Source organism: Polypterus senegalus, chromosome 10 (assembly GCF_016835505.1).
Source record: "Polypterus senegalus isolate Bchr_013 chromosome 10, ASM1683550v1, whole genome shotgun sequence".
In the NCBI taxonomy this organism is placed as follows: domain Eukaryota; kingdom Metazoa; phylum Chordata; class Cladistia; order Polypteriformes; family Polypteridae; genus Polypterus; species Polypterus senegalus.
Genome location: NC_053163.1, coordinates 150,133,734 through 150,266,585, shown reverse-complemented (window position 1 = coordinate 150,266,585; position 132,852 = coordinate 150,133,734). Strand labels below are relative to the sequence as shown.

General features: G+C 40.9%; 2 protein-coding genes across 2 annotated transcripts; one reads left to right on the top strand and one right to left on the bottom strand.

Annotated features, from left to right (window-relative positions):
• The first annotated feature begins 32,891 nt into the window (after nt 1-32,891).
• rpl36 (ribosomal protein L36) lies at nt 32,892-42,286 on the top strand. The gene is made up of 4 exons (XM_039767056.1): nt 32,892-32,996; nt 35,127-35,221; nt 40,650-40,784; nt 42,148-42,286. The coding sequence occupies exons 2-4, from the start codon at nt 35,129-35,131 to the stop codon at nt 42,235-42,237; spliced, it is 318 nt and encodes a 105-aa protein (XP_039622990.1). The 5' UTR covers nt 32,892-32,996; nt 35,127-35,128; the 3' UTR covers nt 42,238-42,286.
• Nucleotides 42,287-43,644: 1,358 nt separating this feature from the next.
• lonp1 (lon peptidase 1, mitochondrial) lies at nt 43,645-126,700 on the bottom strand. Its single transcript, XM_039767055.1, has 18 exons — nt 126,164-126,700; nt 105,295-105,383; nt 102,087-102,206; nt 89,994-90,252; nt 89,845-89,906; nt 87,087-87,216; nt 82,518-82,601; nt 80,669-80,889; nt 80,413-80,551; nt 77,564-77,742; nt 76,407-76,494; nt 74,826-74,948; nt 66,808-66,924; nt 62,320-62,460; nt 62,062-62,227; nt 55,727-55,947; nt 55,147-55,311; nt 43,645-45,399 (listed from the first exon to the last, which is right to left on the bottom strand). The coding sequence occupies exons 1-18, from the start codon at nt 126,650-126,652 to the stop codon at nt 45,250-45,252; spliced, it is 2,943 nt and encodes a 980-aa protein (XP_039622989.1). The 5' UTR covers nt 126,653-126,700; the 3' UTR covers nt 43,645-45,249.
• Between the last annotated feature and the right edge of the window lie 6,152 nt (nt 126,701-132,852).

The window sequence follows — 132,852 nt, the reverse complement described above, 5'->3', positions numbered from 1 at the left end:
AAGGAGTAAGGTCCGATGGCCAGGGTGGACAGAAAAAACAGAAAAAAAACTCCAGACGGCTGGAGAAAAAAAATAAAATCTGCCAGGATTTTCCAGGACACGGGACCGCCCAGTCCCCTCTGGGCAAACAGGCCTCATGGTTGAGCCTAAAAAAGCAATTTACATTGGTCCCTTTATTAACTTTGATTCTCTGGCCAATAAACAAAGCTGCTTTCTCCTTTTTTTGTTTTTACTCTTTTTAATACTGTAAGAATGTGGCTGCAGATTGCTAAATTTGGCCAAAACAATCTAGAAGTTCCTCTCAAGCGCCTCAAACTGTGATTACACTAGATGACTTGACAGAAACTGGTAAGCCACATGGCCGTTGCTTTCTTAAACGAAACATCCCTGTGAGTGGTGTGGTCTCCATTTAAGCGCCTCAAAGAGTAACAGAAAATCAGATTTACACACGCAATCAACCGCTCCATTTCCTCCAAGCTCCTATACAAGATATGCTGCTGAATTTCTTTAATGGAGGTCTGTGAAGACTTACTCTGATAGAGGTTACCGTTTAAGTGGCTGCTTTCTACCATTCTTATTCCATACAGATATGCCTTGTAATCTTTTTAGTTAGCCAATAAAGGGTGTCATTTTGCTTGGCTTTTCTCTAGATATATTATGAGATGACTGGTTTTGGAGGTTTTGTTGTCATAATGACCTTGTGGTAGGCTGTGCTAGACTTGATAAGTGTGAAATGGACTTGCTCACAAGCCCCTGAAATCTTGAAATCAGAATGCAAGATGGCAAAGCTGCAACCGTATAAGCTCTGTCTTGATGCATGTGGTTTAAAGATGCTAATTAATCGTGTGTGACATTTCAAGAACCAGCTTTATGGTTTGAAAAGGTGGGACTATGAGGTTTACAGTGGTTAGCCTTTTACACGAAAGAGCTGAACGAGTCTGCATAATCTGAAAAAGATCAAAGTCAACAGAGCTGGTGAGTTTTGACAGACTAGCAGAAGAGTGATGAAGAGGAAAGGATGTGAGGTCTGACCATATAAGGCTCCTCGAGGGGAGACTCTGCCAGCCCGCCAAAACTGACACAATTAGATTTCACGATGTGTAAAACAATGAGGGCACTCATGAGTTGCCTGTGAATCCAGAATAATGAAACATATTCTGACCAGGAGACAGTGTTGGAATGGAAAAAACAGGCAATGAATGAGCTAAAAAACAAAGCTATAGGAATGATTTCCTTAAGATCTTTTTAGTTTCTTCTAGGCAACAATGACATCAGAAAAAAACAAAATGGAGACATGTTCTTATGTTCTTTTGTCTCATGCTTTTCAGATTTTATATTTTTTTGTCGTGAGAAAACGATACCCTGGTATTCTCACAAGTTGTCTCCTCTTACGTTTCAGCTAAGATCTCAGCAAAGTCATACAAGGGGCTCAGATCTTCCAAGTAATGTCTTCATATTTTTTTTTATTTGCAATTTGAAGGTATTTGCATATGTGCTCAGTAATATATGGTGAAATGTATTGACAATTGTTTGTGGTAATAAAACACTTTATTAAAATTACAAAACTGTAGTCCTGGCTTCTGTATAATACTGTTAGTCTCTTTAAATTATATTGCTGCGCTCCAATTAGATCACACTTATACCAGGAGAAAAGGGTGGCATAGTGGTTACAACTTTGGACTTCAAATCCTAAGGTTGTGGATTCAGATCCCACTACTGACACCATGTGACCACAAGCAAATCACTTCAGCTGCCTTTGCTCCAATGGGAAAGCAACAGAAATGGAACTGATCGTATCTCAAATGTTGTAAGTCACCTTGGATAAATGCATCATTCCAATAATACGTAAAGAGAGATTAAAACAAGACAAGAAAGAGATCTCACCAAATATAACATACTTTTTCAAACCAAATTCTCAAATTTCACTCCTTTTACCTCTGTTGTATCTCATGTCTCCTACTCTCGAGAGTAGGGAGCAGGTTGAGGAGACCCTGGAGAATTGGAGATTTGCTCTAGAGAGGAGAGGAATGAAGGCCAGTAGGAACACCAAGACAGAATACATGTGTGTAAATGAGAGGAAGGTCAGTGCAATGGTGAGGATGCAGGGTGTAGAGTTGGCGAAGGTGGATGAGTTTAAATACTTGAGATCAATAGTACAGAGTAATGGGGATTGTGGAAGAGAAGTGAAAAGGAGAGTGCAGGCAGGGTAGAATGGGTGGAGAAGAGTGTCAGGAGTGACTTGTGACAGACGGATATCAGCAAGAGTGAAAGGGAAGGTCTACAGGACGGTAGTGAGACCAGCTATGTTATATGGGCTGGTGACGGTGGCACAGGAGACAGAGCTGGAGGTGGCAGAGTTAAAGATGCTAAGATTTGCATTGGATGTGACAAGGATGGACAGGAGCAGAAATGAGGACATTAGAGGGTCAGCTCAAGTTGGACGGTTGGGAGACAAAGTCAGAGAGGCGAGATTGTGTTGGTTTGGACTTGTGCAGAGGAAAAATGATGGGTATATATGGGAGAAGGATGTTAAAGATAGAGCTGCCAGGTAGGAGGAGAAGAGGAAAGCCTAAGAGAAGGTTTATGGATGTGGTGAGAGAGGTCATGTAGGAGATGGGTGTGACAGAACAAGAAGTAGAGGACAGGAAGATATGGAACAAGGTGATCTTCTATGGTAACCCCTAAAGGGAGTAGCCGAAAGAAGACATATCTCATGTCTCCTCTTTGTCTAAAACTTTATCTCCAAAGGAATTTTAGGAGAAACATCTGTGACAACGTTGATTCTAAAACGAAACATAAATGAGAATCTTTGTTAAGTCTCTTGAGCTATCAAATATCAATCATTGAGCAGTACACTTTTCATATTGGAATCTCACTAGGGACAATTTAGAATTGCCAATGCACCTAACCTGCATGTCTTTGGGAGGAAACCGGCACACCCAGAGAAAATCCACGCAGACACAGGGAGAACATGCAAACTCCACGCAGGGAGGACCCAGGAAGCGAACCCGGGTCTCCTAACTGCAAGGCAACAGCACTACCCACTGCGCATCTTAAACTTTAAACACTCTTGTAGTTTGCTAAATGTAGCAAAGTTGAAACCTCTTAATACTTTACATCTTGCACCACAACCCAAAATGTAAACCAGAATTCAAAATTAATTAAACAGCAGGGATTCAAGCCATGAAAACCAAAACTGAAACAGTGCATGCAATTAGTTTTGAAGTTATCAACAGTTTGGGCCATCAGAATGGTATGTTTCAGCCAGGGTTTCTAACCCTGGTTTGTACAATGAATTCAGAAACAAACAAACAAACAAACAAACAAACAAACAAACAAACTAACTAACTAACTAACTAACTAACTAACTAACTAACTAACTAACTAACTAACTAACTAACTAACTAACTAACTAACTAACTTGATAGATAGATAGATAAATAGATAGATAGATAGATAGATAGATAGATAGATAGATAGATAGATAGATACTTACTTTATTAATCCCAAGGGGAAATTCACATAATCCAGCAGCAGAATACTGATACATTAAAGAGTACTAAAAATGGATGTAAAAAACAGACAATAACTTTGTATAATTTTAACGTTTACCCTCCCGGGTGGAATTGAAGAGTCACATAGTGTGGGGTCTCCTCAGTCTGTCAGTGGAGCAGGACGGTGACAGCAGTCTGTCACTGAAGCTACTCCTCTGCCTGGAGATGATCCTGTTCAGTGGATGCAGTGGATTTTCCATGATAGACAGGAGCTTGCTTAGCGCCTGTCGCTCTGCCACGGATGTCGAACTGTCCAGCTCCGTGCCTAGCAGCAGTTTGTCCAGGCGTGAGATGTCCCTCTTTTTTATGCTGCCTCCCCAGCACACCACCGCGTAGAAGAGGGCGCTCGCCACAACCGTCTGGTAGAACATTTGCAGCATCTTATTGCAGATGTTGAAGGACGCCAACCTTCTAAGGAATTATAGTTGGCTCTGACCTTTGTTACACAGAGCATCAGTATTGGCAGTCCAGTCCAATTTATAATCCAGCTGCACTCCCAGGTATTTATAGGTCTGCACCCTCTGCACAGTCACCTCTGATGATCACGGGGTCCATGAGGGGCCTGGGCCTCCTAAAATCCACTACCAGTTCCTTGGTTTTGCTGGTGTTCAGGTGTAGGTGGTTTGAGTCGCACCATTTAATAAAGTCCTTGATTAGGTTCTTATACTCCTCCTCCTGCCCACTCCTGATGCAGCCCACGATAGCAGTGTCATCAGCGAACTTTTGCACGTGGCAGGACTCCGAGTTGTATTGGAAGTCCGATGTATAGGCTATAGGCTTAATAGGACCGGAGAAAGTACAGTCCCTTGCGGCACTCCTGTGTTGCTGACCACAATGTCAGACCTGCAGTTCCCGAGACGCACATGTTGAGGTCTGTCTGTAAGATAGTCCACAATCCATGTCACCAGGTGTTAGTCTACTCCCATCTCAGTCAGCTTGTCTCTAAGGAGCAGAGGTTGGATGGTGTTGAAGGCGCTAGAGAAGTCCAGAAACATAATTCTAACAGCACCACTGCCTCTGTCCATGTTGGAGAGGGATCGGTGTAGCATATAGATGATGGCATCCTCCACTCCCACCTTCTCCTGGTATGCGAACTGCAGAGGGTCGAGGGCGTGACGGACCTGTGGCCTCAGGTGGTGAAGCAGCAGCCGCTCCATGGTCCTCATCACATGTGATGTCAGAGCTACAGGCTGGAAGTCATTCATCTCACCGGGACATGCTACCTTTGGGACTGGGGTGATACAAGATGTTTTCCAAAGCCTCAGGACTCTCCCCTGTTCCAGACTCAGGTTGAAGATGCGCTGCAGAGGACTCCCCAGCTCCAATGCACAGGCCTTCAGCAGTCGTGGCGATACTCCATCTGGACCCGCTGCTTTGCTGGCACGAAGTCTCCTCAGCTCTCTGCTCACCTGCGGTGCTGTAATTGTGGGTGATGATGTCTCTGCTATGCTGGTATCAGCAGAAGGATGGGTGGAGGGTGTAGTACTCTGAGGTGAGAGTGGGTTAGGGTGGTCAAACCTGTTGAAAAAGTTGTTCATTTGGTTTGCTCTCTCCACGTCTCTCTTGATGGTGGCACCCCGCTTCGAGCTGCAGCCAGTGATGGTCTTCATCCCATCCCACACTTCCTTCATGCTATTATTCTGCAATTTCTGCTCCAGCTTTCTACTGTGCTGTTCTTTCGCTGCCCTGAGCTGGACTCGGAGTTCCTTCTGCACGCACTTGAGCTCATGCTGATCACCGCCTTTAAAAGCCCTTTTCTTCTGGTTCAAAAGGCCCTTGATGTCACTTGTAATCCATGGCTTGTTGTTAGCATAGCAGCGTACTGTTCTTACTGGAACTTCAATGTCCATACAGAAGTTGATGTAATCAGTTGTGCAGTCAACAGCCTCTTCAATGTTCTCACTATGTGACCCCAGCAGGATATCCCAGTCTGTAGTTCCAGTCTCTCAGAGCCTGCTCTTCCTCAGGGGACCACTTCCTGAATGATCGTGCGGTTGTAGGTAGCGCCTTCATTCTTGGTTTGTAGTGAGGCTGAAGCAGAACCAGGTTATGATCTGCTTTCCCAAGCGCAGGCAGCGGGGTGGCGCTGTATGCATCTTTAATGTTTGCATACAGTAGGTCGATAGTCCTATTTCTCTGGGTGTTACAATCCACAAACTGGGAGAAGGCAGGTAATGTTTTGTCCAGCGTCACTTGGTTAAAGTCTCCAGTGATTAGCACAAGCGCCCCAGGGTGCTGTGTTTGTAGTTTAGCAACTACGGAATGGATGACGTCACTCGCCATCTCCGCGTTCGCCTGAGGGGGGATGTAAACAATAACAACAATCACGTGTCCAAACTCTCTGGGCAAATAATAGGGATGCAGAGTTACGGCCAACAGTTTGATGTCCCTTGACTTAAACTATTCGGACCTCTTCATTTTGCCTTTGCTTTATTGTGTTCTAGATTTAATTTTAAATGGTGTAGTAAACAACCAGACACAGTAAGATGTTTTAGGGAACCCGTAGTCAAACCCCATAGAATTATAATCTCAAAAAAGAGGAAAAAAAAGACGTGGGTAAGAGCGTTATCTTTTCTGACGGGAGTCTGGTGCCGCATGCCAGAGATGGCGGTTCTTCCAGTTATGAGATTTACCAGCAAGAAGAGATGAGTCCAAGAGGAAGTGACGTTAGCAGTGAAAAAGTCATCAATCTTCTAGTCTGCAGAGGGAGATAAACAAAAGACATTATCACAGAGCACCAGCCCTGAAAGTGTCGGAGAATAACTATCCCCCAAGCCCATAAACTATCCTCTATGCGCATATGCTTGGCAATGGATACATTTGCCATTTTTCCTATCACTCTACACTCATTAACCCATAATGACAAAGTGAAAAGATGTTTTCTGAAAGTTTTCCAAAGTATTTAAATTAAAAAACTGAAATCTCTCATTTCTATAGATGTTGAGAGCTTTGGTTGTGGCCCTCCTCCTTCACGTGCCAGCCGCTGTTTGAGTCAGTCTATCTCTCGCCTTTAATGACTTCTTGGGCACGGTCATTAGCTGTGTGTCTGTCTGCGGAGAGAATGTCAACCTCGTCGAGAGGTTTACTCACCTTGGCATTGACATTCATGTCTCTGGTGACTTTTCCTATGAAGTCAGTAGATGAATTGGGAGAGCATGGGAGCTCATGACGTCGCATGAGTGTGTGGCGCCCTCGACATCTCTGCAAAAGAACAAAGGTCCAAGTCTTCAGAGACCTGGTGCTTCCTGTCTTGCTATATGGTTGTGAGACTTGGACGCTATCCAGTGACATGAAACGAAGACTGGACTCCTTTGGTACTGTGTCTCTCCGGAAACTCCTTGGGTACAGTTGGTTTGAGTTTGTGTCGAATGAGCAGTTGCTCGTGGTGTCCCGAATGAGGCACATTACCTGCATTGTGAGGGAGCATCAGTTACGGCACTACGGCCATCTGGCACGTTTCCCTGAGGGGGATCCAGCTCATAGGATCCTCATTGTTGGGGACCCGAGTGGCTGGACCAGGCCAAGGGGCCGCCCACGTAACACCTGGCTGTGGCAGTCATTTCCAGAGGGTGGGACTGGACCGTGTGTCTGCCTGTGGGGGTTGCCAACCGGGATCCCGTGTTGTTTCGTCGTGTGGTGGGTGCGGCAACACACTGTACCAGTGCGTGCTCTCCAACTTGACTTGACTTGACTTTGGTTGTGATACTCCAAATGGTGCTCTGGGGCATCCTTTTTGCTTTACTTAGAACATCAGAGCTATATGGATGAGGACAGGCCATTCAGCCCAGTCCTATCCACCTAATTCTTTCAAAATAAAAGTTTAGAAGATCCCTAAAGTCCTACTGTCTACCACACTGTGTGTGTGAAGAAAAAATAACTTATTGCAAAATTTACCCTTAACAAGCTTCCAACTTGAGGGTGATGGTGCCAGGAACCGCTTCAGAGCTGGCTGATGTTAAGAGTGGTGACCAGCAGAGATCAGTGCTAGGGCCGCTGCTATTTTTAATATATATATAAATGATTTAGATAGGAATATAAGTAACAAGCTGGTTAAGTTTGCAGATGATACCAAGATAGGTGGATTAGCAGATAATTTGGAATCCGTTATATCATTACAGAAGGACTTGGATAGCATACAGGCTTGGGCAGATTTGTGGCAGATGAAATTTAATGTCAGTAAATGTAAAGTATTACACATAGGAAGTAAAAATATTAGGTTTGAATACACAATGGGCGGTCGGAAAATCGAGAGTCCACCTTATGAGAAGGATTTAGGAGTCATAGTGGACTCAAAGCTATCAACTTCCCAACAGTGTTCAGAAGCCATTAAGAAGGCTAACAGAATGTCAGGTTATATAGCGCCTTGATCTGTGGAGTACAAGTCCAAGGAGGTTCTGCTCAACCTTTATAACACACTGGTGAGGCCTCATCTTGAGTACTGTGTGCAGTTTTGGTCTCCAGGCTACAAAAAGGATATAGCAGCACTAGAAAAGGTCCAGGGAAGAGCGACGCTGATTCCAGGTCTACAGGGGTTGAATTATCAGGAAAGATTAAAAGAGCTGAGCCTTTACAGTTTAAGCAAAAGAAGATTAAGAGGTGACATGATTGAAGTGTTTAAAATTATGAAGGGAATTAGTACAGTGGATCGAGACTTGTATTTTAAAATGAGCTCATCAAGAACACGGGGACACAGTTGGAAACTTGTTAAGGGTAAATTTCGCACAAACATTAGGAAGTTTTTCTTTACACAAAGAATGATAGACACTTGGAATAAGCTACCAAGTAGTGTGGTAGACAGTAAGACGTTAGGGACTTTCAAAACTCGACTTGATGTTTTCTTGAAGGAAACAAGTGGATAGGACTGGCGAGCTTAGTTGGGCTGAATGGCCTGTTCTCGTCTAGATTGTTCTAATGTTCTAATGTTCTAACTGTGTCCCCATGATCGTGATGAATTAATTTTGAAGTCACTGTCTCAATCCACTGGACTAATTCCCTTCATAATTTTAATCTATTCAAACATGTCTCCTCTTAATCTCTGTTTGCATAAACTGAAAAGGCTCAGCTATTTTATTCATTCTTCATAACTCATCCCCTGTACTCCTGAAATCAGACTAATCGCTCTTCTCTGGACTTTCTACTGGTACTGTATCCATTTTGTTACCTGGAGACGAAAAACTGCACACAGTACTCCAGATAGGGGTGCATTAAAAAGTTTGAGCATCACCTTCTTATACTTCTACTCCACACATCAATACAATACAATACAATACAATTTATTTCTGTATAGTCCAAAATCACACAAGGGGTACTGCAATGGACTTTAACAGGCCCTGCCTCTTGACAGCCCTCCAGCTTTGATATTCTAAGAAGACGAGAAGAAACTCCCAAAAAAAGCCCTTTTTGGGAAAAAAAAAATGTAAGAAACCTTGGGGAAAGCAATTCAAAGAGAGACCCCTTTCCAGGTAGGTTAAGCGTGCAGTGGGTGTCAAAAAAAGGAGTAATTATAATACAATACACAGAACAGTACAATATAATATAATATTACAAGTACAGAGCAGAATTCAATAGTAGATGTTTTTACATATCCATCCATTATCCAACCTGCTATATCCTTATTACAGGGTCACAGAGGTCTGCTGGAGCCAATCACAGCCAACACAGGGCGCAAGGCAGGAAACAAACCCCAGGCAGGGTGCCAGCCCACCACAGGGCACACACACACCCACACACTAGGGATAATTTAGAATCACCAATGTACCTAACCTGCATGTCTTTGGACTAATACCTGTGTTGGTGGGGATTGGCTCCAGCAGAGCCCCCTCACCCTATGCTATGATATAGCGGGTTGGAAAATGACTGACAGACTGACAGTTTGGATTTGTTAAGAGTCTTGGAAACCTCGCCTATCAAGCTGCATCCCCCTATTGGCCATTCCACAGCTGAGGCAGTGCTGGGCTAGCCAATCCAATGAAAGGACCCCTCTACACGACGATTCCTGCAATCCTCAATCAGAGATCAGGCAACACAACTTGGCAGATGGGCAGTGAGTGGCACCAAGTGCCACACTTGAGTACCAAGAAGAGAAACAGAATAGGTGAGGGTTAGTAACAAATTATAACTATCATATTACTTATGTTTTAGTGCTAATGACTAACAACAGAGATGCAGTCTGCGCAGTTCATCAGCAGCTCTACTCAGGGTGTGCTAAACTGAAGTTGTGCCTTCAACTGGGATTTGAAAGCTGAGACTTCAGGACATCTCTTATAGTAGCAGGCAGACCAGTCCACAATTTAGGGGCCCAGTAACTATTAGCACAACCTCCCACTGTTATTTTATTAATCCTTGGAATCATCAGCAGACTGGTATCCTTGAGATCTTAATGTACGTTCTGGTTTGTAAGTCATGATAAGTTCAGACAAGTAAGCCGGACCTTGGCCATTTAATGCTTTATATGTTAAAAGGGTGCTATATAACCTGACATTCCGTTAGTCTTCTCAATGGCTTCTGAACACTGTCTGGAAGTTGATAGTGATGAGTCCACTATGACTCCTAAATCCTTCTCATAAGTTGCACTTTCTATTTTCAGCCTTTGCATTGTACATTCAAACTTCAGATTGTTACTTTCTACGTGTAAAACTTTACATTTTACTTACCTTAAATTTCATTGTCAACCAATCTGCCCAAGACTATCTGCTGTCCAAGTCCCTCTGTGATGATTCAACAGATTCTTGATTACCTGCCAATCTACCTAGCTTGGCATCATCTGCAATGTTTCCTCATAACTCATCCCCTATGTGTGGTGGCTTTATACCCTAAGTTAGGGTCACTTCTGGCCAATCCCTTTAGTTATTTCCTGGGTCAAGGGCAGCATTATATTTGCATCAGGGACACCAGGCTAGAGCTTTACCTAATGGCTTCTGGTATGCAACATGGCTGAAAAGTGAGATTCAGGGCAGTGAGGGAGTTGACTTTGGAGTTCCTCATGAAGTCATACCAATAAAGATGGAGTATCTGGTATTGGCATCACAAGTGGGAAGACTCCAGCCCTTGTATGTCGAAGGCCAGCTTGATCTCGGTCTCTGAGCCATAGAGCCAGATTTGCAGAACATAGGTTTGATATATTCTAGTCTTTCCATTGATCTTAATGTTCTGCTGATGCCAGACTTTTTTGTACATTTCATGACAGAAGCAGTAGGGCTATTTCTGCATATGATGTCTGCAGAACACCTGCTGTCAGAACTCTGTCCACTTCTCAGGTATGTCAACCATAAGACCTACTCCACTTTCTGACCCTTGACAATAATCTCACCTGTGTTGTTCATGCCCCTTAAACTCTGCAGTTTCATTTTTGGCCAGGACACATGCAAACCCAGGACAGGATGCCACTGATTCAAATTGCTCCAGTGAGTTCTGTAGTCTTGTGGTCGGCAAAATGGTGCATTGGCAATGTGACACCATTGTTCTGAACAAGAAGAATCCACTCCATGGTTTTGCAAAAGAGTGCAGGAGCCAGGATGCAGTCCTGTCTGATTCCAGTGGGGGGTCACAAAACACTAAGAGTTTTAATCATCCTTGGTAGTGATTCCATCATGGAAGTCCTTGATGAGATTGGGGAAGGCCAATTGGAGCACCAATTTTTTCAGAGCTTTCTGCAGAGATGAAGACTGCCTTCAAATCAAAATAAGCGGCATAAAATGGAAAATTAAACTCCTGCTGTATGTGTGAAAGCAGCCTGAGAGTGAGAACAGCATCTATTGTGGAGTGGTCCACAGTAAAGCTCGATTGCTACAGATGATTACCTCCCTGTCAGGAAAGGCACTGAGAGTCTGCAACCGGAACATTCTGTTCTGGGTCCTTTACCCTTGTACAGTGAAATGATGATGTCTTCCTTCCATTGTGCTGCAAGAGAACAACCTGACAACCTGAACTTTCTATGAGCCTTAAGGGTCAGTTTTGTAGCGCAGCACTTTGAGGCAACCAATCCCTTCGCTTCCAACTTGGTACCTTCTACCCTCACTATTGGTTTCATAGTCTTTTACCCTGTCTCTCCAAAACTATTTGTTCCTGTTACTGATGGTCCTGCTTATTGGGTTGCTAGATATGACAGGCCCATTACAGCCCAATTGCAGTAAAAATCCCACCCAATCCTGCAAAATCTAATATTTGATAGTCCATTTCAAGTGAGCAAATTGTGGAAAAACTGCCAATTACCTTTAACGTTACTCCTCTGATAGGACATTTAGTACTTAATTTGCATGAGGAGACGGGACTAGGTAGTTCAGTTTTTGTGTGATCAACTGTTTATGAAATAAAGAATAAAACCCTAACCCTAACCGGGGGTCAGTCGCAGGATTGGCACTCCAGCCGCTGTAAAAAGAAACTCATGCTGTTCCATTCCATTGGAACTAGTGTGGTGCTGAGGAGTCACCCATTGCACTGTTAGCATTTGGTCCTAATTTGGGATCCTGAGGTGGTTGGTCGTATGGTGGGTGTGACAACATGCTGTATCAGTGTGCGCTCCCAACCTCTTCTCTCTCCTCCTAACCATAAAATAGAAAGGAATTCAACCCTCTGTCTCTTACATCCTCTCCCACCCAGCCTGAGCCAAGGAGTAAATATTCTGTGAAGATCTAGTAAAGACCAGAGAAGAAAAGAAAGGACTTAAAGAATCATGACACAAAAGTGAAGATTATAAAAAAAATCAAGCAATACCTGACAGAAAACCAAAGTCATGGTGCTATAGCAAGCCAGGAATTACACATTTGAGCAGCAGTGGTCCACATTTCGATTGTATTGCTGGAGACACCATTAATCCGTGATGTGGACAATCCGAGGTTTATTAAATTATAGAAAGAGCTAGTTGTCCACAGTACTGTGTTCAGGTGCCTTCCAATGGGAGGCAAAATTTAATTTGGCTGCTGGGTGTGAGGGACCAATGGGTGTCCCGGCCGGGATGGGTCTTACTTGCTTTCTTTCCTCTCCAAGAAGTCATGGACAATGAAGGAGAGCTGGGGAGGGGTGATATTCCCTTGTCATGCCAGGATATGGATGGAAAAAAATGCTGTAAAAGCAGCTACACTGGGGTTAGCATCCCAGCAACCTTGGAAGGACACACTGATTGAGCTTGTGTACTGGGAACGTCTGGACAATGGGTGACTGGCAGCTATGCACTGGGTGGTAGAATCCCATCTGGAGAGCCCCAATATGGAAACCCACAGGGCAGTATGGGAGTTGTGGTCCCAGGAGCCTGTTCTGCCGGGTTCTATGGGGGCCGCCAGGGGAGCTGTTGGATAGTAATGACACAAAAACTGTTGGGGTCCTTCCAGACCCAGAAGTGCTTTCCAGGTTAATAGATTAAACAACAGAAGTACTCCCGGATCTGGAGTTAAAAGCGAGCCCTCCACCCAACTCAGGGGGTGAGAGTTGGAGTCGGATTTGGTGGATGTAGTGGAAGAGAGGAAAGCAAAAGAAAAGGTTGTGCAGAAGGTGTTGCTGAAAGTACAACTACTTTAATTGAAATTGGACAAGTTGTGGTGCAATTTGTGCCTGGGATTTGGGGGTACTGATAAGCCTCCTAGTGGCCACATGGGGTGCCAAGTCAGAAAAATTTATTTTCAGGAGTTTTAAGCAGAAGCATAGACAGGTCTAGAAGAAATAAGATTTGAGGCAACAGAGGAATATTAAAAGAAAGAACAGAAGATAATAGGCAGTGCTAGTTTTGTACTTTTTGAGGTGCTAAACTAAATAAAGGTTGGAGGACTGACACTTGGGACGGCACGGTGGCGCAGTGGATAGCGCTGCTGCCTCACAGCTAGGAGACCTGAGTTCGCTTCCCGGGTCCCCCATGCGTGGAGTTTGCATGTTCTCCCCGTGTCTGCGTGGGTTTCCTCCCACAGTCCAAAGACATGCAGGTTAGGTGCATTGGCGATCCTAAATTGTCCCTCGTGTGTGGGTGTGTGTGTGCCCTGCGGTGGGCTGGCACCCTGCCCGGGGTTTGTTTCCTGCCTTGCACCCTGTGTTGGCTGGGATTGGCTCCAGCAGACCCTGTAGTTAGGCTATAACAGGTTGAATAATGGATGGATGAATGGTCTGACACTTGGGGCGGCACAGTGACGCAGTGGTAGCGCTGCTGCCTTGCAGTAAGGAGACTTGGGTTTGCTTACCAGGTCCTCCCTGTGTGGAATTTTCATGTTCTCCCCGTGTCTGCATGGGTTTCCTCCTGGTGCTCCGGTTTCCTCCCACAGTCCAAAGACATGCAGGTTAGGTGCATTGGTGATCCTAAATTGTCCCTAGTGTGGGTGTGTGTGTGTGTGTGTGCCCTGCCCGGGGATTTGTTCCTGCCTTGCGCCCTGTGCTGGCTGGGATTGGCTCCAGCAGACTCCCATTACCCTGTGTTAGGATATAGTGGGTTGAATAATGGATGGATGGATGGACTGACACTTGGTAATAAGTTACACTAAAAGGGTTGATCATGTTGGGGGGGCTTGTCCCCTTTGGCGTAATCACCATGATTGAAGAGAATTGCTTACCTACTCCAGAGTCTAGCTGTCATTTGTCAACTTTCACTTCCTCATCTTTCCTCTTTTCTGTGACAGGCGGAGCAGATGCAGCCACTTAGTATGCTTATGCCATGGGCTGGCTATGATGGTAGGTGACATCCTTGAGTCCGAAAGGAAAAGAGAAGAGGGCGGTGCCAGATCATGTGGGGGGAAAAGTGGCAGGTAAACCAAGGGGACATAAATGACCAACCTTAATCTGACTGCACTGTCAAATTTTAGACCAAATATCTCAGCCACGGGTAGCGCAGTGGCACAGTGGTAGCGCTGCTGCCTTGCAGTTTGGAGACCTGGGTTCGCTCACAGGGTCCTCCCTGCGTGGAGTTTGCATGTTCTCCCCGTGTCCTTGGTGTGTGTGTGTGTCCTGCGGTGGACTGGCGCCCTGCCCGGGGGTTTGTTCCTGCCTTGCACCCTGTGCTGGCTAGGATTGGCTCCAGCAGACCCCCATGACCCTGTGTTAGGATATAGCGGGCTGGACAATGACTGACTGACTGATAACTGACTATCTCAGCCACCTTTTATGTCAGAGATCCTGGAAAAGATTGTACTCGATCAATTTCAAACACACATGCATGAAAATTTTCAATCCAGTTTTTAAACAACATCACAGTACTGAAACGGCTCTTTAAAAAGTTCTTAATGATATTTTATTGATTGTTGAATTTTGGGACTCCTGTTGGCCTTGTTCTTTTAGATTTGATTGCAGCTTTTGACACCATTGATCAAAACATTGTATTGTATCATCTAGACAAGAGAATGTTATTGGCATTCGAGGTGCTGCTCTAAATTAGTTTCGTTCATCTTTTTCAGTAATTTGGGTGAATCGTCATCCTCACACGCTCATGTAAAATATGGGATTCCACAAGGTTCTATACTTGGGCCAATTCTGTTTTCATTATCCATGCTTCCTCTTTGCTCCATTTTCCGTAAGCATTATGTATCTTTCCATTGTTTTGCGGAAGACATCCAAATTTATCTACCGCTTAGAAACAACTCCCTGGGGTCTCTTTTGGCTTGCTTGGATGATGTAAAGAGCTGGATATCGTCAACTCCAAGATGGTCGAACTGCTGGTCATATACCTTCCAGGCAGGAGGGGACAGGCGCAGGACAGCGGACAATCAAAGTGACGTTAGAGGTGAAATGGCAGCCACTCTTCTGTTCTGCAGAGGAAGAAAGAGAGAAGGCATTAGCAAACAGTGCCAACCCCTGGTTTGGTGGGTAACTACCATCACCAGAGCTCTTAAGCTGCCTCTCAAGTGCACGCATCTGACACGATTGAATAACAAAGAAGGAAGGCAAGGAATGTCCTACCTTGGCCAGGAGGTTGGTTGAAGTTGCCCATGTTTAAGTGGGATGGACCAATGATCTTTACCTGTCCGAGAAGCCAATGTAATGGAGGAAGGGGAGGACACAGTTCAGCTAGATGGCAGCATTCCGGGGCCTTGGTACTCCTGCACAGTAAACCAGGAACTATATTTCCACGGGACAGCCCTGTTGGGGGTACCGTGGGTGCTGCCAAGGGGTGCTGTGGGGGTTCGTAACCCCCTACTTTATAAGACTTCTGATTGACCCGGGAGTGCTTCCTGCGGGCACTGCTCTGGAAGTACTCTCAGGTATTTGATAAAAAAGCCGCACTGCCTTGCCCAGGTGAGTTAGAGTTGGGTGAGCAGGAATGGAGGAAAAGAAATGGAGAGAGAAATGTGTTTTGCATTGTGCTTGTGTCAAGATAATTGATTGTAAGAAAACCTTTTCTTTGAACCTGGGACTTGTGTCTGGGGTTTGGGGTGTAGCAGCACCCCCTACAGATCACAACGGTGTTAGTAACATATAAAGAAATATCATTTTTGGGTGACAGCTTTACTTGGTTCTGCCCATATCCTCTGCCATGCTTTCCTGCTGGCATTATATGTGCACACCGTGCCACCCATACAGGAATTCAGGAGGGGTGCGAATTCTATAAAAAACACCAGACTCTTAAATGAAAGACAAAAAAATCAGGAAACTTTAAGGTTGCAAACTTAAGATGGCGCAACTGAAAAAAATGTAGCAATCTAGGAGGATTGCATTCCTCAAATATGGTGAAGGAGGACAGGCATGACGTCTGTAACTTTAAATCAGTGATTAACCTTTTTTGAGTCACGGACCCCTTTAAGAATCTGATGAAAGCTATGGACCCCCTTCCCCAGAAATATTCACATAAACACAACTTTGCAGGCGTTGAATGTCATGTACTTTATTTATTGAGATTTGATTGTCTCATACATACAGTTTATGACATACACAAAGTATTATTAAAATTTAAAGTAAACAATCTAAAATTATGCAAAAAGTAATGGCAATGCATTATAATTATGAAATACAATCCTCTTGTGCAAATTAAAACAGATCTACTACTACTACTATGTTTTCTACAATCATTACTACTACTACTAGGGGCGGCATGGTGGCGCAGTGGGTAGCGCTGCTGCCTCGTAGTAAGGAGACCCGGATTCACTTCTGGTTTCCTTCCAAAGTCCAAAGACATGCAGGTTAGGTGCATTGGTGATTCTAAATTGTGCTTGGTGTGTGTGTGTGCCCTGCGGTGGGCTGGCGCCCTGCCCAGGGTTTGTTTCCTGCCTTGCGCCCTGTGTTGGCTAGGATTGGCTCCAGCAGACCTCCTGGACTTAGGATATAGCAGGTTGGATAATAGATGGATGGACTACTACTACTACACCTACTCTAAATCAACAGTACCAAGCTGTATGGCGAATATAAATGTTAATTTTTATCTGACCCTCACGGACCCCGAAACCCATCCTTGGACCTCGGACCTCAGGTTAGGAACCCCTTTAGATGTTAAGGTGCTGAATCTGGTGGGTGTAGAGGTCCAATATCGTAAGACCCCCAATTCAGGTAAGTCAGAGGTCCACGAACGTGAATTAAATCTTGAAGTGTGAAAAGCTGGGTAGTTGTGAGAACTGCAGGGTCCTACTCCATCTCTATCGATCTGCCAGGCCTGAGAGAATCAGGGGCATAGCTGGTTAAAAAGAGAACATCTGAGACTTAACATTCTTGGCTTGTTTCTGTCTGGAATTCACGGAATGCACACAGGAGGAGGCTAATTTGATTAAGCAGCTGAAATGAAGAGACAAAAAAAGACAAGTCAGGTGGTCAGGTTCATCTAGATGTACGGGCGTTGACTGATTAGAATCTCTAGTGAGGACATACAGAACTTGGAATGGCTTTGCTATAGGAGGATCTGGACATGGCACCATAAAAAAATATTAAAGTAATCACCCTATCTTAACTTATTTGCTTGCTTTTTTCAAAATGTATTTTTATTATTTCTGCCAACCTCAATGATAGAATCAAGTCACGTCAATGATAGAATATAAGAAATATCATTTTTTAAATGTTCAGGATTTTCAAATATTCCTAAAATGTATTTAAAAAAGTAAAGTGTCCTTTAAAAGAAAAAATAAAGAACATTATAAATTAACGGCTGATGTGATATAGAAAGTTAAATGTAACATTATAAATGGTATGTTGGCGATTAAAATAATAGAAACTTGAACTTTTTTCATATTATACATGTACTTAAAAATGAATAGCCATTACATATGCAGTGTGTCATAGTGGTTAAGGCTTTGGATTGCAGCCCGTGAGGTTGTGGGTTTAAATCCCAATTCTTACATCATGTGACAAGGAGCGAGTTACTTCACATGTCAGGACTCCACTTGCAAAAACAAAAGGAATGCAACCAGTTCTGAACCATCTTGGGTAAAGGTACCAGTGTGAATTTCCCCTTGGGATTAATAAAGTATCTATCTATCTATCTATCTATCTATCTATCTATTATATAGTGCCTTTCATATCTATCTATCTATCTATCTATCTATCTATCTATCTATCTATCTATCTATCTATCTATCTATCTATCAGTCAATTAATAATGTATGAAGACGCTCCTGTTCCAAAGAAAACAGAAAATTCCTTCAGCTAATAACTATAGAGACTAGTGACATTTATATGTCACATCATGAAGACCTTTAACTAGTAAGAATCTCTACGGAGGATATACTTGGAATGGCCTTAACACTATAAGATATGGATATGACACCATAAACAAATGAAGTAATCACTCTACCTTAATTTATTTGGCACATTGGTGTGTATGAGTGGTCTGTGCTGGACTGGCATCCTATCCAGGTGAAGGTCTTGCCTTGTGTTCAGTGCTTCAAATATGGGCTCAAGCTGCTTTGATAATGGATGGATGGAGAGGCTGGTCCTGGACTATATGAGTCTTCCTGTGGTAGACCACGTGGACCCACTTCAGTTTGAGTGGAGTGGAGGATGCAATTACTGCATCTGTCTGCTCCACAGGGCTTATGCTGGACAAAGCAGGCACACTGTGAGGATTCTGTTTTTCCTGTCTTCAATACAATCAAGCCATCCCGGTTAAGAGGAAAACTCAGAGATTTGCAGGTAGATGAGCTTATCCTGGATAATGGACTATCAGTTCAGCAGACCACAGTCTGTGAGACTCAAGGACTGTGTGAGCAACACTGGAGCACCCAGTTATGTTCACCCTGTACACCTCAGATAATAAATATAATACTAGGTCATGTCATTTGTAGAAGATTTTTAATGATTCTCCACTTAATGTGGTGCATTGATCAGTGGGATGAGACAAAGGAGAGGAGAGGAGTCAGGTTGAGAACTTTGTTTCTTGGTGCAGAGAGAACTAACTGTCTGCATCTTAACATCAACAAAACTATCCATCCATCCATTATCCAACCCGCTATATCCTAACTACAGGGTCACGGGGCTCTGCTGGAGCCAACCCAGCCAACACAGGGAATAAAGGCAGGAAACAAACCCCGGGCAGTGCACCAGCCCAAGCAAAACTATGGAACTGTTTAATAAATTTAGTCACACCCAAGATTCTTTATGTCTGGTTACTACTCAAGGAGAGGATGAGGAGGTGGTGCACTGCTACAAGTACTTGGGGATCCACACCAATGACTTGCTTGACTGGTCTCGTAACACAGAGGAACTACTACTACCAAAGTGTAGAGCAGGCTCTTCTTTTCTTTTCCTGAAATATGTGAAGTGACATCCTTCACATCTTCTACAACTCTGTGATGGCCAGTGTGGTGTGCTGGGCTGGTAACATCACTTCAAGAGAGGCCCACCAAATCAACAAGCTCAATTATGAGATACCCTTTGCACCCGATGAAGGTAGGAGTGGAGGAAACAATGAAGGCAAAACTGAGTGCCATTATGAATCATGCTGCACATCCTCTCTGTGACACACCAACACTGAGGACTTTCAGTCAATGAATCTTTCAGTAGAACTGTGTCGGGAAACACGACAGGGACTCCTTAATACCAGCGGCTGTACACCTTTATAATGCGTCACTGCAAATGCTCATTTATTTTAGCCAAATCAGAAGCTTTATTTCTTTTAAGTCATTCTGTATATTTGAGACTTGTTTTTTGTTTGTTGTAATATAGTAATATTTAATTAGTATTTATTCAACTTCTGTAAAAAGCCAAACAAATAAAGTCCTATCTATCTATCTATCTATCTATCTATCTATCTATCTATCTATCTATCTATTATATAGTGCCTTTCCTATCTATCTATCTATCTATTATATAGTGCCTTTCCTATCTATCTATCTATCTATCTATCTATCTATCTATCTATCTATTATACAGTGTTTTCCATATCTATCTATCTATCATATAGTGCCTTTCACATCCATCTATCTATCTATCTATCTATCTATCTATCTATCTATCTATCTATCTATCTATCTATCTATCATATAGTGCCTTTCACATCTATCTATCTATCTATCTATCTATCTATCTATCTATCTATCTATCTATCTATCTAATTATTCTGATTTGGTCTGATGTGAGACAGTGTGGGTGTGTATCCTATGACTGACTAGGGTCACATCCAGGATTCATTCCTTCCTTGAGGTCGAGACCACTGATAAAGACTCCAACTCCTGCAATGCAGAATGACATTCAGCTGTTAAGAAAATGCATGGAATGATTATGTAATTAGCAATGCTAAATTGGTCTGGTAAAAGTAAGTGTGGGTTTGTGCCTTGTGAATGCCTCCCATCCCATGCAGAACTGATTCCTGTTGGGATAGGCTTAATTTCCTGCAATACCAAATTGGATTAAAATAATTTGATAATGGATTATTGGTTTATTCAATTTGCTGTACTAGTCATTGTGGGTATGTGCCTGCAATGGACTGCCATCCAGCCCAGGGCTGATTCCTGTCTTGAGGCCTATACTGCCTGGACAGGCTCCAGGTCCTGCAGTGCCCAATTGGATTAATCTGGTTAGGTAATTGATATATGGATTATTTAATTACAAATTCTTAATTGGGCAGATTGATTTTCTAATCTATATTGCCACAGTGAAAATGTAGATCAGCACTGGTGGCCTTTTCAGCATTTACCCTGGCCTGTCTTTTGGGATGGTCTGCCACACTAAATGTGGTTAATTTGGTTTAATGGATGTTGAGATTATTTCATGGATATATAGATTATTTTTTAGTAATTCTTTGCTGTTTTGATTGATTTATGAATCTAAATTGCCACAGTGTGAGTGTAAATCCATGTGGGCATTTCATTCAGGATTGATTCTTGCTTGTCTTTTAGGATGGGTTCTAGTTCCTACTAAACTAAATTGGATGAATCTGGTTTGATGGATGTTGGGATAGATTATTTAATTAGCAACTCAAAATTGTCATGGTTTGAGTCAGTGTGGGTTTGTTTCTTGATGTCCGTGACCGATGCCCCATCTACAAACCATCTGATTTCTCCCTTAAACCTGATGATGTCCCCACAGTCTCTTGGACAATGGATCACCTCACCAATGGATGCTAGGCTGTGTGTCAGAGATGTTGGTGTGTAACACGTAGGCACCTCGCAGAAGCAGCTCATCTCCATTCTTGATTTGCCGCCCTTCACACCAGCCAGAAGCTCTAGAAAGTTAGTCCAGACTCAGTCTACTACAATTATTTTAGCATAATATTTATTGTATAATATGTTTTTACTCTGTTATGTTATATTGCTCTTTGAATCGCTATCTGTGTATACTGTTTGCGCTGTGGTATGCACTTGAATTTCCCCTTAGGGATTCATAAAGTGTATCTCTTCTAATCTAATGTAATCTAATAGCCTGATATACAGGTAACATTTTCACCAAAGTATAAATTACAATTATTTCTGCACTTATTCAACTGGAGTCCCAGCAGGTAAAATGAAACACTTGGAATCACAGACTGTGCCATGTGTGAATGTGAAAGTCCACCCATCCATTATAGAACCTGTTTAATCCAGTTTAGGGTCAAAGAGAGTTCTGGAGTGACTGTCATACTTACTGTAAATTACGCACTAGCTGTACTACTCATATAAGATGGTCAAAACCTAAATAATAAATGTAGACATCAGTGTTAACATTTGGAGTGCTACTGTATGTCTCAGTTATATGTGATTTGGTATGGGATCTGTAAAAGCAGCTTTAATGTTTGTGATGTGCCATCTGTGGGAATGACAAATGCAGTTCACCACATTCTCTATTATATGCCATGTGGTAAAGGATTCAAAAAAGCATCCTTAATGTCTGTGATGCGCCATCTGTAGGAATGACAAATGCAGTACATATGTGTCAGTTGTATGCCATTTTGGAGGGACACATATAAGTAGTTTTAAAGTTTGTGATGTGCCATCTGTTGGAATGACAAATGCAATTCACCACATTCTCCATTATATGTCATGTGGTATGGGATTCATAAAAGCATCCTTAATGTCTGTGATGCGCCATCTGTTGGAACGAAAAATGCAGTGCGTATGTATCAGTTTTATGCCATTTTGTAAGGGACACGTACAAGTAGTTTTAATGTTTCTGATGTGCCATCTGTTGCAATGACAAATGCAATTCACCACATTCTTCATTATATGCCATTTGGTATGGGATCCATAAAAGCAGTTCCAATGTTGGTGATGCCTCTTCCATTAAAATGACAAATGCAATGCATATGTCTCAGTTATATGCCATGTGGTATGGGATTCATAAAAGAATTCTTAGTGTTTATGGTTTGCCATCTATTAGAATGACAAATGCAATGCATATGTTTCAGTTTTATGACATGTTGTATGAGATACGTAGAAGCAGTTTTATGATTTGTGATGCATCATCTGTTAAAATGACAAATACAATGCATTCCATTACTAAAAATGTTTGTGATGCACCATCTCTTGGAATGACAGGTATAGCAACTGGACGGACACACAGATGCTTATCCTTATAATAAAGTGGATAGTAAGTGTCTGTAGTTTCCTAACCTAGATGTGTGGTATTTACGTGTTCTCCACAGAAACTCCAGTTCTATTCCCACCTCAGTCTATGAGCACAGGTTAGGTTAATTGCCGAACCTGTAATTGGCACCAATTTGGGTGTCTATATGATGGCTGGGCCGCTTGTCCAGGATGGTTTTGTGTGTGTGCCCAGTGCCCTCAGCATAGATTTCAGCCCCAGGGAGCCTGAATTGAATGTAAGAAAGAATGAATGAATGAATGAATGGTTATTTTTTAACTATATAATTCAGGGGTGGGAAGCATGGTGGTAGAGTGGCCTTTACAGTAAGAAGACCAGCATCTGCATCCTAGGTGTTCCTTACATAGAGTTTGCATCTTGTCCCTGTGTCTGTATTGGTTTCCTCGGGGTGATCTGCATTCCCCCCAGGGTCCAAAGTAATGCAGATTAAGTGAATTAGTGATGCTGAATTTGTCCGTGTGTATGTGTATTTTTGCACTGGAATGGGCTGGCACCCTCTCCAGGTGTTGTTTTTGCCTTGTGCCTTATGATTGCTAAAATAGGCTCTAGCTGCCCCATAACCCTGGCCTGGATAAGTGGGTTAGGAAAACGAATGGATGGATAATTCAGGGGTGACAAAAAAAGACTTGAGATGAAGTTAGGTGGTCATCTATTGGCACACTTTGCATCTCATTGTTGTTTGGTTAGTGGCTGAGGAAAGAAATGAACCAATCTAAAAAAAAAAAGCAAGTCAAATAAAGTTAGGGTAAAGTCACCAGGTTCCATTATCAGCAGTTGTTTGCTAATTGGGAAAGTGTCTGGGGCTGGAACAAAAGCCTGCAGCCACTGTCCTTGGTATAAGTTGCATTCACTCGTTTTTTGTTTTTAATTTTTGCATGTGTGAAAGATTTACTACATTTAATTCAATTAACCTGAGACGAGCGTCTGACTGTGATAAAGTCACGTCAAATTAGGCCACTTTTGTTACAAGTCGCGCGGCTGCAGTTTTCTTTCCCCTTTTGAAGAGCGACTCCGACCTCGGTAGTCGCAACAATATCTGAAACTACAAATCCCAGAATGCTGCGCGGTAGAGGGTGGGGTCTGAGCAGTTAACGGATCCCCTTCTATCGAGGAACAACTGGTTGGATGCCAAGGAAGGCAAATACAAATAAAGCCGTGGCATCATTGGAGGAGTCGAGTCCAATAGCGAGTGAAGATAGTGCGGCTTTTAAATTTTGGCGCACTGTTTACAATGAACAGACGGGAAAAGACAACAGCCGGCGACCGGGCAGCTGTGCCAAGGGACAGACAAGGCGGGCTTTCAAAAAGGAAAAAAAGAAAGAAAAAAAAAAAAGAACAACATTCCGATCCCTGCTGCTGTCCAGACGTTACAAAGACGTAAAGTCATACAGATGTGTCAGCTTCTGCTGTTTTTTAAAAACGATATGAGCTGTACATGAAAACTCTAAGGGTCGAACAATGAACAATAGCAAGCGTTAAACATTTTTAAAGCTGATTTAACGTTGCATTTTGCGTGACAATGCGCAGTGGTTAACATTGCAGATCACCACCTTCAGAGGTCGGGGTTCGATTCTTAGTGCGAGAAATGCGCGGAGTTGGCTGCCTAAATGGCACGGCGCCACGCTTTTAAAGCCTCAGCTTTACCATTTCAGTTTTTGGTAATTGCGTGGGGTTTGTATATTCTCCACAGCACTTATTTTGGGGTACTCCAGTTTTCCTATAAATCTAAAAGTCTGTTATATGGTTGCGAGACATGGACGCTATCCACTGACCTGATACGAAGACTGGACTCCTTCGGTACTGTGTTTTTGGCCGTGTGGCGCGATTCCCCGAGGGTGATCCGGCTCGCTGGATCAGACCAGGGGGACGCCCACGTAACATCTGGTTGAAGCAAATAGATGGTCACTTCCGGAGGGTGGGGCTGTACCGCGTGTCTACCTGGGGCGTTGGCAACCAGGATCCCTTGTTGTTTTGTCGTGTAGTGCAGCGTTTCGCAACCTTTAAGTATTTGCGACCCGAGTTTTCATAACAGTTTTAATTGCGCCCCCCTAAGGTTTTTTTTAAAGGATCTCACTAATACCAATTTGTTCTCTTTTAATTAATGATATATCCTAGACGCCTATTTTATTATACCTACTTAACTTTTATCGCCATTTATCTAACTCTATATTTATTTTTCTAGTATCAGAATGTAGTTTAAGTTAATTTGTTTTGGTTTCAATAGATGTATTTTTCATATTTTCATGCCCGCCCCACAGTTTGAGAACCACTGGTGTAGTGGGTGCGGCAACGCGCTGTACCAGTGCAGGCTCCCCAACCTGATCTGACCTTATTCTTCTTCTTTTGGCTACTCCCGTTAGGGGTTGCCACAGTGGATCATCTTCTTCCATATCTTTCTGTCCTCGTCATCTTGTTCAATCACCTGCATGTCCGCTCTCACCACATCCATAACCCTTCTCTTAGGCCTTCCTCTCTTTCCCTTACCTGGCAGCTCTATCCTCATCTCTCCTCTGCACATGTCCAAACCAACGCAATCTCGCCTCTCTGACTTTGTCTCCCAACCATCCCACCTGAGCTGAACCTCTAATGTACTTGTTCCTAATCCTATCCATCTTCATCACATCCAATGCAAATCTTAGCATCTTTAACTCTGCCACCTCCAGCTCTGTCTTCTGTGCCACTGTCACCAACCCATATAACATAGCTGGTCTCACTACCGTCCTTTATTCCGATGAACTGTTAACTGTTTTATCAGTGAGTCACAAAACTATGCGCCTTACCTGCTGGACCAGGAGTTGGTGGTTCGTGACCTGGCTGATCTTTGTAGATTTTCCTTGTAGCACACATGCAGCTAACGGTGGGGTTTCCACTCAAAATCTGGGGCATCACCGAAATCACACTCTTGCACGTTTGGTATTTCTGTTTGTTTCCTTTAACTAAGAAAATCCAAAAAGAATGTTTGTCGAGACTTCGTTTACTTTCTCTTCAACAAGACTCAGCCCAACATTAAACTAGGGATGTTCGCGAACAATTCGTTCTTGTAAAAGGACTCTTTTCAGTGAATGACACAAATCGAACCATTGGAGCTGCACGGGAGTCCTGACGTAACTTCAGTAAGTAACTACTTGATAGGCTTCTGTTAGCGTCACGTGTTATGGTGAGCTGTGATTGGCAACGTTTTACGTCAGTCTTATTTTCTAACCCTTGTTACACAGGCGTATGCCATATAATCGGCATCCAAATATGCGCTTTTCAAATACGGTAAAACCTCAATTATCCGTCACCCGGTTAACCGTCAGGGCAAAAAAAAAAAAAAAGTCTACCTATTCCTACTGCCGCATGATTTTCTGCGAACTCTGCACATTGGATCAGCTCTCCCTTTTACTAGCACGTTGTGTTTTTTCCCACCACCACATGTCGTGCCGCATTTTGAAATAACAGTGTCATCGGTTACAGACCTTCAGCTTTAATAGCGTTTCCTAGCTTTTCTCTTTTGTTATAATTAAACTACTATACATTGTTATGGCCGATAAACATATGCGTGTGGTGTTGGAATTGTCACAACAAAACTGACATTATTAAACGTTTATGAAACGGCAAAAGCGCTTCAAGTATTGCTTCAATTTACAGAATAGGAAGAACAACGGTGAACGATATAAAGCGTGATGCCGACAAAATTGAAAAATGTGTCGAAAATGGAAACCACTGACGGTATTGTTACACTGTATTAATGTTAATGGTCTTCTACATTGTAATTTTCTTTTTAAATTCTGTTATATTATGTTTTGTTAATATATTGTGACGTGCAGGCAGATTATGATGCGCTGTGGGGGAGCAGAAAGAGTGGAATGAATGGTGTAATTCAAGGGTCTCCAGTTCCAGGCCCGGATGGCCGCAGTGGCTGCAGGTTTTCATTCTCATCCTTTCTAAATTAGTGATCTGTTTTTGCTGCTAATTAACTTCTTTTGAATTAATTTTAATTGACTTGAGTTTTAAGAAATGTTTCCCTGCATCTCTTCATCGTTCCTCTGAATTGCTTCATTTCTTTCCTTAAATGGCACCCAAACAGAAATGAAATGTGAAGTGAGGGAGCCAACAGAAGACCAACTAAGTCAGGGCCTCAAACTCCAACCAATTTCACTCCAACCAGTTGCTTAATGAGGTGCCGAGTCTTGTTGCTAATTAAACTCATTCTTTAATTCCATGGCTCGTTGCTGCTCTCATTGCGCAATAGCAGACATTTCCGAAATTGTAGATTTTCTCTTTTCTAAGAGCAGATCAGCGTTCCTGAGACCTTCACCTTTCTTTATTTTCAGATATTATGTGATGGACACCAGTTGTTTTGGCTCATTTTGTATCTCATTATTGTTTGGCTGCTAATTGAGGGAGAAGAAACAATTAAGGGGTCTGAGTCTTCAAGAGGAACTCAATTAAAATGAATTCAAAAGAAGGTGGAGTGCTGGCTCTGAGTTTAGGGATCTGCACTGGCAATCGGAAGGTTGCCGGTTCGAATCCCATAAAATGTCAATAGGAACTCAGCTCTGTTGGGCCTTTGAGCAAGGCCCTTAACCTGCAATTGCTGAGTGCTTCGAGTAGTGAGAAAAGTACTATATAAATGTAAAGCAGCATTATTATTATTAATTAGCAGCTCATTAAACCGCTCACTGATTAAGAAAAGGGTGAGAATGAAAACCTGCAGCCACTCGAGTTGGGCACCCCTGGTGTAAGTAATGGGACTGGAGGAGAGGCTTCTGTTCTGTGAGGGGTGGACACGAGTGACTGGAGAAGGTGCGGCGCAAGAAAGTCTGGAGTAGGGAGTCCGGAGACAAGAAGCAGAAAAAGACAGAATGTGAGTGGCAGGAGATAATAATCGGCAGGGAAAGCTTTCTTTTCTTGTTTTGGAGATGTGCCTTGTAACCCAGATAACGGAGTATAAGGAAGGGCACACGGAACGAAGACTCCAAGTAAAACGTAGAAAACTCCAGTAGCTCTGAGTTGTATTTGCTTATTTCGCTGGTCATTACAATATAATATAAATTACTTGATTAGTTTTGTTAATACTATATTATGTTTTATGAATATATATTTTAATAAAAGAGGACCGTTTCATTTATGTTAGGTAGAATGCCCAGAGGGGACTGGGCAGTCTCATGGTCTGGAATCCCTACAGATTTTATTTCCCTACAGATTTTATTTTTTCTCCAGCCGTCTGGAGTTTTTTTTGTTTTTTCTGTCCCCCCTGGCCATTGAACCTTACTCTTATTCGATGTTAATGTTGATTTATCTTGTTTTATAATTGTGTCTTTCATTTTTCTATTCTTTAATATGTAAATCACTTTGAGCTACTGTTTGTATGAAAATGTGCTATAGAAATAAATGTTGTTGTTGTAAATATAACTATTTGCTAAAATAATCTATAGTATATCATTTTTAAAGTAGCTGTCCTGTTATCTGTCTTTTCTCTTATCCGTCACGTCCTCAGTCCCGACCCCTGAGGGATAATCAAGGTTTAACTGTACTGTAACAGCCAGGCATTGTCACTCTAGAGATGGGCGGGTTCTGAACAGGTGATTGACAGCAGGGTATTCACAGGTGTGCAGAGCTCTGCGTTCCAGGAACCCTTAGAACTTTCCCATTATAACTTTGAAGACCAAGAAAAGCTGCTGGAGACTCCCGTGAAATTATAAATACAGACCTGCAGATGATAATGGGGTGGAACTGGAAAATGAGATGCCAGATGACAGTCGGGAACACTGCGAGAGAGAAATAACCTGCCTAGTGAAGTGACTGTTATTTCCACAGGACGTTTATGAGTTTGATTCTGCAGGAAGACTGCTGTAAATTATTTGTTGTGGAATAAACGCCGGGTCCTCCCTGTGTAGAGTTTGCATGTTCTCCCCATGTCTGCATAGGTTTCCTCCGGGTGCTCTGGTTTCCTCCCACAGTCCAAAGACGTGCAGGTTAGGTGCATTGGCGATTCTAAATTGTCCCTAGTGTGTGCTTGGTGTGTGGGCTGGTGCCCTGCTTAGGGTTTGTTTCCTGCCTTGCGCCCTGTGTTGGCTGGGATTGGCTCCAGCAGACCCCCATGACCCTGTAGTTAGGATATACGGTGGTGCTTGAAAGTTTGTGAACCCTTTAGAATTTTCTATATTTCTGCATAAATATGACCTTAAACATCATCAGATTTTCACTCAAGTCCTAAAAGTAGATAAAAAGAAACCAGTTAAACAAATGAGACAAAAATATTATAGTTGGTCATTTATTTATTAAGGAAAATGATCGAATATTACATATTTGTGAGTGGCAAAAAGTTTGTGAACCGTTGCTTTCAGTATCTGGTGTGACCCCCCAATAATTGCAACTAAACGTTTCTGGTAACTTCTGATCATTCCTGCACACTGGCTTGGAGGAATTTTCGCCCATTCCTCCGTACAGAACAGCTTCAACTCTGGGATGTTGGTGGGTTTCCTCACATGAACTGCTCTCTTCAGGTCCTTCCACAACATTTCGATTGGATTAAGGTCAGGACTTTGACTTGGCCATTCCAAAACATGAACTTTATTCTTCTTTAACCATTCTTTGGTAGAACGACTTGTGTGCTTAGGCTCGTTGTCTTGCTGCATGACCCACCTTCTCGTGAGATTCAGTTCATGGACAGATGTCCTGACATTTTACTTTAGAATTCTCTGATATAATTCAGAATTCATTGTTCCATCAATGAAGGCTAGCCGTCCTGGCCCAGATGAGTCAAAACAGGCCCACACCATGACACCACCACCACTATGTTTCACAGATGAGATAAGGTTCTTATGCTGAAATGCAGTGTTTTCCTTTCTCCAAACATAACGCTTTTCATTTAAACCAAAAAGTTCTATTTTGGTCTCATCCGTTCACAAAACATTCTTCCAATAGCCTTCTGGTTTGTCAACGTGATCTTTAGCAAACTGCAGACGAGCAGCAATGTTTTTTTTGGAGAGCAGTGGCTTTCTCTTTGCCACCCTGCCATGCACACCATTGTTGTTCAGTGTTCTCCTGATGGTGGACTCATGAACATGAACATTAGCCAATGCGAGAGAGGCCTTCAGTGGCTTAGAAGTTACCCTGGGGTCCTTTGTGACCTTGCTGACTATTACACGTGTGCCTTCCTCTTGGAGTGATCTTTGTTGGTCGACCACTCCTAGGGAGGGTCACAATGGTCTTGAATTTCCTCCATTTGTACACAATCTGTCTGACTGTGGATTGGTGGAGTCAAAACTCTTTAGAGATGGCTTTGTAACCTTTACCAGCCTGATGAGCATCAACAACTCTTTTTGTGAGGTCTTCAGAAATCTCCTTTGTTGGTGCCATGATACACTTCCACAAACACGTGTTGTGAAGAGCAGACTTTGATAGATCCTGTTCTTTAAAAATCACAGGGTGCCCACTCACACCTGATTGGCATCCCATTGATTGAAAACACTGGACTCGAATTTCGTCTTCAAACTAACTGATCATCCGTGAGGTTCACATACTTTTGCCACTCACAAATATGTAATATTCGATCATTTTCCTTAATAAATAAATGACCAAGTATAATATTTTTGTCTCATTTGTTTAACTGGTTTCTCTTTATCTACTTTTAGGACTTGAGTGAAAATCTGATGATTTTTAGGTCATATTTATGCAAATATATAGAAAATTCTAAAGGGTTCACAAACTTTCAAGCACCACTGTAGCGGGTTGGATAATGGATGGATGGATGGATGGATGGATGGAGTAAATGCTCCCGTTAAAGGGCTTAACTGGACATCCGGTGTGTCTCTCGGTCTTTTCATCTTGGTGCTCGTTACAATAATTTTTTTAAGAGTTAAATGAACTTTTCTAGTGATACAGTTAATAATGGTGATGTTGCTGTGTACGTTTATAATCATTTGATATTTTAATCAAGGAAGATGTGTATTAGAATGCATGTGTGTAGTTTTAGCCAATTTTCATTTGAGGAAAAAAAAAATTAAAACGTTTAGCTATAAGGTGGAACAATGGGGTAAGTGTGTGGGCCCAGGGGTCTAGAGTGCGTCCCATAACTGAGCCTGCCTTTATAATTATCTTGGTGATTTGGTCAGTTTCTCTTGACGTGATGTTACCAGCCCAGCACAGCACACTGGCCATCACAGAGTTGTAGAAGATATGAAGGATATCACTTCCCATATTAATTGAACACAGTCACCTAAAAGAAGAAGAGTCTGCTCTGTCCTTTCATTTATAGTTCCTCTGTGCTATGAGCAGGGCCGGCCCCACCATTAAGGCGAATTAGGCATTCACCTAGGGAGCAGATCATAAGGTGGGCGGTGCCATTGACTGATGGGACCCAGCTGAACGGGTTAGCTACCGGACAGTAGGTTGGTGTCCTAGGGCACAAAATAACCTAGCCCTGGCACTGGCTATGAGACCGGACCAGCCTGTCATTGATGTGGACCCCCAAGTACTTGTAACAAGTTCACTACCTCCACATCCACTCTCTGAATAGTGAATGGACATAAAGGCTCTTTGGTTCTTTGAAAATCAATAAGCAGTTCCTTGTTTTTGCTGATGTTAAGTTGCAGTTCTCAAAGTTCTACCCTGACTCCTCTCCTCTGTCTCACCCCTCTTATTAATACACCCCATAAGTGCAGAATCATCTGAGCGTTTCTACAGGTTATATGACTTGCTGTAATATTTCTAGTCTGAGTTGTACAGAGTGAAGAGTGAAGTAGACAGGCCTGTTCCTCGTGGTGCTCCAGTGTTGCACATACAGCCCTTGAATCTCACAAACGGTGGTCTGCCTGACAGCTGGTCAATCATTCAGGACACTACAGGCTCATCTACCTGCATAACTCTGAGTTTATACCTTAACAGGGATGTCTGGATGGTATTGAGGGCACTGGAGAAACCAAAAAACATCATCCTCACAGTATGGCCAAATTTTTCTAGGTGAGAATAGGCCCTGTGGAGCAGATTGGTATCTGCATCCTCAGCTTCAATCGTCGTATGATAGGCAAACTGCAGTGGGTCCTGGTGGTCTGCCACAAGAGGACTCATATAGTCCAGGACCAGCCTCTCCATTATTAAAACAGCTGGAGCTGGAGACCATATTGGAAGCATTGAACACAAGGCAAGACCTGAGCATGGATGGGATGCCAGTCCCACACAGACCACTCATACACACCAATGAGGCCAAATAAATTAAGGTAGAGTGATTACTTCATTTGTTTATGGTGTCATATCCATATCTTATAGTGTTAAGGCCATTCCAAGTATATCCTCAGTAGAGATTCTTACTAGTTAAAGGTCTTCATGATGTGACATATAAATGTCACTAGTCTCTATAGTTATTAGCTAAAGGAATTTTCTGTTTTCTTTGGAACAGGAGCGTCTTCATACATTATTAATTGACTGATAGATAGATGGATAGATAGATAGATAGATATGAAAGGCACTATATAATAGATAGATAGATAGATAGATAGATAGATATGAAAGGCACTATATAATAGATAGATAGATAGATAGATAGATAGATAGATAGATAGATAGATAGATAGATAGATATGAAAGGCACTATATAATAGATAGATAGATAGATAGATAGATAGATAGATAGATAGATACTTTATTAATCCCAAGGGGAAATTCACACTGGTACCTTTACCCAAGATGGTTCAGAACTGGTTGCATTCCTTTTGTTTTTGCAAGTGGAGTCCTGACATGTGAAGTAACTCGCTCCTTGTCACATGATGTAAGAATTGGGATTTAAACCCACAACCTCACGGGCTGCAATCCAAAGCCTTAACCACTATGACACACTGCATATGTAATGGCTATTCATTTTTAAGTACATGTATAATATGAAAAAAGTTCAAGTTTCTATTATTTTAATCGCCAACATACCATTTATAATGTTACATTTAACTTCCTATATCACATCAGCCGTTAATTTATAATGTTCTTTATTTTTTCTTTTAAAGGACACTTTACTTTTTTAAATACATTTTAGGAATATTTGAAAATCCTGAACATTTAAAAAATGATATTTCTTATATTCTATCATTGACGTGACTTGATTCTATCATTGAGGTTGGCAGAAATAATAAAAATACATTTTGAAAAAAGCAAGCCGCCTTCAGCCGCTGTTATTCTGTCAGAAGCGGTGACGTCACTGAACCGCTCAAATCAACGGGTTCTTTTTGAACTATTTTAAGGAGAGGCCCTGATAATGTTTTCCATTATCTGCAAAATACTTTACACTAGTAATTTGTAACTGTTTTACAAATGCGTATGATGGGTGTGTACTACGTATCTTTTGGTAATTTAAATAAAAACACCTGAACACTTTTGAATTTAAAAGATGCGTGCATTTTACACGCTCTGACGGAGGAAGGACCAAAGGAGATACGTTCCGCTCTCCGACCGCTAGAGGCCGCTGTTTTAGAACACATACCGCCTGCCGCGCTAGTGGCGCATATTGGCTTCTTCCGGTTTTGCTCGCTCTTTCCTGTGTGGCCTCCATTCGAAGGGAAAGTAAGTTATATGAGATCGGAGAAAGAAATCTGTGTACAATCACAACCATCGATAATTTTAAGACTTGTTTAATATTGGCAGGGTAGAGTTCATGTTGTAATAGGTCTATATAGAGTTAAATGATTTGAGTTTTGTTGTGGATAAGCGACGGTTACTGTGTTTGAAAGCACGAATGTTAGAATGGATAGAGTTAGGAGTTTAGCTGTTGTTTCACGCCAATAATTGCTAAGAGGACAAGCAGGCAGTATTTTGTTGCAGAAGGTGCTTGTACTTCGTCGGCCCGTCGTGGCACGTTTTCTTTTTAAGTGCTGCGTTATGATGGAAACCATCAAACCTACCGATTATTACATGCCGACGTGAAGCATAGCAGGCATGGTGGATGAGCAGTACTCTTTATTTCTGTAAAGGACTGGTCACTGGTTGGGCTTCTTAGGTACATTTTTAGCTTATAATGTTTGCGGAAAGTGTAGCAAAAGCGATTGACTGTCCCATTGTGACCGTGCTTCATTAATGAGTGGAAATGCGAAAAGTGTCATTAGTCGTTGATCACTAAAACACACCAGGCCTGGCTACACAGAGACAGTAACACTAATGTTGTACTGGGCAAATCCAAATATTTTATAAAATATATACGTGCTGCACATACCACTAAAGCACATATACGTTTTATATGTATCGGAATGGCATCTACCAGACCTCGAGTGTGTCTTACCTGACGTTTTCAAATTGAAAGCCCTGCATTATAATTGTAGACAGCATGGCACGATGATTATGGCTTTGGACTTCAAACCCGAAGGCTTGTGGGCTCAAACACCGCCACTGACGGTGTAACCATGAACATGTTACTTAACCAACCTGTGCTCCATTTGAAAAAAAACAACAAGTGTAACCACTTGTGCCACAAAAGTTGAAGGTTGCCTCGGATAAAGGCGTCAAACAAATAATCAGTAAGAAAAAAATTTGGTGCAGATAAAATAATTGCTTGCTTAAAGGCTTGGGAAGTGCAGTGCCCAACAAGTACTACAAGAACATTTGACAAAATACATTTTAACCCTACTTTCCTCTTTAGCTTTCAATCTACTTCTTTCTGTACTTTTGCTGCTCACTTATGTTGACTATGGTAATACAGAGCTAAGAAATTAGACCAAGTATTTCAAAGTTTTGGTCTTCAATTTTTGCTAGTGTTTTGCGACCTGTAGCTTGTCCCTTCTCCTGATTGTTCTTTCTTTAACTGAATGTAAATCATTCTTCAATAGCTTGGACTTTCCATTATGTAAAGATGTCCTATAAAGCATTGGCAGTTGTCTTACTACTCTGCATGTTGCACCTTGCAGTTTTTAACTTGACTGGAATGCAGACATAGTTTTGTAACGGTGTCATTTGCTCTCTTTTCACACACTGAACTTGCCAGAACTCAAGTACTGTTTTTCTGCTAATACTAGAAACTATGCCACCGTGGTTCTTTTTTTTTTGTTTCCATTAATTTGTCTTTTCCGAAGCATGCTGGATACAGTCAAGGAATTTTTGGCCTGTTCAACATCATCGTATTCATTGAGTAATTTCATCCTGTATTGTGTCACAGATGAGCCATCTGTATTTGAAGCTTTATTTTACTACACAAGTTCTCTTTACTAGCATGTGGAAAAGTTGCAAATTGTAGTCTTGATTTGTTTCAAAGACCATTTCAAGGAGTCCCTTCTGATACATATGCTTAATCGGCTTTACGTTCCTAATTTGTCTGAAGATTAGTTCAAGTAATGTTTTATGCAGCTATGATTTGAAGTGAAAAATACACTGTTGTGCCTATTTACTCAGGAATATGTTTAACTGTGAAGTATGGAAATTGTTCTTAGAAAAATATTTGAAATTGAACAACAGACACCTTTCATCAGTATAAATGTCAGATTAAATAACGCAAAAAGATTAAGAGTTCTTAATGAAGAAAGGTTGTTTGCGATTGTTGGATTAATCATTATTTGGATAGAGGAAAAGAAAAACTTGACCAATACAGGACTTGTATATTGTGCAGTATTTTAAGTAGAGATTTAATTAGACTAGGAAGTAACTGGTTAGCTCATAACCTCTTAAAACATTTTTTGTTACCACATAATCATTTTTGTTTCATTTCAGATATGGCAATCCGGTACCCCATGGCCGTTGGCCTTAATAAAGGCCACCCCGTGACCAAGAATGTGAGCAAGCCAAGGCAGAATAGAAGAAGAGGGGTAAGTGAGATTCACATTATTTTGTACAACTTGTGTCTGCCATATTCAATACTAGCTGTCCCCTGCGGCTCTGCCTGCATAGTAGTGAAATGGGGCAAACTTCAAAAATCAACAAACAGGCACTAACTAAGCAGAAGCAAGGTGCGCTCCAAAATGTGGCCAGAGGTAGACCAATTTGATTGGAGGCTGGAGCATGAGTGAGGAGGGCCCTGTCTCAGATTAGCGCAAATATATCGCTGCTGCAAGTGTGATTCTTAGTGCAATGACAGAAGTCGCAGAATCACCCAGAATGTTCAAGCAAATGGTAGGAAAAAACCTGATCTAAATCCATTAGGTAGTTCTCTCATGAAAAGCGGACAGAGAGACAGACGTTGGATTTTATGTATTTATAGATAGACACCTGGGAAATTTCAAATTTGTAGCTGTGTTGTAATACTTGGAAGGTCCCCCCCATCTTTAGTGGTGTATTTTTGGTGCTTAAAGTAAACCTAATTGGAGGGTAAAGGAAGAGCTGCATGCAAAGAATTAAATAGATACTGGTATTTTATTTCTGAAAAATGTTAGTACTTTGAAAAAACAAAATCATATTCCTGTTCCTTTCTGGCCAATTCCCCCCATAAGCTGTAGTCAGGTGTTGTACCATGTTAGCCATTATGGATGCAGTGAGAAGTCAAGCAAAATGACACCTTTTTTTTTTGGCTAACTGAACTTTCGAGGCAACTGAGGCCCCTTCCCTTCTTCAGGCAGGTTGTAAACATAAAGAGTCACAACCTGGTTTTCCACTGTGTTTGTGTAGGATTTGGACACCAGTGGTCAGCCTAGTTGTAACTTGGTCATGGGTTTAAGATTTCTGCTTTATAATCATGGGAATGGCTTTCCATTTACTAGTTGCCTTGTATACAGGAATTCACTTTGGTGTTCTTGTGTTTTATGGGATTGGTGTCATGTTTCTTTAGATATTACTTATGATATTATTATATATTTTAGATATTACTTATATTACTATATATTTTAGATATTACTTATGATATTACTTATGAGCATACCTGAAAATTGGGAGTGTAAGATTTATGTAGTATGCCGTGGTCAAAGTAACGAAGAGCCCACCAACACAGATCCACTGCTGCTGAATAAGCTTAAGATCATCTGAATGCGCCAGTTTGACAACTGCATTTCTAAATGAAAACCCAACATAGCCATGTTCTGGGCATATTTCATTTTTGTGTTATTTTTAGCATATCCATTATCACATACATCAAAGTTTGTGTGGATTTTTAAAGACCTTTGTTGTTATCGCCATAGTAACATAAAATGTAATCAGCTGTCTTGACCTAATCTGTTCATAAGAAGAAATCCAACCTGATTGGGCCAAGAAGTAGAAACAATGAATGTCTCTTTCCTTTTTTGTTTAAATAGCTTTTTCTTGTGAGACTTTTATGCGCTGATGTTAGAGAATTGCAGTTTGCATTATTTCATGGCTTAGAGAACTTAGCAGTCTTTTGAATATATTCATTATCAATCTGTTAAAAATTCATCATGCATGCAAAAGAAGAAATACGTTACAGTGCATGAGTAACATTAAATACATCAATAGCTAAACTTGATTTTAACAGTTTTAGCAGAGTCTGCATTACGTACACAAAGTACATGCCTTATAAATGGCAGCTGACTGTCCACCCTCTTTGCTGGGCAAACTAATTACATAGATATGACTGCCTATTTTATGGAATTCTTTTTAATTCTCATACTCTTTATATCTGCACTTACATTGCATCTGGAAAGTATTCACAGCGCATCACTTTTTCCACATTTTGTTATGTTACAGCCTTATTCCAAAATGGATTTAATTCATTTTTTTCCTCAGAATTCTACACACAACACCCCATAATGACAACGTGAAAAAAGTTTACTTGAGGTTTTTGCAAATTTATTAAAAATAAAAAAAAACTCAGAAATCCCATGTACATAAGTATTCACAGCCTTTGCTCAATACTTTGTCGATGCACCTTTGGCAGCAATTACAGCCTCAAGTCTTTTTGAATATGATGCCACAAGCTTGGCACACCTATCCTTGGCCAGTTTCGCCCATTCCTCTTAGCAGCACCTCTCAAGCTCCATCGGGTTGGATGGGAAGCGTCGGTGCACAGCCATTTTAAGATCTCTCCAGAGATGTTCAATCAGATTCAAGTCTGGGCTCTGGCTGAGCCACTCAAGGACATTCACAGAGTTGTCCTGAAGCCACTCCTTTGATATCTTGGCTGTGTGCTTAGGGTCGTTGTCCTGCTGAAAGATGAACTGTCGCACCAGTCTGAGGTCAAGAGCACTCTGGAGGAGGTTTTCATCCAGGATGTCTCTATACGTTGCTGCAGTCATCTTTCCCTTTATCCTGACTAGTCTCCCAGTTCCTGCTGCTGAAAAACATCCCCACAGCATGATGTTGCCACCACCCTACTTCACTGTAGGGATGGTATTGGCCTGGTGATGAGCGGTGCCTGGTTTCCTCCAAACGTGACGCCTGGCATTCACACCAAAGAGTCCAATCTTTGTCTCATCAGACCAGAGAATTTTGTTTCTCATGGTCTGAGAGGCCTTCAGGTGCCTTTTGGCAAACTCCAGGCGGGCTGCCATGTGCCTTTTACTAAGGAGTGGCTTCCGTCTGGCCACTCTACCATACAGGCCTGATTGGTGGATTGCTGCAGAGATGGTTGTCATTCTGGAAGGTCCTCCTCTCTCCACAGAGGACCTCTGGAGCTCTGACAGAGTGACCATCGGGTTCTTGGTCACCTCCCTGACTAAGGCCCTTCTCCCCCGATCGCCCAGTTTAGATGGCCGGCCAGCTCTAGGAAGAGTCCTGGTGGTTTCGAACTTCTTCCACTTACGGATGATGGAGGCCACTGTGCTCATTGGGACTTTCAAAGCAGCAGAAATTTGTCTGTAACCTTCCCCAGATCCTGTCTCTGAGGTCTACAGACAATTTCTTTGACTTCATGCTTGGTTTGTGCTCTGACATGAGCTGTCAACTGTGGGACCTTCTATAGACAGGTGTGTGCCTTTCCAAATCATGTCCAATTAACTGAATTTACCACAGGTGGACTCCAATTAAACATCTCAAGGATGATCGGGGAAACAGGAGGCACCTGAGCTCAATTTGGAGCTTCATGGCAAAGGCTGTCAATACTTATTTGCAAAAACCTCAACTAAACTTTTTTCACATTGTCATTATGGGGTGTTGTGTGTAGAATTCTGAGGAAAAAAAATAATTTAATCCATTTTGGAATAAGGCTGTAAGATAACAAAATGTGGAAATAGTGATGCACTGTGAATACTTTCTGGATGTACTGTAAATGAAAAAAGGATTCTTTATGCACAAATTAACAGGTTTAATATACTGTCACAAACTTGGTAGAAATTCTGCACTAGATTCATGTTCAGTTTCATAGTCTCTTATTTTGTAGATCAAGTAGCACATCAATAGCGACTTCACGTGTCTCCCACAAAGATGATCAGAAATTCATGTGAACACAGTGAAGTGCGAAGGCGAAACATCCATCGCTGCCTTCAGTTAAAACTGATAACATTGAGCAAAACATTTCTAATTTGTAGAAACATGGCGATTTAAATGTTTATCAATGCATTGCTAGGTTTTTGGATGAATTCTGTTACAGTGGCGTCGTTCATTATTTCACATTTATTGCCACAAGATCATTCCTCAGGTTCTGTTGCATTGCAAGTAGGATCAGATTGCAGTAATTGAAGCCACTGAGCCTACTGGCAGCATTTTTTAAACATCTTTGGTTTCGGTGATATTTGTATTCAGGCTAAAACTGGGTTGTGGCTTATTTAGCTTTTGTTTAGTGTATTTGTTGCATGTAAAGTTAAAGCAATTCAATGTGTGCGTGAGTTCTGGGCGAGCCTACATTCTATGCCAAGTTAAACTTTCCTCATCCTGTTAGTGGCGATACTGAGATTTACTTCTTAAAGTACAGAAATCTAAAGCACTGAGTCATAGTTTATTTTATCATTAAAAAGTGAAATGAAAAGCAGCTTTTCGACTGAATTCATTAGGAAAGAAAATATTCAGTAATGAGTGAAAACGCTCAGCGGCAGCACTCCCCCAATTACAACTCCTCTACTAAAGTGTAAATGACTGAAAATTCTCCTTTCTAAGCCGTGCCATAGAGCCAATTTTAAATTTGAAAGTTAATATTTTAACCATGGCTTAGTTTTATTTTCTTTAAGTCCTGTAAGTATTCAAAATGCGGCTCTTAACATGATGTAGGCAGGTACACTATGCAGGTGCACGTATGTATAAGTTCCGAGAAGTTCATGAGCAGTGATGATACAAGTTTATTAACTAAGCTCTGAGGTAATAGGCAGCTGTTTAGCAGTTTCTTACACAGACCTCAGTAGGAGCGCAATAGGAGTTTATATGCAGTTTTTATTCACCTCCTTTGCTTTACCGCCCACCGAGTGCGACTCGGGCTCAGAATTGCATGTTGTTACGGTTAGCCTTGAGTCAGACTCAGGGTGACGTTTAATGATCCCCTTTACAGGGTTGAGGCTGAATAACACTCGGGACCTTTTACCAATAACTGAGGGGAAAGGTGCATCTTCAATTTAAATGCACAGGATTATGGGAATTAATTCTTTTCTGTTCTCCTCTACACTGAATTTTCTGGAAGTATTAAAATTTCAGTAAAAATGCACACATTTGGCGTATTTCGAGCAGACAAGTAGATTATGTGATACTTTCTTTTTTTTTTTCTCTTTCCCATGGACGTATTTCACTTTGTTTGCTGTTGTGCAGCATTGGTCACCATTATATTCCATTACATCCTAAACTGTTTCCACATGTTCTGCATGAAAGTCTGGGATTAATAATTTTTGTTAATCACCACTGCAAACTACATGGGAAAGTAACGTTAAAAAATAATGTTTGGGTGGAGTATTCCTTTAAGTTCGTTTTTAATGTAGAACCTTAACAACACAACTCCAGTTGATCAGGTAATTGTCAGAGTAATCATTAGAGTAATCAAATATTAATATAATCAGTAGTTCAGCCTTAAAAGAAGCAAAATATAAGACCAGCATGGCTCTTAGTGAGGCTTTGTCAGGCCCAACCTTGAGGCTTCCTTCTCTTGTGTGTTTTTGGTGCGGCAGTTTTTAAACATTTAAGGTGTGTGTTTGATTTCTTTGTCTTGTGACATGTGTATGTCAGTTCCATGTTTATTTTCTTTTGATTTATCATACATTTGTGCCATTGATTTATGCATTTATTTATTTTTTTAATATTATTGTATACTTTTGTTCAATGTCCTGTAGATGGTATAATTTGGCAATGTGCTATACACAGTAAGTATTGGATCAAAATGCTGCAAATACTGTTTAATGGTCATCTCTGAAATATTTTTTTTCGCCCCTCCTGCAGCGCCTAACCAAACATACCAAGTTTGTCAGAGACATGATCCGTGAGGTGTGTGGCTTTGCCCCTTACGAAAGGCGTGCAATGGAGTTGCTGAAAGTGTCCAAGGATAAGCGAGCACTCAAGTTCATTAAGAAGAGGGTGAGTTCCACCAGTTAGAATTGAATTTTGACTGAAATAGGGTTGTCTTTGCTTGTCCGTATTCTCCCAGTGGACCAAAATTAGAATAAGCGTGTGAATTGTATTCAGAGAGTGTATATTCAATTACAATAGTGCTCCGGTGTCCATAAAAGAGTTGATATTTAGTAGGTTTCGGCAGGACAGGTAAGCTTATTAACACGTCCCAGATACAGTTCAGTTGCACTGTCTTTTGAAGAATAAGTTTTGAGGTTAGTACTGAGCTTATGGCAGACTTTTCCATTTGTCAGATACTTGCATTAGTAGCTATCCTTTAAGCGCGAGTAGGTTTTTGTAATTAACTTCCCATGGAGTAATTTTGGTAGTAATGGTATTTTACATTTCTGCTAAAACGAGTGGTCACAAGATGAAAATCGTACCCGAGTGGTAAAAGCAGGCAGAGGTTTGTTCGGACCGGTGCTTTAAGTTGCTCATCTGAATTTGATATAACATATGTAGAAATACAACAAGGCTCATTGTATGTCCTGTACATGCGTGTTGGGCTCGCTCCTCCTGACAAGGCGAGAGGCGCACCAACATCATATGACACTGGAGCTGCTGTGCCACCTCTCTCTGGGTTGAGAGGAGTCCTCTCAGGTGGTTTGGGGATACAAGATGGTAACTGTTCAAGACCTGAGCCGGTTCAAGAAGACTTAATTGTGCGAAGCAAGATGCGCAGGAGAGATTAAATCTGTCAGATGTCCATGGGAAGAGTAAGGGCATTGCCCAAGAATTGAGTAAAAGTTTAGATCGGGTAGCCTGATCAGAGAGTTGCTACTGCAGCTTTTACCAGGGTGAGTGATGGTAGTGAGGATGGTAGTATTTAAAATAGAAAATTGAGACCGTGAATGTGAATGGCATTCTAGCCATTTGGAATATAAAGAAAGTTTGAATATAGCTGTTCTTGTTACAGTCTGCTGTGTTTTACGTTTAAGTTTACTTGACATGCACAGAACTTCAGAGTGGAAAAGCGTAATGTAAAAATCTGTTTCTGTGGCGTAGGGATCTTCAATGTTTTAAGACTTAAATGACCCGACTTTCTCTAGCAAAGATCAAATCCAAAGAGGATTTGCACAAAGCCCGCTATTTGTTACGTATTGTTTTTGCTCCTTCTTGCCAAGAATTGGGGTGAAAAATTTTATAGATTTTGAAAACACGGATTGAAACGCTTGTTGGTTTGCTGTACACACTCTGGCCTTGAGCTGTAGTGGTGGATGTCGTTCGTTTATGATGCAGTTAAAGAGAGGAGACGCTGACCGTGTATTTATCCTCTCGATCCTCCTTGGGCACATTTCTCATTTTAATTTCTTTGTAAATCTCTCTCTAGGTTGGAACCCACATTCGTGCAAAGAGGAAGAGAGAAGAACTGAGCAACATCCTAGCAGCCATGAGAAAGGCAGCTGCCAAGAAAGACTAATTTCATATGTTACTTAAAAAAAAAAAAAATAAAACTGTGGAAAAAAAAATGTCGAGTTCCTGATGTGTTGCTTTTTCAGAATTAAGTGAAAAAGGGCCACTGATGTCTTTTCTATGTTATGTATGTAACGTAAATTTACAGGTGACACTTAGATTAGCATGTATGATAGTTAGCCTGTACAGAAGTCAGATATGTGGACAAGAAATGATAGATTTAAAAGCCTTTAACATGAAATGTAAATTATTCAGCGTAATTTCTTCTTAAAACTGGTAGAGTGGAGCTGGAAAATGCACTTTATGAGGAAGACGAGGGAGTCAGTCCTAATAAACTGAGCTCTGCAGCTAATTGCAGTCTATTGAGAGACATTTATGATGCTCTAAATTTGTCATCGTTGTCAATTCTTGACCAGATTAACAGCTGAGGAGCTGAGCAGAGCCAGTCCAGCATGGCAGCCCAGCAAGTTCTGAGCCCTTAATATTAAAAAGCTGCCCAGACCTTTCTAAATGCCACATTTACTCTTTCGTTTAAAAAAAAAAATTTCAGTTCATCAAAAAGTTGCAACTGTCCATAAACTATAGCAATGACTTTTTATAAAAATATTAATTTGTTGTAGTAGTTGTAATCAGTGAGGGACGTCCAAACCATTTCTATGTAAGTGTTTATATATAAGGGTGGCGCAGTGGGTAGCGCTGCTGCCTCACAGTTAGGAGACCTGGGTTTGCTTCCCGGGTCCTCCCTGCGTGGAGTTTGCATGTTCTTCCCGTGTCTTCGTGGGTTTCCTCCCACAGATGCATTGGCGATTTTAAATTGTCCCTAGTGTGTGTGTGTGTGCGCCCTGCCCGGGGTTTGTTTCCTGCCTTGTGCCCGGTGTTGGCTGGGATTGGCTCCAGCAGACCCCCGTGACCCTGTAGTTAGGATATAGCGGGTTGGATAATGAATGGATGTTTATATATATATATATATATATATATATATATATATATATATATATATATATATATATATATAACATAACAGACACAGGGGGTCCAGAGGGTATTCAGACCCCTTCACTTTCTGCACAAATTGATAATTTGGTGTGTTTGCTGTGCTTATCAAAGTGAAAACCTGTTTTCAGTTTTTAAAATTTTTTTTTTATGAATTTGCCAAAATTTGAAATCTCTTCATCACGGAAGCGTTCGGACCCTTAGCTCTGTACTTGGTAGAAGCCCCTCTGCCAGCACTTGCAGCCTTGTGTCTTCACAGGTAAGTCTCTACAAGCTTTGCACTCGTGAATTTGGGCAGTTGATCCCATTCTTCCTGGCAGGTTCTCTCCAGCTCTGTTACTCTGCATTGTAAGCGTTAAAAGATGTGCGGCGGTAGAAACCGCAATTTGCAGTATTTGAACAAAAAGAAGTAAAGAGAGCCGAGTTTCAAAATGTTTCATTATTATGTTAATGAAATTGCAGTTTCCAACAGAGTTACAATCGAGAGGCCATCTGAATAGCTGCTTCTTAGTCGGCTGAACAGTAATAATATTTTCAGGGTCGCATTCAGTTTTACAATTTCATAAGGCGTGTTTTCATACAACACTACACCCAGTTCTCGATGTTAGACACGATTATCTAAAAGTGAAAAGTGTTTTAATTTGGGGAACACCCCCATTCAAAATGGCACACACAATTCTAATTGTCACGTGGAAACGCTTACAGCCAATTTCTTAACCTGGACAGCAATGTCTGAGCACCACAAATGGACAGCAGGTTAGTCCTCCTGGTTTGGACCACAACGGAGGCAAATACTGCTCAGAGATGTGTAAGGATGAGAGGAGGACCACCATGGGTGAAATGTGGGCTGTTCTGGGCATATAGTCGTCAAGCATGGCACAATTACTCGTAGGAATGGCACTAAAAGTCACACTAGGATCAGAATTTGTCCCACTTCAGCATAAGACATGAGAAGTAGCCGTGAAGCATCCTACATCCACTCGCAGCTGGCAGTAGATGGCCACGACTTCATGACACCCTGAACGCGGGGTGACGTTTTCTAGTTTCCTGATCCTAATGCTAAGGCTGCACCACAAAGATTGTAATACAATATATATTTTTTTATTTTGACGCTTTGCTGAGAAATTTGCCTTTTTGGGGTCTGAGTCAGCCATTCTGCAATATTCAGATTAAGGGTCTTACTCAATGGCCCAACGCAGAAGGACCAGTTCTCCCTAAATTAGAACATGGAATTGAGTGAAATGCACAGAGTGACCCCTCCACTGAAGCAGGGGCACCACACGGATGGGGAAAAACTAATGAAAGGAATCTCTGCTGTCAAGGTCAGCCCTGCTTCGTGGTGGCTGCAGTAAGAACAGAAGAGAACAACGCAGCACGTTGGTTTAATAAAAATGGACTTGTTCAGACGCAGTAATCGCAGAAAAATAGGGAATACATAGTTTAATATTAAAGCTGGACAGTACTTGTGTTTTCTTTTAAATACAAAAATTGAAATTTACTATACAGCTAAGTGCTGAAGTCTGCACTACGTAGTAGCATTACCTTTGATTTTTCGATTCTAGCAACCAGTGATCCCGGACCCTCTGGTGTGGGGTATGGGGACACACGCACCTAAAAAAAATGGGGTTTGAGGCTCCATCAGGGCATGAATGTATAAACAGAATGTCTGCCTTCCTAACTTGGAGCATCCGCCTTTCAGTTCCAAAATGATCCAATTTTTGTATCCCGTTTTCCATAATGAGATGCTGAAACGTGCAAAGATGGTTTTAAAAATGTCACTGCCGCAGACTTAATTAAGGCAGCTTCCAGATCGACGGCCTTTACTGAGCTAAAGGAAGTGATGTCTAAAGCTATAAGGCTTCACGGATTCTGTAAGACTTTAAAAAAACAAAAAGGGTCCTTCCGGTGCTCCCATCCCTCTCGTGGTCCTTGAGTTCAGCACAACACTTGCAGACAGAACTGTAGACCCACCCTTGGGTGTTGTGCGGGTGCCCCTCCCAGACCCTCGCCAGGTTTAAAGGACGACTCAATCTGTAGAAAACACAGTGTCATAGATCTGCCGGTAGTGTTCCACAAAGTGCACCTCCAGGCCTTCAGTGATGAACTCGGGAAGGTCAGAGTAGTCCTTCTTGTTTTCTTCTGGCAGGAGGATACACTGCACTCCGGCTCTCCTTGCCTGGAAAAAAGAAAGCAGAAGTGGGGGGTAAACTGGAGAGAACTTCATTTGTCCCCAGGAGGAAATGTGCCTTTTACAGAAGCTCTTGAGATAAATAAATAAAATACCAGGGCTGGGAACTAATAAAGAAAAAAGAAAAAAAAAATTAAAGTTCTTAGCGTTTCATTTTTTGGCATTAAAAAATTACATTTATATTAAAACTCAAAAATGTAATACAGTGGACCCTTCACTTATGAACTCAATTCGTTCGCGGGGGCTGGTTGTAACTCACATCTCAGACGATCTCACCTGGACCACCAACACCACCTCCATCACCAAAAAGGCCCAGCAGCGTCTACACTTCCTGAGACGACTGAAGCGAGCCAACCTGTCCCCTCCCACCCTCACTATGTTCTACAGGGGCACCATAGAGAGCGTCCTGACCAGCTGCATCTCCACCTGGTTCGGAAACAGTACTGTTGCTGATAGCAGGCGGCTTGAAAGGATCATCAAAGCAGCTGGAAACATCATCGGAACGTCTCTTCCGCCACTGCAGGACACCTTCCACAGACGCTGCATCAAAAGGGCCTCCTGCATCGTGCTCGACCCATCTCTCATCCTTCACACGGACTTTTCACGCTCCTTCTTTCTGGCAGACGCTTCCGCAGCATCAGGTCTCGGTCTTCCAGGATGCATGATAGCTTCTTCCCACAAGCCATAAGAATCTTGAACTCACTCCCAGCCATCACACTTCCCCCCCCACACACACCTGAACTGTGAAAGAACTATGTTGCACAACTGCACTTTATACGCATCATGTCACTTGATGCACAATACCTCCTGTAGTATGACTGTACTGCTGCTAACACCCACTGGACTAAGATTATATGCTGCCGTATAAATGCTTGCACATGTTTATGTGAACCTTGTACACATAAATAACCTGTAAATAGTATTATATAATATCTGTATATAGAAACCTGTTACATTATAACCTTCTACCTCCTGCACATCCAATGCATAATGTCACTTTGCACCTGTTTTTGCATATTTGCACTCATGTTGAACTTGGTACTTGAAAATCACCAGGGTACAGTTTCTGTCATAATGTAACATATTGTCAATCTCAACTGTTTAAGAATACGGCATTCTGACTTGATTTCTACCTCTTCGTCTTCTTCTAGTTCTAACTTTATTTAAAACTCTGTCTAGTTTAAATGCATATTGCACATTCTCTAGTTTAAAATGTGTCACTTATTTATTGTCTATTTCATAGGCCTATTTATTCTATATTCTCTGTTATGCTGTTCTATGTTTGTCTGCACTGAAAAACCTGGAGCCACGTCATCTCGTCTCTCTATGTACCTGTACAGTGTATAGCAGAGATGACAATAAAGCTGACTTTGACCTTTGAAGTTGGTTATGAATTTCCCATAAGAAATAATGGAGATTATTTCCAATCTAACATTTATATCATCACCTGAGGCCTCATGTATAAACGGTGTGTACGCACAGAAATGTTGTGTAAGAACTTTTCCACGTTCAAATCGTGATGTATAAAACCTACACTTGGCGTAAAGCCACGCACTTTTCCACGGTACCTCATGCCTTGTCGTACGCAAATTCTCCGCTCGGTTTTGCAGACTGGCGGCACCCAGCGTCAAAGCAGTGCTACTGTTCCTGTGTGGTTACTCCTTATTTTCCTGACGCGGCTTTATAAATACACAGAAACTAACCACATATTGTTTATTAGTGTAATACATCTGACTGTAATTAACTCGTAACAATATAATGGTCCATTGAACAGCCATAGTATTCCAAATACCATAACTGCTTTAGCGTTGTTACTCTCACTTCTTCTTCTTCTTCTTCTTTCAGCTCCTCCCTTTAGGAGTTGCCACAGCGGATCATCTTTTTCCATATTACTCTCACTGCACCACTCGGAGTATTTATATCACTGTATCTGAGTGTGAATCACAGCAGCAGCTGATCGGAAAGAGAATTATCGGTATACGGCTTCAAGGACACGCTGTCTCAGCCACTGCAAAACGTTTTAAAGCCTTTCCTGTACGGACCTCTCGGTTCAGAAACAGTTTCATCCCAAGAACTTTAAATGCACTCAATCAATTGCTCCTTGTAGAACTGTTAGGACTTATAAGTACAATCACCTCACTGTAAACTTGCACTACAGTTATAATATCTCACAACCTGGGCCACTTTATAAAGCGTATTTACATATGATGACGATATCATTTTTAAGGTGAAATGCAGCAAAATATGTTTGTTAAATTATACACACAAAACTTTAACTTCATTTAAATAATCTATATTCTTCACTGGGAGTGTCGTGAAGGATAGAATAATTAAACATGTACTACGAAGATATTTCAATGTTCATTAAACGTTTTGAAGAATCGGCGCTAAGCTTACAGATGGCATAACGTCTATTACAGAGCTGATTGTGTGGCGATCGGTTACTTGGGTAAAGAAAAGCACTGACTGCAGTGACGGCTACGCCAATATATATTGAATATAAAACAGAAAGATAAAATAACAACACAGCTAGAAACGCAGCGACAAATGACGGCCAAAGTTAAATGCTTGTGTCATGAGCACGAGACGGCTATGCTGTGTTTGCAACGGACGTGGCCATCCACCGTGCATAAGCTACCTTACTGACATTGGCGGGCGAAGGAGCCACCGATTCTTCCTCTGCCCAGTGCCACCACAAGCCTAGAGCCGCCCGGGAGTACTGCTGCAATAAATTATTTCATCGAAGTGAAACACATGTTTAATAATGTGCTTTAGCTCCTATCATCATGAAAATGACATCACATATACATCTCAGTATTTTAGTTATTCAGAGAGCTGTAATATCATGAATGTAATGGACTCTGTGTCCAGTTGGAGGAAGAGAGCCGGTTTAAAAAGCAAGTAGTGATTCACACACATAGAGGACATACGAGTAGAAGATCAAATACAAAACAAAGCATTTAACGTGCTACTTTAATTACGATGTGATTTGAGAAACTGGTTAATTAAACGATTTTAAGATGACGTTTATGATGTTCTACTTTAATGACAAAATAAACTACGTGATTAAAGTGGAAATGTCGAGATTGAAGTTGACATTTTGTGCTTTTTCCTCACCGTGTGCCTTTTTTTCTCTGTACCCTAATAAGCTTTCATATGACACTCAGACAGTGGGCTACGACTCGGCTTTTCACAGTGACTTTGATATGTGACTTCTTTTTTATTTCCGACACTGTGCGACTTTGTGAATGTGAGCTTTCAAGTTTCTCCAACACGCTATGCCACTCGATCAACTTCCTTTTGTTGATTATACCACGGTTTATTTGAACAAATAGTATGTTTTTTCCTTTGCCTCCACTTGGTATTCGCTGAAATTCTTATATTTTCCCCGTGCTTTTCACAGAAGGCTGCGCTTAAGGGCGATTTATATTGATTTGCATATTCAAAGAGGCGTAATTCTGGGAGGAGTAGGGGCGTTACATAATGCACGTGCACGAGCGTTAGTTTTCACGCTGATCGGGATTTATGTAGCGGAAGAACGTTGAAGTTGGAGTACGCACAGATTCCTGCATCTGGATTTTTCTGTGCGTAAGCACATTTCAGCTTTTGTGCTTACGCCATGTTATAGTGCGAGTTCTACGCACGGCGTTATACATGAGGCCCCTGGTCTGCTTATTTCCACCTACGTAATATTAAATCACATCCGCCCCTCCTTCACTCCCCATACCACTGCCAATCTTGTTCACAGTCTCATCTGGACCATTGCAATTAACTCCTCTTTGGTCGCTCTAATAAATCTCTCCATAAGTTTCAGCTAGTCCAGAATTCTGCTGCCGTCATCATTACTCAAACCCAATCTCTTCATTATATTACTCCAGTCTTGCAGCAGCTTCATTGGCTCGATTAAGTTTCGAATTGATTTTAAGATTCTGCTATTAACATTTAAGGCCATTCATAACCTCGCCCCTCCATATCTGTCTGACCTTCTTCATGTTGCCATTCCCGCCCGTAACCTTAGATCCTCTTCCTCCATCCACCTGAACGTCCCTCTCGCCCGTCTAACCACCATGGGGAGCGGAGCGTTTAGCTGTTCTGCTCCCAAGCTCTGGAACTCGCTACCTACTGAGCTTAGAAATATCGAATCATTTTCAACCTTCAAATGTAAACTTAAAACGCATCTGTTTAAAATGGCTTTTTCTTTATGATTACAGTGGTTTTGTTTGGTTTTAATTTTTATATCTTCTGTTTTTTCTGATGTTTTAAGTTGTTTATAATGTGTCTTTTTATTTATTTATTTATTGTTTGTTCGGTGTCCTTGAGTTCTCAGAAAGGCACCTTGTACAAATAAAATGTATTATTATTATTATTATAATGTGCTCCGAACCTCCCACAGCAACACTTACTTACTTAATCTTTTCATAATTAAACAGGGTTGTATAATGTGCATAATTTACCAAAAACTCCAATAATTTTTCTAATGTACTAACCAAAAAGTTATAAAAAATGCCTATCCTACCAGAAACAACACTTTCACACTGTACTCACCATTTAAGTTGACATCTTTGGCTTGCAGTAAGGGAGGAGGAGGACAATGAAATGGAAGGTGGTTATTGTTTGGAAGGAGCTTCCTTATACAAATCTTTTCTTTGTTAATTTGTCGAGATGGTGGATTTCGACATGCTGTACATATTAGCAAGAACGCCACTCTCATAGTTCCGCACAATTTCCTTCTTCGTTTCGTTTGTGATCGCTTTCTTTACCTTTGTTACCTTCTCTTCCTTCCTTAGCTTCTTTTCTAGCTCTTATGGGGCCATTTTGATAGCAATTATCAAAATAAATATCAATATAAATCACTGCACTGACTGAAATTACATCCACAAACACATGTATCTGGGGTCCGACTGACGCTTACGAACGCTCTCGGCTGTTTGTTTACAATCGCACAAGCGGATACACGTGACCGCATTCGAGTCGTAACTCAAGATGCTGGTCGTAAAATTAATACAAAAATTTTGGTCATAAACCAAGGTCTTTGCATGTTAGGCTGGTCGTATATCGAGGGTCGACTGTAATCTCTTTATTTATACTAATAAAAGGCAAATCCCTCATTGACTGACCGACGGACTGACTGACTCACTCACTCACTCATCACTAATTCTCCAACTTCCCGTGTAGGTAGAAGGCTGAAAATTGGCAGGCTCATTCCTTACAGCTTACTTACAAAAATTAGGCAGGTTTCATTTTGAAATTCTACGCGTAACGGTCATAACTGGAAGCTACTTACGTACATATATACGGCCATAGCCTGCAACTCGGTCGCCGTGTGAGGCGGAGTTGCGTCCCACATCGTCACGCCTCCCACGTAATTGACTGCCTGCCCATATAAGGCCGTCCGACGGCAGCAATCCAATAGACACGCTGCCGCTAAATATTCGCGGGTGAAGGACTGTGCTTATGCAAACGAAGATGAGATGGTCAGGGATAGACTAGTGTTTGGCACAAACTCAGCGAAAGTGCGAGAGAAACTTTTAAGTGTCGGGTCTTAGCTAACATTAAATAAAGCTGTGGACATCGCAAGATCGCACGAGATAGCACAAGCACAGCTGAGAACCTTCGATGCATGTACTCTGAGCGGCTCACGTGAACTGACTGTGAACGCAGTAAACAGACAACAAGCAAGAGCTCCAAAGAGGGCTGAACAAAAAACGCATTACACAATTGAGAAGGCAGCAAAAGAATATGAAGCGAGTGACGCATACAAGCATATTCATAAGTGCAGCTACTGCGGAAACAAAGCACGTGGTGGAAAAAGTCAATGTCCAGCTAAAGGAAGACAGTGTAAAAAATGTGGTAAATTAAACCACTTCGCTAAAGTTTGCAGGACTGGGAAAGGTAAACCGGTGCATGCAGTATGTGACGTCTCAGATAAAGAGAAAGACGAGTTGTTTATTGATGCAGTAAGAAAGGAACAACCCTCTGAATCTGAACAAGCCTTTGTAGACATATCAATAGGAAAGCAAGGTGTAAAGCTTAAGTTTAAATTACGTTCATAGACACGCTGCCGCTAAATATTCACAGGCAAATCCACAACTTAATACCGGCAATGCCTGTTAAACATCTTAGATTCACGAGTACCGATTTGGGTAGTAAACACTTCGATGAATGAAACCTCTTATCTTTACAACGGTTGACAAACACGCAATGTGAACACAACACATCCTCCAAATACGAACCCGTCTGAAAGAAATAATGATAATCAAATCCTTGATGACAGCAACACTCAATTACAATAAAAGATAAAAACTGGAAGTTATTCTATAATCAGGTCTTGAAGTTCACGCTGCCTTACTCGAACATATCCGGCCTCGTACTCTTGTGTTCTTCACCATAGCTGATTCAAGGCTTGACATCCCATTCAGAAAGAACTCGGACCCCTTTACTTTTTTTTTTACACTTTTTGTTATGTTGCAACCTTGTGCTAAAATCATTTCATTTTTTTCTCTTATTCAAGCAACACTCAGTACGCCAGAATGACAAAGCGACAATAAAATTTTAGATTTCATTAACCATAAAAGGAACAAAATATTACCTTGACACGAGTATTCAGACATTTTATGCAGTACTAAGCTGAAGGCCCTCAGGCAGTGATTCCCGCCTGGTGTCTTCTTGAGTTTTGACGTTACAAGCTTCACACACCTGAATTTGGGGGATTTTCTGCCCTTCTTCTCAGCAGCTCTCTGTCAGATTAGGTGAGACTGTCAGTTGACAGGTATGTTCAGGTCTCTCCAGAGATGTCTGATTAGCTTCAGGTCTCGGCTCTGTCTGTGTCACTCAGGGACATTCATAGAGTTGACCGTAAGCTACTCTTGTGTGGTCTTTGCACTGTGGTTAGGGTGAACCTTCGGCCCAGTCTGAAGTACAGAGTGGTCTGGAGCGGGTGTTCATTAAGGATGTCTCTGTACTTTTGCTCCGTTTAGCTTTCCTTCAGCGCTGGCTAGTCTCCCAGTTTCTGCCACTGAAACAACAACCCCACAGCCACAACACTTCGCCATTGGAATGTTGCACAGGTGATGAGCAATTCCCGGTTTGCTCCACACATGATGGTCAGAATTGAGGCCATGCAGTCCAACTTTGGTTTCATCAGTCCAGGGAATCACAGCCTAGAGAGTCCTTTAAGTGCCAGGTGGGCTTCACATGTCCAGATCAGTAGAGTGTTGCAGTGGTGGCTGTCCTTCTGGAAGATTCTCCCATCTACACACTGGTTCTCTAGAGCTCAGCAAGAATGACCATCAGATTGTTGGCCGCCTCTCTTCTCCCGATTGCTCAGTTTCACCTGGTGGTCAGCTCTAGGAAGAGCTGTGGTTGTTCCAAACTTCTTACATTTAAGAATCATGGAGGCCACTGTGCTCTTGGGATCCATCAACACTGCAGGAATTTTTCTGTATATTTCAGCCACATTTGCTCCTCAACACACTCCTGCCTCTAATCTCTACAGGCAATTCCTCCAACTTCAAAGCTTGGGTTTTGTCATCTGTGGGACCTTTTATAGACAGGTGTGTGTCTTTCCTGATCATCTGCAATCAACTGAATTAACCACAGGTGGACTCCAAGTAACGTGTAGAAACATCTCAATGATGATCAATAGAGTGGGATGCACCTGAGCCAAATTTAAGGTGTTACAGTGAGTGTCAGTGAGATGTTTCAGTTTCTGATTTTTAATAAATTTGCAAAAATTCCTAAAATCCTGTTTATGCTTTATCATTCTGGTGCAGTGAGTGTTGTTTGATGAGGGAAAATAATGAATTCGAATGATTTTACCACAAGGCTGCAACACAGACAAATTTGTGAACAAAGTGAAGGGCTCTACATACTTTCTGAAGGCACTAGATGTACCCACATCCATTGAGGACATCTGATTTCTTCCAACAATGTTTCTTCAGAGAAATAAATGCCTGGCTTTGTATATTAGCAGCCATTTTCTGCCTTACTTGGGGATGGTGGTAAACCTAGTCTCGCATTAACTGATGATGATCGCCACCCCCCTTACCCTCAGGGGTTGTCCGTACCTTATTAGGGGCTGCCTGAGGTTATATTACTGCACGTTTCTCTCTGCTGTACCCCAAGGCTGTCTGGCCTCCCATCCCTCTGTATTTGTTTCAGTCGTACTTTCTTGGCCTCATACACTTCTGCTGTGGTCAGCATTATTGGTATTCTTGTTTTTTTAAGTATATCATGTACTGTACGATATCTTCAGAAAGAACTGGAAATATGCCAACTTTCGATCATCATAATGGCATTGTCAGTAAGGAAGTATTAAACTTTTATACTATATCCAAACACATTTCGCTTCTAATTGCTATTGTTTGATTCGCTGCTGCACAAATGAGTATATACAGACCAAAGCTCTTTTACTGAGCACTTTTCTCAGCAGATATTGTTCAAAATAAAACTAAAATGCACGGGTGCCAATCACATTGACCACAATTGTATTGGTTTTCCTTTGCCGTACTTGAGGGGTGCCCTGCCTAAAAACCTGATGAGTTTACTGCCATCATGCTAGAAGATTCATGGCCTCTTGTTCTTGCGTTTTTTCTTTTTGCTTTACTTACAGCTCGCTGGCCTGCTTTCTGTCCTACTCCCGGACCTACAAACCGGTTAGCTCTCTTATTCATTTTCCAGTCTTAATTGGGGGCTATTTCTAATTTTCCCCCAACAACACCTTGGCTTGTTTCACAAATGAGTGGTCATTCAGTCTGCCTCATTTACACACTGTGCTTCAGTTTCCTTCCAAAGATATGCAGATTTGGTGCCGCTAAAATGGCGCCAGTGTATGTGTGTGCTTGTATTCACCTTGCGATGAGCGGAGACCTCGTCCAGGGATTGTTTCTCACTCGTGCCCAATGCTTGCTGGAATGGACACATCCCTGGATTGATGGATTTAATCAATAAACATCATTTTCAGAGATATTGAGGTAAGGTGTCATTGAAATTTAATTTCGATGGCAATCCACAACACAGAGAAGCCGAGCATGTTCTCACAGTGATAATATCTCGCACTGCCACCTGGTGGATTCCTCCAAATTTACGTAAAGTACGCGTGCAAGTATAAACACTACAACGCATTTGTGTAGCAAGGGCGTCCGCTGCAGCATGCATCGCGTGAAGTATAAACCCGGCCTAACCCTATCAAGGGAAACAATCTGCACAAATCCCGGGCAGGGACACCTCATGAGTGGAGTGGCTTCTAGCTCCTGGTAAGGTATCAAAGTTGAGGTAGCTGGCCTTGGCCAATGTTGACATATTGTTGCTTTGCATTTCAGTTAATCTGTACTGAGTGAATGAGGAACAGATAAAAGTTTTGCAGGACATGCGTGTGAATCAAGGCTAACAGTTTAGACATTTGCAGTATTAACTTGTCAATCTTTCTGGACACTTTTACACCACAAAACACAGCGGTCAGCCAAGAAATGTACTGTAAACACTGTACGTCATTAGTTTGTCAAAGTTGGCATGTTTTGAAAGCATTGCTCTGGATAAAAATCCACCATCTGGGAGTCTGCAGTCATGACACATGTAACAATTCCAAATACATTACTCCAAGATTACTTAAGACTTAATCACATCCTCTCTCTTCACTAGTGGTCCTACATTCTCAGTGCTTGATGGTCTTTTGGATTCTAGTTTCTGTTTGACACAATGTAATGTGGGAGACTTAAACCTCCGTGAAGGGCTTACCGCAATGGTCTTCTCCTTGATTCCACCCACTGGCAGTATCTTCCCAGTTAAGGACACCTCACCAGTCATGGCTACGTTTTGTCGGATTGGCTTGTTTTTAGCCAGAGAGAGAAGTGCTGTGACGATAGTACAGCCAGCGCTGGGACCATCTTTTGGGGTGGCACCCTGCCAAAACAGAAAAAGAATTGTACTGACATTTCCACTAAAAGCAGACGAAAATATGAAGGCTGAAATAAAAAGCAAATGTGCAGACTTCCTGTAAAGTGACTCCAAGCACCCTTGGAGTATTTTAGAAAAATACAGCGGAGCCCCCAGAAAAGTCAAAAGATGACAGATGCAGGTGCCACGTTTCACAGCAAGTGGCCAGACTTGAATTCTCAGTCAGAGAAAGCAGCATTTGTCTTTTTCGTATAGTTGATTTATTAAAATGTATTCTTTGCCCGCTTGCTTATGGACAACTCCTCAAAAGTTGCAGCTTGTTTAGGTTTCTTATAATGAAGATTAACTACGGGTGACCTGCCATGGAATCTGAGACAGTGTCAAGCTAACAAGCTTAAGAACACCGTGCCCAGGATCTTACCTCAGGAACGTGCAAGTGCAGATGGGATGATACCAGAAAGTCATTTTCTGGATCCTCCTTCATTAAGAATGACCTGGCGAAGGTATAAGCGATCTTTGCACTCTCCTTCATGACATCTCCCAGCTGTCCCGTCACTTCCAATGACCCTTCTTTGATCTCCTCCTTACCTCTTTTGGCAAGTGGTCTGCGTAAGGATGTCTCAATAAACAAAGTGGAGCCACCTGAAAGACAATAGCGAGGTTGTGAAGAGAATAGATTATGGTGTCCATGCTGTACTTATTATGACTCTTGACATTCTCTTAACTGAAAATGGGATGTTTAGCCAGCATTCTAAAGATTATAAGTTCTTTTCTTTCTAGCAGATTTTCCTGTAATATTTTATTAAGAAACCCACATTTCTTTATCCACTTTACAAACAAGTAAATGGCATCATCAACCAAAACTTTAGCAGAATGAAACACGGTCTTTCCTAACGGAAGGATGCACATTTTCTTCTCTGTTCACAGTGCTTCTTCTTCCTTCTGTGTCTAGTCAAATACAAAACTTCCAGAAATTTGCAGCTAAGATGGCTTCAACATTGGTTTATTGGATGTCTTCCATTGTGCAATGATGGGCCAGATCAGCAGGTGATTAAGATCTTGGACAGCACCATACTCTCACAGAGCATCCACATCAGCTAGTAGGAGACCCCATGTCTGCAAGATGGTCTTGCATCTTGGCACACCAACTGTAATGCAATATAGAGTTCTCCACAATGTGTAAGGCAGATCGCGGTCAGGGGTCAGTTCTCCTTTAACTCTTTGAGGATTGAATATTTTTTCCAAAAAACATAGTTTCTGAAAAGCAATGGTCTCACACAGAAATCAACATAAAACGTCTGTTGCTGCATGCTGCGGCTGCCAGTTTTCCAAGAATGTGTGGCAGGCTTGCTGCCAGGCTGTCTTTCACGTGGCTGGAGAGGCAGCCGCAGCAGCGGTCACGGTCACAGTGCATTGTAAACTGGTTTCTGCCTCTTATCATTGTTAAGTGGCAGTCCTCCTGGCGAACATGTGCCGTAGGCGTGTCAGCTACACGAACCTGTTCAGCACCACGATTAGCTGGGGACCAGTCAGCTGAAGCTGGAACCTCACATTCATTTTCGATGACTTGTATCAAAATCGGAGTCTGACCAGTCATAGTCCAGTTCAGAGATAATAGGCAAAGCTTGGTCCACGGAGTATTTTGCTTTACACATTTGCTTTGACCTCTTGTGCCATTTTTACAGTCGTTTATGCCTTAAAACTCACATGAGCGCAGGAAATCTCGGTCAAACCAATGAAGCTAATTTTCCTTCTAGCAACCAGAGTCCAACTAAAACATAACGGTTGGTTTTGTTACACTTTACAGTTGATTACCATCATCAACAGCCCTGAAAGAGTTAACTGAAAAATCAGAGCTGTTCAGTTTGCTCTTCCACTTGGCGATTTGGTTCTCTACCTGAATTCTTTCTTAAACCCATGGTCTTGGCAGGAAGCTCTTTCTGGATCTGAGCAGTCGTACTGCAGGTTAGTGTCCAGATGGGGGTGTGTAATCAGAATATAAGTTTAATGTCGCTGTGCTCTGTACAAAAATTATTTTATAAATCCACTCACATGTACAGGCCAGGCCAAAATTAGCACAAAGGGGCTCTCAGCATTTGAAGAGAGAAGGGGACAACTACAAAAATGGGCACTGTACTATTTCTGTATGTTAGAAATGAAACTGAATCCTCTCCTTGCCTTGTTCGGAACATAAGTAAGGAACTACATGTGGAGAAAACAGTATAAAAGACTTGGACAGCAGCCAAACACCTCGAAGCCGACGGACGGATGGGTGATAACATCATCCGTCCTGAGAATCTTTCCAGCGCAGTGATGAAAAATGGCAGACTGAATACATAAAGATCCCACCTTGGTAACTGTCTTGCTATGGCTTCCTTCGTCTGTAATGCCACGTAAATTGTCATTAAAGAAAGTTGTTATTTTCTCTTATGTTATTTCTTACCACCATATCACTATGGGAGAGATATCGCCTTTTAATATTATAACTATATAATTTCAGGTTACTTAGAACGCTGCAATTACAAAAGAACTCATTCCAACTAGGGGGCTAGCGACCCCTTGAGGAAATAGGATGTTGAGTGTACGTCAATATCTGGGAGTGCAGCTGGATGACAAATTGAACTGGACTGCCAATACTGATGCTCTATGTAAGAAAGGTCAGAGCCGACTATACTTTCTGAGAAGGTTGGCATCCTTCAACATCTGCAGTAAGATGCTGCAGATGTTCTACCAGACGGTTGTGGCGAGTGCCCTCTTCTACGCGGTGGTGTGCTGGGGTGGCAGCATAAAGATGAAAGACGCCTCACGCCTGGACAAACTTGTTAAGAAGGCAGGCTCTATTATAGGATTATAGTTGGACAGTTTAACATCTGTGGCAGAGCGACGGGCACTAACTCCTGTCAATTATGAAGAATCCACTGATCACTGAACAGTGTCATCTTCAGGCAGAGGAGTAGCTTCAGTGACAGACTTTTGTCACCGTCCTGCTCCACTGACAGACTGAGGAGATCGTTCCTCCCTCACACTATGCGACTCTTCAATTCCACCCGGGGGAGTAAACGCTAACATTACTCAAAGTTATTGTCTGCTTTTTTTTTTTTTTAATTTTTTCATTTTTATGACTCTTTAATTTAATATTGTTCTTTATCAGTATGCTGCTGCTGGATTATGTGAATTTCCCCTTGAGATTAATAAAGTATCTATCTATCTTCTGCTTCGCTCTCTCTTTGAGTCTGCTGAGAATTCCCTTCGAATGTGAGGTGGGGCTCAATATCAATGAGCATTTTCTGCACTAGAGTTGGCTTCAAGCATCTCGTTACGATTCAGAATCGGTGCAAATTGAGATTTCTTGTAAACAGAAGCCAATCAAAAGTGCTATGCAGCAAAATGAAGGTATTCTTGGATTACGCAATCAGGATGAAAACAAGTGTCTGGAGCTATTTAGATGAACACTACCTGCTGTCTAAAAGATTTTGGAAATTGAGTGTCTATTTCCGACATCACTATCTAAAATACTAGCAAGCATTCTTGAAGATTGCTACCAATAACAATACTTCTGAGAGAGAAAAGGTGTTGAGGATGTTCAGTGCCCTCCATAATGTTTGGGCCAAAGTCACGTTTTTCCTTGATTTATCCCTCTGCTCCACAGTTTAAAATTATAAATCAAACAATTCAGACATGCACTGGAACTTGTTTTGTTGTGGATTACCATTTTATGTAACTGCTTTTAGCTTCTTTTTAATGCCTTTGTGGCACTTTTTGCTTTAAATAATTCTTTATTGTTAAATATTTCTTGTTTAGTTGGTTTCTTCAACAAAAGATTAAGTTTTCCGTTTATTAAGAGGCACTTTTAACATTTGGGATATTTAAGTTTATTTTTGAAGCTTCTACACAATCAGTCTTGTGTAGGCTGAAGCAGTCTATGGGGTTAAGCCTCAAGCCCTGTTTTCAGGCCTTACACAGTTAAGCATAGGAAGCCTGGCCTGGCTTGGCTTAAAGAGGGTCTTGGAGGCCTCACATCTTTTTTTTTTGCTATGGATTCGACACCAACTCATGACAGATATCAGTTTTTGATTTTTAATAAATTAGAAAACTTTCAAAAAAATAAAGTGTGCAGATTTTCGTGGAATGGGAAAAAATCTCAAGAGTATGCATTTTAATGGCCCTGTAGTCTCACGGATCATAGACTACCTGAACAACAGTTTGTGAGGTTCAGGGACTCTGTGTCTGAAATGGTGGTGTGTAATACTGGATTAAAGTAACTTTCCTGTCCTCCCGATTTAGCCCTCTACACAACAGACTTCGAGAACAATAGGAGTGCCTACCATCTACAGAAACTTTCAGATGACTCTTCCATCATAGGCTTCATTAATAATGGACATGAGTCTGAGTACAGGAGGCTTGTAGAAGACTTCCATCTTGTTGTGCAGGAAGAACTACTGAGACCAATCGCCATCCAGCAGGAGGATGTGGAAGTGGTGCAGACTTACAAGTACCTGGGGGTTCACATAAACAACAAACTGGACTGGCCAGACAACACAATGGAGCTGTAAAAGAAAGGCTGTACTTCGTAAGGAGACTTGGGACCTTTGACGTGTGCAGCAAGCTGCTCGAAATGTTCTACCAGTCTGTAGTACCCAGTGTGGTGTTCTACACTGTTGTCTCCTGGGGAAACAACTGGAAGTTAAAATACACATAATGTCTGGAAAGACTACTCCATCACAGGGCTAACCCTGGACACACTAGAAGCTGTTGTGGAAAAGAGGAGGATGATGAAAAATCCCCTCCAGGAGGTGCTCTCTTGGAGGACTTTTAGCCACAAGCTCACTCCACAGTGGTGAGTTAAAAAGTACCTCTGGGGGTCTTTTATGTCTCCTGCTATAAGGTAGTTCAATGCCCCTCCAGCCATCTCAAACTAACAGGCAGGCAGAGAAACAAGCTTTTACCACACAACACTCGTTTTATTCATCTTCCTCTTGGATATAACCACACACTTCTAGTATACAGTACCATACACAACAAGGTCGTATTATTCTTTTTTTTTTACTTTTCTTTCCTTTCCAGCAGCGTCACGGTGGCGCAGTGGGTAGCACTGCTGCTTCGCAGTAAGGAGACCTGGGTTTCGCTTCCTAGGTCCCCCCTGCGTGGAGTTTGCATGCTCTGTGTCCAGTGTCTGCGTGGGTTTCCTCCCACAGTCCAAAGACATACAGGTTAGGTGCATTGGCGATCCTAAATTGTCCCTATTGTGTGCTTGGTGTGTGGGCTCTGCGGTGGGCTGGCGCCTTGCCCAGGGTTTGTTCCTGTCTTGCGCCCTGTGCTGGCTGGGATTGGCTCTAGCAGACCCCTGTGACCCTGTGTTAAGATATAGCGGGTTGGATGATGACTGACTGACTTTTCTTTCTTCTTTTCTGCTTCCATTCCCTCTCTGGTAAGCTGCGTCTTCTTCCTCCCAACTCGCGTCCCAGATCCTGGAACTGTCCCAATTGATTCATCAGCATCACCTGGAATCACTTCCAGGTTTGATGGAAATCCTTTGCCGGCCTCTTCAACTCCCCCTGGCAACCCCCATGGGAACCAACAGGGCTGCATGAAAATCTCACTCCCAGTCTGCACTAGAGGAACCCGTGGTGATACAGCTGCCCAGGAGAGCTGTCATCAGATATCCCAGGGGACGGAACGCCTCGCAGGTGCTCTCTCCACAGGTCCGTCCATCCCGCTGGTGCTCTGGCCAGACAATGAACGTGGACATCTGTCAAAACTGGAAGTTCATTTTACAATTCATGCACAATGTATATTTATTAGTGATTGATTTATCGATTGACTGATTTTATTATTTGTCTTGCAATTCTGCATCTTTATTTTGTACGTTTCTATTGCTGTATTCATCTAAATTCCCCTTTGGGATTAATGTTTATGTACCATATATACTTGCGTATAAGTTGGGTGTTGAAACCTGAAAAATCGATCATAAAATCAGACCTCAACTTATACGCCCCTTTAAAAATACGACACTTAATTTTGCTTCCTCCAATCTCGCACTAGTTTCTCAGATACATCAAATTTTGTTGCAGCAGAGCAGTTACAAATTCTTTTGCCACTTCAATGACTTAATTTAAAACCAGCTTCATGTTTTCTTCTGATCGAACGCTCCATCGCAGATAAGGGATGCTCTTATGATAAAGGAATGAGGGCATGAGATACAAAAAACACAAATCAGTGCAAACGTCACTTCAGAATAGTTTGGGTATTACCGTGTGGTCACGTAGGCACAATATATAGAAAATAATGGCAGTGTGGTCTGTGGTTACTCTCTCAGGTGAGCGTTAGCACATCGTAATCTCTTGGACCAATAGTGTGAGTTTTCTGTATTCGACATATACGACTGACATTATAAAATACCAGAAATTATACGGTAAAATCAAGACCCGACTTATCCACGGGAGAACTTAAACGCAAGTATATACCGTAGTATAACGTAATCTAGAAAGTGAAGGGGTTTGAATCCTTTTCTGACTATACTGTAATCATTGTAACAACACTCTAAAATGCTAGGGATACAACTTTAATTCACATTTTAATTTTTAGAATTTTTTAATTGTAGCTTTTTTTGTTTGTTTTTTTTTTTTAATTTCATGCTTGTTATCTTTAGTCTGTGCACCTCAGTTAAACACTGGAAAAGGGAGAGCATTATTCTTCATCTCATTTTTAAATTGTGTTTGGTGGGCTGTTCGACACAAAGAAAGGACAAGACCTTACCCATAGCAGTCCATGCCAATCCCATTACAACCCCTGGAGGTGTGATGTCATACATCCTGTCCACAGTGAAGATGGGCTTGCCCACAAAGTCCTGGAGATTTTCTACCGTCACCTGGACAGAGGTGGCCTCCCCATTCACAATGCGATACGCTGACTTTCTGAAAACCTGGAAAATAGAACGGAGATACTGGATGAAGAGAACAAGTGACAAGTCTAAGGTGACTACTGAGCAGGTTTCTCCTGGGTGTTTGGGTTTACCTTCTCTACTTGCTTCTGTAAGTTTCGCACACCACTCTCGCGACAGTATTGCTTAATGAGGACGGTCAGTGCCTCCGATGTGATGCTCGTCTTCTCCTCATCCAGTCCACACAGTGCTCTCAGTTGTGGGACCAGGTATCGCTAAAGAAAAGAAGCCAATAATATGATAGAGCAAATCACAAAATATCATTATACTGGTAAAACACATTGAAGCATTTGTCGAGTGCCATGAACCCCCATAAATTGAGGAGATTCACCCCATCACTCGCCGCAGTCTTTCATTTTGCTTTCACTTCAGGTCCAATATGTCATTTATTTTACATGACACCTCTTAAGGGGAGCAATTCACTGGACAAATGGATATATTTGACCTGCTCTGAGTTATACATTGGCTAGTGAAAAATCTGAACTGGCAACAATGAATTTTCAGATTTCAGTTTTCCACCCAGAATGGGGTCACTACTTTTCAATTTGCAATAATTCTTTTTTTCAAGCAAGTCTGAATTTTGCACCTTCACCAAAACTATACAGTGGAACCTCGGGTCATGACCGTATTTCATTCCAAAACTCTGGTCTTAAGTAATTGCCCCCATAGGATTGTATGTAAATACAATGAATCTGTTCCAGACCGTATGAACTGTATGTAAATATATTTTTTTAAAGATTTTTGAGCACAAAAATAGTAAATTATACCATAGAATGCACAGTAATAGTAATAGTAGCAATAGTAAACTAAATGTAAAAACAATGAATAACACTGAGAAAACTTTGAACAGAGAAAAGTAACATTGCAAGAATTCACAAACCGCTCACTGTAAACACCTTTTTTTTAATGAGTTTTAAGCACAGGGAAACCATGAACATTTGAAAAATCCGTAATTTAATAAACAACCAAGAAAAGTAACTTTGCAACAATGCACGCTACGAACCGATCGCTGTAAACAGAAGTGAAGTGGAGGTTAAAATCCAATAGAAAAAAAGCCTTCATTAAATACAATGAGGTTAAAACAATGCTCGAATCAATCTCTTTAAAAACAAGCCCGGTGCATTCTTTAACTGCCTTCTCTGCCTTATAGGGCCAGCTCTCTCTCTCTCTCTCTCGATGCACACGGAATGCACAGGGAGAGACTGAGCACGTGCGGAAATCATCGGCGCGTACAAACCGGAAGGGAAACTGGCTTGTTCTTCACCTTAGTGTGTGGTCGTGAACAGATGTAAAAGTTTGGCGAACTTTTTGGCCGTAACCCGATTTGTACGTGGTCCGAGACGTTCGTGATCCGAAACTTCCACTGAATTTGCTTTTGTGCCGGGCATGCTATTCTGCTACAATTCTGGTTTACAGATTCTCCATTTAGAAATAAAATTATAATTCTAACAAGTTATACATTTTTATCATGTTTAAATATCATCATTTGATGTGTGAGGGGTTTTCACACTTTGAATTACCTGGTAACAAGAGTAGCATATTGTGGCAACAATTCGAGAAACTGGTGGGGATGAAGATTGCGACTGAAATTGCTCTCTAAAGTCGATGTCAGATTATGTGACTTCTAGATGTAGGGTATGTCTGGCTTGCTGACCGTGGTTGCCGACACTGTCGCCGGACCGTGTCAATTTACACAACTGAAAATCGCTGGGCATGTCATATTTAGGACTACATGCCAACATGCCAAGAACAGTCTTGCTGGCCCTGTTGTCGGAGAGCCAATTGTGTACTGTCTGACAGAGCTTGTGCTGTAAGAAAGGTTAACAGGCACAGCAAGTTCAGCTCTTTTCTTTTTTTCATTCTGTTGTGGTACATAAAATGCAATATATCAGGCAGATGAGCTTCTTTTGTATTTGTAAGATCCAAAACATCAGCGCTCCTTATTCCTTGTTGCTACATTTTATACAGTGCCCTCCATAATATTTGGGACAAAGACACATTTTTCCTTGATTGAACCCTCTGTTGCACAGTTTAAAATTACAAATCAAACAATTCAGACATGATTAAAGAGCACATTGCAGACTTTCACTTATGGGTATCAGCATACATTATGGTCACACACTGTAGAAATGACAACACTTTGGCACAGCTCTGAATAATGGAAACTGCAGACTCCAAAGAGTAGAAGCAGGCTAAGGTATCTTATGAAGCAATGAAACCCACCTGAGGAATCACAAACACCTGGGACGCCAAATGTCCCAAACATTATGGTGCCCTGAAATGGGGGGATCCAAGCAGATATGCAAATACCCCTTAAATGAAAGTATGCAATGTGCACTTTAATCACGTCTGAATAGTTTGATTAGTAATCTACAACTGTGGAACAGAAGGGTAAATCATGTGAAAAGTTGTCTTTGTCTCAAACTTTATGGAGGGCACTGTATATTGCATTTCTAGAGGAGTATTCATTGTTTGTCAACACTCATCCCCACGACTAAAGAGAAACTGAAACCTGTTTGATTTTATTGGAGAGTCTCTTGGAGTAGCTGGAGTGAGTCATTGGGTATGTCACATTACCCAACTGGCCTTCACGGGAGCATACTGCCAAATGGCCCCGATTATTTAGATGAAGGCTATGACCGAAAATCGCTGGAAAAGTCATCTAATGTGACATGGCATTAACTGATTGTGATTTGTCCCAAACTGAAATTTGGTTTTTTTGCCTTTTTTTCAGAAACCTCTTGTTACAGTTGAACACATTCTGCGGTCCTTTCCAAGATCTTGAACATAATAGAACCCAGTCCCTAAAGTAAAGTATAAGCCCTTTATTTTAAATACAGGGAAATATATATTAATATAAAGAAGAAACAAAGCCCAAACAACCAACAATTGTCCGGACTGCTTGGTCTAACCAAAAAGGTACACTCACAACTTGCTTAGTTTCTCAAATTATGACTTTTTCAGCCCACACAGTTTTTTGTTGATGGTATGCCCAATCTTCCATCAAACCCAAACTGGGTGGCACTCTAAAACTCTTGTGAGGTCCTGGTGACGCCCTCTGCTGGTGGTCCCCTGTTATCTCAAGTAAACTTACTTGACATAACAAGGATTCTGCCTCCAAGCAGCTGTTCCTTAAAGTCTAATACAGTGCCTGACATCTGCTGGCCAGTTCAGAGTACATTTTCTGGTGCCATTTGATTTTTCAGACCATTTTTTAGGGAGGCCCTCATTACTCTTGTGATGTTTTTTTCACCTTGTGACTAAGAATGTCTCTTTCAGTGTATCTTTCAACATGCACACGTAAGTATGAAACTGTGTTGCATTAGAACATTCTTAATAATAATCTCTCTATTATAAAAACAAATCTTGGGACGAGACAAGGCTTTTTTTCCTGCGACAAGACAAGATCTTTTGAAGAGAGACAGAGAGACACTTTCACGTCTCGCGAGACGTTCAAGTCACATCATACTTTCAACCTTTGGAAGCAAGTCCTGTGAGACGGTGACTTTTGCAAGTCACGCCCTTCTTACAACCATTTTCAAACAAGACCGCAGTCAGCTAACCTCTCAGTTGTTGGAATGCTTTTGGCAGACACACTTCCTGTGCTCTCAGCTCTTAAAAATTTTGTATGTTCTAGATGACACGTCAACGACTAAGTGAAGAAGAAAGAGCAGCGCGTCGAAAAGAGACTCAAAAGTGTTGGGAGAGAAAAGAATGCAAAAAAGAAAGTAAAAAAGAACAATAATAAGGTATGTGCAAATTCTGAGAATAAGGAAAGTAATAACCAGCCCCTCCTGCGAGACTAGACTTTGTGCCAAGACATTTAACCATGCCCGGAGCCGGAAAAAGACAAAGCAGAATGTCGTAAAGAATTCAAAAACATTGGCGCGATACACATGCAGAGCAGGTTAGAGATAACGGAAATAGGAAATTTCGAAAGTCTCAAAAAAATGATAGTAAAGATCATATTAGCGCAAACAAACGGAAAATATTACTCAATGAAATAATGGAACAGCAAAAAGAGATTGCATAGTGTTTGAGGATGTCTGGGGAGAAGAGAAACAAGGCAGTGAGACAAAAGGATGCTGCTGTACAGGCTTTTAAACTTTCAAAGCGGCGCATGAGATGCAGATCACGAGGCATAGAGCGAAGTGAGCAGGGGGAAAAGCCATCTAGTAATAATAATCTTCTTCATCTTTCTGCTGCTCCCATTAGGGGTTGCCACAGCAGATCATCTTTCTCCATATAATAATAATAATAATTCTTTACATTTATATATTGTTTTCTTCACTACTGAAAGTCATTCAGTGAGTTTGGGAGCCACTTCAGCCATCACTAATGTGTAGCATGCACCTGGGTGATGCAATGGCAGCCATTTTTGCATCATTACACTCACCACACATTAGCTGATAGGTGATGAAGGGGTGAGAGAGATAGCCAATTACAGACAGGGGATGATTAGGAGGCCAGAATGACTAGGATGTGGTGGGTAATTTAGACAAATTCTTATTAAGAAAATCTGACAAAGGAAAGCTATTCAAAGTGATGTCCCCTGGGTTTACCTCAGCAATAGCCAGCTTCTCTTGTGCTACATATCCTGAAACGTTGATCATCTCCATCCGATCTCTGAGAGGCTCAGGAATAGTGTCAGTGACATTGGCAGTGCAGATGAACAACACCTAAAATGAACAATAGGAATAACTCATTATATTACACAGAAGTTTTTTTTCTTATATTTTACCTACATACTGTATACTTAAACATTTTTAAATACAGTACCTTACTGCAAAGGTTCATTTCAAGTATAGTGCTGCAGTATAATTGTTAGAAGCAGAATTGCCATGGAGACATGAAACTGTACCACTCAGATACTGTGGTCCCAATTCAATAATATATTTTTCTTTTAAACAGTAGATTCGGAAAGTATACAGACCATTTCAGTTAATGCACTTCATTGTGATGCAGATTTAATTTTAAATGGAAAAGTTCCTATTTTTGCCTATCAATCTGCACTGAAGAACCCATAATGACAAATTAAAAACAACATGTTCAGTAAGGTTTATTAATTATTATTATTTATAAAAATGTATTAAAACTCAAAAACTGAAATCTCTCATTCACAGAAGACCCTTCATTCAGTACTGTGGCAGCAATTACATCTTTGAGTCTTCTTGGTTAAGTCTTTACAAGCTTGACACACCTGGATGTGGGCAGTTTATCTCATTCTTCTTGACAGATCCTCAGAGGCTTTATTAGATTGGATGGGAAGTGTCTGTAAACTACCACATTCTACTTTGTCTTCATTTCATGCTTTCGTGCTGAATTGTGTACAGTCATCCCGGTCTAAGGTGACATGCAGCTTGGACTGGTTTTTATCAAGGTCCCCTCTATATTTGGCTGCTTTCATCCTTCCCTCAATTCTGACCAGTCTCCTTGTCCCTACAGCTAAAAAAGCACCCCCATAGTATGATACTGTCCCAACCATGCTTCACCGTAGGGATGGTATTAGGCTTCTGATGAGCACTGCCTGCTCTTTACCAGACATAGAGCTTGGAGTTCTACCCAAAGAGTTTAGTTTTTGTCAGACAAGAGATTCTTTTCCCTCATGCCTCTTTAAATGACATCTGGCAAACAGTCATTTGCCTTTAACTCAAGAGTGGCTTCCATCTAACCACTATACCATAAATACCTGATTGATGTAGTGCTGCCAAGATGGTCACTCTTCTGACAGGTTCTCCCATCTCCGCAGAACACTTCTAAAGACCAATTAAAGTGACCATTGGGCTCTGGGTAACCTCCCTGACAAAGGTGCTTCTTGCCTGGTTACTAAAGTTTGGCAGTATGGGCAGAGCAAGGAACAGCCCTAATAGTTCCAAACGTCATCTACTTTATAATTCTTGAGGCCACCATGCTCCTGGTAACACTCAAAGCTTGAGAAATGTTTTTTTTCCCCTTGCCCAGACCCATGCCTTACCACAATTTAATCATGGAGGTCCACAGAGAGCTACTCTGCAATTTTGGTCTCCAGGCTACAAGAAGGACATTGCAGTGCCGGACAAAGTGCAGAGAAGAGCAACTAGGCTGATTGCAGGGCTACAGGGGATGAATTATGAGGAAAGATTAAAAGAGCTGAGCCTTCTCAGTTTAAGCAGAAGGAGATTAAGAGGAGACCTGACTGAAGTGTTTAACATTATCAAGTGAATTAGTCCAGTGGATCAAGATGGCGACTTTAAAATGAGTTCATCAAGAACATGGGGAGACAGATGGAAACTTAAGTAGGGTATATTTCACACAAACATTAGGAGGTTTTTCCTAACACTGAGAACCATAGACACATGGAATAAGTGACCAAGTAGTGTGGCAGACAGGAGGACTTTAGGGACCTTCAAAACTCGACCTGATGTTACTTTGGAAGAATTAAGAGGATAGGACTGGGAAGCTTCGATGGGCTAAATGGCCTGATCTTGTCTACATTGTTCTAATTAATGTTCCTCAGACTTCATGGCTTGATTTTTGGTCCTGACATGCTGTGTGAATGATGAGTTCTTATATAAAAAGGTGTTGCACATTCACTTAAAGCAATTTTATTGTCTCAAAACAAAAGACACCAAAGCCTTAGCCTGATGTAGACGTTTGACAGCTGTCAATAAAGCATGGCCTAAAACTGCTAAGTGAATCAGATCACTCCATTAGATTGTTCTAATAACTGTCAATCGGATATTCACCATTCAGTTTATACATTTTATATAAAATTTGTTACAAGTGGATCAAGATCTAGATACATGTAAAGATAATTAAAGGAATCAGGAAGCACCTGACCACAATTAGGAATGTCATAGCAAAGGGTCTGAACACTTAGATGAATGAGAGATTTCAGTTTTTGACCTTTAATAAATCTGCAGACCTTTCTGAAAACAAGTCTTCAATCTGTCATCATGAGCTACTGAATGCAGATTTGCAAATGTATCCACTAAAAATTAAGTCTACAACACTGTGCAGAAAGTGAAGTGATTAAAATATTTTCTGAATCCATTTTAGATTCCTACTGAGATATGGCGCAAAAAGATCCTAATACTTGTAATTTAGGCATCAGTGATTTGTCACAACCAGTATATTGTAAAACCCTATTGTACTGAACCTACCTGTCGTCTCATACAGATATTTCTGTATTTTTACAGTAGCAGCACAACTGAATCAAGAAAGCTGTGCAAGGTTTTATGATGAGCAATAAATTAAATCTTTAATGATGATCAGGATTCACAAGTTAGACTTCAGGGACAGCTAACGGAAAATAGTTGACACATTTAAATTAGTGGTAGTGGTAGCCCAAGATGAATAATTAGATGTAGGGATAACCTACAAAGTGCAGTATGGATGGATAAAATTGAAGAAGGTATCAGGAGTATTGTGTGTATTGAAGAATTAAAGTGAACATTAAAGGCAAGTTTATAAGGCAGTAGTAAGACCAGCAATGATCTATGGAGCTCAGACATGGGCAGTAAAGGGAGCACAGAAGAAGAAGATGGATGCAATAAAAATGAAAATGTTGAGATTAATGTGAGGAATAACGAAAAGGACTGAATAAGAAATGAAACAATCAGAGGTACAACAAAAGTGGGAGAGAAATCTAAGAAAGTACAGGAAAGTGTGTTGAAGTGGTACAGAAATGCAATGAGGACAGACAATGAAAATATGGGCAAAAGAGTGATGGGAATGAAAGTACAGGGGAAGAGAAAAAGAGGAAGACCAAAGAGGAGGTGGATGGATAAAGTAAAACAAGATCTAAAGGAAAAGAGTTTGACTGGTGAGGAGGTGTGGGACTGAGCTGTATGAAAAAAGTTGATCCAGCACATCGGCCCCACAAAGAAGTTGAAAAAGAGGAAGAAATACACTGGTACCTCGGTATACGTCCTTAATCCGTTCCAGATCCTTTGACTTATACCAAACAGGACGTATACCAAATAAATTTTTTCCATAAGAAATAAAGGGAAAATGATTAATCCGTTCCCATGAAAAAAAATCCTATTGTTATTGGCATATTATACATTGATGGGGTTGTATAAAATAATTTAAACACTGCTTAATACTAAAATACATAAATACAAAAGCAATTAGATGAAATAAATGAAAATTTAACCTCACTTTACTTTTTAATAACGTCTTTGTTTTTCAGAATCGTAGATACCGTCATTCTCAGCATACGGTATGCAACAACCATGTCCCGGATACGCATGCCACCTTCATACTTTTCAACAATCAATTCAAATTTACGTGAAAAAACACAAAATCACGTGAAAATTCACAGAGAGTTATAGCGCATGCTGACGCTCGTGGGCAGTCATGGCTTTGTCTAGAGAGAGGTAAACCAGGGTATCGGGCGGGTTGTTCATTGAATGTTAGCAACTGCCGTACTGACGCTCGTGGGCAGTCATGGCTTTGTCTCGAGAGAGGTAAACAAGGGTAACGCACGGTGTTCTAGCACGTGAGTTGTATTCCAAACAAAGGTTGTATACCAAGCAAAATTTTTATCGTCCAAACAGGACGTATACCAAGTTGGACTTACTCCAAAGCGGACGTATACCAAGGTAGCACTGTAGTACTATAGTAGTAGTGATTTAAGATCCAAAGCTTAGACCATACTGCCTACAATCCAAAATTACAAGTAATTAAAAATTAAAAGGAAATTTAAAGGGAATATTGGGAGAGACACATTTGTGAAAAAATAGGATGACAGATTTAACTGGTGTACTCCGTAGAGCTCTTTTACACCTTTGGGACTTTCCATATTTTCTCACATTGTATCACGTTGATTTAAGAATGATGAGAGTATTTCAAAGAATTGGAAATGGGGTGTTAATGTCTCTTTTCAACTTGTCTAATATGGTGTTTCCTTTGATATTTTCAAGATGACTTATCAACACAGTGTCATTTATTTTAATATTATTCAACGGAACATATACAATAGCCCTGCAAAAAATGTAACAAAGCCCAGGAAGATCAGAAGAAAAATTGGGAGTGCGGTCCCCTCGACTTTCATATACTAAGATAGAGGACAAGGTCATCAGAACTACTTCCAGTTGCGCAATATTTCTCAAATATCACATCTCTTTGTTTCTCATCATAACTAATTGATAATATCGATACACAATCAATTATTTCTATTTATAATGAAACTTTATATTGAAATTATATTTTCGCACTTAGGAAGGTAGAAAAGAGTGGTGGAATTTTTTCATTATTACATATGCATTACCTAGATTACATACAAAGTAAAAAGAGTGTGGCGAGCGGCTGGAGGTGGTACCCAGCCAGGACATCCGGAAGGACCGGAAGAGGGATTATGCCTCCTCCGGACCACGAGGGGGCGACCGCCTTGGTGGCTATGGGGAACACGGGAAAGCAGCACGGAAGCTCAACCCTATAGGGGCCCATGGTCACTGCCAGGGGGCCCCCGAATGCCCTTGATAAATTTCAGTCAGGTTTAGAACAAATCACAGCACAGAAACTGCACTTGTTAAAGTAGTAAATGACTTGTGGGTAAATGCAGACAGAGGCCATTTATCTGTTCTCATCCTCTTCGATCTGAGTGCTGCATTTGACACCATTGATCACAACATTCTTAGAAATCGCCTTAGTCAATGGGTGGACCTTTCTGGCACGGTCTTAAATTGGTTTGAATCCTACCTGGCAGGGAGAAAATATTTTGTTAGTTGTGGTAATTACAACTCAAAGACACATGATATCCGATATGGTGTTCCACAAGGCTCTATAGAAAAAGTTAGACCTCTTATATCATTGAAAGATGCTGAGAAATTAATTCACGCTTTTGTTTTCAGTCACTTAGATTACTGTAACGCACTCCTCTCAGGACTACCCATAAAAGACATAAATCGTTTGCAACGAGTGCAGAATGCAGCTGCTAGAATCCTAACTAGGAAAAGAAAATCTGAGCACATTTCTCCAGTTTTGATGTCATTAAATCGGTTACCTGTGTCATTCAGAATTGCCTTTAAAATTCTGCTTATGGTTTATAAAGCCTTAAATAATCTCGCTCAATCTTATATATCAGAATGTCTGACACCCTATATTCCAAATCGTAACCTTAGATCCTCAAATGAATGTCTACTTACAATTCCAAAAGCTAAACTTAAAAGAAGTGGTGAGGCGGGCGGCCTTCTGCTATTATGCACCTAAAATCTGGAATAGCCTGCCAATAGGAATTCGCCAGGCTAGTACAGTAGAGCAATTTAAAACACTGCTGAAAACACATTACTTTAACATGACCTTTTCATAACTTCACTTTAATTTAATCCTGATACTCTGTATGTTCAGTTCATCATAATAACTATTCATAGTGGCTCTAAAATCCGTACTGACCCCTAATCTCTTTCCGTTTCTTTTTCCGGTTTCTTTGTGGTGGCGGCCTGTGCCACCACCACCTACTCAAAGCATCATGATGCTCCAACATTGATGGACTAAAAGCCAGAAGTCTACGTGACCATCAAGTCCTTCCGTGAGAACCCTAAATCCAAAGAGGACTGCTTCATTTGTGTTGAATGCCCAGAGGGGACTGGGTGGTCTCATGGTCTAGAATCCCTTCAGATTTTATTTTTTCTCCAGCTGTCTGGAGTTTTTTTTGTTTTTTCTGTCCACCCTTGCCATCGGACCTTACTCTTATTCTATGTTAATTAATGTTGACTTATTTTATTTTCTTACTGTGTCTTTTATTCTTCTATTCTTTAATATGTAAAGCACTTTGAGCTACATTTTTTTGTATGAAAATGTGCTATATAAATAAATGTTGTTGTTGTTGGTTCTCTGCACTTCCGCCACACCTGGAAGTGCTGGGGGGGACGAAGACCAGGAACACCCGGAGTGCCTCCGGGTACACAGCTGACACTTCTGCCACACCAGGGAGTGCCGGCAGTAGTTCATTGGGATGCACCTGGAGCACGTCCGGGTGAACATAAAAGGGGCCGCCTCCCTCCATTTAACAGCTGGAGTCGGGTGGAAGAGGACAGAGCTCGGAGGAGAGGAGTGGAGGCAATGAAGGAAAGTATTACAAGAGGCCTGGACTGAGGGTGCTTGGTGCAGGGGCACTGGGTTGTGTGTGCATAGTACTTGTAAATAGTTGAGATATGAATAAACGTGTGTTTGGGTTTGAACCATCGGTGTCTGCCTGTCTATGACCGGGCTGCTCTCCACAAGAGTTATAGTCACCTAAAACATAGAAAAGTGTTAGTCTTTATATATAATACGCTACCATGGCTGTCCATTTGTCTGTCCAGGATTTTAAATCACCTGTAGCTCACAAATCATTTGACGTATTGACCTGAAATTTGATACACATGTACTACGTGACCTCTACTGTCCGGTTTCGGGGTGATGATTGACCTCCAAGGTTATTCCTCTTTTTATTTTTATTTTATTTTATTGTAGAATCAACTCTCGGCAGCAGCCAGCAGGGCGGCTGTGTGGTGCATGCGTATTCTCATTCCTACCACCTTTGCCGCAATTCCCCTTCCTCTTCCTACCTTAAATCATTCTTGAGGCAGATTGAAGACTTAAGTGCCAGCTTAAGTGAAAAAATTAAAGAAAACATACTAAATAATTGAAACACAAACACTGACATAATCAGTTTTAATGCTAAAAGATGCAGACAGAAGAAGAGAAGAAGCGGGCCACTAGGGTGGAGAAAAGAAGAGCTGCTCAGGAAGAAGCAAGTGCATCAACCTCTGAGCAAACAAATGATAAACGTATAGAGAAAGAGAATGAAAAGTATGAACGCGCAAGTCAAGCGTATTCACCGTATGTTATTGTGCAGTCCGCCGTTACTGGTATTATATGATATCCATTGCAATAAATTAATATAAGTAAAACTGTATTTAGCTACATGTAATTATGATAATGATAGCGGAAATAAAAAAAATAATAAAATTAAATTTATTACCAAGAACACAATGAGGACGTAGAAGCTTATTGTCCCCATTACATTTTTATATTTACATGGGATGTTCAATGTTTACACGTTATTGGTAAACTGATGATGTATAAATTTAAAAAAAAATTAATAGTTATTGAAATAATATTCATTATACTGAATACAGTTTTTAATATTGTGTACACATTTATATTTCCATGATACAAAAAATTCAAATGGTTGTTTAAATAAATACATTTTTCTCAAATTTCTTTTTTTATCATTAAAAATATCAATACAAAATTTGAATCATCACTCTGTAATTATAACCATAGTTTACTTGAAAATTCGCGAAAGTAGTTAAAGTACCACTTCCAGTTGCCAGAAGTGACCCAAAAGTTAACAGGATTCCTTATTTTTGATAGAAAGCAGGTGTACAAAAAGCGTTCGAGTTATTGTGTTTACACACAGACAGACATAATTTCAAAGATGGTATTTTTGGACTCAGGAAGGTCTAAAACGTCCAGATTCATCAAAATCTTGAGGTGAAATTTTTTTTCTACGATTCCTATACTTTCTCTATACCATGTATACAAGAAAGTAAAAAGCACAAATTCTTCAACAAATAGGTTCTCTTACCACTTCCTCAGAATATCTTACCTTGGACAAGTCAACTGGAACATCAAGATAATGATCTAGGAAGTTTGAGTTCTGCTCAGGGTCTAAAAGTTCTAGCAAAGCAGATGAAGGGTCACCCTGGTAGCCCCTGCCAATCTTATCAACCTGCAATGACAGAGTCAGAGATTGACGAGGAGGGCACTTATTTATCTACTACACCACATGTGTGAAGCTCTGTTTACAACAGACAGACAGACAGACAGACAGAGAGAGAGAGAGAGAGAGAGAGAGAGAGAGAGAGAGAGAGTAGATAGGTAGATACTTTATTAAGCCCAAGGGGAAATTCACACATTAACACAATATAACGTGATTCCACCCAAACACTGAATTGCAAAAAGTTGCACTTAACTACTCTGCCTGAAATATCACGCACACAAGTTTATTTTCATTTTCAAGTGGGACAGTATGGCTTTTTTCTGGAGACAGTGGACAGTAAGGTTGTCTTTCAAGTCTAGGGACCTGGATTTCATTTCTAGTACAGTTACTGTCCATGCTCGTTCTTCTCAGGTTACCTCCCATATTAGGTTATTTGTTTCATATGTGTTCAATGTGTAGATTTTTTGTCCATCTATTTTTCAACCCCATTTTATCTATTTAAGAACATCAGCGGGGGAGCAGTGATATTCCCCTTATTTACCGGGCCATAGTCGCAAAAGGACGCTGTAACAGCAGCTACATCCCAGCAATCATGGAGGGATATTGTGGTTGGGCTTGACAGCAACCTCTGCCATGGGCAGAGTATCCCCTCATACACTGGGTAGCAGCAACCTGTCTAGTGTGCTCCAGCAAGGATGCCTACAGGGCAGAATGGGAATTGTGATCCCAGGAGCCTGCCCTATCGGGTTCTGTGGGGGCCACCAGGGGGAGCTGTTGGATACTGACGGCTCTAGGACCGCTAGGGTCCTGCATGGCCAGAAAGTACTTCTCAGAGGCAATAGATTAAGCTCCGGAAGTACCGAGTCTGGTATTCAAAGGGAACCCTCCACGTGGCCCAGGGAGTTGGAGTTGGGAGCAGAGAAGGGCAACACTTGTCTGGGAGGAAGGGAGGAATAAATAGTAAAAAGTGAACAAATGGAAAATATGGAAAAGTACTTTGTTAAATAAACACTGATTGTGAATCCGGGGGACTTGTCTGTGCAATTGTGTCTGGGGTTTGGGGCTCAGTGGAAACACCACCCCCCCAACCCCCCCAAAAGATCTTCAGTCTAAAGTGTCCCAGATCTAGCAACTGAGACGTAACCGATTAGAACCATTCTAACCATAAAGAAACTTGAGGGTTTAAGGGGGTGAGTAGGAGATTGGGCTTCAAAAGTAAACAGAGGGAACTGGAAAAGAGATTCTGCTTTCAAAGCAAAAAACTGCTCTGCCAGTCCCCTCAACACTTTGTACTGGGAGTAATGGAAGTATCCAGAGAAAATGATCTGACAAACTGAGGTAAAATGTGTAAGGGCTGGTTGTTCCACTACCAGAACATGGAATTTGAGACTCAGGATATAAGAGAGAAATGGGCACCTCTCATTTACACCACATAATCACACTCTGTCACAGACACACACATTGTACCTCATCAATAAGGACTAGGGGATTCTCCGTTTTTGTCTTCTTGAGGCACTGAATTACTTTTCCCGGCATGGCTCCAACATATGTTCTCCTGAAATAGAATAAAGTTCAATAACTATTTTGCAAACTGTTTATTCTACAGTAGTCAACAGATTAAAACAAAATCAATTGTATTAACACAGCAACAGCTCTTTGTGACTTTGTTCCCATTCACACAACACATTTACCACATTCAGTTTTGAAAAACGTGTTCCTTACTGAATGCGTGCAAAACATGTAAACATCATATATGGTTAAACCTAAAGAAAATGATGGAATACAGTGCTGCAATATAGAGATGGTTACTTCTGAGAGTGCCATGCCATACGGAGTACTGGCATCCTTCTAGGGTTGCTTCCTACACCTTGACGCCCAGTGTTGCCCGGGTTGGATCCAGCCCCTTTTATCGTGAATTGGATTAACTGTAATTTAAGAATCTATGTATGTAAATCCACTAGAAGTGCTCTGATCACTCACTAAAAAGAACCAACATGACCTGATGGCCCAAAACAGTTACTGCATACTAAGATGTATATTATATTGCTTTATAAAACAAGTGTAGTGTGAAAGGAGATGTATTCCTTATATGACACAACTAAAGGGTTCCCCAGCCCCTACTGGTTGTCTGCAACTGCTTAATCTCTTGTTGCAATTTCCAGTGATTTACAGATGCAGCCTTCATTTTTGTAATCTTAGGAAGGTGTGGACAGTCGTGGCAGGTGTGAATGACTTCAACTTGTGTAGTTTAAAACCCCAATAATAAATTCCTAAAATATTCCGTTTCCTTTTACACACACAAATACATCTGTATTTTTATAAAAACTACACATGAGTTCCAATGAAAGGTGATGATGGGCAGGGCCATATAAAAGACATATTATAAACCAGTAGTTCAGTACAATACACACGAGAATAGATAGATAGATAGATAGATAGATTAGATAGATAGATTAGATAGATTAGATAGATTAGATAGATTAGATAGATTAGATAGATAGATTAGATAGATAGATTAGATAGATAGATTAGATAGATAATTAATACAGGTGTAATTCACTAAAATGGCTTCTGAAACTGCAATAGATTAGTTCATTTTACATGAGTTTTATCGACTATTTCACCTGTGTCCTTTGATTTCTGCCACATCAGTCATTCCACCCACGCTAAATCTGAAGTACTCTCGGTTCAACGCCCTGGCAATGGACCTGGCGATGCTGGTTTTTCCTACACCAGGGGGACCATAAAAACACAGGATCTTGCCCTGTGTTGAGCCCCTAAGTTGACTCACCGCAATGAACTCCTGCAAGGAGAAGACAAACAAAAATAATTACTGGAGGAAGAGTTTAGCATTATTCAAAATGAAAAGCTTCCACTCCTATTCAAGATACTTTAGATTTCTGTATTTTACTCAAATAAATAAAAGATTAGTTTAACTTCTCAGAGCCTAACTAGTTTTCTGGTGAACTGACAGACTAAAATTTGAAATTATGCTATGCAAGAGGACTATCATGGTGCTTCAACAATCCACTTTCAAACGCAAGAAAACCATTTTCATTTGCAGCTTAGCAGCCTTTCCACCACTAGGAGATTTTGTTGCTGCCACTGAATTTACACAAGTTACTAAACTATAAAATACTTAATTTTACCATTTCCCCCTCATTTTTATAATGTAAAGAAGATTTTTCAAATATTAAAAAAATAGCAATTACATTTTTTTTTACTTTGTTTAGAATTTAGAAGATTTTTGGATAAATTTTTGTTGCCAGCAGTCATATAACATCAGAACTTCAGAAGCATGTTCGTGCCCGGCCATGCCTTGGGTGAGAGACCAACCAGGAAAAGCTTAGGTTGCTGCTGGAAGAGGTGTTGGCAAGGCCAACAGGGTATGCTTACATTATGGTTTGAATGTGGACCCCAATGCTGTTATGCAGACACTGTGCAGTAAAAATGGTGCCATCCTTCAGCTGAGACATAAAACTGAGGTCCCAAATCTCTGCAGTCACTAAAGGTCCCTAGGCATAAATAGTAGAGTGTAGCCTGATGTCCTGGCTAAATTGTCCACCTAGTCATTCTGGGCCCCTAATCATCCTCTTGTCTCCCTTCCTGTTTACCCTCCTACACAACAGACTTTCAATACAATACCAGCACTTGCCACCTATGGAAATTTATCATCGTTGGCTGCATTAATAATACAGTAGACTCAAGAGTACGGGAAGATTGTAGAGGACTTTGTCTTGTGCTGCAGGGACAACAACCTGCAACTCAACATCAGGAAGATAAAAAAGCTGGTGGTGGACTTCCAGCATGCCAAAGAGCCTTTGAGACCAGTCGCCATTCAGGGGGAGGATGCAGTGGTGCAGAGCTACAAGTATCTAGATGTTTGCAAATACAGCAAAATGTACTGTCGTGACAACAAAGTACCGTTGGACAGGAGCAGACTGGACTTCATAAAGAGACTCAGGTCTTCCTTTGTATGCAGCAAGCTGCTAGAAATGTTCTACCAGTCCATAGTAACCAGGACAATGATCTATGCTGTGTTCTCTGAGAGAAGCAACTTGTGTTCAGAAAGACGAACAATGCCTGAACAAATTTACCAAAAATGCCTGCTGCATCACAGAGCAAACCCTAGAAACACAGGTAGCTGTTGTGAAAAGAGGAAGGTGACATGAAAAATCCCCTCCAGGACATGGTGTCTTGGAGCTCTTTTAGCCGTATGCTCATTCCTAAATGGTGTTGTATGATGAGCCTCTGGGGATATTTTTTGTCCCCTGCTATCAGGCAATTTAATGATTCCTCCCAAACTAAATTCTTATACTCGAAGTATTTTATGCAATTTCTGCACAAAATAGGTTTATTAATTTATTTATTGATTATATTTTATGTTCTATGTGTAATTATTTTATGTTAATAAAGTTAATCTAATCTAAACTAAAAATATGTATTTAGAAAAGTAATACTTTAGAAACCAGTTGTTGTACTTGCTACAGGTCAGAAGTTGTACAGATCTTAGGAAGGACCTGTTAAAAAGCAACTTCTGGCCAGCTGGCCTGTGGGAATACAGATGGCTGAGATGAAAGAACATGGATAGGCCAGCAGCTGGAATGTCAAAGGGTTCAGCCATTCTGAGAAGCCGAATCATGAACAGACCCCCAACTACTTCAAGAGGTGTGTCAATGATGGAAAGACTGGGATTAAATGAAGGGCTGAGATAGAAGTAAAACATTTCTCAGCTGCTTCATTCATGCAGATGGCCACATCATCTGTTTCTACCACTCCATTCAAGGACAATGCAAGACTACATCAGACTTGACACCAATCAGCATAACTAAGATAGAGAGACACCTGGTAGCCTATTGCCAGGCTACATTAATTTTACTTTGCCAACACTCACATCAATACTCTGCTTATATTGCTTGGGATTATAATTGTAAAAGAAAGGGCTATAGAGGGGGCTTGGGGTATTATGTTAAGTACTTTGTAGTAAAAAGTCTAAAAAGGACAACTGGATTAAGGAAGGACCTTAACACAACAAAACAGTGACAGGTAATCTAAAACTATCCATCAATGCAGAGTCTGACAAACTTAATAAGCTCTTCATCACGTAACATGCCGATAGAACATCTTATTGGCATTTTAACTCTACAACAAGCACAAACAACACAAATTAGCGGACTCGTGACAACAAGATTATAACTGAAAAAGGAAAAGAGAAGAATAGTTATACTCAAGGTATACAATTGGTTCTCAAGCAAATGCTCTGAATCATCAAAGGGAAAGTGACTTGCTGTCTATGACATGAAGGGCCATAAACAAGCAGGGTATATGGTAATGATAGGAGAAAATGTGGGGTTAATTTTTTTTTGGGTAACAATGACTCAACTCTTACATTTTCATCACAAATACTGACTTACTGACATCAAGAATCCAAACCATAACCTCTCAACCACACCCCATCCCCTGCATGCTGTACCAGAATGCGCTTTTTCACATCTTCCATTCCATAATGGTCTTCTTCCAGGACCTCCTTTGCTCTGATCAAATCCAGGTTCTCCATACTGCATTTCCCCCAGGGCATTGAAGTCAACCAGTCCAGGTAATTCCGAGTTACACTGTGGCCAAGTGAAACAAAATTTTAGAACATTTTGCATGTCACCAAATATTTACATTTTCAGATAAACTAAATCTCTTTCTATAAGGCATCGGGAATCCCCCTTTCTTCTGCTTACTTGAATTCAGAAGAGTGGTTATCCAAAAGTCCCAATTTGTTTAGCTCTTCATCAATTACATCCATGACGTGCTTGGGCACCTGTAGATCTTTTAGCCGCTCACGAAACTTTTCCTCAATGGCATCCTTGTCGTCTTTCTCTAGGCCGAGCTCCTTCTTGATGATTTTCAGCTGCTCCTGCAGGAGGTACTTGCGGTGGGTCTGCTTTATCTTCTCTTCAACCTGGTCAAAAAGAATTATGGTGCTGTTTTGAAAATGGATTTTAGATCTATATACTAACTTCTCTTTCTGTTAGAGGCAGCTGTCCAGATGCAAAGTGGAATCAGACTCATGTAGCCGGTCTTTATCATCTGTTATAAGAAAAAAGGTATTTTTGACCCTTTACTACTCGCGCACAAACACACACTGCATAGTATATTAATCAGTATGTTATTACACATTTATAATGAAGGAACAAGAGTAAATATTTTAGTTAATTTGTTAAGCAGCATGCAAAACACAGCATACCACTAATTCCTGGTATAAAGGGTCACATAATGAAATACAGATATTGTGAAGTCATACTGTTTCTTATCCGGAGATCATACTGGGCAGTAAGTAATTAATCAAGCAGCTCTCTCTACTGGTCATTCCAGGTTTAACTCTGATTAAGGCTGCCTATTCTCTTGATTTCAATATACTGTAGCCCTGCACATATTAATCAGATTACTAGGACAGCATTTTTTCATTTAAGAAATATATCAAAAGTTAGACCTCTTCTAACTTTGCAAGATGCTGAGAAATGAGTTCACGCTTTTGTTTTCAGTCGGCTAGATTACTGTAATGCACTCCTCTCAGGACCACCCAAAAAAGACATCAATCGATTGCAATGAGTGCAGAATGGAGCTGCTAGGATCTTAATTAGGAAACGAAAATCCGAGCACATCACACCAGTCCTAGCGTCACTACACTGGTTACCTGTGCCATTTAGAATTGACTTCAAAATACTGCTTATGGTTTACAAAGCTTTAAATAATCTTGCTCCATCTTATATCTCAGAATGCCTGTCACCTTACACTCCAAATTGTAACCTTAGACCTTCAAATGAGGGTCTGTTTATTATTCTGAGAGCTAAACTTAAAAGAAGTAGTGAAGCGGCCTTCTGCTGTTATGCGCCTAAAATCTGGAATAGCTGATCGACAGAAATTCACCTGGTTAATAAAATGGAGAACTTTAAAAAACTGCTAAAATCACATTACTTTAACATGGCTTTCTCACAGCTTAATTTTAGTTTAATCCTGATGCTCTCTCTGTATATTCAATTAATAATTATCATTATCATTCATGGTGACTCCAAAATCCGTACTAACCCCTACTTTCTGTGCTGTTCTTTTTCTGGTTTTCTGTGGTGGTGATCTGCGCCCTCACAACCCAATCAAAGCACCATGATGTGCTTACATTGATGGATTAAAGGCCAGAAGCCCACATGACTGTCATCATCAAGTTCTTCCATGTGAACTCTGAATACAACGAGGACTGATTGAGGTCATTGATGTTAGGTAGAATGCCTAGAGGAGGCTGGGTGGTCTTGTGGCCTCGGAACCCCTGCAGATTTTTTTTTTTCTCCAGCCATCTGTCGTTTTTTTGTTTTTTCTGTCCTCCCTGGCCTTCGGACCTTACTTTTATTCTATGTTGATTAGTTTTGCCCAATTTTATTTTCTTATATATTTTGTCCTTTTTCTCTCTTTCTTCATCCTATAAAGCATTTTGAGCTCCATCATTTGTATGATAATGTGCTATAGAAATAAATGTTGTTGCTGCTGTGTAAAGGTGTCTGTAAAGTGGATTGGTAGACCTTTGCCTTCACATACCTCTCTGCCAAGTCTCTGTTGGAGTTTGCTGAGCTCAAATTCCTTCTTCAAGAGAGACAGAGCTTTATACAACCTCTTTGGGATCTAAATGGGTGGGGGGAAAAAAGACAACTTGAGGAACAGCAGAGGAACAGAGAGAAATAGAAAGCAACAACACAAAAAGAAATTCACCTTTGTTCAGTGTTTTAAGTTTTATGTCATTTACTGTTATCTGTTCATTCTGAAGGTTGACAGTTTCATTCTCCAATTTTATATCATTAAAATTTGAGATTGCAATTCTCATACATTCATGGACAACTCTGTTAGTGCTCCTCAACAAAAAAATAAGAACCGACAATTGTCTCTGAAATAACTTAAAACTGACAAGAGTAAATTGGCACCCAACATTGTTTATTCTCTATTTAACACAAAACACTTTTAAAGTTTTGATTAAACAGAATATTTCAAATAATAACACAAATAAATGGCATTGACAAAAATGATGGGCCCTTTAACCTAAAATTTTGTTCTATAATCTTTAGCGACAGCCACTGCAAACAAGCAATTCCTGGAGCTCTTCTTCAGACATCTGCACGTTTCCACAGGTCATTTGGCCTACTCTTCCTGAGCTAACTACTCCAGTTGTGTCAGGTTTGAAAGGGGTCTTCTCCAGATTGCATGCTTCAGTTCTTTCCATAGCTGTTCGATACAATTCAAATCAGGGCACGGAGAAGGCCACTTCAGAATAGTTCAATATTTTGTTCTCAGCCACTCTTGGGTGATTTTTGCTGTGTATTTTGGCTCCTTATCTTGTTGGAGGACCTCATAACCGGTGACTGAAACAGAGCTTTCTGACACTGGGCAGATTGTTTCACTCCAGAATGTCTTGATAGTCCTGAGATTTCATCATTCCCTACACAGACTAAAGGCACCCCATGCCAGCTACAGCAAAGCAGCCCCAAAACATAACAGAGCATTCTCCATGTTTCACTACAGGTTTGGTGTTCTCTTCTTTGTAAGCTTCATTTTCTTTTATCTGCGGACTTAATGCTGACACGTCAAAAAGCTCCAATTGTATCTCATCTGTCCAAAAAACATTCTCCCATAAAATCTTGGCTTGTCAATATGAATTTTAGAAAATTCCAGCCTGTTTTTTTTTTTTTTAAAGTTTTTCTTTCAACAGTGGAGTCCTCCTGGGTCTTCTTCCAATGAGTCCACTGTCACTAAAAAAGTGATAGATGGTGTGATCAGACATTGATGGGCCTAGACCTTGGAATTCAGCTTGTATTTGTTCGGAAGTTGTTCTTGTTTTTTTGTCAACCATTCTTGCTATTCTTCCCATTCTAGGGTTGATTTTCCTCTTGCAGCCGCATCCAGGGAGACTGGAAGTCTCACAGACCTTGAACTTCTTAATGATATTTGCAACTGTTGTCACACAAATATCAAGCAGCTTGGGTTGGGCTTCAAGCCTTTAACATGCTGGTCTATGATTTTCTTTCTGTGGTCCATTTTCAGTGTGGGACACATGATGACAACAAACAGCAGAGTGACTACTGCTCTCCATTTAAATCCGTTGAATGACAGATTGCACAACAGGAGACAGTCAATCAGACAGTCATTGTCCAACCCGCTATATCCTAACACAGGGTCACAGGGTTCTGCTGGAGCCAATCCCAGCCAGCAAGGCGGGAAGAAGCCCCAGGCAGGGCACCAGCTCACCGCAGGGCACACACACCCACAACCCACATACCAAGCACACACTAGGGACAATTTAGGATCGCCAATGCACCTAACCTGCATGTCACTGGACTGTGGGAGAAACTGGAGCACCCAGAGGAAACCCACGCAGACACGGGGAGAACAAGCAAACTCCGGGAAGCAAACCCAGGTCTCCTTACTGCGAGGCAGCAGCGCTACCACTGTGCCACCGTGCCACCCAACAGGAGACATGTGATACAAATTCAAGAAAACAGCTAGTTCGAGAAATCCTTCGAATCCAATTACTGATTATCTTTTCTACGGTCCCAATCAATGTGTCCAGGTTCAAATTCTACAGCATAACTATAGTTATCATCTCATCACAGAACTATGGAATTTTAATGGAAATGTAAGCTTGCAGAGAGGAAGAACAACAGACAGAGATGAAGCACAGACAGGCAAATATACAGTACATGCATTACTAATTGAAATATGAGGGACGTTAAAAAGTTTCCACACTTTTTTTTTTAACTCTATTTATTAGGAATTTCAAAAACAAATTACATCACTTTTCTACACAGTCACCTAGCAACCGGATTGCTTTAAAAATAACATCAAGTTGAGTTCTGAATGTCCCATAAGCCCGACTGTTTACCACACTACTTGATAACTTAAAATATAACTCTAACTATGTGTGTATAATTTTCCATGTGAAGAACTTCCTACCATTTGTGCGAAATTTACTCTAAACAAGTTTCCAACTGTGCCTTGTATTCTTGTTGAATTCATTTTAAAATAGCAGTCTGGATCCAGTGTATGAATACTTTTCATAATTTTAAATACTTGATCATGTCACCTCTTAAACTCCTTTGGCTTAAAATGAAAAGATTCAACTCCTTTAACCTTTCTTCATAACTCATGCCCTGTAGCCCTGGAATTAACCTTGTTGCTCTTCTCTGGACTTTTTATTGCACTACTGTGTCATTTTTTATAGCCTGGAAAGCAAACCTGAACAAAGTTGTCCAGTTGAAGCTCCAACAGTGTGTTGTACCGCTGCCCTGGAAGAACATCTAAACCCCGGGTTGCCACACAATCAGAAAACTGCTGGAGCAAAGCAGTTCGATATCGAAAATCTTTCGGGGCAACGTGACCACTGCTCGTCCTTTTATTTGACCCTTTCACCACATGTCTTCAGCTCAGCATTAAACTAAAAGCAATACCACAAATAAAGAAGAGGGGAAAAAATATGCAAATAAAGTTGAACCTCGGGTCACAAACGTCTTGAACTTTTTCATCTGCTCACGACCACACACTTGTGTGACGAACAAGCCAGTTTCCCTTCTAAGTTCGTACGCACCCATGAATTCCACACATGTTCAGCCTCTCCCTGTACATTGTTCTCTGTCAGACGTGCATGCATGCAAGGTTACTTTTCTTGGTTGTTTATGGTTAGTTTTTGTATAAATTAAGGATTTTTCACATTTTTATTTTTTTCCGTGTGCTTAAAACTCATTAAAAAAAACAGTGATTACAGTGAGCAGGTTCGTAAAGCTGTAGCGTGAACTCTTGCAATGTTAGTTTTCTCTGTTATTCAATGTTTTTACATTTCATTTACTATTACACTGTGCATTCTATGGTATAATTAACTATTTTTGTACTTAAAAATCTTTAAAAAAAATGTATTTACATACAGTTCGTACAGTCTGGAATGGATTAATTGTATTTACACACAATCCTATGGGGGAAATTAGTTTGGGTCACGACCAAATCAGGTTGCGACCAGAGTTTTGGAACGAATTACGGTCGTGACCTGAAGTTGCACTGTATATATTTTACATATAGGCAAAAAACAAACAAACAAACAAGTACATAACATAGCAGTCAAAACCACCTTTCCCAGTTTAGGAGCGAGATGTACTTGTTTAGGAGAAACTGGTTTTCCAAATAGGTTTATTGTCTTTACTGTTTATGGACAAAGTGAAAGTCTCCCGCAATACACCGGCCCCAAAGCCGATAACAAAAAAGTTCAGTCCTACCGGTCCAAAGAATTGTCAACAAAACCAAAAAAAAAAAGTGTCTCCCTTGTGTCGCTGAGTGAGCAAAAAAAAAAACTTTTTCCAGCATGGGGTATTTCTTGGCGCTACCTCGTCACTTCCCTTTGCTCCACCACAAGATGTCTCCCTCTTTCCTCTTCTTTTCCGGTTTTAAAGTCTTTAGTACCAACCGTCCTGCCCGTTTATGACCTCCCCCTTAAAGGTGTATTTATAGTATCCACTTTTCTTGAGATGCACCCTGCCAACAGGACAATAGCACATGTGGCACCCGCTACAGCGTTATAAACTATAACCTCCATGGACCTGTACTCTACACACTAGGGGTGCTATATAACCTAATATTCTGTTAGCCTCTTAATGGTATCTGAACACTGTCTGAAAGTTGACAGTGGTGAGTCCACTACGATTCCTATATCCTTCTCATCAGGTGTACTTTCGATTTTCAGACCTCCCATTGTGTATTCAGACCTCATATTTTTACTTCCTATGTGTAATACTTTACATTTACTGACATTCAATTTCATCTACCACAAATCTGCCCAAGCTTGTATATTGGCCAAGTCCCTCTTTAATGATTCAATGGATTCTTGATTATCTGCCAATCCACCTAGCTTGGTATCATCAGCAAATGTAACCAGCTTTTTTGTTTACATTCCCATCCAAATCATTTTATATATTAAAAATAGCAGTAGCCCTAAGCACTAACTAGTGTCAAACACCACTTCTTTTAGTTTGATACCCAACCTCTCATGTGGAAACTCATCAAATGCTTTCTTGAAATCAAGATAAAAAATATTATATGCTCCACTCTGATCATATTCTTTTGACTTCTACTCACATTGGTTTCTTCTAAGACGTCTTGAAGCTCTTGTGACTCTGCACCAGTCAGTGCTGCCCCCATGTCACTCAGGTAGATGGGGTTGTCAACAACTCTTTGCCCAGCCTGCATCATCTGTAGAACTGACTCCCTGCAAGAGAAAGAAAGACCTGAAAAATCTGTGTTTTTAAAGGGAGGCCAATCTCATTTTGGTTTGCTTCTGTGTACTGTATGATAATTATTCATATATACACACACACACACACAAAACAGAGTAAATACACTAGATAGAAATACTCACATGTATATACACATGACTTACTACCAGAAACTTTATTACCAGGCAGTTTGAAACTGTATTGATACTGTATAGATAGCAAATTCAGTATTTTTAAGATCAAATATATTGAGATGTTTAGCATGTTCCAGCTTGGAATAAAATATGGCCTTCACATATGCATTTTAGTGGAATCATTCAATTAGGCCAGAAGGAATCTACAGCGTATTGCTACCATTTCAAACTCCGATAGGAGTTTTGGTATTAAGTAGTCTTTAGCATGATCTTACTTAAACACAGTGGCAAAAGTAATATACAGATTTGTGCTAAAAATTGCTTAGAATTACTTATGTGAATAATGGATCTACTTTTATTGACAATTTGTATACTAGAACTACCCATGAATTTAATATTGTGCATGGGAAGTTACAGTTGTAGCACTTTTGTTGGTATTAAAATGTCTTACACATTTTAACATTCTTTACATATACTGTTGAAAAACATATAGGTAAATTATTAAGAGGGTGCCAAAATTCTTTCGCTGGTTTGTCAAATTATTCACAAATTTCAGGTATCCTTGTATTATTATTATTAATAGGACTAGGGAGCTCTGCCACCTGCTCGCTTCGGTCGCCCACCCCCAGGTTTGGTTTACCGGATATACAATTTAAAGAGATTGTTATTTTCATGGGAATTGTTACATATGCATTCTTTTCACTTTTACTTTTCCTGTTAGTGATCAGTGTTGTGGTTACTGCTCTTTTAAGTATTCATAAATGATCTTGATAAGGAAATAAATAACAAGATGGTTAAGTTTGCGAATGATACTAAGCAAGGTCAAACGGCGCATAATGTAGAGTCGGCTGAATCGTTACAAAAGGAACCCAAACAGAAAATTGGTTTTGGCAGGTATGTAGCAGATGTAAATTAAAAGTTTAGTATTACATATAGGATTTAAAAATGCCAGATATAAATACAGAATGGAAGATATGAAACTTGAAGATTTTATCAGAAGGACCTGAAAGCATTAGTGGACTCTTTACTCTCTATATCCAGATAGTGGACAGACATTACTATGCAGGCTTTAAGGATGTTAGGTTATATAGACCAATATGTTATGTACGAGTCAAGAGAAGTTATAATTAAGCCATGTAATGCACTAGTGATACCCCATCTGACGTACTGTGTGCAGTTCTGATGTACATGTTACAGAAAAAAAAAGTCCAGAAAGGAGTGATTAGACTGATTTTGGGACTACAAGGTACGAGCTATGAAGAAAGACTGAAGGAGTGACATGACTGAAAATTTTAAAATAATAAAAGAATTTAGCATAGAGGATACTAACTATTAATAAATCTACAATTACAACCTATATCAATAACAACAACAATAATATAACAAACTAATAATAAATCTTAAAAAGGAACACGGAGACACAGATAGAAAGTTGTTAAGGTTAGAAAGTTTGCTTTTATGTAAACAAGTGAAGGATACAGTAGTAATTTGATGACCACCAAAACTTGATTTGATGTTATTTAGGAAAAATTAGTTCAGGAGGACTGACAAGCCTGTTGGGCTTAAAGACAATACTGTTTGAATGTTCTAGCAGCATACAGTATGCTCATCTAGTGTGTTTATGGGTATAGAGATAGATAGATAGATAGATAGATAGATAGATAGATAGATAGATAGATAGATAGATAGATAGATAGATAGATAGATAGATAGATTAGATAGATTAGATAGATTAGATAGATTAGATAGATACTTTATTAATCCCAAGGGGAAATTCAATACGAGTGTGTCCTCTGATTTTTCTGGTATCCTGTCCAGGGTTGGCTCCAGCCTTGTGTTTGCTACAGCCAGGAAAGCCTTTGGCTTTCAATCAACTTTAATCAGAAAATGCAGATTGTGACAGATGTCCGGGGACATTGCCCCACCGGGACGCCGAGAGATTGGAAGGACCGGGAGAGGGGCAGTATTTTCCCTGGAACATGAGAGGACAGCCTTCCTGGGTTGGATGGGGGCCACGGAGCAGGGACACTCAACCCTGTGGGAGGGCATGGCCACCACCAGGGGGCGCCTGGACAGCTCCATAACGGTGATTGCCAGCACTTCCACCACAACAGGAAGTGCTGTCAGAAGAGGAGCTGAAACGTCATGCAGCACTTCCGCCACACCCAGAAGTGCTGTCAGATGCTAATCAAGAAGCACCTGGGGCACTTCCGGGTGCTGTATAAAAGGTGGCCACCACACTTCACTTGGGGCTAGAGTCGGGAGGGAGAAGATAGGAGCCTGAGTAAGGAGGAGGAGGTGACCAGAGAGAGAGAGAGAGAGAAAAGGGACTGAGAGCATTATTACGGTTAATTGTGCACGATGTTGTTGTGCTGAAATAAAGCGTGTACATAATCGGGACATTTGGCATCTGTCTGTAGCCGGGCTATTTGCTCACAAGATATAAAAAAATAAATAAAGACAGAGAAAGACCACTATCCAAAGTACCTGTATAATGGATTCAAGGCAATGATGTCCCGTATAGTTTTGACAATTTCTGCAGTCAGAGCCTAGAAAACAAAATGCCATCATCAAAGCAATTGACACTAATAATATCTCACACAAAAACTGTATGCACTTCACTTGAATACACTTACCTTGACTTCCTCAGTAACCTGAAAGTCCTCATGGACAACATTGTCTACTTCCACCATGAGAACCTCTGGGTTGGCTTGAGTTTCCACTGCTTCAATAACAAGTTCTACTTGTCGCACCTTCTCTTCCATGGCTTCTCCAAGGTCCTGCAATTCCTTTTTGGGGCGCTTGCTCTTCCTTCGTGCCTTTTGCTTGTTATCATCTGCATCCAGCTGCTGCTGTTCTTCTAGTTCAGGGTCCAACTGCTTGTTGATGCGGATCCTGAAGGACAAAAGGGATAAGACAACTGGGGTAATTTTCTTTTACCAAAGTAATATTATTTTAGTTAGTTAGTTGCTCAGATGCCTAAGTAATACTGAGCTTGCTCTGATGGCCACGATGATGGTCCTTGGGATAAGATTCAGCTACATCCATGAAACTATGGAGGAATATTTTGGACAAAATTAAATAAATAAATAAATGCACAAATAAATAAAAGTACTGTGAAATGTGAGCATAAATAAATAAATGTGTCATGAAATGAGAGCCTAAATAAATAAATGTGTCGTGAAATGAGAGCATAAATAAATAAATGTGTCACGAAATGTTTTTTGTTGCTTATTTATTTAATTTTGTCCGTAACATTCCTCCAAACCATTATAAAATACGACTGTCACTGTCACTTTCACTCGTCAAAGTTGAGAGGGTGGGCTCTAACACACCCTCTAGTTACTGATTGGTGAATCGATAGCACAAGAATTAATTAGAAAAATGCTTACTACTGCCGATGAAATGGATTCTGCCGAAGATATTACGTATTTCAGAGAGAGAATTGAAGATTTATCGGAAGAAATTACAATGTTGGCGGCTCTTTTAGACTCTGATATAGATTAAACTATTTTTGAAAATATCGAAGAACTGATGGAAGGGACTCGACTACACTCCAGTTCAGGTGACGCAGTAGAACACTTTCTGTTATGCAGTTTAAAAGTACGACAGATTGCAGATCTATATGGTGTATCGGGGAAGACGATCACAAGGCGAATGAGCCAGTTTGATATACGGCTCTATTAGTTTAGGTACTTTGACATGGAATGCCCAAAGCAGCGCCAACTAATATTTTGACCTGAGTATTTGACCCTTGTTTTACGAGTATAAAGTCAGGTGCATATTCGCAGCTACTTTTTCAAACAACTTTGCAACTCTGATCTAAAAGAGTCTAAAAAGAGCTGCCAACATTGTAATTTCTTCCGATAAATCTTCAGTTCTCTCTCTGAAATACGTAATATCTTCAGCAGAATCCATTTCATTGGCAGTAGTAAGCATTTTTCTAATTAATTCCTTTGCTATCGATTCACCAATCAGTAACTAGAGGGTGTGTTAGAGCCCACCCTCTCAACTTTGACGAGTGAAAGTGACAGTTTTATTTCAAGTCGTATTTCATGACGGTTTGGAGGAATGTTACGGACAAAATTAAATAAATAAATAAGCAACAAAAAACATTTTGTGACACATTTATTTATTTATGCTCTCATTTCACGACAGATTTATTTATTTAGGCTCTCATTTCATGACACATTTATTTATGCTCACATTTCACAGTACTTTTTATTTATTTGCACATTTATTTATTTATTTAAATATTATTTAATTTTGTCCAAAATATTCCTCCATATGAAACAGCTTCTTATACTTGTTTTATTAATCGTGTCTTGCAATCTTTATTGACTGTGTGACCACAGGGTGGTGCCACTGAGCTACAAACCCAAGACACAGCAACACACGTTTTAGAATAAAAGATCTTTATTCTTCCAAACACCTCCTCACAATCATCTTCAACAATCAGCCATTATAACAAGAGAAATTAAACAATAATAAACAATTCTACCTCCTTCCTTTCTCTCACTGAATGCTGCCCAATGCCTCCCAACTCTGGCTCTCCGATGTGAGACAGCAGGCTTTTTTTAAGGCAGACTATTTCCGGTGCCACAGCGCATCTTCCAGAAGAACCTCTGGGCCATAAAAAAGTAGGGAGGTCCTCCCCTGACAGTACCCACTGTCTGTATGTAGGCACCCCAACAGGGCTGCACTTCCAGACCCCACCTCCCAAGCACCCCTGTGGGTGTCCCGACTAGACTGCCATACGAGGACCACTGCCAACTGGTGTATGGGGATGGAACAACTCCTGATTATTGGCTTCCATCGGACCATCAGTTACGCTGGCCAGGCACAAATTTGTTTCTCCGTCCCGCCGGCCAATTTGTATGTTGTTCCACTCTGGCCTCCCATCCAGGTAAAAAATCATTCTCCTTCCCAGCCGGGATGCCCATTCTCCTCCTACAATCTGTTTTCCTTTCAGTATCAGTGGTAGGTGTCACATTCACATTCTTGATGGAGACTAAATAATTTATTAGATCAAAAAGAAAAGATCTTTCAAAACAAGTTGTCCTTGTAGGCCACTACAGGGAAGTGGGGGCAGTTTAAAAAGGAAAAAAAAAATCAATATTGTTTCTAAGGAAATCACGCCTACAATATCATATAGTAGAAGACAGTGAGGAAAAGGCTCCATTCACTATCTACAGGGATAAAGACCAGCACTTTTTTTTAGTAGACCCAGACACATTCAAAGATCTACCGAAATATTACCAATTAAGAACACTGGCCTCAATAGTCACATAGACACATCTGACCAATTCGCTAGAAGGAACCACAAGAGGCTCAGAAATGTAATTTTCTTCCAGTAAAAAGCCATGAAGAAACATAAAAGATTATATGTTGGTGCTTGGGTTTTGAAACATTAGTTAAACAAAAACACACATTAACGTTATTCACGTCTCTCCAGTAATGAATGAAAGATTAAGTCCACTGGTCACCTCCTCAGATGGCTGACTTCAGCACTAACTCAGATCTTCTACCCGTTTCAACACTTCCGATTTTATTTGTCATAAATCCCTATCCCTCTTCCACCTGCACATCTTACTTTCTTATTCCATTTCAAATTCATATCTAACATAGGTTCACTGGCGGAAAAACTGTGTTTCTAACCTCCGCTGTCAGTGCAGAATTAACCTGCATTCCCATATTTTGTGTCTGTCTATAAAAAAGCAACTCCATTCTAAACAACATCTGCCAAATTTGACTTTTACAGCACAGTTAAGCTATACAGTATCTACTACCATCCAGATCTCTGCCTCTACTAGCCAGAAAATCTGCTGATCTTCTTTTATCATTATTAACACTTATTTGGATGATGATTTTATCCAAGGTGATCTGCAATAGGGCGGCACGGTGGCGCAGTGGGTAATGCCGCCGCCTCGCAGTTAGGAGACCTTGGTTCGCTTCCCGGATCTTCCCTGCATGGAGTTTGCATGTTGTCTGTGTGGGTTATCTCCGGCTACTCCGGTTTCCTCCCACAGTCCAAAGACATGCAGGTTAGGTGCATTGGCGATCCTAAATTGTCCCTAGTGTGTGTGCGTGTGTGTGCCCAGTGGAGGGTTGGCCCCCTTGCCCGGGGTTTGTTTCCTGCCTTGCGCCCTGTGTTGGCTGGGCTTGGCTCCAGCAGACCCTCGTGACCCTGTAGTTGGGATATAACGGGTTGGATAATGGATGGATGACCTGCAATATAAGGGTACAGAACAATTGTTCTTGTACATTTTTTAAAACTGACACTAATAAAGTTTAAGCAACTTGCTCGATGTCACACTGTTGGTCCGAGCTGGAACTGAATCAGCACACTTATGGCAGAAATTAATTGCCTCAACTACTACACCACACAGAGAAGAAGAAATTGAAAATGCAAATGGTAGTCTGCTGGGCTCCCAGCTCTGCAATTTTGGTAGTCCGGGTATGCTTTCTGGTTGACCAGCTTTATACAGCCATATGAAAAAGTCTGGGAACCCCTCTTAATTCTTTGGATTTTTGTTTCTCATTGGCTGAGCTTTCAAAGTAGCAACTTCCTTTTAATATCTGACATGCTTTATGGAAACAGTAGTATTTCAGCAGTGACATTACGTTTATTGGATTAACAGAAAATATGCAATATGCATCATAACAAAATTAGACAGATGCATAAATTTGGGCACCCCAACAGAGATATGACATCAATACTTAGTTGAGCCTCCTTTTGCTAATATAACAGCCTCTAGACGCTGTCCTCCTATAGTCTTTGATGAGTGTCTGGATTCTGGATGGAGGTATTTTTGACAATTCTTCCCATACAAAATCTCTCCGATTCAGTTAAATCTGATGGCTGGTGAGCATGGACAGCCTGCTTCAAATCGTCCCATAGATTTTCGATGATATTCAAGTCAGGGGACTGTGACGGCCATTCCAGAACATTGTACTTCTCCCTCTGCATGAATGCCTTTGTAGATTTCAAACTGTGTTTTGGGGTCATTGCCTTGTTGGAATATCCAACCCCTGCGTAACTTCAACTTTGTGACTGATGCTTGAACATTATCCTGAAGAATTTGTTGATATTGGGTTGAATTCATCCGACCCTCGACTTTAACAAGGGCCCCAGTCCCTGAATTAGCCACACAGCCCCACAGCATGATGGAATCTCCACCAAATTTGACAATAAGTAGCAGGTGTTTTTCTTGGAATGCGGTGTTCTTCTTCCGCCATTCAAAGCGCTTTTTGTTATGACCAAATAACTCAATTTTTGTCTCATCAGTACAAAGCACTTTGTTCCAAAATGAATCTGGCTTGTCTAAATGAGCATTTGCATACAACAAGCGACTCTGTTTGTGGCGTGAGTGCGGAAAGGGCTTCTTTCTCATCACCCTGCCATACAGATGTTCTTTGTGCAAATTGCGCTGAATTGTAGAATGATGTACAGATACACCATCTGCAGCAAGATGTTGCAGGTCTTTGGAGGTGATCTGTGGGTTGTCATTCTCATAATCCTACACATATGCCGTTCCTGTATTTTTCTTGGTCTGCCAGACCTGCAGGGTTTAACAGCAACTGTGCCTGTGGCCTTCCATTTCCTGATTCCATTCCTTACAGTTGAAACTGACAGTTTAAACCTCTCAGATAGCTTTTTGTAGCCTTCCTCTAAGCCATGAGACTGAACAATCTTTGTTTTCAGGTCTTTTGAGAGTTGCTTTGAGGATCCCATGCTGTCTCACTCTTCAGAGGAGAGTCAAAGGGAAGCACAACTTGCAATTGACCACCTTAAATACCTTTACTCATGATTGGACAGACCTGTCTATGAAGTTCAAGGCTTAACAAGCTAACCCAACCAATTTGTATTGCAAGTAATCAGTATTGAGCAGCGACATGCATTAAAATCAGCACAATGACAAGGGGACACACATTTTTGCACAGCCAGTTTTTAACATTTGATTTAATTTCATACAACTAAATACTGTTTCACTAAAAATCTTTGTTCAAAAAACATCCCAGTACTCAGATGTTCTTAGGAAATGAAAGACATACCACTGTTATCTTTTTTGTTGAAAGGAGAGTCAATTATTATGCAGGCTGAGAGGGGTTCCCAAACTTTTTCATAGAACTATATATGGGGTGTGTGGGGGGAGGCGATTACCTGCAACACTTACAAACTTTGCATTGTGGAGATACAGGTGTGCCTGCTGGCCAATCAGATGAGTAATACATAAGCTACTACCACCTCTTGAGGGAAGGCATATGAATGTTCTAGGATTAGTATTAAAAACTGTGTTGTGTTGAGAGTTCGGATTAAAGAATTATTATAACTAAACTATTTTCCTGAATTGTCACTCTGCACGTTACATGGTGTCAGAAGTTTAGTCGCACCCACACAGTCCTGGAAACAGAAGAAAAAATGTCGAAGTTCACTGCACCAGAGGCTTTCGACTTTACACAACCAGTGTCGTGGCCGATATGGATTCAGTGCTTCAAGCGTTTTCGCATCGCTACGAAGCTAAACAAAGAGGAAGGTGAGGTGCAAGTTAATGCCCTGCTATATTCAATAAGCAAAGATGCCGAGATTATATACAGTGCATTTACTTTTGAGAGGCTTCTCACGCAAATAATTATGAGGCTGTTTGATAAATTTGAAGAACATTTCATACCTTGGAGAAATGTTATACATGAACGGGCTCTCTTCCACCACCAGCAACAAAAAGCTGGAGAAGACAGTAGAAGCTTTTGTTAGAGGAGTCTGTACGAGCTAGCAGAATATTGCGAGTTCGGGGCAAGCAAAGGGGAACAAATAAGAGACAGACTTCTTATCAGGATAGCAGATGGTGACGTCTCCCAGAAGTTGCAATTTGAAGCAGAATTAACTTTAGATAAAGCCATCCAGCTTGACCGCCAATCCAAGCTAATTAAGCAACAGAATGCAAGTGCGGAAATGTTGGCTGGAGTGAGTGACATTCTGCTAGCACAATGCAGAGACAACAGACGCAGCGGTGGTCAGCAGAACAAAGTGAAGATGGGAGAGGGACAACTAGTTATAGAATGCACACACTGTAATCACAGGCACGAAGGGAAGGAGTGCCCTGCACGAAACAAACGCTGTAGGAAATGCAATAAACCAGGCCACTTTGCAGTTGCATGCAAAACTAAAAATATGAAAGAACTGGTAAGTAAGTGAAAGCAAGTGAAAATGACAATGGGTCAATAGCTGATGACAGAGACCTTGAGGAGAGATGGTACATTTCACTACCCACACAAGGAAAGTCGATTAAAGTTAAAATTGTGGTGCCGATATCTCCATAATGAGGGCTCATCATATGAGACTACAGGGTGACCTCTGTTGGAGGAAACAGGCATCAACTTTAGAAGTCCTAGGGGAAAGGTGAAATGTGAAGGAAAGTTCCTGGCAAAGACAGAGAGAAAATGAAAACAATTTGATTTCTGGATTTATGTTGTAGAAGAGCCATTCACAAACAATCTACTGAGCTGCGGTGTTGCGTGTAAAATGGGCATTATACAGAGAGTGGATGAAGTCTCAGAGGATGTGTTTGGAGATACTGGCTTGCTGAACTGTAAACCACTCACGACGGAGCTTAAGTCTGATGTTGTTCCATATATCATAGCCACCCCCCCGTGTGTGACATGCACTGCTGTGAAGTATTGTGCACAGCACTCCATCTTCTATCACAATATAATCAGTACCTTGGAAAATAATATTTTAGTAAATAGATTATTTTTCGGGGATTATGTAATGTTAATGAGTTGTCTTTTTTCCAATGATAACAAAAATATTTAATCAAAAATGAACTGAACACAACATAAACACTGCATTCTGAAATTTTGTTTTCAGATCTCACTTAGACCCCACAAATTAATTTTAGTGTGAAAAACATCACTGTTTTCATCAGTATTATTCTGTACCGCGATATGTTCTTCTCGGTGTCATACACCTTTGTGTGGCTTATGAACGCATCTGAATTCTGTATGAAAGTTTGCCACACTTTGACCATTGAGTTTTTAATAAGGATTCCCTTTATTTTCTCCATTAAGCATGTCACCGAGGGCTATATGACGTCTTATGTTCACATCGTCATTTTAAAACATCCAATGATGCTTGATACACCTCAGGTGGTTTGCACATAGAGAGAAGCCTGTAGATTGTGACTAGTAAGCTGCTCTTAACCAAGTACTGAGGAAAGCCTCTTCACTAGGGTGCAGGTGTTTCATCAGTAGCTTTGGATGCAGAAGTCAGTTTTGTTGTCTCACAGATTGCTGCAACTCAGCACACTTAGCTGTATTACGAAATGGTATTACTATGATGTAAAGGTGATTCATTCCAATTTTTTTTAAATTGCTAGAAACCACAAAGGCATGAAACTCTAAAATTAGATCCAATTCATAAAATGGATTTGAATTAATGTCTACCATCAGGAATCCAGAAGTTACTATAATTACTTTTAATCACTCAAACATTTGCATCCTCAGTTGTTCTCATGGCTTCTGACCATGATTTTTCATGTCTTAATCAGCTCTAGGTTGTTTTGGTACTCACAATAATCCTTTGCAATCTGCGCGTCTCAAAAATACACTCTTTGAGTCACATGTCCACCACTTGATTATATCTTAATACAGCATTTCTCAACCTTTAAGTATTTGCGACCCGAGTTTTCATAACAGTTTTAATCGTGCTCCCTAACGTTTTTTTGAAAGGAGACCACTAATACCAATTTGTTCTTTTTTTAATTACAGTGGAACCTTGGTTTGCGAGCATAATTCGTTCCGGAAACGTGCTCACAGTCCAAAGCACTCTTATATCAAAGTGAATTTCCCCATAAGAAATAATGGAAACTCAGATGATTCCACAACCCAAAACTATTCATATAAAAATTATTAATACAAAATATAAAGTAAAAATACATAAAACAAATTAACCTGCACTTTACCTTTAAAAAGAATCATGGCTGGTGTGAGTGAGTTTCTAAACTCTTGTGGAATTTCACCCAAAAGGACGACACGCGGAAGACTGTCCCAAAGCAATCGCAGTCTCCCAGCACTGTAGCAGTTCGCCATATAAGCATATCCAAAAAGATTGCGGACATGCTATAAGCGCCTGCCGTTGATGGGTGATACAAGGAACATTATAAAGATCCAGCTACAATAAATAACTGCGCTGTTGCTGTTTCAAGCTGAATAAAGCTGGTGTTGTTAAAGTACTGAGACTCAGCTTCGTGTTTTGGGGCGCAAGACGGGGACTTGCACTTCACAGCGCACACACACACACAGTCACAATGCTGTAGTAAACAGTATACGCTCGTACGGATGTTGACTATATGAGTGAGGCACGCAGACTCAGACGGAGAATAGGAGACGAATGCCCTCAAGAGGAGAGAGCACGAGGGAGCGAGATAAGAAGAGATAAGGAGAGAGAGAGAGAGAGAGAGAGACGCTTGTACGGTCGAGAGATAGAGAGAGAGAGAAGAGAGAGAGAGAGAGAGAGAGAGAGAGAGAGACGCACGAGAGAGAAGAACCATTAGTTCAGCTGTGATCACATGACGCTCAGCAGACAAAGTGTATCCATACTACTCGTATTGCAAGACATCACTCATTTATCAAGTCAAAATTTATTAAAAAATGTAGCTCGTCTTGCAAAACACTCGCAAATCAAGTTACTCGCAAACCAAGGTTCCACTGTAATGATATATCACAGATGCATATTTTATTATACCTACTTAACTTTTATCAACATTTATCAAACTCTATATTTATTTTTCTAGTATCAGAATGTAGTTTAAGTTAATTTGTTTTGGTTTCAATAGCTGTATTTTTCATATTTTTGATTGTCGTTTTCTTTTTTTCATATCTTTACGCCCCCCTTTTTGTTACTTCACTCCCCCCTAGGGGGGCCGCCCCACAGTTTGAGAACCACTGCCTTAATACATCCCTGTAACTTCATGATGTAACTTCAGCCATCTAAGATCCCAGAGTATTATGGTGACACGCAGAGTGCTGAGCATTACTTCAGGCAAAACATCAATATAAGAAATTAATTCCTCGTCAGTGTAATATCAACAAATGCTACAGTAAAAAAAGTGTCTTTCTGCTTTATAAAAAAAAACTAGCGACTGGGAGCCCCATTGAATCGGGCTACAAATTCTACGTTTTTGAAATCAATACTCTCTCCGCAAAGAATTATTTGTTTTTTTAAGTCCTCGAAATGATTTTGTTATCATGGCACTGATTTGTGCTTAAAATAGACCTTTTCAGCCAATGTAATGAAGAGCTTCCTTTTAAAAGCGGGGCAGCGAGACGTGAACTCAGGTCTTCAGTGCACCTCATTTGATTTTTTCTGGCAAACAAATTTTCAAAACAAACCGTATTTTACGATAATTAGAGTTGGAGTAATAATTATATTGGTGTGGTGGATCATGTCCTGCCAGTCCTCGACTGGTGAATGGTTGATTAACAGCAACCACAATTCGTCCTCAATAATATCTGTGTGATTGCACATGGCAATGCCGTGCCGCTGAGCATTTTCATGCCACAAGGCACGGGCTGCTCGATTTCTTTCAACTAGTGTTGCATTTGTGGCTGCTCGAGTTTCTTCAGTCACTTGTGCATGGCTGTTAGTAGTATTCTGTAGCACACGTTCTTCATCTGTCCTTTGTGTCCAATTTGCACGATTTCTTTCAGTGATAGTAGCATTTGTTGCTGCATGGTGCTCATCCGTTTGTTGTGCACGTTGTGTACATCTGGTCGCATTAGCAAATCTACGTTCCTCGCCAGTCATGTGACTTCGTTTCCTATGCATCCATTCCGCAGCCGCTGCTCTTCTGGCTGCATTGCGGTCGTCACTCATTTTAGATCTGAGATCGGCTAAAATTTAAACAATGACCATTGTTAATACCCAGCTCAGTTTGCCAATAGATGTCAGAAAGACAGATGCCAAGTTACATGATTCTGACTTGTATTGAGTCGAGGTATTGACGCGAACACCATACATACGGGGTATTGACGTGAACACCATACTTATAGATAGTATCAAATTATATATAAGGATAGTAGTGACCTAACTCTTCAAACACTGACTTCTACAGTCTGAAATCCTGAGGTCTATAAACAGGCTACTGTGGCAAAGAATCTGTTCAATTACCTTTAATATTTTATTCAATGTATTTTGCAATTGTTTAATCTTCTTCATTTGTGTATGCCAAAACAAAGTATATATTTAATGCATTGGATTGTTTGTGGCTTTGAGAGCGACTTACCTCATTGATTAGTATTTGTAGATAAACATCTGTGTATTTCAGTGCTTGAGTCTAAGCACATAAACCTATGAGACTTGCAAGTTGAGTTGGTTAAAAAACACCAAGGAGCTAAATATGTAAATGAACCTACAGCAGGAATATAAACTGTATACACACAAACACCAGCCAGCCTCATTTAAAATAAAAGAGCACTGTTGTAGCTTTCACATGCTATGGGAAATATGAGATTCCCAGTAGGAACTTTTATGAAAAAGCTCTTCCAAGTGGAAGCTTCTAGTAGGGCAATTTAGAGACAACTTTGTTAGGTGGATTTACTAAGTTGTGATGCACTAGTGACCTCTTTCAATAGATAAAATTAGAAAACAAATCTAACAAAAAATCGGGAGTGGTCACCCCTCGACTTTTTCGAATACTCAGATATGGGACTGGATATTTGAGTAGTAAACCACAAGACAATGATTATATCTTTATATTATGTACATTAAAGAACCATCAACAACAAATCAAGTGAATAATATATTGAACAATTATTATAAAAGTAAAGTTGAATAAATTGGATTCTGCAGCTGCATCAATAAAAGGTAAAGAACTACTTCCGGTTAACGGAAATAGCCCAAAAATTGATAGAAATGTACATTAAGTACCAAACACTTGTATAAAAAATGTGATTGACCTACATTAAAGCATACTCGAGTTATCGTGTTTACACACACACACACACACACACAATCTCAAAATGGAATTTTTGGAGGTTTCCAATACTTTCCCTATTACTTCGTAAACAAAGTCGGGGAGGTTTAAAACGTTGAGATTCATCAAAATCTCAACATCGAATCTTTGGACGATAACAATACTTTCCCTATACTTCATATACGAGAAAGTAAAAAGACATTTTGTCCTTTGCCTTTAGTTGGGAGTAAAAACCTATCTTGCATATTTCCTTTGCTATTTTATCCTCATAAAAAATAGAGCTAACCTTTCACTTTTTTATTATAAAATGGGCAAGCAAATCAGTATCAACACCTGATTCTCTAGAAAACTCTACAGGAGGTGGCATGTGAACAGAACAAAGAAGAAAGACATGATGTCACAGATGGTAACTCTGAAAACTTCCAATGCCCATGAACACAGTAATTAGTAGAGTGAGCAATAGACAAGCCGGTGGTCAAATGTGAGATCAAGGGTACGTTTGGATAGAATACAGACAATAAAAATAAAAATGAGAAAACTTTAGAAGATAAAATGCAGCAGGAAATAATAATAAAAAAAATGAAAAAACAAAAAAATACAAAAATGTACAAACAACACGCAACACAGACAAACTAATTTAAAGAGAGTTGGGTGTGCTGTACACTATAAAACCACAAAAATAAAGAATAGCTCACAGTGTTTATCATAACAAACAAAAAGAAAAAACAACACTGAAAAGTCTCTGGCGGCCTGTACCTGCGGTGTCCCATAACGATCATGCGCAACTTGTCTCCCAGGTCCTGCATCTCATGGATCTGCACAAACGTTCCAGTATGATAAATGTCATCCAGGTTGCCCACCACATCCGACTCATTGCTGGCCCACAGAAATAAATAACAAAACAAACAAATGTATTAAAATATGATTTGCGCCAAACAAACATATACTACAACCAAGTGCATTGGCAGCCATAGTAAATATGACACATTTGAATAGAATAAGTATGAAATATTGGACAGCATGGCCTTTCAAAATGAGACAACATTGTGAACAGTCTCCTTGTTTATAATTGCACTACTTTTTTTTTTTTTATGGTTTCACTAGCACTGAGTAGCCATTGAAGTATTTCAGGATGAAATTAACTAAGATAAACGTGTCAAATACAATGGGTGCAGTGCAAGTATGTGACAGTTTTTGAAAAACTAAATGAATAGTTAGACTGAGTTTGAAATTGATGAAATAAAATAGTAAAAAATAATATCATCCATGCAGTTTATTTACCTTGTCTTGTTTACTTAACAGTTACTGATTTTACTTACTTAAAATGTTTAATGCTACCAACTGAATGCCAAGGGCTCATCTGTAAAGGCTGTCTCACACATTCAATATTCTCTGGCATGCTCACGTTTCTAAATGTTCCAACAAACACATCCTTCAACACCACTACTAGACTGAAATTCATAAAACCATTTTAAAATCGTGTTATGGGAAGGAATAAACCCTTGTGAAGGCACGGTGAAGTAGAAATGCTCTTCCAAGTCAACATGTCGGTAAGCATGTACTGGCCACTGAAATTGCATTTAGTATACAACACGACCAATCCAATATTCATAGTGGTTATGTCATATATCTACACATACACAGACTACAGGTCAAAAGTTTAAGAACACCTCAGTTTTCCACGTTGTCCTTGAAATTCAATCAGTTGAAATGCAATGAATGACCTAAAATTGTGAAAAATTAAGCAGTAAATTGCCAGAGGTTTAAATTTAAAGTTTGGGTTAGCAAAAACTGAAAAAACAGTGAAATTTCACCATATTACAAAATGGTCTTTTCTTTACGGAACAACTAATAGGTTACAATCTACAGAAGTTCTGCAGCAATTAAAGTAAATTGAAAGTTGAACCAAACAATTTGCAAAGGTGTCCCAACTTCTGTTGATTACTTAAAAACCCTCTCTTTTTTTAAACAATTGATTAAAAGCAAGTAACATTCCATACAATCAAGTCAAGCTTAACAAAACTAAATTCAACCCTATGCCTGTCTTAAAGCAGAGTTAGAACAGCCTGTGTTACTACACCCTCTGAAGTACTACTTATATAATGTGTATAAATACCACTGACCACTGTCTAAGAGCAAAGAGTTTGGAAACAAAAAAGCTGCATTTCCATTATTTCTGTTTCGAGCCCACAAGCACCAATTTTTGTTATATTTTAGATCAAAAATTAAAAAAAAAAAACGTGACTCTGTTGGCACCCCAATACCCCTGCATTTATTCAACAGTCTCCCCCCAAGACACCACATGGTGAGTTCCCTGCAGTGTAGCGGTGCCCCGGATTCCCACAGGGCATCATGGACTTTGTAGTTAGGCTTCATAGCCCTGCTGGGTACCGTGGGTGCCGCCAGGGGACACTGTCGGGAGACGCAAGGCTTTATATTTTTCATATAGCCCAGAAGTACTCCCAAGTCATGGGGACAGAAGGACAGAAGTACTTCAGGGCTGAAGAAAAATGTAATTCTCTATCTGACCCGGAAGTGTTGTCAGATCACTTCCGAGTCAAGAACTATATAAAGAACTATGGGAAACCCAGCAAGGGTGCCGGAGTTGGGAGGGAGTGTGACAGAGCTTGCTGGGAGGTGTGGAGGACAATTGTATTATTTATTATTGGTTTACTGTTTATTGTGTTGGTTGTGTTGCTTTGGAGCACAACACATAAAAGAGAAGAAATTAAATTACTTCTTAGTGATTTTATCCTGTGTCTTGTGTACTGTCTGTTGGGGAAAAGGTGAGCAACAGCGCCATCGAGCGTCCACTCTATGATTATATATATATTAAGAGAGAGAGAGAGAGAATTAATGTGTGGACCAAAGAGTAATAGGAATAGAAGTACGGGGAAAGAGAAAGCATGGGAGGCCAACGCAGAGATAGATGGATAAAGTAAAAGAAGATCTGCAGAAAAAAGGTCTGATTGGGGAGGAGTTGAAGGACCAAGCTGTTTGGAAAACGCTGATCAGGCATACTGACCCAACACAGAACCAAGAAAAGATGAAGAAGTATTACTCTAACATCACACATTCAGATTAATAAACAGAACACATGAGGAGTGTGACCAACATGGGGCTGAGGAGACAGCACCATCGTATTGCACTGGGCATAGTGTGTGAGAAGAGCCAGACAAAGAAATGGATTGCTGTGCCCCTCTATTTAAAGAAAACTGGAGGATTTTTAAACACTCCACTTGCATAACATTTCCTTCAGTGGGCTTAAAAGGCTAATCCCACTCAGCTGATTTTGGAATTTAAACTGCCAGGGTGGGTTTAACAGACCATGAAAAAAAATAACACAGACAGTTACGGAAATGTGTGACTGATTTACAAAACAAGCAGAATGGGAGACTTCCCTCCTTCACGAGTCAGGTCAAAAGGAGGGTGTATCTGTTAATAGTGGCGCCTGCCCTTTGGAATTTCTATGCAAGTGTATGTGTTTCCATTATAAACACTATCACTGAGACCAATGTAATAGGACATTTGCATTCACTCCTCCATTTTCCAAACCAATCCATGACAAGAGACGTTCAAACACACGCCCATATTCACACACACCAGGCCAATTATTAGAATTATTATCGTCACATGTACAGAGTACAGTGAATGTCTTATTTGCATGTGCTAATCAACATGCAGCAGGTTGCCACTCTCCAGCACCATGATCATTGAGTACTACTTACAAATGACAATCAACTTTAGACATACAACTTTAAGAAATGCAATTCTTGATAACTGAAGAATGTACAAATTCCACACACACACTGTGCCTGTGCCCAGATTTAAAACCATGTCTCTGAAGTTGTGAAGCTGCCTTTGTGACCAGCAACCCATCACACATGTAACTCTGCTTTCTGTTTTTCTGTAAACAAAGCAGAAAGTGGTCTTTGGGTAGCTCAGCAACATAGCTGTTAGTTACCTGTCATCTTTCTTGAGAAACACACCGGCATATGGTTGGGCAAGCCGAACTTTCCTTCTCAGCAAGTCCATGAGGGTTTTGTTCTTCACCTGGATTTAACAAACACAAAACAGGGAAATGCACATTATAATACTGGTTGATGGCATCGGTCAGGATATGCTTCTATGTATTAATGCTTCAGTTAATATGGTGGTCAGTGTGAGAGACTGTCACAGTGTCTACAGGAAGTGCAGACGGTTTGAAAATTTTAACATCTGTTCAGCTTAACAGTCTAGAAAGATCCATACAGCCATCCATTTTCTGAACTCCTTTGGTCAATTACAAAATTATGTGGAGGCAGAGTCTACCCAAGCACCAAAAGGCTCAAGTCTAGTACCAAACTGGACAGAACATCAGGCCACCACACATATGCACTCTCCCATGCTCACTCACATTGGGCCAATTTAGAATTGCCAATTAACCTAAGCTGCATGCCATATGTGATGAAACCAGTGTATCCAAAGAAAACTTGCATAGACACTGGGAGAACTCTACAGCCATGGCCAAACGTTTTTAGATTGACACAAATATTCATTTTCACAAAGTTTGCTGCTTCAGTGTTTTTAGATCTTTTTGCTAGATGTTTCTGTGGTATAATGGGAAGGTTTATTCCATTTTTTCCCAACAAGGTTTTTTTTTTGGGAGTTTTTCCTTGTTTTCTTAGAGAGTCAAGGCTGGGGGGGCTGTCAAGAGACAGGGCCTGTTAAAGCCCATTGTGGCACTTCTTGTGTGATTTTGGGCTATGCAAAAATAACTTGTACTGTATTGTATTGTAAACAAAGAGGCGTCCTTGGGGAAACCTGCTCTAGAGTTCACGAAAACTCAGAATAGGGCAACACCTCACAATTAAGCATGACAACAACCCGAAGCATACAGCCCAGCTGGAGTGGCTTCGGGACAAGTCTTTGACGACCCTCGAGTGACCTAGCCAAAGCCCACACTTGAACCCCATGCAACATTTGTGAACAGACCTGAAGATGGCAGTTTACAGACGATTTCCTTTCAATCCAGTAGAGCCTGAGAGGATCTGCCAGAACTGCACAACGACTTGAAGCAAGTGGCGGCCTGGCCAAAGCCCAGATTTAAGTCTGACAGAACATGCATGGAGAGACCTGAAAATTGCAGTTTACAGATTCAAGCTCCGTTAGATTAGATGAGAAGTGAGGATCTGCCAGCAAGAATGGGATAAGGTTTCCATATCCAAGAGTACAAAGTTTGTTGACCCTTTCCTAAAACTAAGTACAAAGTCTGCAGTTTTGATTCCTAAGTAATACTGCCACATCAAAAAAGATTAAAGTCTGCGATATAGTGCCTTCAAATTTATCCGTTAGCATATGTAAGTAAGGGTTTCATTGTACAGTGTACATGTGATGAACATGACCCTAAAATATACAGGGCTGTCGATTTGAAGCTGAAAGCAATTATTGGCTTAGTTGAGTCAGAGTCAGTATCATGTGAAATGTAAATTGCAGTATAAAGTGTTAAAATTTCCAATTTCACATAAGCTGATTTGAATAAACTATTTTTTCTTCTAGACTTTTGATTAAAAAAGCTTCTTTTAGTCTTTTGTTTAATATTTCTCAGTGTTTGTAGACCACAAGAATATTGCTACAGCCTTTAAACTCAAACTTTAACAGGTTAAAGTGCTAAAAAGTACCCTGGTAATTCATGCTGGCAGTGACAAAAGGCCTTGTATCTTGTATGTTGTGTGCTTTCAATCAACATACTAAATATGCATATACAGTGAGTCTAATTAAAAACAGAGCAGTCGGAATCAGAGTCTGTGGTATCAGAATTTGAGGAGTCGGAGGTAGTGCTGGGCGGTATACCGGTTCATACCGAAAGCCGATTTTTATTTTTGTTACGATATGGGTTTTTCTTATACCGCAACACTGGTTTAAATTGCCTAAACAACATCCGGAACATGGCGCAACGGGAAAATCTTGATTTTACCATATAATTTCTGGTATTTTATAATGTCGGTTGTAAAGTCGAATGCGGAAAACTCACACTATCGGTCCAAGAGATTATGATATGCTAACGTCCACCTGAGAGAGTAACCACGGAGCACACTGCCTTTTTTTTCTATGTATTGTGCCTACGTGACCACACGGTAATACTCAAACTATTCCGATGCGACGTTTGCACTGTTTAGTGTGTTTTGTATCTCACACCCTCATACACATTTATCGTAAGAGCATCCCTTATCTATGATGGAGCATTCGATCAGAGGAAAATATAAAGCTGGTTTTAAATTAAAGGTCGTTGAAGTGGCGAAAGAAATTGGTAACTGCGCTGCTACAACAAAATTTGATGCATCTGAGAAACTGATGCGAGATTGGAGGAGGAAAGAAGATGTAAAATAAATTTAAAAAAATTAAGTGTCGTATTTTTGAACGGAGTCTGATTTTATGATTGATTTTAAACCCGACTTATGCACGAGTATATACGGAACTTTTTAGCAGGCCAACATTTCTGTATTAAAAATCTTTTTTTTTTTATGGTCTTATGTAATATTCTAATTTTCTGAGATACTGAATTTTGAGCTTTCATTACCTGTAGGACATAATCAATAAAATGAAAAGAAAAGTTGGCCTCGTCCGATGCGAGAGATGGACGTCTGAAGTGGAGCTCCGCTAGCAGTGGTGCTATTTTTCATATTATTTGCTTATTATTCTGAGATATCCTGTATTTATTCAACCCGAGAGGGACCGCTACAGTATATGTAAACACATATAAACATGGCCAACAAGAAGGGGGGTCCGAAAGAATCGAAGACTAAAGCTACATCCAAGCTGCGATCAGCAAGCCCTAGTTCGAGATACGGCCTCTCAGAGACAGACCTGGATCAGATGGGCGAAAGTACAGACTCCTCGGGACCACGGTCCGCTACATCGTCGCCTGCTGAGAGCGAAAAGGGGAGCGAAGGTGCGATCGTGAGTGCAGATGTGGATAGCTCGCCGATTGGAGAGGATTACCTGAAACTGGAAAAGGCCGGAGGTCCGCGGCTTCAGTTACGCAATCACGCGGGACTGGAGCAGCGGGACACCGCTTCAGCAGAGTCTGCTGCTTCATCTACGGTACAAGAAGGCACATTTGAGCTATCTGAACTGAAAGTGTTGCTCGCTGACCTCAGGCAAGATATAAAGAAAAGCGAGAAGGCTAATGAGAAAGCAACGGCAAAGGCACATGAGAGACTGAAACAGGAGATGAAACAGGCCAATGAATGTCTGCGACAGGAAATCCAACAGGCAAATGAAAGGCTTCGTCAAGAGGTACAGCTTGAACTTCGACAGGTGCTGGGTAAAATTGAAGAGCGCATTGAGAAAAACTCGCTAAACTGAGCACGCTTGCTGATCGATTGGAGCATCTTAGTGAGACATTCACGAATCGGATCGAAATAGCCGAACATCTAGCTGCCAGTGCCGAGGAAAGAGCAGTAAATGTCAGTTGAATGTAAAAACTCGGAGAAAAACTTGGAGACAGACTGGCTGCTTTAGAAGATGGGAATAGAAGGTATAATGTCAGAATTGAAGGCTTGCGGAGAATCGAGAAAGTTTAAACCCGTGAAATTCGCAACTGAACTTTTTCTAAAATAATCGGGGCGACTTTAAAGCAGAATCTGAGATAGCAGCGGCTTACAGCGTCGCTGATCAAACACCGTCAGACCCGACCAAGATCTTTTATAGTCCGTTTTGAACGATTATCATTTAAGTTAGAGGTGATGGAACTCCTCAGGAAAAAAAGGAAGATATTATATATGAAGATTGCCAATTCGTCTTCCCTGACTTCTCTCCAGCAACAGCTATCAAACGCGCCTTCTATAATATTAAACAGCGCTACGGCAAGCCAATGTCAAATCGGCCTCCTGTATCCGGCAAAACTGAAAGTGGAATGGCAGGGCATTTCTATGTTTTCGCTAGCAAGGAGGAGGCAGAAAATGAGTTAAGAAAGCTGATCCGGGACTATTCTGATACATAATTGTGAGTCATGGCGGTAAATGATAAAGCTAGGATTAATAATCTACTGTCTGATCTATTTGTTTTAAAATACGGGTTTTTATCAGCATATATTCTCATATTCTTATATTATTATTACTTACTTATTACTTATCATTACTTAGTATTACTAGGGCTAAATGTTTGTGTTTTATTGTGCTTAATTACGTTTTCCTCCTCTTTTTTTTTTCTTTTCTAATTATTTCATGTGTACCCTAAATGAGACTGTTCAATATCATACCCTTGGTTTGCTGTTATTGCTATTACTGCATTAAGACTTGTTATGCTTGTTTTGGACACATCTTTAACACCATCACCTGGGTTTATTATCTGGGGATATCATCTTAATGCACTAAAATTGATGAAGATTATATGTATGTATGTATGTATATATATATATATATATGTATATGTGTATATGTATATATATATATATATATATATATTAAGTGCAAAATTCTTTTTTTTTTTTTTCTTTTCCTCTTTTAAAGACTATATTGGTAACAGATATCTCTATCTTTTAACCTTAAAGCGCCACTGCATGGGGGCTTGATGTGCTTTGGGCGTGCTCTGTCTCTGGGTATGTCAGAGGACTGGGACTGCATGAAGTGGGTTTTAGCCTCACCTGGGGAGGCAAAAAGGGAGGGTGGGGGTTAAGGGGAAGAGAAAGAGAGCAGGCTTGATCTATATCTAATCTATCATCTCAATCTTTATAATTATAACTATCAACGTAATAATAAGCTGCATGGCAACAACTCTTGGGGAATAGGAAATTAAGACCTAAACTATTTCACTTCCAGTTAAGACTATAATATGACACCAAAAACTCAGAATCAGTGTCTCCATGATGGGACAGTTAACCGTAAGCTGGAATGTTAAAGGCCTGAATCACGAATTAAAGAGAAAGAAAGTACTTTCTCACCTAACAGGTCTAAATGCTAAAATAGTATTTTTACAGGAAACCCACTTACTAAGTAAGGATCAGTTCCGGCTGCAAAAGACTGGACTGGCCAAATGTTCCATTCTAGTTTTACAAAGAAAACTAGAGGGGTGGGAATTCTCATACATAGAACAGTACCATTTGTAGCATCAGATGTAGTATTGGATCCTGAAGGGAGATATGTGATGGTCATGGGAGACTTATCTAACTGTAAAATGATTTTGATAAATGTTTATGCACCTAATGTTGATGATAAGGAATTTATACAAAATTTATTTGCATCCATTCCCAATCTGAACACTCATAAACTTATAATGGCTGGGGACTTTAATTGTGTTCTAAATCCACTTTTAGATAAGACTTCCTCCACAGGGGGAACGGCAACTAACACCGCAAAGATAATTACAAAGTTTATAACTGATCACAACTTATCAGATCCCTGGAGGTTCTTAAACCCAAATTCAAGAACATATTCTTTCTACTCACCAGTACATCATTGCTACTCAAGGATTGATTACTTCTTTATAGATAATAACTTCTTGCCTAAGATTAAATCTTGTAAATACGATGCTATTGTTATTTCAGACCATGCTCCGATGATCTTGGAGCTGAAATTACTAAGCCCCATACACTCACCCGCAGATGGCGTCTCAATCCGCTTCTATTAGCTGACGAGAATTGTACTGAATTTATATCCAAACAAATTGAATTCTTTCTAGAGACAAATACATCCCCTGAGATCTCTGCAGGAATACTCTGGGAAACTCTTAAGGCCTTCTTAAGAGGACAGATTATCTCATATCTTTCCCACAGAAATAAATCCGAGCGAAGAAAGTAGCAGAGATAAAAGCGAAATTACTAAAATAGATGAAGAACATGCCAGACTACCAAGCGAGACTCTACATAAGAGGAGGCAGGCTCTACATTCAGAATTAAACCTCTTGACAACTAAAGAAACCGAACAACTAATTTACAAATCCAGACATCATTATTATGAACATGGAGAAAAGCTAATAAGCTTTTAGCAACAAATTCACAAGCAAGAAGTGCATACGCAATCTCGTAATTACTAACACGAATGGAGATAAAATCATCGAACACAAAAATATAATGTACACTTTTAGAGACTACTATAAATCCCTATATACTACTGAGTTTAAAGAAGACAATATACAATCTAATGCATTTCTGGATAAATTACAGATACCACAAATTGGCGCTATTAGTGTGGAGGAGCTCGATAAACCTCTGTCATTATCAGAATTACTGGATGCTATAAAGTCACTCCAAGGTGGAAAAGCAGCAGGCCCTGATGGCTACCCTGCAGAGTTTTACAAGAAATTCTCCGCTCAGCTAGCTCCCTCCTATTAGCAACATTTACAGAAGCCAGAGATAACCAATCTCTTCCACAAACCTTTCGCCAAGCACTAATCACTGTCTTTCCAAAACAAAATAAGGACTTATTACAATGTGCATCATACAGACCAATTTCACTTCTGAATAACGACGTTAAAATACTCTCTAAAATCATAGCTAGAAGGATGGAGAAAGTGCTCCCTCAATAATATCACAAGACCAAACTGGATTTATTAGGGGCCGACACTTATCTTCAAATCTTGACGCCTGTTTAATGTAATATACTCACCAACTAAATCAAACACCCCAGAAATATTATTATCATTGGATGCAGAAAAAGCATTCGACATGATTGAATGGAAATACCTTTTACTATTTTGGAGAAGTTTGGGTTTGGCCCGAACATTTGTGCATGGATTAAATTACTGTATACTAACCCAGAAGCTTCAGTTTGCATCAATAACATTTGCTCAGACTACTTTAAACTAGAGCGTGGCACAAGACAAGGATGCCCTTTGTCACCACTGCTGTTTGCAATTGCCATTGAACCACTGGCAATACATTGTCGAAATACTGATCAGATAAAGGGGATTAGCAGAGAAGGACTGGAACAGAAAATCTCATTATATGCAGATGACATGGTACTGTATATATCGGACCCAGAAAATTCTGTGCCTGCAGTCTTAGCAGCACTCACAGAATTTCAAAAGCTCTCTGGTCTCAGAATTAATCTGAATAAAAGTGTACTCTTTCCGGTGAATTCGCAAGCATATAATATTAGATTAGACACCCTTCCTTTTATCATTGCAGAACAGTTTAAATACCTCGGGTAAACATCACAAGTAAACATAAAGCTCTTTATCAAAAAATTTCGTCGTCTGTATGGAAAAAATTAAACAAGACTTGCATAGATGGTCAACCCTTCATCTCACACTAGCTGGAAGAATTAACACTGTTAAGATGAATATTCTTCCTAAGCTCCTTTTTATTTCAAAACATACCAATATACATTAATAAATCGTTCTTTAAGCAATTAGATTCAACAATAACCTCATTTATTTGGAATTCTAAACATCCACGCATCAAAAGAGCGACCCTACAAAGACAAAAGGCAGAAGGCGGCATGGCTCTACCTAACTTCCAGTTTTATTACTGGGCGCAAATATACAGTCGATAAGAACCTGGACACAAATAGAAGAACATACACAGGCATGGACCGCAATAGAAGTAAAATCCTGCAGTACTTCTTTGTATTCCTTGCTTTGTGCTCCAATAAACACACGTTATCGGCAATACACTAATAACCCAATTGTGCTCCACTCACTTAGAATCTGGAACCAATGTAGAAAGCATTTTAAGACGGAGAAGCTTCTTTCTGTGGCACCCTGCAAAAGAACCACCTCTTTCAACCCTCACAAACATATGCAGTTTTAATATCTGGAAAAATTTGGAATTAACTTGCTTAGAGACCTTTATATAGACAACGTCTTTGCATCCTATGAACAATTACGTTCCAAATTTAACATTCCAGCTACAAATTTCTTTCACTATCTTCAAATCAGGAACTTTGTTAAACAGAACCTTCCAGATTTTCCTCATCTTGCACCCTCATCCACGCTGGAAAAATTATTGCTCAATTTCAAGGAGTTAGACTCCATCTCTACAATATATAAAATCCTTTTACAATCCCTTCCTTTCAAAGATCCAAGAGGACACTGGGAAAATGACCTCTCAATTAATATATCAGAAAAGGAGTGGAAAGTAGCAATGCAGAGAATTCACTCAAGCTCCATATGCGCAAAGCATACAATTATACAACTCAAAATTATATATCGAGCACATCTGTCTCGACTAAAACTCTCCAAAATGTTTCCAGGGCATGATCCAACCTGCGAACGTTGCAACCAAGCCCCAGCCTCACTAGGTCACATGTTCTGGGCCTGCTCCAAATTAACATTATTCTGGACAAAAATTTTTAATTACCTCTCAGACAGTCTTGGACTCACAATCCCTCCTAACCCATTAACAGCTGTGTTTGGGGTTCTTCCAGAGGGTCTTAAAGTGGAGAAAGACAAACAAACTGTGATTGCATTCACTACACTGTTGGCACGCAGACTTATTCTGATAAACTGGAAGAACCCAAACTCTCCTCTTTAAGTCAGTGGGAAACTGATGTGTTATATTATTTAAAATTGGAAAAAATCAAATACTCAGTTAGAGGATCTGTGCAGACTTTTTTCAAAACATGGCAGGATCTAATCAGTAATATTTTGAAATGATTTTATAAAGCACAGAGAATTTGTTGATTTAGGTATTTTTAAAAGCCTTAAATTTTACACCGTTTGGCTTGCTCTCTCTCTCAAGGGTGGGGATCGATCTGTTCTTAGCATAATTCTTTTTTTTTTGTAAAAACTTGATTGCTATGTATTGATTGTAATAAAATTAATAAATAAATAAATAAATAAAAAAAAAATGAAAAGAAATAAATGCTTGAAATATATCACTCTGTGTGCAATGAATCTATAAGCGATTTTCACTTTTTGAATTGAATTACTGAAACAAAATTAACTTTTTAAAGATATTCTAATTCTGCTATTGTGGGCTGCATCAGGAGTGGGCAGGAGGAGGAGTACAGAAAGTTAATCAAAGACTTTGTTAAACGGTGCGACTCAAACCATTTACACCTGAACACCAGCAAGACCAAGGAACTGGTGGTGGATTTTAGGAGGACCAGGTCCCTCATGGACCCCGTGATCATCAGAGGTGACTGTGCAGAGGGTACAGACCTATAAATACATGGGAGTGCAGCTGGATGATAAATTGGACTGGACTGCCAATACTGATGCTCTGTGTAAGAGAGGACAGAGCTGACTATATTTCCTTAGAAGGTTGGCGTCCTTTAACATCTGCAATAAGATGCTGCAGATGTTCTACCAGACGGTTGTGGCGAGTGCCCTCTTTTACACGGTAGTGTGCTGGGGAGGCAGCATAAAGAAGATAATACGCCTGGACAAACTTGTTAAGAAGGCAGGCTCAATTTTGGGAATATAGCTGGACAGTTTAACATCTGTAGCAGAGTGCCGGGCACTAGGCAAACTCCTGTCAATCATGAAGAATCCACTGCATCCACTGAACAGTGTTATCTCCAGGCAGAGGAGTAGCTTCAGTGACAGACTTTTGTCACCGTCTTGCTCCACTGACAGACTGAGGAGATCGTTCCTCCCCCACACTATGCGACTCTTCAATTCCACCCGGGGGAGTAAACACTAACATTATTCAAAGTTATTGTCTGCTTTTTCATTTTTTCATTTTTATTACTATTTAATTTAATTTTGTTTCTTTGTATCAGTATACTGCTGCTGGATTATGTGAATTTCCTCTTGGGATTAATAAAGTATCTATCCGTCTATCTAATTTATTGAGATGCATAATACAAAAACTGGCAGGCTAAATGACTCACTCAGAATCATTCACTGAGTCAGTTGTGGGGTCTGACCATGCAAGTTTACAATTTTTAAGAATGCCCTCCTATACTGATCACCATCTCCTGGTGCTTTACATTAAATTTTGTAAGCACTCAGGTTCAGTAGAGGGCAGAAAATTTCAACCTTGCTGTTTAAGGCCCACCTCCTTGTGCACTAAGTCCATGAAAGCATTTGAAAAGGACTTTGCTGCTTACTTGTGTTAACTTTAGCCTGTATATCCCTAACACACTTGCTCACATCACCCTTTAACTGCCCAGACAACCTACCGCAATAAACACAAAGAAACAAACACTTATCAGAAAACCAGAGTGATCCGGAAGCACAATTTGGCTCCAAGCCTGAATGCCAGCACATGGATGCAGTCTCGTCTGTATGATGAAATCAAATGCAAGGTGGACTGTAAAGACTACCTTGCCCCCAAATAGTGGAGCAGCATTTTAAAATGTCTTTTGGAAAAAATGACAACCAAAAAGGTAACAAAAAAATTAAAGAATACAAATACAAGTTAATACAAATTGCATTGTGTATATTTATGTAACTACTGGATCATTTGCCTAGCAAAGAAGATAAAAAACTAAAGATGATGCAACCCTTCTCTCTCTTGCATCACATCTCCTCCATATGCTTTCAGCTGTCAGTACGTCCCCAGTTGTATTTTAGCAGAGAAGTTACTAATCCAAAAACATCTGGAAAATGGATTAGTGAAGCTGACTTAATTAACAAAATAACTGCTCAGTTGTACTGTTCTCTTTATCTATATGTTTGTACTGAATAAATGGATTGCATTTGGTGTTTATCCAAGTATATATCATCTTTCATTGTGAGTCTGCCTGCTCTCTTTACATTCCATTATGAGAAACCTCACTCCTGAGTTTTCCAGGATGTAAGCACTGGCCCATTTAACGCAACTATGAACACTTAGAACAAAAAAAAAAAAACTACACCTGACCTTTTCTTTAGTATTCCAACAGATTAGATAGAAAGACAGATAGATACTTTATTAATCCCAAGGGGAAATTCACATACTCCAGCAGCAGCATACTGATAAAAAACAATATTAAATTAAATTAAGCGATAAAAATGCAGGTAAAACAGACAATACATTTGTGTAATGTTAACGTTTACCCCCCCAAGGGGTGGATTTCAAGAGTCGCATAGTGTGGGGTCTCCTCAGTCTGTCAGTGGAGCAGGACGGTGACCGCAGTCTGTCACTGAAGCTGCTCCTCTGTCTGGAGATGATCCTGTTCAGTGGATGCAGTAGATTCTCCATGACTGACAGGAGTCTGCTCAGTGCCCGTCGCTCTGCCACGGATGTCAAACTGTTCAGCTCCGTGCCTACAACAGAGCCTGCCTATAGACCCCTACTCTCTCTTGTTTCTTTTTCCGGTTTCTCTGTGGCGGCCTGCGCCACCACCAACCTACTCAAAGCACCATGATGCCCCAGCATTGATGGACTAAAAGCCAGAAGTCCACGTGATCATCATCATCAAGTCCTTCCGTGAAAACCCTAAATACAAAGAGGACTGTTTCATTTATGTCAGGTAGAATGCCCAGAGGGGACTGGGCGGTCTCATGGCCTGGAATCCCTGCAGATTTTATTTTTTTCTCCGGCCGTCTGGAGTTTTTTTTGTTTTTTGTCTCCCCTGGCCATTGGACCTTACTCTTATTCTATGTTAATTAATGTTGACTTGTTTTATTTTCTTACTGTGTCTCTTATTTTTCTATTCTTCATTATGTAAAGCACTTTGAGCTACATTCTTTTGAATGAAAATGTGCTATATAAATAAATGTTGTTGTTGTTGCCTTCCTCACCAGTTTGTTTAGGCGTGAGGAGTTCCTCTTCTTTATGCTTCCTCCCCAGCACACCACCGCGTAGAAGAGGGCGCTCGCCACAACCGTCTGATAGAACATCTGCAGCATCTTATTACAGATGTTGAAGGACGCCAGCCTTCTAAGGAAGTATAGTCGGCTCTGTCCTCTCTCTCACAGAGCATCCGTATTGGCAGTCCAGTCCAATTTATCGTCCAGCTGCACTCCCAGGTATTTATAAGTCTGTACCCTCTGCACAGTCACCTCTGATGATCACGAGGTCCAGGAGGAGCCTGGTCCTCCTAAAATCCATCATCAGCTCTTTGGTTTTGCTGGTGTTCAAGTGTAAGTGGTTTGAGTCGCACCATTTAACAAAGTCCTTGATTAGGTTCCTATACGCCTCCTGCCCTCCTGATGCAGCCCATGATACCAATATAATAGATATACGCAATTATGTTTTGGTTAAATTGGGCTAACGTTCAAACTAATGTAAAAACGATGGGAAAAGCAAAGCCTTTTTTAAGAGATTAATTTTTGTTTTGTGGTGTAGCAATAGGTTTTTACATGCAGAATTAAAATTAATATTATTATTAGGTTGATTTAATTCTGGGGCCGGCAAGGTGGTGCAGTGGTAGCGCTGCTGTCTTGCTTCCTGGGTCCTCCGGTTTCCTCCCACAGTCCGAAGACATGCAGGTTAGGTGCATTGGCAATCCTAAATTGTCCCTAGTGTGTGCTTGGTGTGTGTGTGTGTGTGTGTGTGTGTGTGTATGTGTATCTGTGCTCTGCGGTGGGCTGGCACCCTGTCCGGGGTTTCTTCCTGCCTTGCGCCCTGTGCTGGCTGGGATTGGCTCCAGCAGACCCCCGTGACCCTGTGTTAGGATATAGCAGGATGGAAAATGACTGACTGACTGACTGATTTAATTCTATTACCACTACAACATTGTTACCATAAGAATAATGCAAGATGAAAATATAGTTAACAAAAACAAACATATTTAACAACAAAGAAATAATACTACGGATTTTTCATGATAAAACTGTCAGCTGCTTTTACGGAGCACACCAGAAACGTTCCGAGCGTCAACTGGATGATAACATACATACAAGACTGCCAGACTGTTACAGTCTGCTCTATAGAGAGGAGGCTGGGTGGTCTCATGGCCTCTGAACCCCAGTAGATTTTATTTTTTTTCTCCAGCCGTCTGGAGTTTTTTTTGTTTTTTCTGTCTGCCCTTGCCATCTGACCTTACTTTATTCTATGTTAATTAGTGTTGTCTTACTTTTAATCTGACTTTGTCTTTTATTTCTCTTTTCTTCATCATGTAAAGTACTTTGAGCTACATTATTTGTATGAAAATGTGCTATAGAAATAAATGTTGTTGTTGTTGTATATATAAGATATACTGTATATCTCTCTTGAGCAAGGCCCTTAAGCTGCAATTGCTCTGTCCTGGGTATGACGTTAATCTACATCCAGCCTTTCATGTAGGCCCTCTAACCTGCAGGGAAAAACTTGGGGGTTGGTAGCAGAATTGGCACTCCAGCCACCATAAAAAACCTCACACTGTTCAGTTCCATCTGAACTAGTGTGGTGCTGAGGTATCACCTGTTACATGGCTGCACTCGGGTCTGAATCTGGATCCCGAGCTGGTTTGTCGTGTGGTGGGTGCAGCAATGCACTGTATCAGTGTGTGCTTGGTCTTGCATTTCTCAAACAGTTTGCACTTTATTCTTACTGCCCTGTACTCTGCTTTTATGTTCTGTGTTGCTGGTGGAGCAAGTGAACCTTACCTCATGGCTCAATAAGGTGCTGTCTATATACGAAGGTGAATCAAAACTAAAGGCATTTTGAAAATAATATTGTAACCACAATGGATAGAAGCTGATGCAATACAACAAGTTCACAATGGCTTATGGGTAGTTTGTACCCACACACACACACACTCGCAACACAGCACCCTGCTGTTAGTTTAGTTGAAACCAAGGTTAAATGAACATGGATGCTCCACTGCTTGGTTGCATCATTACTGAACAAGGCACTTTGAGCAGAGGGGGTGAAACCTGCTGTAATTCACTGAAGGACCACCGCGAACATGTTGTATTGAGTCAGCTTCTATCTGTTATGATTATCACATAATTTTCAAATTGCGTTTACTTTTTGATTTACTCTCTCAATTTATCAAACTTAAAGGGTCACTGGGGTTAGCTGCAAAAATCAATGTTTTATAGCACTGAGCTCAAGACAGGAATGATCTCACATATGAACTCAGAATATTCTCAACGACTCAGTTTCATCCATCCATTATCCAACCCACTGCATCCTAACTACAGGGTCACGGGGATCTGCTGGAGCCAATCCCAGCCAACACAGGGCGCAAGGCAGGAAACAAACCCCAGGCAGGGCGCCAGCCCACCGCAGAGCATGCGCACACACACACACACACACACACACACACACACACACACACCAAGCACACACTAGGGACAATTTAGGATCGCCAATGCACCTAACCTGCTTGTATCTATCTATTGTGGTAGATGGCCCAAACACAGACAGACGGACATCATTATTTCACCCAACACACGTTTATTTACACACAATATACAAATAAGTTCAGTGCACAACCCAGTGCCTCTTGCATCGATCCCCCAAAATCCAGGCCTCACAGTCTAACTGCCTTTCTCCTGGCCGCCTCCAGTCCTCTCTCCAGCTCCGTCCTTCTTCCACCCGACTTCCGCTACTGAACGAAGGGAGGCGGCCCCTTATATAGGAACCCGGATGGGCTCCAGCTGCTTCCCGGCATTCCTCCGCAGACACGCCCCAGTGTGGCGGAAGTGCCGACTGTGCACCCGGAAGCCCTCCGGGTGTCCCCCGTCTTCTTCCCCCCAGCACTTTCTGGTGTGGCGGAAGTGCTGGGTTCCAAGTTTGTTCAGGCACCGGGGCGCCGCCTGGCGGTGGCCACGGGCCCCTACAGGGTTGGGCTTCCAATACAACCAGGGCGGTCCCCCTCGCGGTCTGGAGGAGGTACAAGTCCTCCTCCGGTCCTCCTGGGCGTCCCGACTGGGCTCCACCCACAGCCGGATGCCACACTATCTATTTGGACTGTGGGAGGAAACCAGAGTACCTGGAGGAAACCCATGCAGACACGGGGAGAACATGCAAACTCCAAGCAGGGAGGACCCAGGAAGCGAACTACCCACTGCGTCACTGTGGCGGAGTACCTTCATTGCACATGAGGGGACTCCAGTCAGCAAGACACGTGGGCTTTTAAAACACGGAAGATGCGCCACAGTCTATTAAAGTACCACCACGTAAATAATGAGGAAACTAGATGGGCATTGTGGACCTCACACCTTTAGAGTCCTGGCTTTAAATCCAAACCCAGCTACTTACAACACGGTCCACCTTTCTCCACATCGTGATGAGGTTTCTCCCACATTTTAAAAATGTACTGCCAGCTCAAAACTACTTCATTTTATTTCGCTTTGACATAACAATACAATGCACAAACCGAGTTAACTGACAACAGTTATAGAAGTATTCCACCTAATATTCACATTTAAATCCCCAGCCCTACTCAAAAGCAGAATGTGTTAGCAGTGGAGCTCATTCAATGATTGCTATGAATAGAGTCATTGTAGAGGATAACATTAATGGGGGCTAAACATTTAGCAATTTACCTGTTTGTGAGAATGTAAAATTGAGCTCCTCTCATTTTAAGTAGTAGTGATGGTCATTTTCTTACTGCACTCTAGTAGCAGGTTAGCTGTGTAACTGTATAACAAGTGAATAGTGTAGCACGCAGAATAAAGACTGAGAGATATACAAGCTTTGGTGTATCGTCTACTGTGAGTGTTTGACCGAGTATTCCCTGAAAAAGGCAGGCGTCCAATATTTGTAACCTCATACTGGAGCAAAGAGATTTGAAAGATAAATGAATACCAAATTGGATGAACAGTTCATGAAACCACAATTTCTGGCCTTTTCATTTTAGTTAGGAGGACGGATGTGGACTCTTGTTTTCACTTATAATTTCTACTAGTTTACTTACTGACAATAAAATCAAACACTCATTTTTTTAAACAATTTATTCTGGGTAAATCAAGTACCAGCCTGAAAGGTACTTCATTTCTAGGAAAAACACACCTATTTAGCAATAATCAATTATCTGGAGAACCAGTGAATGCATCATTGCTTTAAACATTGCTGATGGTATGACAATACAACTACCCAATAAAAACAACAAACTGCACCAAGTCATGGACTTTGACAGTTTAAAAATTTTCGTTGAGGGTACACCCTGTCAGAACTAGTTATTCAAGTTCCATGCAATAAAATCAATAGCTTTTGCTATTTCTATCTCCATTACTAATTCATTTTCAAATAATATGCCTTCTACAAAGGGAATCAATTCAAGTCCAAGATCTACTTATCCTAGAAGAAAGTGATTATAAAAACAAGCACTGTTGCACTGAAAGGTAGAGTTCTGCCCAACAAAATCAAGTCAATCAGGTCAGGTCAGGTCGGGTTGAGGAGCATGCACTGCTGCAGCGTGTTGCCACACAAATCACATGACGAAACAGCTCAGGATCCTGGTTGGCAGCCCCCAAGGCAGACATGTGGTCTAGTCCAGCACTCCGGAAAAGACCATCGTCACACACATGCGAATAGGAGGCAGCTAAAAAGCCTGAGTAATTGTAATAAAACATCCGACCAGGGGACGGCAGAGTGCACCGACTGTCTTTCTCAGTTCCCTACAGACCTTTTCCGGGAAATCCTGCAAGGTTCCGGCGCCTCAGAAGACGTCACTTCCAGTGTCGGGCCCCTTTGCTGACATCACATCCGGTCCAGAAGACATCACTTCCAATTCTAGCCCTTATGATGACGTCATTTCCTTTACGGGCCTTTAAAGCCTCCATCTTTGTCTGCAACGGTCAGTTCTGTTTTGGACTCTCTTCTATGCACATTGTGCTTCAAAAATTCACCTTTTGCAGCCCGGAAAACAATATACAGGTGGTTGCCCTAAATCGTTATGATGTCTGTGTTGCTTTATTATCACAACATCTACAGTTGTGCTTGAAAGTTTGTGAACCCTTTAGACTTTTCTATATTTCTGCATAAATATGACCTAAAACAACATTAGATTTTCAATCAAGTCCTAAAAGTAGATAAAGAGAAACCAGTTAAACAAATGAGACAAAAAATATTATACTTGGTCATTTATTTATTAAGGAAAATGATCGACTATTACATATTTGTGAGTGGCAAAAGTATGTGAACCTTTGCTTTCAGTGTCTGGTGTGACCCACCAATAATTTCAACTAAATGTTTCCGGTAACTTCTGATCATTCCTGCACACCGGCTTGGAGGAATTTTAGCCCATTCCTCTGTACAGAACAGCTTCAACTCTGGGATGTTGGTGGGTTTCCTCACATGAACTGCTCACTTCAGGTCCTTCCACAACATTTCCATTGGATTAAGGTCAGGACTTTGACTTGGCCATTCCAAAACTTTATTCTTCTTTAACCATTCTTTGGTAGAATGACTTGTGTGCTTAGGGTCGTTGTCTTGCTGCATGACCCACCTTCTCTTGAGATTCAGTTCATGGACAGATGTCCTGACATTTTACTTTAGAATTCTCTGATATAATTCAGAATTCATTGTTCCATCAATGAAGGCAAGCCGTCCTGGCCCAGACACAGCAAAACAGGCCCAAACCATGATACTACCACCACCATGTTTCACAGATGGGATAAGGTTCTTATGCTGGAATGCAGTGTTTTCCTTTCTCCAAACATAACGCTTTTCATTTAAACCAAAAAGTTCTATTTTGGTCTCATCCATCCACAAAACATTCTTCCAATAGCCTTCTGGTTTGTCCACGTGATCTTTATCAAACTGCAGATGAGCAGCAATGTTTTTTTTTGGAGAGCAGTGGCTTTCTCTTTGCCACCCTGCCATGCACACCATTGTTGTTCAGTGTTGTCCTGATGGTGGACTCATGAACATGAACATTAGCCAATGTGAGAGAGGCCTTTAGTTGCTTAGAAGTTACTCTGGGGCCCTTTGTGACCTCGCCGACTATTACACGCCTTGCTCTTGGAGTAATCTTTGTTGGTCGACCACTCCTGGGGAGGGTAACAATGGTCTTGAATTTCCTCCATTTGTACACAATCTGTCTGACTGTGGATTGGTGGAGTCCAAACTCTTTAGAGATGGTTTTGTAACCTTCTCCAGCCTGATGAGCATCAACAACTCTTTTTGTGAGGTCCTCAGAAATCTCCTTTGTGCCCTGATACACTTCCACCAATATGTGTTGTGAAGAGCAGACTTTGATAGATCCTGTTCTTTAAATATCACAGGGTGCCCACTCACACCTGATTGGCATTCCATTGATTGAAAACACCAGACTCGAATTTCACCTTCACCCTTCACATACTTTTGCCTCTCACAAATATGTAATATTCGATCATTTTCCTCAATAAATAAATGACCAAGTATAATATTTTTGTCTCATTTGTTTAACTGGTTTCTCTTTATCTACTTTTAGGACTTGAGCAAAAATCTGATGATGTTTTAGGTCATAATTATGCAGAAATATAGAAAAGTCTAAAGGGTTCACAAACTTTCAAGCACAACTGTATCTGCGGCAGCCAGACGTAGGAGTCCCCTTGGCCTGGTCCAGCCAATAGGGTCCTCAACAATGAGGAGCCAGTGAGCCGGGTCACCCTCAGGGAAACGCGCCACATGGCCACAGTGCCATAACTGACGCTCCCTCACAATGCAGGTAACGTGCCTCATTCTGGACTCTGTGAGCAACACAAAGTCAAACCAGCGGTCCGGTTCAGTCCAGGCTTCATCTCAGGTCACTGGATAGTGTCCATGTCTCACAACCATATAGCAAGACAGGAAACACCAGGACTCTGAAGACTTCGGACCTTTGTCCTTTTGCAGAGATATCAGGTGTGCCACACGCCCCTTCCCAGCAACCTCATGACCTCCCATGTTCTGCCAATCAGTCTACTGACTTCAAAGGGAAGAGTCACCAGAGAGAAGAATGTCGCTGCGGAGGTAAGTAAACCTCTCGACAAGGCTGACACTCTCTCCGCAGGCAGACACACTGCTGGTGGCTGTGCCTAAGAAGTCACTACAAGTCAAGTCAAGTAAAGTTGGGGTACGTGTACTGGTGCAGTGCATTGCCGCACCCACTACACGACCAAACAACTCGGGATCCCGGTTTGCAACCCCCCAGGCAGACACGTGGTCCAGTCCCACTCTCCGGAAATGACCCTCTATCTGCCGCAGCCAGGTGTTACATGGGCGACCCCTTGGCCTAGTCCAGTCACTCGGGTCAGCAAAAATGAGGGTCCTGTGAGCCGGATCACCCTTGGGGAAACGCGCCACATGGCCATAGTGCCGTAACTGATGCTCCCTCACAATATAGGTAATGTGCCTCATTCGGGACTCCATGAGCAACACAAAATCAAACCAGCAGTACCCAAGGATTCTCTGAAGAGACACAGTACCGAAGGAGTCCAATCTTCATCTCAGGTCACTGGATAGTGTCCATGTCTTGCAGCCATATAGCAAAACAGGAAGCACCAGGACTCTGAAGACTTGGACCTTCATCCTTTTGCATAGATATCAGGAGCGCCACACACACCTTTAAAGTGACCTCATGACCCCCATGCTCTCCCAATCCATCTACTTTTTTCATAAGAAGAGTCACCAGAGGCATGAATGTCACTGCTGAGGTAAGTAAACCTCTCGACAAGGTTGACACTCTCTCCGCAAACAGACACACTGCTGATGGCTGAGCCCAAGAGGCTCAAAGAGGCTCGAAACAGGCTTAAAGGCCTGGCTGGCTCTTGGTTTTTATCCAGAACACTCACAAGCCCAGACACTCGGACTCCTCACTCAATCTCTCGAAATCTCTGATCAGAGCCTCCATTGACTCCACAAAGATCACAGCATCATTAGCAAAGTCAACTGGGAAAAACACACAGGGTCTGCCTCCACTCAGCACAACACTCACAGTCCCTGTGTACATGCCAGCCATGATATCCAGCAACCTTGAGGGGATCCCGCGAACCCTCAGGATGTCCCACAGGGCAGCTCGATCAACTGAGTCGAACGCTTTTTCTTGAAGTCACTACAGAGGCTGAAATATTAATAGGAGACAGAAATGCTTTCTTCCCAAGAATACATTGGATTCCCAAAACTTTTCCATTCTCTTTTAAACGTCCTCCATTTTCTATCTGTGTCATAAACAAATCACAAGGTCAGACACTGAAAATTGTAAGATTTAAGATCAGATAGCTTCTCTCACAGCCAGCTTTATAATGCTTGTACACATGTGATATCAAACAGGCTTTTGCTTACATGCGCTGCAAGAAATACTCAAAAAAATGTTTATAAAGAAGCAATCACTTGATATCCGACGTTTATTAATCTTAGATGACTTGGATATAAATAATATAATTGTAATATTTTCATGAATAAAAACACTTACATGCATATATAAACTTTAAGAAATCAAATCAATTGCCGTTTATTGTTCTAGAGTTTTTAAGTAGTAATCTACCCATCACAGATGGGTAACTCAGCTAGCACCATAATAAATCTGCAGTTAGTGAGTGCTTCTAATTGCACTGCTGAATATTTTCATGTTACCAGTGTTGTATTAATTATAAAACCAAGGCAAACAGTAGAACAATTAAGAAGGGCAATCATATTTTTCAAGCACACTGGCCAGGTTGCATATGTTTTTCACATCCTACCTGGTTTGCTTCAGCTTCCCATAACCCTAAAAATGAATGAATGAACAGGTTTGCACAGATCTACATTAAAGATGTTTATGAAAACAATTTGTACACAACCGTAATGGATTTGTCCTTGCCAAATGTAACGGGACAAGACACAAGGTCAGCTGTGCCGGCCAACATTTTGCAAAGCTGTCACCTGACTGACCGGCCCACGTGAGCACATCACTTTTTTCACTGTTTTTACAAAATGTCTTTATTTTAATCCAAATCGGAATCGCAGGAGACCTGCTTTGGCTCCCCACTCACTGAAGCGCTTTGAGTATTGAAAAAGGCGGTATATAATTGTAAGGAATTATTATTATTATTATTATTATTATTAACTTCATACACTCAACGTTCGACTTACAGTCAACTAACATTATTATTTTTTTGGATTAAAATAAGTAACGATCGGCAAACATTCACAATCTCCTCACCTCGATGATCTTGATGAAGCGAGGAAACACGGGGTTCCTGGAGACGGCAATTAGAGGCACGTTGGGGAAAACTTCAGGCACTGTCATCGGGGTTAGCGCTGTCATCACAGGGGCAGCATAGCCCCCTCCTTCTCCCGCGTCCCCCGACTCGTCCCCTCCGCTGCTATCAGGGTTGTCATCGCTTGAATAGGCGCTGCTACTGCTGTTGTTGTTGTTACTACCTCCGCTCCTGTTCCCGAAGCCCCGAAGATGCCTCCGCTGGGTGCATTGGGTAACATCGCCCGTTGCTGGACAGTTAAGCGTCCAACTACTGCCAGCTACTCGTCTCCAATATCGTACAGAAGGACTACTCGTTGAGAAGTTACCAACGGAATAACATTGCTTCGTTCGGGCGATGGTGCAACTGTTAAGGCGCCCCACTCCAGACGACCCCCTCAACAAAGAAATTGCCGTTCGGCAACAAACTCGTATCAACATGCTGCCAGCCATGCTGGATCTAGAGCTTTCGGCAGAAGCATCAGACTCTTCCGGCAGCAACTGATTACGACTGGCACCAGACCACGCCCCCTAGGCAAAGAGATTGCGTCATCAGCAGTCGTTGGAATTCGCCGGTGCGTTTGAAGAATAATGGAATACATTATATCGATTAGCTTACCTGGCATTAACTACTTCTGTATGGTTTAAGAGAATTGATTGGTCCACGTTTATGGTTTATATGGAGGAGTAAATTCCATAAATTAAAATATCGTTGTTGTGATGTATTTATGCAAAGGGATGACTTAAATGCTGTAGGTTTAAGTTGTTTACTGCGAGCATTTCGAACTAAATCCGCGACCTTGCTTTGGCTAAGCGAGTTAAGAAACTGAATGGGTGACTCATTTGAAACAATTTTGATGCCTAAAGATCCAATTTGGACAAATATTCAAATAATAAAACCTTTAAAAGATATGGTGGCTTTAATTTTCTTCATGGGGGTGAATCTTTTATCAGATTTTTTCGCTTAAGACCCGAGAACTACAAAACGTTGTTTTTCACCAAATAAATTGTCTTTTTGGAATAACTGATGTATTTTGTATAAAAATAAGTTTGTTTATTAGACATTCCGGTTAAAAATGTTTGGTATTTATTTGATATTGATGGCAGTACAGTATTTTAGACACCAAATTCACATCCACATTTGGGTTTACAGTATCTTATTATTTGAATTAAAAATGGCATTCTAATGAGATTGTTGTATTTATTTAAGCATTGAACAGGTCTTTAAACTTCAACTTGTAGGAAAGTTTTTATTGTGAATAGTTGATTTTATTTGCATCAATTAGCACAATAAACACATGTAATATAATTAGAGTGTTTCCATCATGTTACATTTAGATGGATTTATACAGTGCTTCCGCAAAGTATTCACAGCGCATCACTTTTTCCACATTTTGTTATGTTACAGCCTTATTCCAAAATGGATTAAATTTATTTTTTACTCAGAATTCTACACACAACACCCCATTATGACAACATGAAAAACGTTTATTTGATATTTTTGCAAATTTATTAAAAATAAAAAAAACTGAGAAAGCACAGGTACATAAGTATTCTCAGCCTTTGCCATGAAGCTCAAAATTGAGCTCAGGTGCGTCCTGTTTCCCCTGATCATCCTTGAGATGTTTCTGCAACATAATTGGAGTCCACCTGTGGTAAATTCAGTTGATTGGACATGATTTGGAAAGGCACACACCTGTCTATAGAAGGTCCCACAGTTGACAGTTCATGTCAGAGCACAAACCAAGCATGAAGTCAAAGGAATTGTCTGTAGACCTCAGAGACAGGATTGTCTCGAGGCACAAATCTGGGGAAGGTTACAGAAACATTTCTGCTGCTTTGAAGGTCCCAATTAACACAGTGATCTCCATCATCCATAAGTGGAAGAAGTTTGAAACCACCAGGACTCTTCCTAGAGCTGGCCGGCGATCGGGGGAGAAGGGCCTTAGTCAGGGAGGTGACCAAGAACCCGATGGTCACTCTGTCAGAGCTCAGAGGTCCTCTATGGAGAGAGGAGAACCTTCCAGAAGGACAACCATCTCTGCAGCAATCCACCAATCAGGCCTGTATGGTAGAGTGACCAGACGGAAGCCACTCCTTAGTAAAAGGCACATGGCAGCCTGCCTGGAGTTTGCCAAAAGGCACCTGAAGGACTCTCAGACCATGAGAAACAAAATTCTCTGGTCTGATGAGACAAAGATTGATCTCTTTGGTGTGAATGCAATGCGTCACATTTGGAGGAAATCAGGCACCGCTCATCACCAGGCCAATACCATCCCTACAGTGAAGCATGTTGGTGGCAGCATCATGCTGTGGGATGTTTTTCAGCGGCAGGAACTGGGAGACTAATCGGGATAAAGGGAAAGATGACTGCAGCAATGTACAGAGACATCCTGGATGAAAACCTGCTCCAGAGCGCTTGACCTCAGACTGGGGCGACGGTTCATCTTTCAGCAGGACAACGACCCTAAGCACACAGCCAAGATATCAAAGGAGTGGCTTCAGTACAACTCTGTGAATGTCCTTGAGTGGCCCAGCCAGAGCCCAGACTTGAACCCAATTGAACATCTCTGGAGAGATCTTAAAATGGCTGTGCACCGACACTTCCCATCCAACCTGTTGGAGCTTGAGAGGTGCTGCAAAGAGGAATGGGTGAAACTGGCCAAGTATAGGTGTGCCAAGCTTGTGGCATCATATTCAAAAAGACTTGAGGCTGTAATTGCTGCCAAAGGTGCATCGACAAAGTATTGACCAAAGGCTGTGAATACTTATGTACATGGGATTTCTCAGTTTTTTTTATTTTTAATAAATTTGCAAAAACCTCAAGTAAACTTTTTTCACGTTGTCATTATGGGGTGTTGTGTGTGGAATTCTGTGGAAAAAAATGAATTTAATCCATTTTGGAATAAGGCTGTAACATAACAAAATGTGGCAAAAGTGATGCGCTGTGAATACTTTCCGGATGCACTGTATATAGAACGTTTTTGTCCCCAGGGGGAAATATCTTTTTTTTTACAGAAGCTATTTAAGTTAGTAAATAAATGAAGTGATAGATAAATGAATAAATGTGCACACACAATGACTAAAAAGCAATAAAAAATTTTAAAAAGAAAGAAAATAAAAGTTGTGCCTTGGCAGTCTTAGTCCCAGGTGTATTGCTGTTGGCAGAAAGGAGCCCCCATCTTGTTTCTTGACAGACGTCTTCTGAATAATTTGTTGGTTGAAAGTCCTGAGTGTCGGTGTGTCAGAGAGAGGATGTGCAGCATTGTTGATAACTGCACTGAGTTTTGTTCTAATTTGTTAAGATCTCCAGGGGGTCCTGAGTGCATCCCATAACTAACCCTACCTTTTTAATTAGCATTTAGGTTTGTTGGGCCTCTCTTGAAGTGATGTTACCAGCCCAGCACACCTCAGATTTGAACATCACACTGACTATCATAGAGTAGCAGAAGACATGAAGGATGTCACTTCCCACATTAAAGGAACACCCTCTTCAAAGACAGGAGAGCCTTCTCTACCCTTTCTCCTATAGTTCCTCTGTTTTCTAAAACCAGTCCAAACTTTCATTGATGTGGACCCCCAAGTACTGGCAGAGATGCGACACCTCTACATCCACTTCCTGAATAGTGACCAGACATAGAAGTTCTTTGGTGTGGGAAAAGTCACTACGTAGTTTCTTGATCTTTCTGATGTTTAGTTGCAGATGATTCACTTTGCACCAAGAAACAAAGTTCTCCACCTGACTCCTCCCATCTGTCTCACCCCCTTATCAATACACCCCATAAATGCAGAATAATCTGAGAATTTCTGCAGGTGACATGACCTGCTGTTATATTTATAGTTGGAGATGTACAGAGTGACGATAGAAGGAGACAGACCTGTTCCTTGTGGTGCTCCGGTGTTGCTCACACAGTTCTTGAGTCTGACACATAACCCGTTATCAAGATGTCATGGGCTCATCCGCCTACATATTTCTGAGTTTACTCCCTAACAGGGATGGCTGGATGGTATTGAAGGCGCTGGTGAAATCAAAAAACAGAATCCTCTCAGTGCTGCCATCTTTGTCCAGGTAAGAATAAGCCTTGTGGAGCAGATAGGCCATTGTATGTTCCACTCCAATCTTTGTCCAATAGGCAAACTGCAGTGGATCCAGGTGGTCTACCATAAGAGGACTTATATGGTACAGGACCAGTCTCTCGAAGGTCTTTATGATGTAAGATGTAAGTGCCACTGGTCTGTAGTCACTGAGTGAAGAGGTGCCTGCTTTCATTAAAGAAACTTCATTATCCATCCATCCATTATCCAACCCGCTATATCCTAACTACAGGGTCATGGGGGTCTGCTGGAGCCAATCCCAGCCAAATACAGGGCGCAAGGCAGGAAACAAACCCCGGGCAGGGCGCCAGCCCACCGCAGGGCACACACCAAGGATAATTTAGGATCACCAATGCACCTAATCTACATGTCTTTGGACTGTGGGAGGAAACCCACGCAGACATGTAGAGAACATGCAAACTCCACGCAGGGAGGACCCGGGAAGTGAACCCGGGTTTCCTAACTGCAAGGCAGCAGCACTACCAACTGTACCACCATGCTGCCCAAAACTTCATTATATTTAACAAATTACATAATTTATTTGTATGTACAGCATTGTTCTAAATCAATTTAATATAAAATGTTTAGTCAATATCCATCCATTTCCTAACCCGCTGAATCCGAACACAGGGTCACAGGGGTCTGCTGGAGCCAATCCCAGGCAGGGTGCCAACCCACCGCAGGACACACACACACTAGGGACAATTTAGAATCACCAATCCACCTAACCTGCATGTCTTTGGACTGTGGGAGGAAACCCACGCCGACACGGGGAGAACATGCAAACTCCAAGCAAGGAGGACCTGGGAAGCGAACCTGGGTCTCCTAACTGCGAGGCTGCAGCGCTACCACTGCGCCACCGTCAACATAATTTTTTTTATAAATTTAAGTAAATAAAACAATGCATTTTCATTGACTGACATAGAACTTCTCTAGTTTTTGTCACTTCTTGTTTTTTTTGATTTGATAGCCCATCGTTTGCCCATTTTGTTTTCTGTTGTGTCCCTATGAATCCTCCAGGGCTAGTCCACCATCCTACTGACATCTCAATGACTTTGTTACCTTCTTCCCATGTTCATGATATCCCGAATCTTTCACCCTGCTCTTCATTTACCACTCCCAAGATTTCCAGATAAAAATTCCAAAGGCATATCCAAAAAGTAAACATTGAGACTGATGTTGCAACCCACAATTTCTTTATAATTTGGATTATTGTTACTTCTTTGAATGATACCCAAGCGTCTTCTTCCAGGTTGGTCATCACACCATCAAATTTTGCACAAGGTTTTCTTATACCAGTGCCCTCTTTCAATTTCGCCTCAGACAAACTCCAGAAACTTTAATCAGAAATGTATGAATCAGGCTCCATCTTTTGATAGGGCTTTGACAAAGTGCTTCATTAAACCGAGTTCAACATGAAACGGTGGGTGCAGGAATTTATCTGGATCCACCAAGTGAGGTCTGATGATGTTTTTGGCACCAAGCTGTTATCTTTTTTCTAGCTGGCCTTTCCTTCTGAACCCAATGTCAGTTCTTGCCTGTGGTGTGCCATCCACAGAGAAAGCACCTTGACTACTGACCCAGTGAGGTACTAAGAACTTTCAACTCTCCACATATGGACCAATGGTGCTCATTTTAGTGAACTTTCTCAAGAAGATTTTCAAGCTTTGAACACAGATTTTAATATTAGAAAAGAGTAAATTCAAACAAATGATTGTTAATCTATCTATCTATCTATCTATCTATCTATCTATCTATCTATCTATCTATCAATCAATCTATCTATCTATCTATCTATCTATCTATCTATCTATCTATCTATCTATCTATATATATCTTATGTAATATGCTACCATTGGCATGGAACTATTGACTTGAAGTTTGGTACACATCTACTACTCGACGTCTACTATCCGCTTTCGGGGTGATGATTTTTATTATTCTTTTTATTTTTATTTTATTTTATTGTGGAATCAAGTCTCGGTAGCACACAGCAAGGTGGCCTTTCGGCGCATGCGTATGGGCGCCGTTCTTATTAACCTACCACCTTCGCTAATCATTCTTGAGGCAGATTGAAGACATAAGTGCCAGCTTAAGTGAAAAATTAAAGAAAACGTACTAAGTAATCTCAACACAAAAACTAAGTTAATCAGTTTTAACGTGAAAAGATGCCGACGAAAGAAGAGAGGCAGCAGGCCGCTAGGACGGAGAAAAGAAGAGCTGCTCAGGAAGCAGCAAGCGTATCAACCTCTGAGCAAACAAATGCTAAACGTGCAGAGAAAGAGGATGAAAACTAGGAACGCTGAAGTCAAGTGTATTCACTGCACGATACACCGTTACTGGTATATATATAAAAGCCAAATATCACTGAGTCACTCATCACAAAATCTCCAGAACCATGAGGACTTGGGACTTGAAATTTGGAATGTATGTTACCCCTGGCTCGTAGGTGCTCACTAAGAAATGGTTTTAAAAATGTTGTGGTCTAAGGGCGTTCTGTCTGTATGTCTGTCTGCTTTTCATAAGAGAATTACTTAACGGATTTAGATCTGGTTATC

What these genes read in the sequence shown, in the direction of transcription:
- rpl36 (XM_039767056.1), top strand. Translation starts at nt 35,129, where the DNA reads ATGGCAATCCGGTACCCCATGGCCGTTGGCCTTAATAAAGGCCACCCC. An exon ending in GGCAGAATAGAAGAAGAGGG is followed by an intron (nt 35,222 to 40,649) that starts GTAAGTGAGATT and finishes CCCCTCCTGCAG; the next exon opens with CGCCTAACCAAACATACCAA. An exon ending in TCAAGTTCATTAAGAAGAGG is followed by an intron (nt 40,785 to 42,147) that starts GTGAGTTCCACC and finishes ATCTCTCTCTAG; the next exon opens with GTTGGAACCCACATTCGTGC.
- lonp1 (XM_039767055.1), bottom strand. Translation starts at nt 126,652, where the DNA reads ATGGCTGGCAGCATGTTGATACGAGTTTGTTGCCGAACGGCAATTTCT. An exon ending in GCCTTGAATCCATTATACAG is followed by an intron (nt 87,217 to 89,844) that starts GTACTTTGGATA and finishes TTTCTCTTGCAG; the next exon opens with GGAGTCAGTTCTACAGATGA. An exon ending in ATGTGAAAAAGCGCATTCTG is followed by an intron (nt 77,743 to 80,412) that starts GTACAGCATGCA and finishes TTCTCCTTGCAG; the next exon opens with GAGTTCATTGCGGTGAGTCA.